Source organism: Betta splendens, chromosome 11, assembly GCF_900634795.4.
Source record: "Betta splendens chromosome 11, fBetSpl5.4, whole genome shotgun sequence".
Taxonomy (NCBI): Eukaryota; Metazoa; Chordata; class Actinopteri; order Anabantiformes; family Osphronemidae; genus Betta; species Betta splendens.
This window is the reverse complement of record NC_040891.2, coordinates 7,888,171-8,010,670: the sequence shown is the minus strand read 5'-3', so window position 1 is coordinate 8,010,670 and position 122,500 is coordinate 7,888,171. Positions and strand designations below refer to the sequence as shown.

At 45.8% G+C, this 122,500-nt stretch overlaps 7 protein-coding genes across 33 annotated transcripts; 5 read left to right on the top strand and 2 right to left on the bottom strand.

The window, feature by feature from the left end:
• Positions 1-7,428: 7,428 nt before the first annotated feature.
• col1a2 (collagen, type I, alpha 2) lies at positions 7,429-23,105 on the top strand. The gene is made up of 50 exons (XM_055513094.1): positions 7,429-7,629; positions 9,995-10,003; positions 10,255-10,307; positions 10,719-10,802; positions 11,188-11,244; positions 11,359-11,403; positions 11,497-11,550; positions 11,650-11,703; positions 11,790-11,843; positions 11,945-11,998; positions 12,377-12,430; positions 12,532-12,576; positions 12,807-12,905; positions 13,130-13,183; positions 13,440-13,538; positions 13,951-13,995; positions 14,164-14,262; positions 14,350-14,403; positions 14,497-14,604; positions 14,697-14,750; positions 14,921-15,019; positions 15,210-15,263; positions 15,369-15,467; positions 15,548-15,601; positions 15,683-15,736; positions 15,859-15,912; positions 16,163-16,216; positions 16,296-16,340; positions 16,428-16,526; positions 16,677-16,784; positions 16,863-16,916; positions 17,028-17,081; positions 17,704-17,757; positions 17,907-17,960; positions 18,079-18,186; positions 18,482-18,535; positions 18,742-18,795; positions 18,956-19,117; positions 19,217-19,324; positions 19,499-19,606; positions 19,773-19,826; positions 19,919-20,026; positions 20,156-20,209; positions 20,363-20,470; positions 20,647-20,700; positions 20,778-20,885; positions 20,997-21,240; positions 21,386-21,570; positions 21,653-21,895; positions 22,042-23,105. The coding sequence occupies exons 1-50, from the start codon at positions 7,560-7,562 to the stop codon at positions 22,186-22,188; spliced, it is 4,080 nt and encodes a 1,359-aa protein (XP_055369069.1). The 5' UTR covers positions 7,429-7,559; the 3' UTR covers positions 22,189-23,105.
• A 2,038-nt stretch (positions 23,106-25,143) lies between these two features.
• Positions 25,144-34,098, top strand: casd1 (CAS1 domain containing 1). Its single transcript, XM_029167124.3, has 18 exons — positions 25,144-25,527; positions 26,478-26,574; positions 26,737-26,857; positions 27,106-27,144; positions 27,236-27,298; positions 27,404-27,445; positions 27,543-27,666; positions 27,854-28,068; positions 28,153-28,572; positions 28,744-28,833; positions 28,918-29,037; positions 29,116-29,272; positions 29,354-29,427; positions 29,644-29,745; positions 29,870-30,010; positions 30,453-30,530; positions 30,921-31,013; positions 31,637-34,098. Exons 1-18 carry the CDS (start codon positions 25,269-25,271, stop codon positions 31,904-31,906), a joined length of 2,505 nt encoding a protein of 834 aa, XP_029022957.1. The 5' UTR covers positions 25,144-25,268; the 3' UTR covers positions 31,907-34,098.
• A 14-nt stretch (positions 34,099-34,112) lies between these two features.
• sgce (sarcoglycan, epsilon) lies at positions 34,113-43,012 on the bottom strand. 5 transcript variants are annotated; one of them, XM_055513080.1, is made up of 13 exons: positions 42,600-43,012; positions 41,497-41,598; positions 38,600-38,722; positions 38,364-38,521; positions 38,009-38,081; positions 37,390-37,588; positions 36,845-37,007; positions 36,549-36,763; positions 36,143-36,169; positions 35,545-35,733; positions 35,139-35,182; positions 34,611-34,648; positions 34,113-34,504 (listed from the first exon to the last, which is right to left on the bottom strand). In XM_055513080.1, the coding sequence occupies exons 1-13, from the start codon at positions 42,643-42,645 to the stop codon at positions 34,454-34,456; spliced, it is 1,428 nt and encodes a 475-aa protein (XP_055369055.1). In that variant the 5' UTR covers positions 42,646-43,012; the 3' UTR covers positions 34,113-34,453. The 5 variants fall into 5 exon arrangements, with proteins under 5 accessions (XP_055369055.1, XP_029023072.1, XP_029023070.2 ...); XM_029167239.3 differs by lacking the exon at positions 41,497-41,598 and having other exon boundaries at positions 42,600-42,931; XM_029167237.3 differs by lacking the exon at positions 34,611-34,648 and having other exon boundaries at positions 42,600-42,920.
• Positions 40,921-69,627, top strand: ppp1r9a (protein phosphatase 1, regulatory subunit 9A). Of its 6 annotated transcripts, none has more exons than XM_029167088.3 (19): positions 40,921-41,191; positions 45,758-47,277; positions 54,546-54,678; positions 55,144-55,264; positions 57,251-57,355; positions 58,812-58,947; positions 60,294-60,446; positions 61,391-61,444; positions 61,759-61,988; positions 62,720-62,816; positions 63,365-63,500; positions 64,282-64,370; positions 64,927-65,086; positions 65,211-65,280; positions 65,369-65,417; positions 66,729-66,848; positions 66,998-67,021; positions 67,157-67,339; positions 67,471-69,627. In XM_029167088.3, the coding sequence occupies exons 2-19, from the start codon at positions 45,901-45,903 to the stop codon at positions 67,624-67,626; spliced, it is 3,393 nt and encodes a 1,130-aa protein (XP_029022921.1). In that variant the 5' UTR covers positions 40,921-41,191; positions 45,758-45,900; the 3' UTR covers positions 67,627-69,627. The 6 variants fall into 6 exon arrangements, with proteins under 6 accessions (XP_029022921.1, XP_055369014.1, XP_029022923.1 ...); XM_055513039.1 differs by lacking the exon at positions 40,921-41,191 and adding an exon at positions 41,978-42,305; XM_029167090.3 differs by lacking the exon at positions 40,921-41,191 and adding an exon at positions 43,598-44,797 and having other exon boundaries at positions 67,157-67,395; positions 67,471-67,609.
• Positions 69,628-69,730: 103 nt separating this feature from the next.
• On the top strand, positions 69,731-73,181 carry asb4 (ankyrin repeat and SOCS box containing 4). The gene is made up of 6 exons (XM_029167244.3): positions 69,731-70,200; positions 70,429-70,728; positions 70,800-71,042; positions 71,267-71,514; positions 71,635-71,748; positions 71,827-73,181. Exons 1-6 carry the CDS (start codon positions 69,903-69,905, stop codon positions 72,016-72,018), a joined length of 1,395 nt encoding a protein of 464 aa, XP_029023077.1. The 5' UTR covers positions 69,731-69,902; the 3' UTR covers positions 72,019-73,181.
• Positions 72,541-78,742, bottom strand: pdk4 (pyruvate dehydrogenase kinase, isozyme 4). 2 transcript variants are annotated; one of them, XM_029167260.3, is made up of 11 exons: positions 78,374-78,740; positions 77,809-77,950; positions 77,076-77,147; positions 76,786-76,970; positions 76,532-76,621; positions 76,228-76,305; positions 76,042-76,118; positions 75,865-75,963; positions 75,601-75,714; positions 75,124-75,237; positions 72,541-74,332 (listed from the first exon to the last, which is right to left on the bottom strand). In XM_029167260.3, exons 1-11 carry the CDS (start codon positions 78,489-78,491, stop codon positions 74,189-74,191), a joined length of 1,233 nt encoding a protein of 410 aa, XP_029023093.1. In that variant the 5' UTR covers positions 78,492-78,740; the 3' UTR covers positions 72,541-74,188. The 2 variants fall into 2 exon arrangements, 1 of the variants encoding a protein (XP_029023093.1); XR_008696191.1 differs by lacking the exons at positions 72,541-74,332; positions 75,124-75,237; positions 75,601-75,714; positions 75,865-75,963; positions 76,042-76,118 and having other exon boundaries at positions 76,276-76,305; positions 76,760-76,970; positions 78,374-78,742.
• Positions 78,743-79,379: 637 nt separating this feature from the next.
• On the top strand, positions 79,380-115,744 carry LOC114865754 (cytoplasmic dynein 1 intermediate chain 1). Of its 17 annotated transcripts, none has more exons than XM_055513051.1 (18): positions 79,380-79,687; positions 80,408-80,532; positions 80,832-80,946; positions 81,529-81,669; positions 82,571-82,616; positions 83,511-83,570; positions 83,766-83,881; positions 95,508-95,600; positions 96,822-96,993; positions 97,642-97,741; positions 98,401-98,526; positions 106,148-106,294; positions 106,992-107,105; positions 107,189-107,322; positions 107,434-107,578; positions 111,042-111,182; positions 113,404-113,529; positions 115,060-115,744. In XM_055513051.1, exons 2-18 carry the CDS (start codon positions 80,413-80,415, stop codon positions 115,168-115,170), a joined length of 2,007 nt encoding a protein of 668 aa, XP_055369026.1. In that variant the 5' UTR covers positions 79,380-79,687; positions 80,408-80,412; the 3' UTR covers positions 115,171-115,744. The 17 variants fall into 17 exon arrangements, with proteins under 17 accessions (XP_055369026.1, XP_055369033.1, XP_055369027.1 ...); XM_055513052.1 differs by having other exon boundaries at positions 79,381-79,687; positions 80,408-80,520; positions 95,505-95,600; XM_029167163.3 differs by having other exon boundaries at positions 79,382-79,687; positions 81,529-81,667; positions 82,575-82,616; positions 95,505-95,600.
• The last annotated feature ends 6,756 nt before the right edge of the window (positions 115,745-122,500 follow it).

Below are 122,500 nucleotides of genomic sequence, written 5' to 3'. Positions count from 1 at the left end.
GCTCCACAAAACAGCATCTGACTCATCCACGCACTGAAAACGCGTGTAAATACAGGAATGTCGCCCGTAATCAGCAGGACGGCAAAGTAAAAAGGCGCAGCTTTAAGAAGGCAGTTCTGTCAGCGCGTTCGAGTCGGGTCTAACTCACAGAGCGGCTGCTACAGTGTGATGGTGATTTTCCAGAGAGGGAGGGACCAGACATAAGAACCGGGGCGGAAAAAAAAGAAAAAGAGAAGACATCTGTAATTTTCAAATGGAATTTCTCCCATCGTCGGCCAAACCTCCAAATGTAAGCAGCGAAGGAGGTCAGCACACGCGCCTGGTGGACCCGGGCCTACAGCAGCATGATGGCCCGAACCGGACCTGGTTCTGGAGGATGGGCCTTGAACGCCTCACGTTGTCATATGCAGAGAACAGCAGGCTGAGGGTGGACCACAGCCCGGGAGGAGCCGGGTCCCCTCACCCGGTCTGTCCCCGGGTCAGGCCCAGCGATGGGGGCTGGTGGTGGTGGTGGTGGTGGGTGTTGGGGGGCTCTTCACTAATCAAACGTAATGTGGGAAAAGCAGCCCCTGCCACTTTAAGACTCATACGCTCACACATGGCTCTGTAAAACGTGTGATGGGTTCCAGATGCCGGCGGAGGCGAACTGGAACCCTGACTGGAGCGAGTAGTTAGTGCAGCAATCACACAGTTAACTTGTGCACGTTTATGAACAGAGCGCGCTCGCTAACAGACGCTAGCTGTGTCACCTTAGTGGGCTCCACGCTCCCGATGCCCCACGTTTACTGTAATAGAGAGACTGTGTCCTGACAACACACACTAAATATACATATACATAGAATATATTTGGTATTTGATCATGTTTTTACAGTATGTTCCCACACTGAGTCTGCAAATTGACTGAAGTCAGTAAAACACTAGGCCTTTCTAACAGGCTCTACCTGTGAGGCTCATTATAGCCTTTGTTTCCAGTCAGAGGCAGGAGAAGCCTCACGCTGTGACTTCAGATTGGCCTGTTCCCAGGCTGCAACCAAAGGGCACCCGTGCTCCTTTTTTCGTATTTGACATGAAGCAGCAGGGACCCGTGTCAACCACCAGCTCAGCGCTATCGCAGGATGCAGAGAACGGTCCAGCACCAGCTTCCCTCTCCGCTCCGGTTGGGTTCTGCGTCATGTTTTCTCTGGACGGCCAACCCTAACATTTGGACTGGGAGCCAAAACCGTGGACCCGGGAAGAAGACGAAGAGACGGCTGAAGGAGAAAGACAGTGGGAGGAGGAGAAGTGGTGATGTGGAGCTTGTGGGACTCAGCGAGAGCGAGGCGGAGATTCAGAAGAAGGCAGAAAAAATGTGGGTCATTAACCTAAATAAACTGAACCTGAGGTTCTGTACAGTCAGACTGACTAAGATTTGCTTTCTGGTCATCAGCATCCTTTAAATCGCTGCCCTTCCATGTGTGTAGGGGGAAATGTCCCAGCAGTAAAAAGCAAAGACCTACTGTAGTTCAAAGTGATGAGTTAAAAAAATTGTGCTACAGTAAATCCTTAATGAGTTAGTTTTTGTTTTGTTACTGTAAAGCCGACTAACACTGGCTGGTTTTCCTGCTGCTAACAGAGGTGTCTTCCACTTAGATCACCCCCCCCCCCCCCCCCCCCCCCCCCCCCATTGGCTGAGCGGCTGGAAAAACTGACTCGGCCTCGGAATAAAACGCGAAGGATCTCACAACCCGACTTTCTTCAAAGCAGACGCGTCGAACGCGTGGAAGCGGCGGAGGCCTGTAGGAACAGAAAGGTCAAAGGTCAAGCTGAGCCCAGGCTCCGTCCCCCCGTCCTCGGGGAGGTTCACCAGACTGAAGCCACCAGGCGCTTTATGTGGCAGGTGGAGGTTTGACGAGAGCAGGTGGCAGACGCTTGATGGGCTCCTAAGCCCATAACCCAGAGGCTCCACCAGCACAGCCCCGAGGAAATGACAGTGATTCATTCTCAGGTTGACCGTGTGCAGCCAGGACCGATTCAAGCGAAGGCAGCATCCACCGCTTTATTGTGATTCTCAACTGTGTGACGTCACCAGATGAAAAAGTGCAACATTCATATAGACCCTTGTAAATGTATACTAAAAGTTTATTTGATCAAGTATACTGAAGTATATTTCTAAAGTCCCCAAAGGTTCATTTGAAGTATATTTTAAAAGCTTGAAAAGTAAACTTTAAGGACAGAATATGCCATGTTTCATACACTATAAACTGCATTTTAAATAAACTTAAATAAATTTGCTTGTACCTCCAGGCTACTAACTGTACTGAACAACTAAACTATCAGTGTACTACATACAGTACAGGCTATTAGTACACCTGTAGGTTATTGTAGTATACTTTTGAAGTTGAAGAGTTCAGTTATTTATGGAAAAAAAATCATTTTAACATTTTTAAAGTAAAATACAGACAATGTGAAACAGTAAATGAAAGCAAGGTTTTTTGTCCAAGTGTCAGAAGTTTGTAGACGTCTATGGAGCTGTATGTCACAGACCTAAGAAAAGATGCAACAGTGCTGTCTACGTAAAAGGTGGTTTACTGGGTTTAATCAAGAATGTTCTTGGCTTTAAACTGAAATGTGCACATCAAATATCGGCACACTGTGCGTGTACAGTAGCACGTTATGCATTTTACATGATAATATTCCTGCCTTATACATTCAGGTAACTCAACTCACCTCACATATTTAGACTTTTCTGTAAAGTTTAGGTCAGTTTAAGTCAACTATACTTGAGTGTAATTACAAATCTAGACAAAAAAAACATTTAACCTTCTTTTTTATACTTGCAGGTAGGAACCAAGTATACTTGATCTTTGGTTCGGTACATCTTAGTATATATGTGCATAAAAGTGAACTTAAAAGATACTTTTTTCTTTTTAGTTTAAAACAAGTGTGCGATAGTACTTGTATGTAGTACTTTTTGCCAAGGAGAGCTATGAGCAAATTCAATCAGATGCTGTTCAACATGCATTTGTAATTCAACATGGCTGAAGTCAATGTGTTTTCTGTTGCACCAGAGGCTTTGCCTCCAACGATTGGTCCGACGTTTTCCTCCGTCCCATCTGTGAAATCATTCAAGTGCAGGTCTGGAGGAGTCGTTTTACTTCCTGCTCGTCACACACACTGCTGCCGTGAGGACAGAGACGCCGTAAAAAGGTTCGAGAGGCGCTGGACTTATACCTGCAACCATCTACGTATTGTGTTAAAGTGCAGGGTTGCAGTTCACCTCTAAATAACGAGAAGTCATTTGTGCGTCTTCTACCTCCCACAGGCTGTGGACAGGGGCCGGGCTGAGGTCAGGCAGGAGGGGACTGGCATATGTTTGACTCTGAGTGATGCATAATGGCCTTTTTACTCCTGACCTTTGACCTCACGCCATAACTCCCGCCTGCCGCCTTTCACTGCAGGGATTCTGCTCCCTTCGTGTCTTAGCATTTAGAAGCCATTACTAAAATATACCTGCACCCACGTCTGTTCGAGGCCTGACTTAATAGAAGCTAATAGCACTGTGGTATGTGGAGCCGGGACTGAGGGAAACAACTGTTTCCATCCTGGAAAAAAGAAGTGCAGAGATTCCTCCTTGAAGCCCGAGCAGTCGACGTCCATCCCACCAAAATAACACTGCAGGAAGGGGCGGAGTCTCTGCACAGCGGTGGGATGAGCTAACGATGTCACGCTCTCAGGTTTCCACTTGAGCTGATATTGATACTGCTGACTGTTTGGAGACTGAGAGTGGTGATGATGTCACCGGCCTTCGGCCTACGTTCCAGTGGCTCAATATGTTGTAGTATGTTTCAATTCATTTTATTTCTAGTTCATCAATGCACACTTTTCACTTCCATTGTCTCTCGTTTTTCTGGTGCCATCCGTGCTTCTGTGGCTATTTTCCCAGATGTGTGTAATGATATACAACAGCGAGAGAGAGAGAGGGAGAGAGAGAGAGAGAGAGAGAGAGAGAGAGAGAGAGAGAGCAACTCCAGACAGCTGAACTCACTCAAATGTGTTCCTCATGTGTGCTGTAATCTGGAAAAGATTTGACTGCTCTCCCCTCCGCAACTGTGCTCACTTAACCCTTTAACTGCCAGCGCATCACCAGCAACCGGTGAATTACAGCGAATGCAGCTGCGCTGGGGATCAAAGTTGACTTTAATCTACGAGGACCAAAGTCAGTCCACTGAACTTCCTCCAGCCTTTAAAAGAAAAGTCAAGCTTCAGCCTCCAGATCTGACTCTTGCTCTCGCTCCTCCGACTCTGACTCCTCTTTCCTCCCTGAAAACCGCGGCCCAGCTCCATCTAGCAATTAGCCGCCTGCCGTGGACTCTGGTGACATTGTGAGGATATTTCTGTCACATTTATTATGCGTTTGCTGACCAGACTGTGAGTCATGTGGACACACAAGCAAATCTAACCATGTGTTACAGGCAGCCAAGGGAGGTTCCCCACTTTGATTTTCACCCTCTTGCCTGCTACTTTTTTGGGATTCTCACGTCCAAATTCCTATTGGAGGAACTGTCTTTGCTCCCATTTTCATTTGACCACCACAGGCTCCAACAGCCCTCATCGTCCATGCGATTGTTTCCTGCTAATGGTCTTTCCTGACACATCCCGGGTGATACGTCCCCCGTGAAGGCGTGCGCCTGCCTCTCCCCTCTCTCCCCCGTCTCCTTCCTCCCTGCCAGCCGAGGGAACAGCGCCGGTGGCCTCAGCATGCTGATATGCGCTCAGGCCTGCAGGGCTGAATGCTTCTCTGAGCCCTGGTGCGATCGGACGGACAGGTCTGACAGTTCCGATCCCGTCCACCTTCATAATCTGGTGAATATTGGGTGCATATCGATCATTTTAAACATTGTGAACTAAATAAATGTATGTTGGGGCTTTACCTCTGGACGGAGGCGGAGTCTAGCTCACCCGCTGTTTCTGCTTTTCCTACAGTATTTCTGAGACAAGCATTCAGGGCACAGAGAGAGAAAAACGGCCTGGATCACAGGCTGTAATTTGGAAACCTCAACCGCTCCTGAATATGTCTGCCTCCACTGCTGCTGCTGCTAATGTGTGTGTGCGTGCGCGTGTGTGCGTGCATACACGGATACAGTACCCTGTTTAATTAGTGCCTATAGCTCTGTGTGTGTCTCAGCTCTCAGCTTCTTTCATCCCTCAAACTATTTTTGGTCCTTTTCTTCCCATCCCTTCGGTGAAAGGAGAACAGGTGTGTGTGTGTGTGTGTGTGTGTGTGTGTGTGTGTGTGTGTGTGTGTGTGTGTGTGTGTGTGTGTGTGTGTGTGTGTGTGTGTGTGTGTGTGTGTGTTGGCTAAACAGATGCAGGAGGCGCTGATAAACTAGTATCAGATTTTAATGTCCGCTGCTTCAGGCAGTATCAGTTTTTTATCAGTATTTGCCTCATCCATCGCCACAGTTGAAGTGTGAACAACATGCGTTTCAATCTGAGCTCGGAGGTCTTGATCCTCTGGGCTGTGACAGTCCCCGTCTGTGTCCGGCTGCAAATGCAAGAGGCGACTGAGGCCAGTGAGGAAAGACGCGAGGCAGCCAATCAGAGCGCAGCGCCTCTGGAGGAATGGCTGAAGGTCTCACAAAACATATAAAACGATAGCATCATTAAATGTCACATCATTTCTCTGCCTTTTAATCCTTGTCTCTGAGGTCAGAGAGTTCAGGTGATTGCATCAATTAGCTCAAGCCTTGATTGGCTTAACAATGTTTTTGCCAGACTTTTTAATTGTTTCCAAGGGTTTTGTGGCTTTTACAGTTTCACAGTTGGTCCTGAGTGACAGGAAACTGGAGCTGTAACAGTTCAAAACAGATGCAGGTAACTTAGTGTGACGGAGGCTGCTTTAAAGTCTCATAATCTCATAATAATTGAATCCAGCATATGTTCATATTTCCTTTCGTTTAGATTAAAATGTATCTTTCAAGCTTTATAAGTGAGCGAGTTTTAATTTTCTACAAAGATTTCTGGGCATCGTGTGGAACGCGATGCGAGGCGAGAGATAAAAGCCTGATGATGTGGAGCTTTGCGGCCATCTTTGACTCCCTACGCCTCCTGTCCGCGCTCCTCACTTCCTTCCAGCCTTCAAGGCTCCTCGGCAAACATGAGAATGTAAGTGAGCGGGAGCGCTGCCATCTTTGAGACACATCTCATCTCCCTCGCTCCTCCCCTTCTTTTATTCCTTTGTGTCTCTATGGCTGGACTCAGGGCAGGGTTGAGGTGAGGTTCTTGGCTGTGTTTTAGAATGAGCGGTTTAAAATTAATCCGAAAACTGTAAGAGATCCTCACATAACAACGACTTTGGATTAATAGGATAAATATTAAACTCTCACTTTCTATCATTGTGATCAACGGCACACATGTTATAGATGATACCATGACACACCATCACGCTCCTTTTCACCTGTTCTATTTATTACGCACAGCATTTCTTTTTATTCAAGGGTTTTGAACATTGCTGCGAAAATATTGTCAGGATTATTTTCACGCTTCGCTCGCAGCGGTGGAGTGAAGCACCATAATGTGAGGCGGTGCGAGGGCCGCGCTGAGCTGCTGGAGTGGCACTATAGTAGATGACATGTCTGGTCATGTGGGCAGGTAAGAGCTGCTCAGAAAGGGGGGGTGGAGGTCTGAAACCAGAGCCCTCTCTTCTTCACACCTGTGTTTTTTTTTTTTCAGACTGGAACTTTTAAAGTTTAACCACATAGAGCTTTTCTCAGCTGTGTTAGAGAAACATCAGATGTAGGAACGGGGCTGTTTTATTTAAAAGCACGTTTGGAATTAGAGGCCGGATGGAATCTAAGGCTCCACGGCTGCGCTGTGACACGAATATGCGCAGAAAAATACGATGGTATTTGCGCAATTGCGTTTTTTGCGACATGTCCACGTGTGAAAACGCCACAATCCACGCACCCACGAAGGAAAACAGAGTCATGAAGTAACTTTTCCTATTAAAATCCCAAACCGCCGCGCTCTGTTGATCAAATGACGCGCGCCGACGGAAAGAAAATCGATAAAGCTCAGCGGCGCAGGCGCGCGGCGTTGCGCGCATAATCTGTGCGCCAAGCGGATCCGCCGAGCGGGTTCGCTGCAGCCCGTCCCGTCTAACAGGGAGAAATTGCAGGCCTGCGTCTCCTTTTTAAACCTCGACGCTGTCCACGTCCTCAAAAAGAATGGACCCAATTAAAGCGCTGCAGTCGTCATCATCGCCGAAGCGTTGCCAAACGCTGTCTGGTGGAGAGGAGGCTGGGAGATGCAGGACCACATGACTGAGCGCGCGCCGCGGAGGGATGGGAGTCAGATTGGGTTTCTGCGCTCTCATTGGCCGGGGGGCCGACTTTTGACACGCAGACCAGGGACCCTCCTGCCATATAAATAGGCCTGATAGAACTTTATTATTCTAGCATCACGGCAGCAGGTTTCTGCTTAGTTTGGAGTTACACTCGTCACCACAACTGTATGCCTGCTTGAAGGTGGTTTAAACACAGGGGCTCAGCAGCACAAGGAGTCTGCATGTCCGCTTAGACATGCTCAGCTTTGTGGATACCCGGATTCTGTTGCTGCTTGCAGTAACTTCATACCTAGCATCATGTCAATGTAAGTTTCAATATCTGCTATTTTTTTTTTCTGTGACGGATATTTTTCGGGGTCCCACTGCTTGAGGATCTTGCGCTTGGCTTTTACTTGGGACTAACCTCAAGGTCAACGTGAAGACAGCTCAAAGCACTGCTGATTTAAACTCATCGGACTGAGCTCTGGCAGCGGATTCATCCCTTTTTTTTCGGAGGATACAATCATTATCATTTGTTTAGTTTCCGAGAGGGAGAAGTTGCACCGCCGATAAAAGTTTATACGCTTTGCAAAGGGCGTTTAAGTAGCGGTCCGAGTTGGTTTTCAGTGCTTTTAGTGCATTTAGACGTAGGAAAATAGGTTGTATGCGCATTTTTCTCAGACCTAGGAAAGAAAACTTTATGGGGCGTTGTACACATTGTTCCATCCAGACGTCCAGTAAAAGAATCCTCTCAATAGGAAACAGCAATGTCTCCCCCTGGTGGCCACAGGTGCAAACATCTGTTTGGCATCAGTTACACTTTCTTCCATTTGCTCGCTTAAATGATCTTTTTGAAGCTTTGGTAGAAATTACAGTATATTATAAGTATTTAAATGTATTTAATCTAAAATACTTTCATTCGAGGTAACAGTCATTAAACAGGTTATTAGCGTTATCTGTTGAGAATCAGCTGAGAAAGTTTTGAATTTAATAGAGTTTAATTGAAATGTTTCTCACATTTAACAACAATTTAGAGAAATTGAACTAATGTAAAGTAAAAGTAATGAGTGTCACCTTACTTGAAGGTGCGCCACCTTGTGGCCAATGCTGGACATGACGCGTGGAGTTCATGGGGAGGTCCCAGCGGCGCCACAGCCACCTACCAGCAGCTGGTCCTGATTCAGATGGGACAGAATAGTTGTGAATCAGGCGTGTAAACATCAGCCACAAATTAAGTTTACACTGATTAGAGGATGAAAATACAACATTCAAAACAACATTTATTAAGAAGCAAGAACTTCCAACCATAACAAATAATACACCCAATAAAGCTGTTAACCAGACAGTCACCATTTGAAGTGCTGCAGATCTCATTGTGTTTGCATCAGCAGCCCAACTATTTCTATCCTCAGGGCATGATTTACCTGTTCAGGCCTGTGAGCAGACAGAGCATTATTACATGGAATGCTACTGACTCTGAGGCTCACATTCATTACAGTTAGACAGCATGACATGGTTCTCTGGGCTCATATGTGGCAACAAATATAGGTGGTTAGTTAGGTTTGAATGAGGCATAGTTTAAGGTGCTGTTGACAGTGTAGAGTAGTTTAAGGTTCTGATGGACTCAGGCCCAGATGTTTGGTCCTGGATGCAGTGTGGAGTTTGATGAAAATGCCAAAATGACAGCTTTGTCTTTCCCAGTGATGCTTTCCCACGTCTAGGTTTATTTCCAGCGATGCCTGTTGTTAATTCTAATGCACACACACTGAACCAGCTGGATGGAAACTGCATAGTGTCTCCTCCAGGTGATGCTCTAAAAATGTTTGCGATGTTCTAACAGAGAATTGTCCTCTGCTCTCTCCCCGCCCTCCTGTTGTTCCCGTCTGCCTCTCCCTCGTCTCCGACGCCACAGACTTGGTTAGTACACATGCACACGAGCACGCGGGCAGCCTGCCTTAAAGTCAGCATTACCGTGCCTTACCGTGTCGCCATGGTGCCGCCTCTGCATGTCCCGTCCCCGGCAGTTTGAGCAGTCTCAACGGTGGCAGATCATTTCATTCACGAACCCTCCGAACCAGAATATTTCTTGCAGTTTTCTCCCTTCCTGTCCTCGAATAGAGGGTCCTATTGGCTAAGGCTTGTGTGAGTGAAAGCTAAAACCGTCAGGCTGAGGCACCACTGGGGCCTGGCACAAAGGCTCCTTTCTGAGGACAGCAGGGAGAGGGGGCAGAGGGAGCTTCGGGTCAGATCCTGATCCAGAGCCATCCTCTGCTCCTTCAATTGGATTTAACACGGGAAGTGAGAGCTGCAGCTTCCATTGTTAATTAAGGCCGAGACCTTTCTAATCCAGTGTTCGTTGAAATGATTCTGCTCACTGTTGAAATTGCCTAAATGTGAATTGCTACGAGCAGGTTCACAGCTCCGGGTGTTTGCTTCACCAAGCTGCTATTTTGAGCTTGACTGTGCATATGCTGATGGTTTACCAGTAACCTGGTTTCATTTCAAGTCCCGTGTCCATAACAGGATGTTTAGTGCATCCACGTACTGGAGTTGATTAAATGGATTTGCATGCTGATCTGCTTATCATCAAACAACGCAGAAGTTAAATACCCACATTAAATTACCTGAAAATCCCCGAAAAGACTAAATAAATCTTATATTTATTTATGTTCTTTTCTAATAAATGGGGAGTCGCGCAGTGTAGTTCATATCTCACCAGGTCATATCAGACACATAAAACATACAGACGCCACTGAATGCCTTTTGGAAAGGTCGAGTTTGAGTCCAGACACATTTCATTGACATTAACCTTTTCCGTCACATTTACCTTGTAGCTCTGTTTAGATGAGTTGACGTGATACTGGCATGCTTTCCCGCGGGAACACTTTGACGCTGACTTGCTGCTAAGGCTATAAACTGGGCCATCTGCTCCGCATTTTGGTCTGACTCAGTGGTTTCTCTGCCGCAGGGTGCCAGAGGAGACAAAGGACCTCGAGGTGACAGGGTAAGCTCAACTCCGACAAGCTATTTTATATATAACTTGTGATTTCTGCTGGAGAGGAAGCTGTGTGATTCTATGTAATTATGAAGCACGTTTGGCATCGTTTCTGTTGTTGTTGTTGTTCTAATTTGACCTCTAACCTCAACTTGCCACACCCCTGCATTGACATCACCCATAGGCCTAATGTTTACAGACAACATTAGTGACATGGTTGAATATGATATGTACTATACACAGCCCTCATCGTACTGTTATACCTATTATATCCTCTAATGATCCCTTAATAACCTAGTTTACTCATGCATCCATATTCATTTACAGTTTCTAACTCCATCAAGATTCACAGATTTGCTTTGCTGCAGCATCCCTACATCAGAACAGCTGTTTACTCACTCTGTCGTTTGTATTTTACAGGGTCTTCCTGGCCCTAATGGAAGAGATGGCAAACCCGGACTCCCTGGCCCCCCTGGACCCCCTGGTCCCCCTGGACTCGGAGGAGTAAGTCTGCCGTTGAGTGTGTTTACTCTGAATGTGTACTCGGAAAGCTTTGATAATGCAGGAGCGTCTGTAATTTGACTTATTGTGAGTCTGTGACATACAGACCAGCCGTCGGCTGGTGGTACTTAGCCACAGTGTTGTGCTCTTTTAAAGCTATGACTAGATAATATCCATAACCTACATCCAAGTCTCCACAGTTACATTTGATGCCTGCTGATGTCTTTCTTAAATGTGACAGCAGCTGGAACTACCACTATTAGCAATATATTTAAGTTTAATGTTGTTGCATTGGAATAATTGGATTATATTGCATGCGTCCATATAAGTAAGCCTGTACGCTTTAGTCCGTGTAATTCATCTGTGGTTTTGCTTTGCTTCCTAACAGAACTTTGCTGCTCAGTATGACGGTGCTAAAGCTCCCGATGCCGGCCCTGGACCCATGGTGTGGACTCCCGGCACAAACACAATCATGCATGACACTCATATTTCACATGGATTTAAACCTGATAATGCTTCACTTAGTGATGATTGATCATCTATTTCTTGTTCTTCTCAGGGTTTGATGGGACCCAGAGGCCCTCCCGGACCTCCTGGACCCCCTGTAAGTGCAAACACCTGCAGATCCTCTGTATAAGTGGTTCGGATTATGCCCACAGTGTGTGACGCTCATGCTGTGCCCTCTATAATTTAACAGGGACCTCAGGGACACACCGGACATGCTGGTGAGCCCGGAGAGCCCGGACAAACAGTAAGATTATCTTCCAAAATATTCTCTTTTTAGTTATGCTCAGCTTCAGTGATGCCATCGTGGTAGCTGCAAGATTAATGCTGTGGCTTTCTTTCCCAGGGCCCTGTTGGTGCTCGTGGCCCTCCTGGACCCCCTGGCAAATCTGGAGAAGACGTATGTGCCTTATGGAGATTATTCAGAGCTGTTGCTTTGTTGTTGCTTGGACTTCAAATGGTAAAGTTTGCTTTGGTGACCTACAGGGAAACAATGGCAGACCTGGAAAGCCCGGAGATAGAGGTGTCCCCGGCCCTCAGGTATGAGCCCACCACTATTACATGATGCCTGACACAAAATGATTCAAACAGACAAGTATGGGGCAAATATAGAATGACCCTGACTTTGTTTTGAACTGCAGGGCGCTCGTGGATTCCCCGGAACCCCTGGACTTCCCGGAATGAAGGGACACAGAGTGAGTGTCCACCCAGTCCTGTGTTCAGGATCACCTGACTTTCCACCTGCTTGTTCCTGCCAAGAGGAAGCGATGAACTAGTCTGAAAGAACATTCAACTCCACACTGAGCGAGATTCTGGATTCCAACATCCTTCCCACTGGCTTATGTTGAGCAATGAAATGCCCGGAAGAAAAAAGTGATTAGATTTAGTAAAAGGATCAGTGCTGGGATCTTTGAAATTATATTATACAAGGGACCTACAGCTAAGCAGGATGCTGATTTCCTTGTCTTTCCTGCCTTCATCTCTGGATTAAAGCATTAACATTTTACTCAGTTTTGCCGTATGAGATATAAGGCATCACCTCAAGCGGTCACTTTTTTGTGTGTGTGTGTCAGGGTTACACTGGTCTGGATGGACGCAAGGGAGAGCCGGGTGCTGCTGGCGCCAAGGTAAGAAAGACTTCTTCTTCATGTCTGCTCTGCATGTAGGAAGCAAAAAGTATAATCTTGAGATACAGTTAGGTCATTAGCATGTTCTGCTTCTCCTGTAGGGCGAGCCTGGTGCCCATGGAGCAGCTGGAAGCCCTGGACTGGCTGTAAGTTTATAATCAATCATGTTTTTACATTTATACACACATTGTTAATAATGGAAGTTTGTGTGAGTGATTCATTTTACACCAGTGTTAACATCATCTGCCATTGTAAAATGAAAGAATACTGCTCACAACAGAAACCTGCACCAGTTTTTCTTACACAATGCATCTTCTACCAGACCTACAGTACAGAACGTCTTTACCCTGACTGGTGTGTTTTGGTATGTTCATAGGGCTCTCGTGGCCTGCCTGGTGAGAGAGGTCGTGCTGGCCCTGCTGGCCCCGCTGGTGCTCGTGGTGCTGATGGCAATGTTGGACCCGGTGGCCCTGCTGTGAGTGCTGGCTTTAAGAAAGTTTAATTAGACCCTTTGTAATAATGAAACTCTAGAAGCATCTAAATGTCATTGTAGTTTATGGCTGTGTCTTGAAGTACATACTGTTCATCATGAGGAAGCACTTTTGCCTAAACAAACCATGTAATCTTTCACCTTTATGTGAACTTTGACCTGTATGGCATATACTAATGTATAGTATGGTCTGCTGATTCTCTACCCAGGGTCCCGTTGGTGCTGCTGGTCCCCCAGGTTTCCCCGGTGGCCCCGGCCCCAAGGTGAATATGAAATCACTTTACAAATGCTTCATGGTTCAGAACGAATCTCAATTACTTACACTATAAGTTATAAGACAAAGCTACAGTATTCATCCATCCCAAAATCCTACACAGAATCCCCAAGGGAAGTGACATTGTCGACAGGCCTCTATTTAGTGTAAATGCATGGCAACATAGCTAACAGTACTAATATAATTTTTGATGTCGTTAATATTGGTAAATTGTTAAATTATTAAAATGTTTTCTTCTTCGACAGGGAGACGTTGGACCTGCTGGACCTACCGGCCCAGGTGGAGCCCAAGGATCCAGAGGAGAGCCCGGTCCTAATGGTGCTGTTGGCCCCGTTGGTCCCCCTGTAAGTAGTCATGTTTCACGCAGACTCATCAATCACCTTTGTGTCACTGGTAAACAAAAAAACTTAACAAAAAATAAAAGTAAATAATTCCTGTCTGACACCATTAAAATCACTAGAAGTCAAAGGGCTTCCATGCTGTTAAAGGCAGTGCCACTTTGTGTCTGTGCCTACTTTATGGCTTGCATACAGTATTTCCTATGCCGGTGTAACTGATATTAGTTCCCTTTAATAAATTGTTGACACCATCATATATTTCACAGTAGAATGCTTTGGAGATTCACATAAGGTCAAATTACAATATTGCTTTTATTTAACTTACTGGAACTATATAAAATCTAAATTAGTAAAACAGTTTTCTGTTATTTTTTTAAGACTGTGTTCTAAAGACTTACTTCTAGTCTTTCTTCTATAGGGTAACCCTGGTGCTAATGGCCTGAATGGAGCCAAGGGAGCTGCTGTAAGTATTCAAACTGTACCACAAGTCCTCTGACGCACTCTACAATGCACATGCAAGATGCAAATATATTGGATAGGTGACCCCAATTATTATCTATTTAGTTTTGTTGTTAGCATACAGGTATGATATGATGTCACTAATGTCTAATGTCATATCATGTCTATCTAGGGCACCCCTGGTACTACTGGAGCTCCTGGCTTCCCTGGACCAAGAGGAGGACCTGGACCCCAGGGCCTTCAGGGTGCTGCTGGACCTAGAGGCTTGTCTGTAAGTACACATGTACACACCACAGTCATCAACAACAACAATAAAAAATTGCTCTTTGTTAATGTCTGTTTATGTCCACTGTTTTAGGGAGATCCTGGTGCTCAGGGTGTTAAGGGAGAAAGTGGTGCCAAGGGAGAGCCTGTAAGTTCACACCCTCTTCATGTTTTTTATTAAAGAATTATAGAAATTAAAGCATTTAAAGATGATGACTCAATTCTATTTGTATTTCCTCAGGGTAACGCTGGACCTCAGGGACCTCCTGGATCTCAGGGTGAGGAGGGAAAGAGAGGCCCCACTGGTGAGCTTGGTGCTAGTGGCCCTGCTGGCCTCCGTGGAGCTAGAGTGAGTACCAGATTTCTTTTAGTTGATACTGAACCCAAATAATTAAAAGCTACTTTTTGGACCACCTCTTAACACCTTTGTGTTTCCAACAGGGCGCTCCTGGTGGTCGTGGTGTGCCTGGTGCTGAGGGAAGAACTGGTCCCATTGTGAGTGTTTTACAAATATAATTCCGTGTCACACGTAGTAACTGAAATCTGAAAATAGGTTACATGGATGTAAACGTGAAGTACCCCGTTACTTCCATGATAAAAAACAATATACAAATATGTGATAAATTCGGAAGTGTCTTTACCACTACTTGATCCTCCTCTTGTAGGGCATGCCTGGTGCCCGTGGTTCCACTGGTTCAGGTGGACCTCGTGGTCCTCCTGGAGATGCTGGTCGTGCTGGTGAGCCTGGCCCAGCTGGTCTCAGGGTGAGTCTTTTGCTTAGTTTGCACACTGACAGTAATGTCTCTGTGTGAGTTATCCGACTTCAGTTTGATGCTGTGATAGTGAAATATTAGACTGATACTATGAGCAAAATGTGACAGGTTGTTAGCCAAGCTTTAACAGAATGAAAAAATACCAGTGGATATATTTTAATCACTGGTTTATCCTTGATAGGGTCTCCCTGGAAGCCCTGGAAGCTCTGGACCCCCAGGAAAGGAGGGACCTGCTGTAAGTAAACCTGCAGCTTAATTTGTTCTACATTTTTGCAGTATTAAAAATCTTAGCAGTATTTTATTATAAGCTGATACTTACATCCTTCTTTCCTCTTGGCAGGGTCCCTCTGGACAAGATGGTCGTGGTGGACCTCCTGGCCCTACTGGACCTAGAGGCCAGCCTGGAAACATTGGCTTCCCCGGACCCAAAGGACCTTCTGTGAGTAGAAAATAGCAAAAACCAGAAAATGAGCGTTTGGAACTAAACATTTGCTTGATGCATCTTTCCCCCACTTTCAGGGTGAGGCTGGTAAGCCTGGTGAGAAGGGAGGTACTGGCCCCACTGGACTGAGAGTAAGTAGAAACGCCTCTTAGACAAATGTCTGTGTTTTTAATTGTAATGCAATTCATTATGTCCCAATATTTGTTTCTTAGGGAGCCCCTGGTCCTGATGGTAACAATGGAGCCACTGGCGCTACTGGGCCTGCTGTACGTATCTTAACATACATATATATCATATTGCCTTTAGTTAAAATTAGATTCCTCTTTTTTAAAGCAAAAATCTTAATACCATAGTCATCATTGGCACTGATTTATTTCTCTGTCTTTAGGGTGGTCCTGGTGAGAAGGGAGAGCAAGGATCTGCTGGAGCTCCTGGCTTCCAGGTTTGGATTCATCATCTGTTTCCATAGAAATCAGCTTTTTAAAGTTACTTTACTGTACTATAGAGAATGATGCAATGTTTTAAAGTCATAACGAACAGCAATTGATAATTAATTGTATTTGCTGTAATAACCAAAATAATACACGTACACCACACAATGACAAAAAACTGTGTGAGTTGGCTATATATTGAACAATGTAACAACTCTTTTAGTTTCGTACTTAGTGTTCACCATGGCTTGATATTTTCAGGGTCTGCCTGGTCCCGCTGGACCCGCCGGTGAGGCTGGCAAGCCTGGAGAGAGAGTAAGTAATACACAAGCATGCGTTGAGTTAGTTATGCAGCACATTAAAGTTACATTCCTAACTATTATTGTGTCTGTAGGGTATCCCAGGAGACCAGGGAATTCCTGGAGTTGCTGGTGGCAAGGTATTTTTTTCCATTGATTTGCTGATCATGTGTAGTAGAATATTTTAACAGTACAATATGTTGAACTACTTTTGTGTGTTCCTCTAGGGAGAGCGTGGTAACCCCGGTGTAGCTGGAGCTGCTGGACCTCAGGGACCAATTGGAATCCGTGGACCTGCTGGAGCACCTGGACCTGATGGTGGCAAGGTAAAATAATGACATTGGACGGAGAGTTATATACTTAATAGTATAGCTTAATAGCTGTTGTAAATGTTGAATGTAAATGAATAGCTGTGCAAATGAATTTTTCTGTGGTAGAAAATCATATTAAACACTCTTTGTCTTGTTTGTTTCCAGGGAGAGCCTGGTCTTGCAGGAGCTGCTGGTGCCCCAGGACACCAGGGACCTGGTGGCATGCCCGGTGAGCGTGGAACAGCTGGTTCTCCTGGACCCAAGGGAGAAAAGGTAAACTCTTAAACTCAGCTACCTGTAAATTCTTCTGCCGTGCAGTGTTACTCCCTCTAACCCTCTCTTTCCCTGTAGGGAGAGCCTGGACACAAAGGCCCTGATGGCAATGCTGGAAGAGATGGTTCCCGTGTAAGTTAAACTCTCCAATAGGGTTTTAGGATCATCTTTTAAAAAATATTGTCACTTGACATTTGACTGTAGCAACCAGACCTTTATTCTTAGGGTCATCTGTCATTCTAGGGTCTGCCTGGACCTGCTGGACCTCCTGGACCCACTGGAGCCAATGGTGATAAGGTAAGAAGGTGTTATTTTTATGTTTTTTTAGATAGATTTGCGACAAAAGTAATTATACAGATAGCATAGATTTTAAGTATTTAGAATGTATAGTACAACAAAACACAGATGATTTCTTCATTCTGTCCTTGCAACAGGAACGTACATTGTGACCTATATACGGTTGTTTTGACCCAAATATGGCAGATTGATCCTGTAGCTGTGACCTACAGTAGAAAACCGTTACATATTGTTGAGATAAAAGCTCAGCTAAGACGGTTCCACAAATTTGGATTTCCCATTTTTTTGTAACCTTAACTGGGAATACCCCCAGCGTATCTAAAGATGGAACCTCAACGCTGCCACCTCATGGTTGTTTGATAGTATTGTTCAATTTCTCACTTGAAGCAGTGGTAATGACGTAAGGATAAATTCAGCAAACACAATGACTTACATAGAAGGTTATAAGTGTTTTACTTTACAATTTTATGCAATTAGGCTCATACGTGTTTTCACATGTTTTTATTGCTTATCAAAATCATTGTTGGAGCAGGAACCTAGCAGCAGCACTGGCAATATATAAAACAAATACAGTTAAATTGATGAAATGATGCTAAAGAAAATCTCACTTTGTCTCCTACAGGGTGAGAGTGGTGCTTTTGGCCCTGCTGGCCCTGCTGGACCCCGTGGAGCTTCTGTAAGTACTCACCTTCTTCTTTATTGTAATAAATATTATGCTCAATACCGCTTACTCTCCAATTACTTCATATTAATATCACAGGCATTTTAGCATGTCGTGTATACAGTGTTGTTCTGATGTTCTGAATTTCTGATTGTTATCCATAGGGAGAGCGTGGAGAGGTTGGACCTGCTGGATCTCCCGGTTTTGCTGGACCCCCTGTAAGCAAGCAGCCAATTATCTTACAGAAATACATATCCCATGTATATTTTGTGCAAACATAGCATCACAATAGCCCAGATACAGAAGTAACCCTGCTTCTCCTCCTCTTTTCTACAGGGTGCTGATGGTCAGCCTGGAGCAAGAGGAGAGCGTGGACCTTCTGGTGTGAAGGGAGAAGCTGGCCCCTCTGGACCCGCTGGACCTGCTGGACAGTCTGGACCTGCTGTTAGTACCACTTTATCTGGGCACATACAGTCTTGGTTGATCTAATTATACTTAGCCAATATTTCAATAATATATATATTTCAATTAGTAAATATAAAAAAATATATATACACATTATATATATATATAATACAATATTGTTTGTACAGTAAGCAATACAGTATTATGAAGTGGCATCATAAGCTTAAACATCTGTGGGATAAAACACTTACAGTATATGTGTACATGCAGTGTGAGCAATGCTGAAACAGAATTATGTCTGATTCTTGTGTATCATGTGATCCTGTTCATCTAGGGTCCTTCTGGCCCTGCTGGACCTACTGGTGCCCGTGGAGAGAACGGTCCTACGGTGAGTATTAACTTACACTCGTCTCGTTCTTCTGCTACAGCAACCATTATAAGAATGGATTAGAAATATCATCAGTGATAACCTGTTGCAAATTAAATTATACTTTTGTGGTAGTTAAGTGAAAGGTTTTTACTGTTATATTGTGGTATTAATACATTCTTAACAGATGCCATGTAACCTTTGATTGTGTATGTTTTTGCGGTCAGGGTCTTCCTGGTTTCCCTGGTGCTGCTGGCAGAGTTGGTGCTGCTGGACCTGCTGTAAGTATACTGTACAACACTACTGCTGCTTCTCATGCAAACAAAATACAACTTTAAGTTTTATTGTTTCTTTAACTTTCATACATGCTGCTCCTGCATGACACTGCACAGAGAAAACATTCACATGTGATGTTTGACCACAGTCCTTATACTTTCATAGGGTATTGTTGGACCCCCTGGTCCTGCTGGTCCCGCCGGTAAGGAGGGTCCTCGTGGTCTTCGTGGTGATCCTGGTCCTACTGGTGCTTCTGGAGAGCAGGGATTGCTTGGACCACCTGGTCCAGCTGGAGAGAAGGGACCCTCTGGAGAACCTGGTCCTGCTGTAAGTTTTATTGTATTTTTTTATCAGACAAAACAACTATAACTGATCTTATTTTTATTCATTAGAAACATTAATATGTATTGTTTCCATTTACTGTAGGGTCCTCCTGGTGCTCCTGGACCCTCTGGATCTCTTGGAAGTCAGGGATTCGTTGGTCTGCCTGGCGCTAGAGGAGACCGTGGTACACCTGGTGCCGCTGGTGCTGTGGTAAGTACAAGTCAATTTAACCTATCTCATTACAGTTATGTACAGTAAGAATGTCTGTGTGTGAGGAAATTTAAGTTTCAAGCTAGTTTTTGTATTAAGGCACCTTCTACAAGGTCTAACACTATACTGAAATCATTTCCTATATCAATTATTGTTTTCTGCTTCCTATCACAGGGAGAGCCTGGTAGACTTGGACCTGCTGGTCCCCCAGGAGCCCGAGGTCCCCCTGGTAACATTGGCCTGCCTGGTATGACCGGACCTCAGGGAGAGGCTGGACGTGAGGTAAGGATGTTAAAACCAAACAACAAAATGTTAAGGTACCAGAGTTGAGGCTAAGTATCTTATTGAAATCTGTTCAGCTATGACAACCTTATATAAAAACCTGATATTAAACCTACAGTTTAACAGAAGCCAACATCGAGGCTAATTTATTGATTATCATCCACAGGGTAACCCTGGTAACGATGGACCTCCTGGCCGTCCTGGTGTTGCTGGATTCAAGGTGATACCTTTTAATTCATCTTAGCGCCTGATTGTACACAAAGTACACATGTAATATGAGATGACCCCAATATACTGTTTCCCATCATATAGGGAGATCGTGGTGAGCCCGGATCCCCTGGTGCCATTGGACTTGCTGGTGCCCCTGGACCTGCTGGACCCACAGGAGCTGCCGGAAGACCTGGAAACCGTGGAGAGACTGTATGTACTGACAGCAACCTGAAATAAATTAATAAACAGTAGGACAGTAAATTGACACAAAATCAATCTTAATCATGCAATCAACCACCTTTTTCACACATTTTTGTTTGTATAATTTATTGTTTATAGGGCCCAGGAGGATCTGCTGGACCTGTTGGCCCAGCTGGAGCTAGAGGTGCCGCTGTAAGTACATTATATATACTGTAAAACTCGAGCAATGCTATTACTGTATGTGTGTGGACATCTATATCTCATACAATGGGCACATAAATTGTAATCTTTTGAACTGGTACTGTAGGATGTTCCTGACTGTGTACTGTGTGTGTTATACTGTAGGGACCTGCTGGACCTCGTGGTGAGAAGGGTGTTGCTGGAGACACAGGAGAGAGAGGTCTGAAGGGTCTCCGTGGACATGCTGGTCTCCAGGGAATGCCCGGACCTTCTGTGAGTGACGGCAGACATGCAATAAGCAACATCTTCTGATATTTACACCAGCATATAGATGTGTTAGCTGCAGTTTTTATAGTACAAGGATGTAAACACTAAACTGACCAGAAATCCTTTTGACACTACCTCTACTGAACATTGTGATTCATCTATGCAATATTTTGTTTTGACAGGGACCCCCTGGTGACACTGGGCCTTCTGGACCTTCTGGACCTGCTGGACAAAGAGTAAGTTAAACCCTAATTACTGTTAAGTTAATTATTAGCCAAAGTATTTTAGTGTTATACGATGATCTCCTTTTCAGGGACCTGCTGGACCCCACGGACCCGCTGGTAAGGACGGCAGAGCTGGTGCCCATGGTACTATTGGCTCTCCTGGTGCTCGTGGACCCCCAGGATACGTTGGACCTGCTGTAAGCATATTCTTTATGTCCTTATCTGCTTAAGCACATAATTTCGATATTGTACATCAAACAACCATCTGCAAAGCATAAAATATTAATGCACGTTCTTGACTATCTCAGGGTCCCCCTGGACTTCCCGGTCCACCCGGACCTCCCGGCCCCTCTGGTGGTGGATATGATGTTTCCGGATATGATGAGTACAGAGCTGATCAGCCCGCCCTGAGAGCCAAGGACTACGAGGTCGATGCCACCATTAAGTCACTGAACACACAGATTGAGAACCTCCTCACTCCTGAGGGATCCAGGAAGAACCCCGCCCGCACCTGCCGTGACATCAAGCTCAGCCACCCAGACTGGAGCAGCGGTAAGCTCAGCTCCACAGCACCCTGCTGATAATGTCCTTACAAACAACCAGCGTTAGCAAAACATATCTTATGGATGCTGTTAGTTTGTTTAGCCTTGTTACGTCTTCAGATTTGACCGAAAGACTACAATTGATTTTATTTTAGGATTCTACTGGATTGACCCCAACCAAGGATGCCCCAATGATGCCATCAAAGTCTTCTGTGACTTCACCACCCGCGAGACCTGCATCTATGCCCACCCAGAAAGCATTGCCCAAAAGAACTGGTACAGAAGCACAGAGAACAACAAGCACGTCTGGTTCGGAGAGACCATCAACGGTGGTACTGAGGTGAGCATTTCAATTACAATACTGGAAACTGCTAAAAAGACAAGTTGCAGAATATTGACTATGGTTCTTTCCTTTCCGTCAGTTTACCTACAATGACGAGACCCTCAGCCCCCAGAGCATGGCCACCCAGCTGGCCTTCATGCGCCTGCTTGCCAACCAGGCCAGCCAGAACATCACTTACCACTGCAAGAACAGCGTTGCCTACATGGATGGTGAGAGCGGCAACCTGAGGAAGGCTGTGGTGCTTCAGGGCTCCAACGATGTGGAGCTGAGGGCCGAGGGAAACAGCCGCTTCACATTCTCCGTGCTGGAGGACGGCTGCACTGTAAGTATCTCTAGTCAGATTGTTTGGGATTTCCCTGTTACCTTCATTGGTTTTTCGATTTTCTAGTAATGAAGTATAAACCAAAGGCAGTTTTAGACTGAGTTTAGTCATTGGTCTGAAGTCCCCTTTTTCCTTGCTCCCTGCAGAGACACACTGGTGAGTGGAGCAAGACAGTGATTGAGTACAGAACAAATAAACCATCTCGCCTGCCCATCCTCGACATTGCACCTTTGGACATTGGTGGAGCTGATCAGGAGTTTGGTTTGGACATTGGCCCAGTCTGTTTCAAATAAATAGACTCATGATAAATTAACACCAAAAAGAGAGAAAGAACGAAAAAACGAAATCTCTGCCCTTCTTTCTTTGTTGTTTTTTTTATACCGAATGCTGATTTCTCTCTGAACATCCACTTGCTTAAGATGGGCAACTATCGGAGAGGACTGAAAGGACTGAATGGAGCGTTTGTGCAATGCAAATTAATACAGCAACCCAAAGGGACGCGGGAAAACACCTTGTTGTGGGACATCATGTCATCCTTTTGTAAAAAATAAAAGAAGTGTAATAAAAACGCTGAAAGTATGCATCACTCTGTGGTCTTTGTATATCTTCCATCGAGGAGGTTTAAAACCACAATTTCCACGAAAAAGGTTTAAACTACCTCATGCCTGTACGGAAAGAAAATAATATTGACAAAACCTGGGTCCACAACCGAGATGTTAAGACTTCTAATGCTTCGAGCTTTGTCCCTTATTGGAAGGTGCTCAGTTACTTGAAGCAGACGTATATGGTGCTAGTATGCAGCTGTGGAGCGAACCACTTTTTTACTGTATTACTTTGTATTGACATTTGAGGAGTGTTGCATTGGTCCCCTGATACTCCCCCACTTTAAGCAGGTCCTATGTTCCTAAACCTGATGTCTGGTTCTTGTCTTACTTTGTTTTGTTTTGTTTTCTTTGGTTTTGTCTAGAAGGTTTATTGTTTTCTTTTTGTTTTGGTGTTTTGTTTAGGCTTTCGATTCCAATCCCACAGCCAGCTTCATACTGGCAACACAATTTTCATTCAATGGTTTTTTGGCGGCCGCTCTCTCTCTCTCTCTCTCTCAAAAAATGACACCACAAAGTCTATTGTACCTATTTTGTATATGTGAGATGTTTAAATAAATTGTGAAAAGTTCTGAAATAAAGCATGTCCAATGTTCCAAAACACACTACTCAGAGACTTAAGTGCTTTCATGTTTTAATGACACCTCTGAAGGTCTGTCACTGTATTTCGGTTCTAGTCTAGTCAGTGGTGATTTAACTATCATCCTTTTGTGGAAGCAACACTGCATCTTCATTTACATTTCCCCCTCTCCTTCTTCTACACAGCCAATTTTAATGTACAGTGATTTTCTGTTTACACTGTTCATGCCAATGTATGATTACTAACGTGCATTGTTTCTTGTAAATATCCTCTCATGTTGCTTTTTTGCATAATACAGCTTTTGCATCCAAATAAATTCTCTGTGATTTGGATCAAGGCATGAGTTGTAGTGATGCATACTTCAACATGGAAACATTCTGCAAAAGCAAAGAAAAGCGTTTTGTCTGAGTTTAGTGTGTTGAGGAAACTGGGCTATGCAGACTATGAGAAAACTTTAATTTTATACCACAGTGTTGGTTGAGGTTGAGTTTAAAGCACCAAAAAAATTAAAGGTCTTCAGCAGGAGTTTGAATAAACCACTAGAGGGAACTGTGACACATTTTAACAATGCTGCTGTAAAGTTGGATCGAGTCAGACAGAATCATACTTTTGAACACTGAGCAGCAGCAGCATGGAACTACCAACATTTGGACCTTTACTGGTATCATCAAATGACTGTATTTTTGGCTTTACATCACAAATCTCACTTGCACTAACATATTGATTAGTCATTAAAACATAGAGCTCACATAAACTTTAATAACCCCAGTTGGTTGTCATCAAAAAATGTCTTGTATATTGAAAAACTAATTCTCAAATCAATCCCCAAAGACCCTGAGTTTCTTTAGACATTTGCAGTGTTTTATGCAGTATATAATACAACAGTAGAGTATATGTATATGCTTATAAATCTATATATGCCAGTGACCAGACCCACAAGGATTTCTAAAAGCTGCTGAAACATTTCTGAATGTACCTGAACACGACTTGAAATTTCACAAGAGCTGAATGTTGAAGAACCTGTTGGCCTCGAATCTTAGTGAAAGTTGAACAGCGCTGACGTGGTGAAATGGCATCCATAATTTGCTGAATAGCAATCGGAATATATTACAAAATACAAAACAGTTTGAATCTGTGAATTTGTGGGTGAAACCTGAGCATTACACGATTTTGTGATTTTATTTGGACATAAAGAAAGCAGAGGAGTCAGAATAACAGTTAAGAGTTATACAACTTCATTTTGCGTTTCATTTTAGGATTTATGGGACGTAGTTATAGAAGATCTAGAGCACATTGAAATAAACACTGTCATGTTGATGCATTAGTGGCGACTAACGTACCTAGAAGCTAGAAAAAGACAAAGTTTAGACAAAAACTAAACAAAAGTCAAAAAATTAAAGCTGGACACTTTCACACTTGAACCCTGTATGTTGGGGCCAGAAGACAAATACAAATATGCTCCCGGTCGTGTTGAGCTGCATTCATAGTTTGGGGTAGTTTTGTTTTGTCAGTGAACTTTGTTCTGTGACTCGTCATCCTAAAAAGTTGCTGCGGTGCCAGTATTTCAAATACACTGAGCTCTGCTTTTTTATATTTACAGATGTTATACATATCCAGTCCATCTGATCTTTGTGTGTTCCTGCCCAACACCAGTAGAACCAGCAGCATACTGGTTTTATGTTGCCACAAAGTGATTAAGGCCAATATCTGTTTACTGAAAGCTTCTTTCTCCCTTATTTAAAGTTCATGGAGCTCTGCTGGGTTATAATAATAGATTATAGAGCATCCAGTACATCTTATCACTGTCTACACCTGTTTAAGACTAGTTAAACCAGTAAGATTCTGTGGTCACGCTGCCAAAAAGTGATTACAGCCAATATCGTTGGATAAAAAGCTTATTTCTGACTCATTTTACCTTTTATCAAACTCTTCTTGGTTATATTAACAGGTTTAATGAGCATCCAGCTCACTTGATCGCTGTCTGTACCTGTCTGAGACCAGTACAACCAGTAAGAAGCTGTTTCCACGTTGCCAAAAAGTAATTCATGCGAGGCGGCGCGTGCTCCCGTGTGCGGAAATGGATCCCTGGCAGACAGTCACTTTTTGGGACGACACCTGTCCAACCTGGGACCTAACCTGAGAGCGAGACGTTCGCGAACTTGGGCGACTGCACGCGCGCTGACCGGTTGCGATGGAGACCGAGGCCGAGGCGGGGGCGGCGTCGGGGGGAGCGCAGCAGGCAGGTGGCGCACCGGGAGAAGCGTCACCGCCGCCGCCGCCGAGCTACACAGCTGCTTGTTGTCATGGAGGAGCAAAGATGGCGGTCCTGGCCTACAGCCTGGGCAAACGCGAAATAAACCAACATTTCACCATTAAAAATGCTAAATTAATTTCGCTGACCCTCGTTAGCTTCCTGCTTGTTATCCACACGGCCTCGCGATATTATGAAGGTAAGCGTTTATTCAACTACTGCCGCAGCTGGGGAACACTTGACACGGGCTATTGCTAACGGCAGCAAGCTAGCTGGCGGTGCCTATTAGTAGCCGCTTTTCTCCTCGTCGACGTCCCGTGCTGCTGCTCTAGGCTGCGGCTGCACATAGTACGACTTGAGTGAAGCAAGCTGCCGGTCGCACAGAGTCAATTAAGCAGCGGGAGAGTCGTTGGTGTGCGCTAGTTCGACTCCGTCCCGTCCGCTATCGGCACGAGGCTACCGCCGCGTTTAGCTGTGTTTACATGCTCCTGTCAGCACGCGCTGTTGCTCTGGACGCCGTGTGGATGTTCTTCCTGACTGACGTGTTTTATTAATATTTAAGCAATCGTCAGCGCTAGCTACTCAGTCGCGTCCCTTGTTTAGCTCGTTGTTATGAAGCTCATTATATTATATTACATAACGACCAAACTCTTTAAGTCGTGAGCTGTATGTTACTCCAACGTCATGCTTTTATTTTGACGCTTGGGACGTTACTTTAATACTGTAGGTTGAGGTTGGAGACGCCCGATTTCCTGGTGTAAGGGGCTGGAACCTGGCTAATTTTACGTGTCCCATGACACTGACCCGAATTTGACTATAAAGAAATGCTCGCAACGCACTCGACCGCCTCTGTTTCCACAGAGTGAACACTGAGAGCAGCTGCTTTGGCGAACTTTGCCTCTAAATGCCCACGTCGTGCGCCAGCCTTCCGACCCTTCACGTTCTCTTGTTTCTATGGACTGATTCAGTCGCAGATGGCTCTATTCATATTCCACACAATAGAATAGCAGGGAAGATTTATGGTTGAGCTAATTTGCTGATGGCTTCATTTTGTGCCGTGGCCCTTGGCAGAGCCATGTGTTGTATAGCATTTTATAGAGCATTTTTTTGTTTGGAGTTACTGGAAGGTTCTGTGTGTGTTGATTTTAGGAGGGGACTCATGTGAATGGCTGCTGTCTAGAGGACGGTACCTGGGGGAGAATGTATGGCAGCCGCATGGCTGTATGATGCACAAATACAAAACCACGTGAGTCACTATCATAACTGTAGTATACTTACAGCCTATCACAAAGATCCACATTTGTATGTGAACAGTGTGTATATCGAAATAATATCTCAGCAGAAACGTGACTGCTGTCTTGGTTCTTGCATGGTTCTCAAGTTCCCTATCTGCAATTTTATCTTCCAGTGAAGCCAAAACCTGCCTTGCTGCAAAGCGAGTGGCCTTTATTGGGGATTCACGAATCAGGCAGCTTTTTTATTCCTTCATTAAAATAATTGAGCCTCAGCGAAAAGAAGATGGAAACAAGGTAATTATAACAAACAACAGTCAGGAAATGATTCAACAGATTCAATAGGACCTAGTCAGTCAGTCATTGTTTGTAAAACCAGGCTTGTTGTCTCATTATGTAGAAAACCCTTTTATTAAATGCCTGCAAACGCCTTTCTTTTCATGATTCAATTATTATTCTTAGCTTGACTCAGACATGCATTGTTCATAACCATATTAATTAATCTACCTACGGACTCTGTGTTTGTCCATTTTTACTGTCTAAAGCACGAGGACATTTCCTTCCGGGAAGATGCTGTTAATGTGGTGAGCTGTTTCTGTGTTTTCATCTTCAGTTCTTAGTTTTATAAAATACTCTCATAAAGACTAAAAACAACCGCTTCCTTTTTGTTTGTAGGACTTTCTGTGGTATCCAGAGGCAAATAATTCCATGAAGGAGCGTTTGATATCATGGACACACGTGAGTGCACATCAGATCTGAAGCTGAGAGGATTTTGGAAACTTGTCATTGTCACAGTGGTTTAGACATGAATTTATCTATTGCAATTTCTTCCATGTTCTGCAGGAATCTTCAAAACCAGATGTTGTCGTTCTCGGAGCTGCCACAGTAAGTTGTATTAATAACTATTTGCATATTTCAGGTTAGGCAATTACATGATGTCAGTTGCATAAATCTAAATTATATTTGCTTATCTATTTAACAGTGGTCTATCAAGTTGCACAGTGGCAACAGCGAGACTCTGCAGCAGTACACAGTCAACCTAACAGCCATTGCTGTGCATCTACAAAGGCTGGCTGAGTATGGAGAAGTTTACTGGGTGTTGCAAGGTAAAGTGGATTTCCAGATGCCACCCTTATAAAAGAACCTTTAGTCTTGGCTATGTTTGTAGGCTGTGTAGAACATACAGTAGTAAGCTTATAAAATTATGTCAACATCAACAGTTTATAGATGCACCTCCTCAACTTAAACCTCGTTAACACTGTACACAACAACCTCCACCCCTCGTCCCTACAGAACCAGTGAATGAGGAAGTGTTGAGTGAGAACAGGAAGATGATTACCAACCAGCAGCTGGAGCTGTACAATGAAGCAGCGGCAGGCGTGTTTAACAGCATCAAACACAATGGCAGGTCCCCTGTCAAGCTGGTGGCTGCTTCCCGTCAGGCTGCCCTGGAAACCATTACTCAGTCTGACGACGGCTTGCACCTGCCCGATAACACTAAGAATGTGGTAGGCAGGACTTCAGCTCTCTCACGCTTACAGTAAGTTGACGTTTACATGCATTTTTATGCTCTCTATTCATTTTTTTCCCAGGGAGCCATGGTACTGTTGAATTCTGTATGCAACAAGGTCCTAAGGCCCATTGATGGCTCCTGCTGCCAAACAGTACCACCCCCCAACCTACTCCAGAAACTGTCAGCGTGTTTCTTCCTGGGCTCAGCCCTGGTCTTGCTGGTCCTCCACCTCCTTGGCAACAACCGCCACCGTCGACCTGTACCCCCCGATGTGGAGAGTCTGGAGGAGAAGAAGCCAGTAACTGCAGCTGTTCCCCTGGGTCCAAAGGCACCCTTTCAGGCTCTCTGCAGGATGGGCATCATCATGGGCTATTTTTACCTTTGTGACAGAGCAGATGTGTTTATGAAGGAGCAGAAGTTCTACACACACTCTACATTCTTCATCCCTCTAATCTATATATTTGTCCTGGGAGTGTTTTACAATGAGAACAGCAAGGAGGTAAGAAAACAAGTGCCATTTAGTGACAATAAAAAAGTGACAGGATCATACTTAGTATATAAAACTATAAGTAACAGTTTCTGAGTTAAAATCTCTAATATGAGCTTTCTGTGTCCAATAATGCACTCATTAAGATTTGTCAACTGATTGGTTTATTTCTCTTCTGCACAGACCAAATTACTGAACCGAGAGCAAACAGATGAGTGGAAAGGCTGGATGCAACTAGTTATTCTAATCTATCACGTATCTGGTGCCAGTGCTGTGAGTGTTAAACATGTCTTCAAAGACACGTTTTGAAGCAGTGATAATTGATTTGGAGGTGTTAATGAACATCCTGTCTTTCAGTTTATTCCAGTGTACATGCACGTGCGAGTGTTGGTGGCAGCGTACCTTTTTCAAACCGGCTATGGACACTTTTCCTTTTTCTGGCTCAAAGGAGACTTTGGACTCTATCGAGTTTGCCAAGTGAGTTTTCACTCAGGTATTCTTTTAGACGTCCATTGTAAAGAATACTCAGTGTGATCATAGTGTTTTTCATTTCAGGTGCTGTTTCGTCTGAACTTCTTGGTCTTGGTACTGTGTGTGGTAATGGATAGACCCTACCAGTTTTATTACTTTGTCCCTTTGGTCACTTTCTGGTTTGTCATCATCTACGCTACAATGGCCATGTTGCCTCAGATCATTCAGAAGAAGGCCAACAGTAGGTGTCAGTCCTGGACCTTAAATCATAACTTTCAAAGATTGTAAAATATGTCAAAATATGTCTTGTTCTTTTGAACAGGTATGTGGCATCTCCTCATCCTGGCAAAGTTACTTGGCCTCCTGCTTTTCATCTGCTTTTTTGCCTTCTCACAAGTAAGTTAATCAAAATACTGTAGATTCTTTTTTCCGTACCTCGTGTCTGAGCGAATTCAAAGCAAATACAACTCAAATTTTTAACGTGATCGTTACTGAAAACAGCCTGTCCTAATTAGAGGTCCACTGTCAAAGACCTTTCCCTTAAGCTCATGGTTTGTTTTTTGTTTGAAACCCTGCTTATATAATACATATGTTTTGGTGTTTTCACCGTAGGGTTTTTTTGAGAGCATCTTCTCTGTGTGGCCCATTTCCAAGCTGTTTGAGCTGAACGGGAGCATTCATGAGTGGTGGTTCAGATGGAAGCTCGACCGATTTGTAAGTCAAATGTGTTCTGCTCTACAAATGCTCATGTTTAGTAGTCGTCTTTTGCATCAAAATATTCATCAGATGCTTTTTATTAAGCAGCAGGGCCCAACTTATGGTGATGTTCCTTTTGCAGGCTGTAATACACGGCATGGTATTTGCCTTCATCTATCTGGTGCTTCAGAAACGCCAGGTGTTGTCTGAGGGCAAAGGGGAAGCTCTCTTCTCTGCCAAGATTTCCAGCCTACTCCTCTTCCTCTCTGTCGTCTTCTTCATTGTAAGGCTGTTTGCACTCAAGTGTCTCTGACATGTTGTGTTGAGATAGAGAATTCATTATCGTTATATGCAGCAATCCCCCCTTTGTCTTTTAGCAGTATCTAATTAATAAATGAATGAATAAACGTCAGGAGAGAGAGAGAGCTACGTACTGTAGTAAGTGGCAGGTCCTTGTGTAGCACCACACCCAGGAGCGGCTCTTGACAGCTGCAAACCTCTTAGTGTTTTGTTTGTTTTCAAGAAGGTATGCAGGATGTAACATGAGCGCATATGGCAACTCCTGCCAGGTGCTTTACACGTATCACTACTCCAAAGCAGATGGTGATTAGTGAGGTGGTGCTCAGGAGACAAATCTTCTAAATACAGTAAACCGCAGTGTCAACATCGTACCTGGGCGTTGATCTTACAAGTTGTTACCCAACTTCTTCCTTTTCTCATGCTAGACCTACTCTATATGGGCCAGCAGCTGCAAAACCAAAACAGAGTGCAATGAGATGCATCCTTACATCTCTGTGTTCCAGGTAGGACATTTATTTATATGTCCTCGTGTTTTCACACCAGCAGACCATGTGGAGATCAAAAGTTCTCTGACACTTATCTAACTATTGAGCTTCTTGTTATATCAAGAATGATTAATTGTTGTAATTAATGTGGATTATGTGTGAAATCATTAAAACAGTGTCACGATAGGATAATATGCGAGTAATATAAAGGCAATTGACATTTGAAAGGATAAATTATCTGAATCATATTCTCACTAACCACATACTGTAGGTAAACCTCCTCCACCTCATCAAACCACTATGACACTTACTATCGTATTCATGGCCAAGGCCCACAACTTCTAATCCTATTATGTGCCTCATTTATCTTCAAGCTTTGATTCTGATAAAATGTCTTCTTGTCCACAGATTTTGGCCTTTATCCTTATCAGAAACATTCCTGGATATGCCCGGTCTATATATAGCTCATTTTTCGCATGGTTCGGAAAGATCTCCTTGGAGGTAAATCGGACCTGAATTACTGTACAGTGGTGTGATTAGGTATCATTAGTTCTTCCTATAGGAACATAGGAAGCATCAAATGGAGGGTACATTTACCAAACGCTGGGTGACAGAAAATACGAGGTGTTTCTACTGGCATTAAAGCCAAAACATGTCCTCTTTGGTCTCAAGTGTCAATAAGACACTGTTCCAAAAGTCATGTGGATTGCTCAAATGCAGTTCAGTGAACCTTATTCGTGCCTTTATGTTCTTTAGAGAAAGAACAGTCTTTTTCTGTCAGCCCTTCCAAACAAAGCACCATTGTTCAGTCCTCGTCTAACTGTTCAGCATAGACAGAGGCCTGTAGGCTCTGACATGTAGCTCTACCCATTCTGAAAAGATATTTCTCACTGTCTAACTTCAAACTCCAAATTTTGTGGAAAGTGATGTCATGACCATTTCTAAATGTGTATGCAGCAGTAGTTGCTTTCTGATCAATTAATACTTCTGTTGACCAGCACCTACCTGCAACAAACACTAGATTTTAAACATTTAAACACTAATATGCATTTCCACTTCTGCATGTGATAGTTAAGAAATGAAGATGAAGTTATCTGTTACTGAAAGTGCTTTGTCTCCCCCAGCTGTTCATATGTCAGTACCACATCTGGCTGGCAGCGGACACCAAAGGAATTTTGGTCCTAATTCCAGGCAACCCTTCGCTCAATATAATGGTCAGCACCTTCATCTTTGTGTGTGTGGCCCATGAGATTTCCCTCATAACCAATGACCTGGCACAGGTGGTCATCCCAAAAGACAGCGTGGCCCTGTTGAAGAGACTCGGCGCTGTCGGGCTTCTCGGTTTGCTTGTTTGGTTGCTCACTAAGGACAGTCGACCCACACGTGGTGCCTGATTCCCAATCCTTGATTAGGGGGCACAGCAGTCCTGCCAAACCCCTCTGGAGGTTGAATTAAGGTACAGACCATGTCAGCAGCAGTGATGCTCTGGTGGCACCATGATGCCACGCACAGTTCTGTTGAGGGCCAGCACTGAACCCATGGGACTAAAGGAGTTAGTGTCACCTCTGGCCGTGTTTCTGCAGAGCCTGTACATGGCAATTGCTGTGACAGTCACACACTGAAGACGAGGACAAACGCCAAACGAAAATAGTCAAATTCTAATTTCAGAGTTTAAATGTTAAAAAACAAAAAAAGAAAGGATAAGTTTTTTTGATTTATTTACCAGAAGAGTGAAGGAGGTCTGAATTTTATTCGAAGCTAGAAGATAAACAGAAGGGGGTCATCATCTCATTTCAACACTATATGGTCGCTGTGTGCATTTTTGCAGCTTTGCTTCTACTTAGGCAAACCTACTAATAGGAGGATCATTCTGTCACATTCAGTTCTTTGGTGGAAGGGAAACCTGGGCGCACACTCGTGGCAGTAGCAGTTGAAGGTCCTTTTACTCAGGTGGCTCCATAGCCCACATATTCAGATATCGACCTGTTGTGCTGCAATTACCATTACTTTGTAGTACGGTACAATCATTTTGGTGATTTTACAAATAATGTTGGATATCTAAATATGCAAAATATGGACCAACAAGTGGTTCAAGTGATCAAACAGTACTAATTTGGAGTGCAATTGTTAAGACGTTGGACTATCCCATGACACATTTTTTCTGATGTTATGTTTTTGTGATTTTAGAAATGTTTGCCTTGTGCTAAAATATATTGTGGTCACCTGCTGTAGCTCTGAAATTCTATGTCATATGTACAGTATTTAATGATTTAAATTAAGTTTATATTTTATACTTTATTGCTTTGTTTAATTTTGTACTTTGCGCCTACGACTGCGGTTTGTGAAGTATTACATTGATTATTTTTGTACCCACCCAACACCCACTAGCCGCCTCACAGACATTGCAGAGGTTGAGCCTTTACAGACTGCTGTCCTGATACAGTTCACTTCATTGTCTGCTTATATTAGTATGAGTGAAAGACCTCCAACTTCATTGCTGTTTAAAACATCCCTCATGGCTACTATATAGTCGAAAATGCTATTTTGCAGCACAGCTAATTGTACGTGTCTCCTTTTGACTAACGAGTGAGTGAATATGTGATTTCTTAAACTGAATGCCTTTTCTCAGTGGCTTAAACATGCAGTACACCTTCAGATGTACTTGATCACATCTGTGATGTAGCCTGTGATCACAATCTTCCGTCTTTAGGCACTTTGCATCAGGGCCACAGCAAACTTTAAAACCGCCACTTGCTAATGCACTGACTGAGCTGAGGAGACATATTACTGTTGCATAAACTATTTTATATTTTGTCACTGGACAAATGGACAATGTTGCCGCCTGTTTATCCTCACACACAACAAAGAGAGAATAGCACTTTTCCTTTGAGGCTTGCATTTTTCTTTTTATCTTCCCAGTGAAAAACATTGTTTAAAATGGTCCTTGTGCATATGTTTCCTGTACTTTAGCACATTTTAATTGGGTACAGCAAATGTTTTGGTCAGGTGACTAATCAAAAATGATTCTATGATCAGATCTGAGTTTGTACTGCTTATATATTTGGGGTTCTTGCAGTGTAAAATGTTCCTATAGGTTTTATGTAGCTTCTTTAAAAGCCAAGCAAAGGGTCCATGAGGTGAATTGTTTTTTCCTTTACAGTGGCACAATTTTGTCTACAGGTAGGAACTTTCTCCTGTCATTTATTCAGTTATGTACAGTTTGAATTGTGGTCTCAAACTAAGTAAGAGCCAAGTAATTTGTAATTTCTATAACCAGTCATCACCTCATTGTATAGAGTATGGAAATTCCATGGTGCAGTTTCCATTGATGTGTGAAGTTTACTCTTGGTTTTCTGTTCTATTACAGATAAACAGTAAATTTGACAATTGTTTCAGGCCTTAATATATCTCATAGGTCAAAAGCAACAACTATTTATACCCCTGTGCAGGGCCTCTTTGAAATATGAGACATGTTACATAAATATGTCAATTTTGTGATGTCTTACAAATGTGAAATGTATCCATATTATTTATAAATGCCTTTCTTCTGTTGTACATTGTTAATAATACGTTCATAAAAAGTTCACTTTTGGCTTCCTCTTTGAATTGTCAAAAAGTATTTCAAAAGACTTTATTGTTATCATGTGACACAGTTCATACACATGACAATGTTACCATGTAAAACTCCCTTTTCCTCTAAGAGGTCCATTGTGCGAAGCAAGTATAAAAACACGCATCACGTTTGAATATTTAGACATCTATTCCAAAATACGCTAATATCTTTATCATTAGCTAAGCTCTTATGTTCTTCACACGGTGTAAGTGCACCAGTCTGGACGATAAAACTCTGTAAAGACACCTCTGATGCATGCAGATTGGCACAAGCGTTAGAGAAAACGCACAGCTATCGAAACAAAGTCGTCTCCAACTGTTGTCTCCGGTCACAAGTTTAGCGCTTCGGCCACCTTTCTCTCCTCAGGAATACCATTTACCTAAAAGAACAGACACATGTTCAAGTTTTTGTTGAGAGAAGAGCTAAAAAATAAACTTAACAAGTGCATCAGCCTCTATGTTGACTGCACAGACTGCAGTACCTACCTCCAGCCTTCGAAAAGTTGACATGACATAATTCTCTCCTTTTGTGAGCAGTGAACAGAGAGAGCAGCGGGTTAGTGCGGCATGCAGCTAATCACCATGCACACAGGAGGGCGCTCACACGTCAGCAAGAGGATGCACCACCGGACAAGTAATGTTCTCCTGGCCAATTACTTGTAGGGCACTAACAAGAGGATTTGAATGTGAATGAATATAGATGATCGAATGCTTGCATTTACATAATGACTGTAAGCAAAACACCAGGAACAATTTTAATATATTTTAGTGCCATAAGAGTACCAGTAAATGCCAAGTAGTAGGATGTTGTACATATATTGTTTACATTTTTAGAACGTGAAGGCAAAGTGTTTCAAAATGCAGAGTCTCATGCTTTACAAAGCACAGCAGTAAAGAATATATGCATCCGTTACTGCATCTACCACAATCATTATGTGTTTTAGTGAAGCCATTAGCAGCCACATCTGCATGCAGACCATCTAAAGCAGCCGTTAGACTGGCCATAACACTGACCTGATGGCCGCTGCTGTGGTATGGTAATCTGGTTCTGCAGGTTCCTGAAATATAAATAGATGTTATGGTAAACAGTTGTACACACAGAAGAGCTTATAGTATCACATGAAGGGCTGTTGTACTTATATTGGAAGATAATTCAGGTTCAAGCCCGTTAGTAAAAATCATGGGACAGATTAAACGCCTTAAGCTGTAGTCGTGTTTTCTGAAGGCCTGACATGCTTGCTCAGCTTTGGCTCTAAACATGGCCCAGCTAGACTGAAAGGTTTAAACAATAATGCTGTTGTTCTGACTCATATTTCCCTAGGATGACGCCTATAAGCCATACATCAACATACCTGCTTACGAGCATTTCACAACGTGTGCGTGTCATGTGAGCGGTTCCCTACGCTAAGCCTGGACTCACGTCTGCGTCTGCATGAGCGGCATGCTGGTGGTCTCGTAGCTGTCGGGGTGGATGGGCGGCACCACCTCGCCGCTGACCGGGTTGAAGACGGGCAGAGTGGAGAGGGGCCAGGAGATTTCCCGGTTCTTGGACATGCCGCGCAGCTCCTTAGTGGACTTCTGGATGGAGCTGTGGTGAACCAGCTGAATGCTGAACAGTGGAGAGGCAGGGAAATTACCACGATGCCGCCGTGTTCACCTGAAGATGTTAATTTGTCTCGCCCTGTGTGCGACGCTGCCACATAATAGTTGAATATGCACAAGCATGCACCCTCGCCTATCACTGTCAGTTTGTTTTAACCCTCCTGATTCAGATATGCTGTAAGTTATTTAACACTGTTAATGGCAACATGTTCCTGCATCTTGTCGCTAGGTTTTGGAGCAGCCCATTGGATGAATGAATGAATGTCAACACAAAGATGAGCGGATGGACGTTGATGTGAAAGCTGCCGGTGACAACATAAATGGCGAAACTGAAAAAAGGAAGGGGAGGGGAGAGAAGGGGAGGGGGCGGAAACAGACCCAGAGAAAAGAAAACACAGGAGAGGTGAGACACTTACTCTGGTGTTTGCATGTTTCTTTTTTCCCTAGAAACAAAACAAAATGGATGAATTAAAGACTAATATTAATAGGTAACGAGACATCCACATGAGAATGGGCTGTTGGGTAAAGACAATGTGGCTGTGGTGTGGAACACTGAGTGGACAAGGGGGCACGTCTCTCCCAGCCTGTAAATGATGGAGAATGACCGTGGGTGTCATGGCTTCAGCGTGTCAGGACAGGCATGGCAACATTAACACAAACCTGTGTATGGAAAACTTAATATACATGGACTGGATGACAATGACAAGCTGCTTGCTGACTCTCCTGCACTGTTCTACCTGTGTCTCATTCCAGTACTTCCGTATACTGTACCTCCCGCTGCGTTTCTCATTTTCCCACAGATATAAGACCAAGCACACTTACACCCCTTCCCGTCTGCAGCACATAGTGTAGCCGAGGATGAAGAAGAGGACAAGGGCAACAGCGGAGGGCACGGCCAGCGTGACAAGGAAGTCGAAGAAGTAGTCACGGCTCTTCAGAAATTCGGAGGGTGGGTTGTATTCTCCAAATTCAGGCAGGATCCCTGTGCCTGGGTCGGGACGGGTAATGTATACAGGAACCACCTTATTGATGTCAACCTACATGATGGGGAATGAGTCAACAGCATTTGTTAACTGTTGTTAAAATAACATATATTTTCAATCCGGGCGTCTTCTCACCAGAGAAATCTTGCACCAATCGATGTGAAACTGAGCTCTGAACTTCTTGTCGCAGCTGATGGCAGGCTCCATCTCCTGACTGCACCTCAGCTGGTTGTGTGGGGTTTCCACCTCCCGCAGGCACGATGAGAACGGGACATCGGCGCCCACCATCACGTAGACTCTGGTGGAGGAGAGGAGAAGGCGACGTTACATTATGCTGAGAACGCCCGGGCTCCTCCTCCATGCTTTCACCTTCCTACTTTACGTGTCAGCAGGAATCTGTGATGAACAAGTAATGACACTTAATGCAGACCGTTCCTCTCCTCTGAACGAAACCAGCTGACAGAGTCTGGCAGCCACGTGTACTCCTCTAATTTAAAGCAACACTCCCCAAGGACACAATTAAATGAAATGTCAGCAAGCTGTAAGGCGCCTGCAAGAATCGCTATTTGTTTGATTGGACAAGGAAAACTGGCCAATAGTAGAAAGAAGCTAAACGTCCAACATGGTACATGGAAACGGAAGCCATCTAATGAAGAATCGTCTCTCCCTTCGGTTATTACCCCTCTTTGAGATTATTGATGGGCAGAGGCACACGTCCACCGCGGTCCAACGCTGAGGTGATGTTGATGGCGTTGAGGCGCTCCGGCTGCCACACGTTCTTGACCGCTCCCAGGAAGTCCCCCAGCACCTCACTGGCCAGCATCTCCTCCACGTTCATGTTCTTGATGTAGAACTCGGCCTGGTAGGGCAGAGGGAACTCTGGATATAGAGGGGGAGGCAGAGGGAAAGATGAAGAGACAGACGGGTAGATACTGTAAGGCTGAGAGATGAGTGATGGGGCAGCGCTGTTCCGCTGACTGAGTCTCAGACATCATTGCTCCTTTATTACTGCTGCACAGCTGACGCTGATTTTCTGTCCAGCAGACGCTGTTGTGTCTGCTCTGCTCGGCTATGACCTGACTCCCAGTGGGGGCAGATGGCGGATGACATCACAGCATGATGTGACCGATGGCATGTTAGCGGAGCAAACATCTGCCGAGCAGTCACCTGACTCATTCCATAGTGTGCTGCATGTACTGTGGCAGGCACACTAACAATTTAGCAGGTTTTCTCCCAGAGGAATTACTGAGAGGTCTATCATCTTTGCTCCTTCAAAGCCTCCCTACTGGTGTCTCTTACCTTCTGTGGCCATGATGTTTATGATCAGGTTGTGCCGCGCTGTCTCAAAAGTGCGTCTGTTATAGGCGGTAATCTGCAACACACAGGGGTGAAGGTTTAAGCCCAGATCAGTGCTGCTTATAGGTTGCAGCCTCAGGACAAGGCTGAGCTTGATACACGTACAGTATATGTGCTGCTGGGAACCTTTAGCTGTTTGGGAAAAGAATTCCTGCGGTGGCTTATTGGAGACAAAGAAGGCGAACAAACGCTTAATTGAATCCAAGTCTGAGGAGTGTAACACTGTGCCACGCTACATGCAAATCTGAGTTTCACAGTGATACAAACTACAATGCTTGACAGTGCTCCAGCCGCCCACCTCTATGACAGTGGGCCTGCCAACGTGCTCGGCAGTGGGGGACCCGTAGAGCACGCCGTCACTGTGCGGGGTCCTCTGGATGTAGCGCAGCCAGCCGGGCCTGTCAGGGTAGCCCATGAGGTTGGTGTTGAATGTGATCGGGTCATTGCTGGCATCGCCTGCAGGTAAAGTTATGTATATTTAGACCAGGATTGAGTCATCTGACTATAAAAACGCGGCATGTTTTGCCGCTGTACCTGTTTTGGGGTAGGGGGGAAACTCTCCCTTGAAGTACTCTCTTTCCAGAACGTGGACGAACAACACTCCAGCTGACGGGTAGACGTTGCGGTCTCCGTGTGATCTCGACAAGATGGTGACCACTGTAACGTAGATTTCACACATACGCAGAGTGTTTGTGGGCGTAATAGTCACAATTAGACCCGCCACCAGTGCTAATTAAGCAGAACGGAAGGTGTTATTAAAGGTGAAAACCAATAATGCAGATATACGGCTGATTTGACTCCCCTCCCTCCCATTCTTACGAGGGCGACAGCAGCGGCAGCAACAGCCAAGCGTTAACGCAGAAGCGCTAATTATTATCTTCTATGATCTTGTAAATATGAGTCCATACATTTCAGGCAAGGAGCTGGGGTACTGTGAATAAAAGCAGCAATAATGAGACTGCAGAGTCGCCTGTAATGCCCTCTGCCCACTCTGTCTCCATTAGGCTCTCTATTTAGTCCCACTTCACTTCAAACCCAAACATTTAGTCTTTATTTGTAAAGGGCATGATTCAGAAAATGGCAGCCCCTTAAGAATACTGTAGTTTACACAATGCGAGGCTGGAAGAGATCGAGCGGACCCTCTCCCTCTTTTTGCCCTTTCACAATGACTTTTTTCTTCAAGCTTTCAGCTTTTTTGCACCAAATCTTCCCTCTGACTTTTTTTTTCTCCCTCCCGCTCTCTCCCTCAGTGGGTATGCACTCAATTTTTAATCACCATGGGAGACAGAGTCTACAAGAAAAGGTGGGAGGGGGGTCTGAACTATTCCTGCCTGCAGACACACAACTCTAGACACATTAAGCAGCTCGAAGGCAGCCTGTGAAAGCCCTGCGTGTATATGTTTGCGCCGTCCCATTGGCAAAATAGTGCTTATTATCCTCATTTTCTATCTTCTGCTTTCATCTTCTCACTATCATCAAACCAACACCTTCCACATCACTGATGTCAGTTTCCTCTTCTCCCTCTGACTCAACAGAATCTCCCAGTCTCTCCTGAAGAGAACTAATCTATTAGCAGGGTGCACAAAGATAAGGTCACACCATATAAGATGGTTAGTAATGAAGTCCATGTATGTCCAAATGACCTAACGGCAACCTAAGTGCACTGATGAGCGGTTATATGGTCCCATCTGTAGTTTAAACATGACAACATCTGTGGCCACAGACAGAGAGTCCAAACTGACCATGTGTCCCATGTCCCTGAGGGCTTTGTGACAGCTAAATGCAATCAATAGCCTTTAACAGCCACAAATGTGGTGATACCTATAGAAACCTGAGGTTGTATGCAGAGACAGAGGGAACCACCTGAGCACGACTAATCCGCCTGATAACTCTTCTGCTGCTACTACTGCACCCATGACGTTAAGATCTAGGTTGTGCGGAGACCAAGAATAAAACCTCATTCAGTTTCAACACACCAGCGGCGCCTTCTGTGATTATTTCAGTCGATCCGCAAATCCCACTCTGAATGCACACGCTCGGATTCTATGAGCCGACCCACCGGGCCCCGCCGGTGCTTCGCCGCTCAAAGGGCGCCGGTCACACACTCAAGGTCGGGAACCGGCTCTTCTGTTCAACTGTATGTGGCGTGAACATCTGTGACGTGTCCACAGATGAGACACGCGTGACATGAAAGAAAGCCCAGATGGCCCGGTCTCACATAATGGTCTGTGAAAATGCAAATGACCTGAGGGATTTCTGAAGCCTTCGTCTTGGAATATTTAAAGCTCTGAATCCACATCCACCACTTCGGGCTAATGCACGCTCCTGGAAACCTGATGTCAGCCGTAGCCTCCTCCGCTTAGAGAGCATCTAGTGTAAGTAAAGATCACTGGCTAAGCTACGCTGAGGCTGTGCTAATAGCATCAGATCTGCTTATTCGTGGCAGGCTGACTTTGTGCCAGGCCTTCTCCTGATGATGAAGCAGTGCACCTACTGTGTATAATACATTACCAATTACAGGTTAATACTAAACTCACTGCTGCACACTAACCCTACACTATCTTGATTATTAAACTCCTTTACACAGCAGCATTTATATTCTCTCTAGGTCGCGTGTACTAATTCACACGCTGCCTTTAAAACAGATGTACCACACAGCATCACTAATAAGCCTTGGGGGTGAAGGAAATGACTAACCAGATTTTATGCTTTTCTGGGCTGACCTTGGACTGCATGGAGTCTCAGGAGTGATGGCAGTGTAGAGAGAATAAACCACCCTTGTCCCACTAATGGCTTCAGCTAACTGAGGCCTCAAGGTAGCTGAGGCAGAGACAACTGGGAGGGACATCCTTTACTTCTGTTGAATCAGCTTCCTATGCGCTTGCAGTCTGGGTCAGGAGGAATGCATGTGCTCCTTTGGTGTTTAGCAGGGAACCACAAACAACAAGGATTGCTACTGTTTGGACCAGGGTTAGTTTTATGTATTTTTTTTTGCTTGTGAACAGTTTGAGTTTCATTCTAAAGATAGACCCGGAAGTGAAAGTAGCTGGTCACACAACAATTAGAAGGCTGCAAGGACAAGAGTGGACACGAAGCAGTCGGATTGGTTAAACTCTCTCTGCAAAGGTAAGTTAAGAAATTATTCCTTTAGGAAAAGCAGCGGCATAAAGTAATTTCCTCATGTTAAACAGAGGAAGGAGACCTTTGTCTTATAGCTGTTAATGTTTTAGGGAACCTCCTAATTCTACCAAGGACAAAGCTTAGTCCAAACTTAAATTAAGCTTCTGTTTAAACAAAAAAAGTGGGCCGACGGCTGAAAACAATAACGCCAGTATTAATGGGGAATCAGTTGAGCGTATCACTGTGTTATGACAAGGGGGAGGGGACAGCGGGTCAACACATGAACTGCACCAGTGCACACACCCACTCACCATCTCCGTACAAGGATGTTCTCGGCTGCATGCGTACGGTGTGCTTCGCGTTGACATTGCTCTCATGCAAAACGCTGGCGTCATAGGCGTGCACAATGTAAACTAATGGATCAATGGATGAAAGCATGAATGGAATAAACGTGACTTTCAAGGGCATTCTGGACAAAACTCCAAGGTGCCAGTTTATTAGGTACTGTACATGTTGCTTGAATTACTGTATACAGAATAACAGCCCAGCCTTAATGTCTTAACATCATCTGGAGGAAACTTACATGATGTCACAACCAGGAGTAAAACTGCAATTAGATATAAATTAATGTAAATTTTATGTTTACAAAAATATAGTGTGTTCTGTTTATGAACTGTCTTTCTGTTAGATAGATAGAGTGCTGATCCAACAAAATAAGACCTGTAATACAGAAGGTAGTTACTGTTTTACATACTGTACAGCGCAGTGTGGATCTATTTGTTTGATTATTTATAGGTTACAATAATATTTGAATACATGTATAAAAATAAACATTAGTATCAGATTATAATGATAATCAAAGGTATCAACGTTGGTATAAATGTCCACAAATAAAATAACCAGTATATTGTTCTGTGCTGTACTGAGATATAATAACAGGTTACTCCATGAAGGAGCTAATAAAGTGGCAGCTGGAAGATGCTTTTACGTGGCATGTTGTGTTTCCTACTACATCTAGTGTCTACTTTAATGGAGGCTAATTGTGTATTCACGCCACACCTGCTCTACATACAGTACAACCACAGGCCTGCGCCACGGGAAACGGGCTCCACTCTCTGAGGTAATTAAGCTTAAATGCAACTAGCAACACTCCGTGTAGTGTCGCGTTACTTGTCACAGAGGTGACGTGACTGTAAAACAATATGTTCGAGCAGCACTCGGCTCGTCTAACGACATGTTGGCCGTCTATTGTTCCCCAATTTTCCATGCCTCCTCCTGGAAAACGTGAAGCAGTGGCTACGGGCTAAGCTAGCTACAGTAGCTAGCTACAGTAGCTAGCTAGCCGCCTAGCACATCCGTGAGGCTAATCGCGCGAAAGGCGCGCGGCTGCTCTCGGAGCGTGACCGATACGTACCGGTGCCGAGCCACACCGCCGCGCCCGCGGCGGACATGGTACGCATCCTCGGGGCGAATCTTACGCGAAAACGGACGCCTCGCCTAATCTCCGCCGGGTTTGACAGCCATGATGGGGAGCATCCTGCAGCATTCCTTCCTCCGCCTCCTTCCTTCGCAGGAGTCAGGGCGACTTCTCATTGGACCAACATCTGGATGTGGGAAGATGGTTGTCTCGTGCAAGAGCGAAAGCACGACGCTCAATCGCAGCGACTGCCCTCTGCGAATGTTCCAGTTTGATGAGATTCGACTTAACAGCGACTGACTTTTGCCCGAATGCATTTAAAAGACTAAGGGTCTGCTTACATTTGCATTAGCATACTTTGCATTACGTATTTCACGTTTTTTTTTTTCATTTTCCACTTCCCAGCCAGTTTTCTTGTCATGTTATTTAAACTCGAGTCCCTGATTTGGATCAGTAAATTCAACGCACGCCCACTGTCACACACACACGCCTGGATAAACAGACGCACACCCAACACCTCGGTGGGGTTCCGCCTCCTGCGCCCATCTGTAAGAAGCACCGTCATGTTAGAAAAGCCTGCTCCAATCTGCCCACGCTCCCTGCAGAGGCGGTTGCGGCAGACAGATGGCCATGTGTTGGCCCCGTGGCTAGTCTGGACCGCTAAAAAGCTGCTGGACCCTTAATTCGCTCCTCGTGCCCCCTCACTTTCAGAGAACACTTTGATCCTGCGGTAAAGGGAACTAATTCTGGCTGACACGCTGACATCGATCCCCACATGGTTCATCTTTGATAATTTTATAGGATGCGATTCTTCCTCTGTGGTGGTGAATGTGATGCCCACCCTCCTCTTTGCTCTGCATTGCGTGGATGTTCTGTTCCCTCACCATCCATTTTATCCCCTTAAGATTATTTTTAGGTTGCTTAGCAACATCTTCACTCAGCTACTGTTTGGTTCGGGTATGAAGGTATCACAACAATCACCATGGGTCTGTGTATGAACTACTGTAAGTTGCATTTTACTGAGGATTGGGGAATAAACAGCAGTGTAGCGGACACAATCTGCCAAGAATCAGATAAGTATTATTTAATTTAGTTAAATTTTAAATTAAATAATGATCAGTAAAACTAACATTAGGCCGAGAAGCTACATTTTTTCCTTCCCTCTGATTCTGGAGCCATTCACAGAAAAAAGATGTTTTGTACAGTATGTGGCCGGTGGTGCAGCAGATAAATGTAAAAGTAATATTTATTTTTTATTTCAGTTCATAGTTATTTTGCTTTAAACTCTTGTGTCGGTGCACATCCATTCTCTTTTAGGGCACAGAAACATTCAAGCATAGTCTAATTAATCAGAATGAGTAATGGTTTCTCCAAATCGCTTACTGTACCATCCAGAGTTTTCATGCTTGTAATTTAAATTTAAATTAAGCACTTTAGTTCACTCCTCCATTTCAGTAAATTAGGTCTGATGGAGTCAATTTTACAAACATGTCTCTCTCTCTCTACGTGAGTGATTTACAGTAGTGAAATCAAACTTATCCTCTACATGTGTCTGGCTCTTCTCCCCGGTAACCTGCTCAAGGCCCCCTGCTGCCACTCACGCCACACTTTGCGCAGAACTAATTTGACAGCCACCGCACGGCCCCGGTGGTCCCTGACCCTCTCTACCCCACCCAAATCCCATTGATGGACCACAAGCAGCCAGTGGAGTTACAGCCGCTGTGTGTTGGTATCCGCTATGCCAGACTGCAGCTCATTGAAACCCCCTCCGCGCCGCAGATTATCGGACCGAACCATTGCCGCAGTTCAGGTTCCAGCACCTGTCACACTAGGCTCTCCATCCGCAGACCGCCGCGCGTCGCCGCGGCCCGGTGCGCTCCCTCCGACCGTACTGCGGACGCGCGTCGGACGCTGCCGCCCTGCGGACGCCGGCCCGGCGCAGCCTCTGGTGAGACGAGCGGCCGAATCGCACCGACACCCCCATTGTGCGCCTGGCAGCATCACCCACCGCCTGCAATGGCGTTGTAGCGGCTCCAGTGCGCCCGAGCGACTCCACGGCGGCGATTCCGTCCCGCACTGTTGACGCGTGCGGGATAGCGATGTTATTATCGAGCGGCTTCCAGCCACAGCGTCCATATTCTCCAGCAGCTCGGCGTTTGTTTATTCACGCGTCAAGCGAAGCCGGAGCCATGAACGTAAGACTCTTTTGTTTTTCCGTAACATTGAAGCGGCGTCGCCGTGGTTTGCGGTTAACAGTTAACTTCGCGTTCCCGCAGTCGCCCGCAAAGGTCAGTGTTCGGCGTCTGCCGGAGCGGAAAGGCACGCAAATAAATGTTAAATAGTGTGAGACGGGCTGAAGCCGAGCTGTCATGTTGTGTGCGCGGTGCGGCTGACGCGCGCCTCTGCCCGCGTCTCATCCCGCTGACACAACGGTGGAACCTCACATTCACCGCCGCCTCCAACTTTATTCTCGTCGGCTGCTTCGCAGGATGTTCGTCAAGTTCGGGGATTTCACGTCGGTTAAACGGAGGCATGGAGGTTCCGGGCACCGCCGCTGCTGATGCATCCGCATGATCCAGCGTTCGGGTCTCAACACAACTTAGATGAATGTGCCCCAGATAAATGCGTTTGAGTCTTTGCTTGATTGCGCCGTCCACCATTGTGGAGTTTAAAGACGTTAAAGCACTGTATGTAAAATGCTCTCTGACAGTGTGTTCGAGCTTAGCGCTGCGGACATTTCACGGGAACCAGTGTGGCGTTAGTGGAGAAAGCTGTTGGACGTGACCGTGTACATGGGTCACAGCTTATTGTAAAAGAGAGAAGGAGAAAGTGCGAGTGAGGGAGGGACGAGCAGCAGTTCCTACATCCGTTTATACATAAAGGGCTCCTATCCTTATAATGATGTGTACAGTAGGTATTGATTCAGAAAGTAAACAGTGCAGCCGTGCTGAATGGACAGAGTGCTTTTCGTAACTACCTTTTCTGTACAAAGAGGTTTCACATCATGCATTAACATCTCTAATATTATTCAATAAGGGGGAATTTGAGCTCTATATTGAGAAAGTTTCACTTACAGTTTGCATTTGGATCTTTTTAAACGTCATGTGCACTTGTGTGAAAGGATTTGATCTTAATGTCTCTTTGTGTCTCTGCAGGTGTGACTGGGCTTAGAGGAACTAAAAGCATCCGTGGGATCAGATTAGGCAGCGCCGCAGTAGGTCAGAATAGACTCCTCACTCCCGCGTTCTAACGAGGCCACAGCGATGCTGACATCCCGTCTCAATCCAAAGACGACATCATGCTGAAGACAGAGGTCTCGGGGGAGAGGACCAGCCTCCGGAGCGCCTCTCCCCACCGCAACGCCTACCGGGCCGAGTTCCAGGCGCTCAAGAGGGCCTTCGACCAGCCTCGGCTCGATGGAGACCCCAAGCCCAAAGATCCGGAGGCCAAGCAGCCAAGGGGCCGGCAGTACGGCGCCCACGTCAGCCGCATCAAAGACATGTTCATGCAGATGGGCTCCGACAACGCAGCAGCCAAGACCAGGGGACGGGACGAGTCCTCGCCGCAGAAGCTGGTCAAGCCCACCAACTTCATAAACAAGGCGGATGGATCGGTGATAAGACTCCAGCATTCCTCGTCGTCGGACAGGGTTGGAGGTGCCGGGGCGAAGTTCTCCGAAACCAGAAAGCTGTTCGAGCAGCAGTCGCGCGACCAGTCCCAGTCGCCCGTTTTCCCCTACGGACGCGACAAAAGGGGTTCCCACGAGCACCTGGATGAGTGGCGCGGCGCGAGGTCCAATCGAGGCAGCACCGACTCCCTGGACTCCCTCTGTTCCCGAACCGAGGCGTCCTCGCCGACCGTCAGCCAGCTCAGCGCGGTGTTTGAAAACGCCGACCACCTCAACCAGGGCGTGAGCTACAGGGGCGTCAGCAGACGAGCCCTCTACTCACCAGATGGGTTCCATCGCCACGGGGGCGACGTCAGTGAGGATGACTCTCGGCAGTCCCCAGTTCGAGGGACCTACCGGAGCAGGGGAGGGGGGAAATTCCCCACATCGCTCTCCTCTGAGGACCTTCTCGCCCCCAGTCCGGGGGACACTTCAGAGCTCAAACCACAGGAGGAGCAATCCCAAGACAAAACAGACAAGAATGACACTTTGGGTAGAGGTCGACAGTGCTTATCCGGGACAAACACAAATGGAAGACAGGTCAATGGTTCTTGCGAAGAAGAAGGGAAACCTTCGGAAACAGGGCCATACAGCGAGGACCTAGGGGTATCCAAAGCATCAAAACCTAGAGATGATGTCATCATTCCAGCTCAATCTTGTAAAGATGACCCTTCAGAGCCCCCACCGACCCCGTCTACACCCGCTGGGGAAAGCCAGGAGGACGGTTCAAGGGAGGACAAGGCCCCCGAATCTCCCAAAGACCAGGGAGAGGAACTGGACGAGGACTACGCGGGGAACGAGCGCGTGGTTTTCAACGCAGACGGGGACGCCTGTTACCAGGGCTGGGGCGAGAGCTGCACGGATCCCGAGGACGACCTGTACGGCGACGACGAGGATATTGTCTACGACCCAGGCTCCGATCTGACACAGATTCCCGGCCTGCCGGAGGAAAACAAAGAGGACATCCCTCCGAAGAGGAAGATCCGCTTCAGCACTGCTCCCATTACAGTAAGTCGGATGCTGTACAAAACAGCTGCGAAAGCCTAAATTGTGTAAACACACCGAACACAGTCCAACATAAAATCCCTTGTGCAGCTATTATCAACAATAGCTTTAAACAACAAAGAACTACAGTTGTGTTCAGAGCTTATTATTATGGGCTTGTATTTAGAGTCATTGTGGAACTGTAGCACATACATTTGCTTTGTTCATTCCACATATTCTGATAAATCTATCCTGTAAAGCCTTAAACAGTCTTAAAGCTGAGCCTTCCCATGTTTTGCTGTGTGTTAGATGAAACCGCGGAGTTGCTCCTCGTTGATTTTCCGATGGCGGAGGTTGTGGCTGTTTGGTGACGCGGACCCTGAGGGTCAGAGCGTCGCCCTCTGGGAAATTGACATGTTGATAAGCTGGACATCTGTTCGTGTGTCAGCCGTGACGGGTCCTCACCCACGCAGTGTTCACACAGGGCCCAAGCTTCTTCAACCAGAAACTGTTTGATGAAGTTGAGTCAGATAGGATGCACAAATACATGCGATTATGAACAGATTTTCGTGTTTTTTTTTTTATAAATGGCTTTATAACCGTCTTTATTGTATCATCAGAGCTAGGGTTGGACAGAGTGGTCAGTGTTGTTTGTGGATTGGAAGGTTGGATTTGGAAGATTATGGGAAATGTTTTTCTTCATCCTCAAGCATTTAGAATCAATAATCTTGACATTTGTGTTGGTTGTCAACAACATGATTTACTGTAAGTTGTCATGTGTTTCCCTGCTTATGTAGTTTGTTTATTTCCAGTGATTTGACGAATCAGAAAGCTCTGGTAACCTCACACGCCGAGACGTACTGTAGCTGTGACCGAGGGTGATGCATGAGGGGTTTTGAGCTAACAACGAACATTCCACAAGTTGAAGATCAACCCTATTAATGTGCTGTAATAAACTAGAACAATTAGCCCAGTTATTCGGAGGAGGAAGTGTGGTTTTGGATCACTCGCTTCCCTCTGCCCTCTGCAGCGTGTGCTCCTGCTCTCCTTTCCTCTCAGGACTCAAACGCATCGCAAACGCAAGGGCAGTTGTGAAATCTTCATCATCTTTGACATGTTATTGGGGTCCTTACATTAATTAACCTGGCTGTAGCAATTATACATGTGTGAAAAATATATATAATATATAATAATATATGAATTTTGAATTGCACAACTCATTTAGGTCAGGAAGGCGGGGAACGCGGCGCCCGCTCTGTTCCCCGTGAAAGAAACCGACGCTCGTTCATCATATGGAATATTAAAGAGAGGCACAGCCCCCTTCTTTACACACACGACCCCCCCCCCCCCCCCCCCCAAGCACACGGGGAACAAACAGGGATCTGTCTTTGTTCGTCTACATAATAAAAGGGACAAAGCTATTTTCTCAGTCCTTGGCCTCTGCACAAGCCCAGCCTGACCCCCGTGGGAGGGGGCTGAAACAAGCTGCTGTCATATAATCTAATACTTAACGTCCCCTTGTCTCTCGTCCGTAAAATGGATGAATCAACATCCCCGCTCTTAAATCTGAGTTCATTTAGGAGCTCTCGCAGTAGCCAGAGGGAGACGATTTCACACGAGTGGCTTTTGACAAGCAAACGTGAACTCCGATGTCTGTTGAAGAGTAACAGATTCTTTGCCTTCAAAAGTATCAGCTTCAGAAATGTAGATAAAATGTTGTTTTGTTACATGAGGGGGATTTAATTTTTCTGGGGGTCCAGTAGTTCCACAGTTCCCAGATGCTTAATGTTTCTGTTGTGCCACTATAAGGTTCACCTGTTACATTCCCATCAACTGTATTTGGAGTTTATTAATTTATTTACTAAACAGCGTATGGTAAACAGGCTAGCTACACGTTAGCATTTTAGCATTGCTATTGCAAACAAATGGCACCACTTTGCCTCGAACAGCTTCACAGAGCTGCTGACGGGGCGGTTTACTGTTAGTGCACTTGACACACAGCTTCCTTCTTAATGATCACTATCGCATCCTTTCATCCTACGGTAGCATCCTGTCCGACCCAGTCAGTAGCGGCGGCTTTTAGCCGCCCGAGGCAAAGACAGCCCTCATCACCGAAGGCTGATCATCTCATCTCCCGTTCAAGCAAGTGGTTTGGTCCTCTGCATCAGCGCCTTCTGAGCCGATTCAGAAACCTTTAAACACCTCTCATCATCTCATCTTGTTGCTGATTTCCTTCCAATTGATTTTCCTCCTCCTGTTTGTTGAACCCCGCCCCAGGAGGTTGGCGGAAGCCCTCTCCGTCTCCTGCTCAGCGTATCTCTACGTGAATGACATTTATATTCTTAATAATAATCCTTCTGCGTTTTTATCACTTACCGTAATGGAACTAAGCAGATGTGATGAGTGGAGGACCATTTAACAGCCATTGAAGTGCCTGTGTAATCAGGCCCTTCCCTCTGCACGCTGTCTGCTGCTGGCTCCGAGAGGCTGGTGTTTGGCCTTAAACTGGTAGATCCGATCTCACTACAAACATCAGATTGCACAAACAATTTATACGCTTTTTTTGCCACATACTGTTTGCATCTCGGGCGGCAGTACGTCAATTTAGAGCCTCATCTTGTACTTTACTGGAGCATGAAAGAACATAAAGGCGAAGGTGCTGATGCCTTGCCGTCTTTCACACTTGCCAGGCTTTACAGGAGGGTTATTTGAGCTCATTTGACTGCCCTTAATATTCTAGTTGTCAGCTCCCTGCTTTATGTCTGTGTGGCCCATTCCCTGTGTACATGGCCGTCCGAACCAAGCATCTGTGCGATGTGCCTGACATCCTCCGTACAGTACGTGGACACAGCGTCTAATACAGTCTTGTTCTTGCCGAGCTGAAATGAGATGGCCTCCAGCCAGCAACTTTGATCCCAGACAGCCTTTTCTGATTGAACGGATTACTCTACTTTAGAGCTGCCCGTCTTTCTGGCTGGTGATATACAGCCTCGCTTGAGTTTTGGGACCCATATTGACATGGATTTTGGCAAAGTCATTTGTAAATGTAGGTCTGCAAGTGCACCGCTGCAGCGTGGCGCCGTTGGCCTCACGCTGCAGTCAAGGCCTTTGCAGGCACAGTCTGATTCGGAACTCCTCCTCCCTTTTTGTTTATGTATTATATTATGTGCTGGTGATATTTGAGCATATCTAAAGACAAGAGCTCAAGGATTCTTTGCTTTTGTAAATTCAGGCCAACTTCACCATTGTATGGAGAACCTTGAACTATTATTTTTGACAGGGGCTGCTACTCCGGACCCGGGTGTTGGGTAGGTGCATGTTACGTAGCCACTCCATTATTAATGCAGGGGTGTTTGTGTTTGCTTGTTTCTGTGCCACCTGATCCTCCCCAAGGGATGCATTTTTAATGACGCGGGAAAGGAGAGACGCGCTTTTTCAGGCTGGTCACTCGCCACACAGTGGGCCGTGACATGAATCACCATCCAACCCCCCCCACCGCCTGCCTCATCTGGACCCCGGCTCGTGATATCATCAGCGAGGCGCCAGTTTTTATTGCAGTAAAAAATAAAAAAACTGCAGGAAACAGTGACAGGATGTTCTCACTGTTGGCTGCGTGGATGCTGAGCAAAGCTGCTGCACTGTCACCGTGCCCTCGGTTATTGAGTCCGGAATATGATTCATGCGGAATATCAGCTCTTAAAGATAATCTTAGGAATATGTGGCACACATAAACATATCACACAGAGATTTAAATGTGCTGTGTAGAAATATGGCCCACTCTGCTAAGTCATTGTCACAGCCTCATGCAACATGTGGTCATTGTGCTCCTTCTGATCTCTGCCTCCCACAAGACGTGGCATCAAGCAGGGCATTGTCTGCAGCCATTCACTTGTTTACTACAGTATGTTAATCTCTCTCTGGCCTGGTCTGTTGGTGGGAGTCATGGCACCCACACGTATTGTGCCACAAACAGAGTGAGCTGCATTCTTTGGTGATAAAGCACAACTGGCACAATTATGCAGAAGCTACATCTCGGGTTAAAAAAAGGAAACGCTGACGCGTTCGATTCTAGCGCTCCCCACGTGTCACTGTCACTTCCTCAGACCAGGAATGATGTGCTGCGCGTCAAGATGACAGCCAAGCTGGCCCCACATTATCTTTATATAGGTTCTCTGTTTCTCTCCCCGTCCTCCTCCAATCTACACGTCCTTATATCTGTCAATCTTGGCCTGCTCCTGCAAGGCATGAATTTATTTCCATCATCAGCAACTGTCCCCTTGATAGACACTTTCTCCAGCACCTGTCATCTTAACCATGGTTTTGTGTGTGTGTGTGTGTGTGTGTGTGTGTGTGTGTGTGTGTGTGTGTGTGTGTGTGTGTGTGTGTGTGTGTGTGTGTGTGTGTGTGTGTGTGTGTGTGTGTGTGTATGGGGGGGTTACACAGGTAGAATTAATGGCATGTTAATGTCCTGATATGCTGCAGTAAAAGCAGCCTCTGTGTGTGTGTGTGTGTGTGTGTGTGTGTGTGTGTGTGTGTGTGTGTGTGTGTGTGTGTGTGTGTGTGTGTGTGTGTGTGTGTGTGTGTTTGTGTTTGTGTTTGTGTGTGTGTGTGTGTGTGTGTGTGTGTGTGTGTGTGTGTGTGTGCGCCAGGCTGCAGCATTTCTCCTGGGCTTTCCTGGCGTCTTATTGCCCTGGGCAGCAGCCACTGTCTGCAGGGCCCGGGGTGAGCGACAGCGCTGGCACTGACACAGAAAAAGAGCCCGGTTTAATGCCATCAGAGGCTGTTGGCCAGAATCCGGCGCCATGCTGTGACATCTCAGGCGGGGACTTAAAGGACCCTGGGGTGAATTGCGTCTAGCCTGTTTTCATTTTCTCTTCCTTATAGCTCCCATACTGCCTGTTTCCCTCTTCAGTAGCCTCACTGTCTGCGTCTGCGTCTGCGTCTGCGTCTGCGTCGGCCCATGAGTCACGCAGGTCGTCCTGTCAACGAGGCTTCATTTACTTCACTTGCATTTTCTATACCATAATCGAAAGCTTCATGCATCTCTTCCTGCCATTTCTTGGTCCCTTTGCCTTCAGGTCTTAGCAGCGTCTGGTTTCTCTCTCCCAGACGCTGGGGGGACTTGAGGCTAGCCCAGCGGCTACGCACTGACAATATGAACAAACAAATGAATAAAATAAAAAGACTGCTGAACTGCAGACACAAGTGCTGTCTGGGTTTCAACACAAGGGGCCTGACTACTGAGACATCACAAAAATATGTGTGTTGAATAGATACATGGAGAAATGACAAAATGAAGGTTGAGATGCTGAATTTTGACCAGTTATCTAAAAATAGTGGATTTACTTTCTACAGACACACACGTTTTTAAAATCCAGAGTAGTGTTAAGCCGGAAAGAAAGTGCAAGCAGCATAGAAGAATATATTTACATGCAAATGGTTGCGCTTTGTGCTTAATCCTCTAAAAGACAATTCCAGTTTAATTCCAGAGGGGCGTCTGCGTGCCCCATATTTAGTGGCCAGACTTGTGTGTAGCCGATTCACAATTAACCACAATGGCCTGGCTCAGCAGACACCCGCCGCACTCAGCTCCAGGATTTAGACAGTCCCTCATCATCTAGGGTTTGAACGTTTGATGGATCTGCTCATTCTGTAATGTGGGTCAATAAATTACTGTCACCTCAACCAAATAACATTATCGCACCGGTTCTTTCTCCTCAGTTATAGGCCAGTAATGCCTTGTTTGGTGGTGTAGGCAGTTACCATGTCTCTTCCTGTTCATCTCTCTTTTATATTTCTTGCCAGCTGTCCATCTTTTTTCCTTTTCTAGTTCATCTGTCTCTCAGATATTTTTGACTTCCTCCCCCTTGTGTTTTCTTGGCTTTCTCCATCACGTCTCTCTTCTCTTCCCTCGCCTTCCTTCCCTCTCTCTCTCTCTCTCTCTCTCTCTCTCTCTCTCCGGAGCGACTGGCCACATGCTAATGTGCTCGCAGATAGCAGATAGCGCACAGGGACTGGGAGCCCATTAGAGAGTGTGCTGACTGCCAGTGGTAGCATCACACCCAGGGCGTCCAAGTGCCAGAGTTAGCGTCCATCAGTCACGCGTGGGCTTTCAAACGTGTGTGCACAGAATTTGAGCTTGAAATTCCTACAATGCTGCACCCGTTTGCACATGTATATGTGGGCTGTGTGTTATTGCGCGCTTTCTTGCATGCAAGCGTTAATAATGCAGAGCTGTTGATCAGACTGAAAGACTGACGGGGAGGTCATGGATGGAGCTCACGCAGCCTCACAGGGAGTAAGGAGTGAAATCCAAGCTGGACAGAGTCAACCTACATCAATGTGTCCCAACACTGTCCTTCCATTAGACTTTTTATTCTAACAACATTCATATATTGGTATCAGAAGCCATTACTTATTGTATTTTTCTTAACTTTTGCCAGCGGAGATCTTTCTGAGCACACAAGTGAGTGACATAAATGTGGCTTCAGGCTTTAGTCGATACGTGTGATGTGACATGGCCGCTTTATCGACCTCCGCTGAGAACGCCTTTCCCTCTTTTATGCGACTCAAAGAGGTCGCAGCGCGGAGGAGCCGGCGCTGGGGCCTGCGTCCTGCACAACGTGTGGCCGCGCGCTGTAGACCTGTGCGCTGACTCATTTCCACGACACCGCAAATAGAGATTGGCGCCCGTGCGCGGCATCTTTGCCTCGATCTTCGCCTCCAGGAGACGGCAACGGAGAGCAACATGTGGCAGGTGTGGTGCGTTTAATAGCAGGATCCCGGCCTGTCTGTGCTCCTGCGCCTACTGTACATATCCGCGTCTGTCGAATGCATTCTGCAGAAGCCCTGGCTGCAAACGGGGCGACTGCACCAACGCCCCCTCGCTGCCTCCCCTCCCTCCCTCCCCCGTCCACAGAGCGGTGGGAGCGTTTGGCCGGGACGAGATGTGGAGTGACAGCTGACTCTGCAGGGGGGCAGAGGGTCCTACGAGGACCACGCGACTTGGAGGAAGGGAAGGCGTCACAGCCTTGTACTTGTCTGTTGGCATGTTGCTGGTTATTGTTGATTTGTGGTTGTATTTTGGCTCCGTTATAAAGGTTTCCACTGCCTGGTTGTGTAAATAATGTATTGGGTGGACTGAGAACATAAAAGCCCTTATTGACTCCATGTATCCATATTCACTAGCGACCTGTTTGGTGCGGTGGGTGAATTTTACAGCTCTTCATCTTTGATCTGTGTAATTTGAACAGCCTCTTCATGCCCATCCCATAATGCTCGCTGTGTCTCAGGTGTTCAACACCTACTCCAATGAGGACTACGACCGACGTAACGAGGAGGTGGATCCCGTGGCCTCCTCCGCAGAGTACGAGCTGGAGAAGAGGGTGGAGAAACTGGAGCTCTTCCCAGTGGAGCTGGAGAAAGGTGGGAAGGAAAATCTAAGAATATTGTGTCGTAACCCCTAGACAGAATCACCCACAGAGGGGGCTGCAGTGTTTTTAATCCAAGGTGTGATATTCCTGCTTTCCATTACTGGTCTGAGCCTGTTGAAGGCAGTGATTTCACTAAAATCCCCACAGATTATGTAGAAAAAAAAAGATTCATAGTTGGGATTTTAGTTCCTGTTTCCCAGTATAAGTGACAAAGAGGTGATATTCTACCTTCCTGATAAAGTGGCCTGTATTAAAGGGGCTTATAATCAGTGACTAAGTCTTCATCCACTCCCACGTCCACTGTTATGTAATCCCACAAACGTGTGAATAACCAATGCAGAGTGAAAATGGACAGATGGGAATTTCCCATCGAGTGCAGTATATTTTGCGTTTGGATCCAACCTGATGCTCTCATTACTGTCATTGCATCGCCTAAACCTCCTGGTCTTCTTCGTAGACGAGGACGGCTTGGGCATCAGCATCATTGGGATGGGGGTCGGTGCCGATGCCGGCCTGGAGAAACTGGGCATCTTCGTGAAGACGGTCATCGAAGGCGGCGCCGCGGAGCGAGACGGCAGGTACAGCAGTTCACAAGGTTCACAACAATTAATCGGCTGGTTTGTTTCACAGGCGCTGTCACGTGTGTATCTGTCAGATTTAGCAGCACAGGCTTCAGATCCTCACGTTGCACATTATTTTTATTTTTCGTAGCCAGTATCTCAGCGCTTTGCGACATGAACCTCACAGACAGACAGCGGCAGAGGAGATGAAGGCCTCCACAGCAAACATGAAGTGACTCCCTGAAACTAAACCATTTGGTGTCTGTGTGCGGCTCAGGTTCCCCATAAACAGATTAGGGATAGAAGGCACAGCCTCCATTCAGCGAGAACACTAAGTGACACACTGTTCGCGCTGCAAACCCACTTGTTTGCAGTAGGTGTGTTTTCTTCAGGGATTATTTTTGTGCTTTCATGTAGCAGCTAGTTCTGCTGCATCCAGCACAACACGGAGACTGAGGTTAGTTAAAATGCACCGATAAAGAAACTGAGAAAGAGAGTTTTTCTACTGGCATCATGGGTCTGTTGGTCAATCAGCAGAGAGGCATCTCTAACAATGTCTTAGCAGTGAAATTCATCTCGGTGCAGGTTCATTGTGTTGCATGATGCGAGCCTCCTTCAGATGCTGTAAACAAAATTATCTTGCATTATGAACCTTGGGCTCAGCTCACGTCCCCAAGATGGATTTCACAATAAACCGTGATCACAATAGGAAAGAAATAAAGCGCCGGCTTGGATATGAGTGGATTGAGAGTAATAAATGCTGTGTACGTCCTTCGGTGTCACACACACACACACACACACACACACACACGAGGGGGAGCGATTTTCTTCCATTATTACTTTTCCAGCTGTAGGGCTCTCTCTCTCTCGCTGAGTCACACTAACAAACCACAGACGGCTGGTTGCAGATGTGCTCGAGTCCTTCGTTTGATTCGGCTGCAGTTGATGTGTTGGTGTCACAGTTACTGTGCATTAAATCCTGCTGTACGTTCCTTCATCCAGGGACTAAAGGCAGCACACATTTCTTTCTATTTCTTGGTAACATCAGGCAAATAATTGATGCTCAGATTTCAGGACGTGTAAGTGTATTTGAATGTATTGTGTGATATTTTTAGAAACATGCTTGAGGCACATTGCGTTCAGGTTAAATGGAGCCTGTGGTGCTGTTCAGTGAGTGATACCTCTTATCAAAGTAAAAGAAACTCCTTCTGAATAGCACCTATTATCCTCTCAATTATCCAGAGTGTCATCAGAATGAGACACTAGAATGAGGTACTTGTGGTGATTTGACTGGACCTTTTTACACAATAGAAATGTCATAATTGCCTGTGATTAAGCTGTTAAGAAGATTGAAGAGAAGGTAACGAAGAAGCCTGCAATTATTTGCCTGTTATTGCGTGGACTAAACAGAAGCAGAGTCACGCTGGAGGCCAAGCTAGTTTGTTGTAGGCCAAAATATAATGAGAACGACTTTGTTTTGTATTCTCATCTAGAATATTATTTAGAACCGTGTTTAAGATGCATATTTAGTAAAGATGTCTCAGTTTCCCTCGTCGCGAATCATGGATCATCAGGAGTTTCCTCAAAGTCCAGAACTTATCTGACCTCTGGAGTCCAGGGCAGAGCACAGTCGTGCTGTTGTGGCCCGGGGCGAAGGGGTTTCCGGCCTCCGAGTCCTCGTTAGCCCTTCTGGACGGGTTTGAGCCTCATCTCTTCTGTCTCCTGGTTCGGGAATAGTCTGGAAGCACTGATGTAGAAATTTGTGACCGCAAGAAAGTCTGACTCTGCTGTAATTTTGAAAATAATGTGAATAAGCAAGACAGTCCAGCGAGGTTCTCCCACATCTAACGCATGGATATTTTGATGTTTATCCGTGTGAAGTAGTCACTTTCAGCTCAGAGGGTGAAGAATCAATATCATCTCTACAGTAGATTGACCACAGAAGTCGCTCTAACAATTTTTTCACCAACTGTTGAATGATGCTTTTCTCCGTTTGTTTCTCAGGATCAAAGTGAACGACCAGATTGTGGAGGTGGATGGGACCAGTTTAGTGGGCGTCACCCAGAGCTTTGCTGCTTCCGTCCTCAGAAACACATCGGGAGTAGTCCGGTAACACACACGGCTGTTTGTCTGGATGTCTGCGATGACTTCTAGCTCCACTTCAGTCCCTTCACTGGAGCGCTCACTGTAGATGCACAGAGCCTCAGGAAAAGCTGGAGGCTGAACACAGACTGAACTGACACTGTTTGCTTAACTAATATTGACAAAGGTGGTTTTCCACAGAACAGGATGCGGGATATTAGGTGAGGCAGCCTTGAAAAGATTCTATTACCTGTCAAAACATCGTGAAGGTACAAATAGATTAATATCAGAAGATACACAGACACAATACTACTGTAGACTACTGTATTAATATGCAAGATCCACCAAATGTTCTCAGCCTCCTTCTAATATTAGGAGCCCTGCAGACAGCATCCAGAACCCAGTGCAAAAACGCTCCTGCGCCACACCTCATCCTCAGCTCCAGCTGTGCCAGCATCAGTTGGAGGGAATGAGTGTGTGTGTGTGTGTGTGTGTGTGTGTGGCAGCCCCACAGCAGAGGAACCAGGGCAGGCTCCCCATGCGTGCGGAGGAAGCCTGTTTCCAGGTCAGCTGCTCCTCAGGCCTCCCCCGCTGTCCGACGGCTCGCCGGAGCCCGGCTCAGCCCGGCCCGGCCCGGCCCGCTGCTTTTCCTCCTGCCCTTCAGTTGTTGCTTCACATGTAGATCAAACACGCCTCTCTGCTGGAGCGTAAGGCCTTTTCTACGCTGCCTTCAGAAAAATACAAAAGGGCTCTCAGGAACTGAATTCACTTGATTAGACCTCCTCGAGTCCACCGCTCTCCTTCTCCCCCCTCAGTCTTAAACACACATACACATAGTGACGGAGCCCCTGCTGGGTTAGAGATTTGCTGGAATCGGCCTGAGAAATTCCTACCCAGCGCTGCTTGGTTGACTGTATAAATTCATAGTGATTTTGCAGCAGCGATATTGTTTGCAGTGAAGTCAGAGCGGAGGGGAAGCATCGTGCCTCTCTCTGTCGACGCGTGATCAGGTAAACAACGCTTTGGGATGCACGGCACAATACAATGACTCTCTGTCACGCCGTCAGACGTGTGCCGTCAGCACCGTTTTCTCTCTTTCATGTGCTGCTCGTGCATTCGGCAGCTCAGAGGCGCAGCCCGCGACTTTCCCCATTCAGTTCGGCGCCGGGCGAATAACGGGCTGCCTCGACAGGCCGACTGCCTTCTTGCATCGTTACGCGCGTCCCCTCTCGCAGCCCCGCCCCGAAAACGTCAGCGGATGTCGCTGTCATGGCTGCGTGGCTGTGGGCCCCGTTCTCACACAGCGGCTGCTGTTAACACTCACCCCAGAACACAAACGTGCCACAAATGAAAGGACAGAGACGTCTTTATTCATGTCTCATACAGGATGCTGCCATATAGTATATATACTGTATATAATAATTAAGGGGTAATGTAGTCACAGTCCAGCGCTGTGTGTCTCACGCGGCCCGTGTCGTTGCAGGTTTGTGATTGGCCGAGAGCGTCCGGGCCAGCAGAGCGAGGTGGCCGCTCTGATCCAGCAGACCCTGGAGCAGGAGAGGAGGCAGAGGGAGCTCCAGGAGCAGCAGTACGCCCAGTACGACGCCGACGATGACGAGGTAACGACACATTGCTGCGATGCTGACACTCACCTAAATTAAGGAAGGGATTCTTTTGACCCACATCAGAAAAGGTCTTCATATATTGTTTGGAGCACACACACACACGCACGCACGCAAGCACGCACGCACGCACGCACGCACGCACGCACGCACGCACGCACGCACACACAATAAGAGGAGCTCCAGTCCTAGAAACCATCACTCAGCATTTTCCCCTTTCTCATTCTGCTGTTTACTCACAGCGTGTTAATCCACCAGACACTGTGCGCAATATGTGCAATACGTATGACCTGGAGGCAGATTCAAATGATTAATATGTATTTATTTTATAATGACAATCAGGATAAAACTCCAGCTTCAACTTAAAAGTCAGCTGTGCCAGTGATCTCTGCAAAAGTACTGTATGTAAATAAGAAACTACCAAAAAAACATGACACCAACGCATCCATGTCATATTACATAGTTACAGAACCACTACAAAGATCTATTGGGCAATATAAGAGGCTCATCAATATTAATGTGTCTATAAATAATAAAAGGAATTCTCACTGGGTGGGTGGGAAAGGAGGTTATTTCTACCTTTAAGTGCCGCCTGGCTAAATTTGACAGGCAGCTCTTTATTGCTGCTGGATCCCCAGAGATGTTCCTCCAATTACAGTAGCAATACACACAACGCACACGTCCGCCTGCTTGTGTGTGATTGTGTGTGTAATCTATGTGTAAAATAACACACGTGTGAGCATTTATTGGCGATTAAACGCAAACACACGCGCAGGGAACGCATGTACAGATGTGCATTAGCACATTGATTTACTGAGGATGCGGGGACGTCTTTATGGGACGTGGTGTAATAATTAACTCCATATCTTTAAATTCGATCCAGTGACATTTTGAGAGCACTGAATTTACACCCACACACTCATGATGCATTTAGACTGAGAAATTGTGTTCAAAACTTCCGCTGGCTCTTTAGGCCAAAAACCTATTCAACCAGTCCATTTTCTGTAGATCCCAGGCCTAAAGGCTGGTGCCAGCATTCGTCATGACAAATGAAAGCATGAATACATGCTTTTTGATCTGCCTTTCTGCAAGATGGTGATTAATGTTTAATAAAAAGTGACATTCAGATTTTGCCAGCACATCTTATCTGGCTTATTTTCATAGGAATGAGTGGGGCTCACAGATCTGTCAGAAGAGTTCCTAAGGTCTGGGGCTACTGAGTGGGTTACCTACATGTTATATAAGCAGTGGCATTAAAATAGCATTACTTATGTAAAGTAAAACGTGGAAAAATGGAGGCCGTGTGACTGGCGTTCACGGACGGCCTGTGATTTCCCCCACAGCAGACGGGAGAGTACGCCACCGACGAGGAGGACGCGGCGACGGCGGCGGCGGAGGGCGAGAAGAGCATCGAGGTGTTCGACCTGCCGGAGTCGGAGGATGTCTTGTCTCCCTCGGAGCTGGACGCGACCAAACTCTACCAGAAGTTCCGAGAGGTAAAGGAAGGAACAGATAATTCACCTGAAGGCAGAGGTGTCTCTCGTCTGATATCGGCTAATGTGGATGATTAGGGGTGTGAATAGCAAATCAATGGGGGGGGGGTGCGTGCCAGTGTCTGCTTTAAACACCCAAGAGGAGGCGAAAGAAACATTATTTTCAACAGACATCTATTTGTAAGGCAGCCGTTCACACCGGCGGCCTCTGGGGGAGGAGAATCTGATGCACAGCTCCACCGCCGCTGTAAACAGACCCCTCCTAAACTCTACCGCTAAAAGCTATGAATAAAGGCGGATGCATGTGCCAGCTCCGCTTCAGCTCTGTGACACATTTAACAAATGGCTTCAGCTGCTCCGTGGGCTCCTCAGGGGGTAGGGAGGGAAACTTGAAGGTAATCTGTGGCCCCAGGATGTGTACTGTACATTTGGTCCCTTTTCTCCAAAGTACGGCTTTAACCTTTTCGTTTAAAGATCTTTTTTTTTTCCATTTGAGACTAAAGGAAGCAGGAGGCTCTGCCAGAAAGGGATCACTTCCAGTTCTGCTGTATGTATTTAATAAAGATAGTCTAAACAGTTTGTTTTATTTTCTTTAGCATATTGTTTTTTTTATAATATTTAGAGGAAGATCAAATCCCATTTCATGAACAAATAATGCAGCTTCCTTTTTGCTTTATTTCTTTAAGCCTCGCCCTTGTTTCCCTTCTTCAATATTGCTTCCATTCCTCCTGTCTCTGAAGCTCAGCCTCGACTATCTCGCTATTTATTCATGTGTGTATTTCTCCTCCTCTGAGAGTGTGTGTCAGTGCCAGGGCTGGGTATCTGTCAGCCGAGGTCGACGCCGGTCGCAGGGAGCATGCGCAGCCGCGCATCTCATTATCTGACCGTCCCCTTTTTTTTTTTTTTCCATTCACTATGTGCTCTCGTCCCCGCCTCCGGTCCGACAGCTTCAGATCAAACACACAGTGACTGAGGCCGAGATCCAGAAGCTTAAAAGCAAGGTAAGACGTTCCACCTGTCAGGACACAGGGAGTTCGGACAGTTTGGGGAAAAACTATTGTTAATTATTCTGATGAATCTGAGACTTTAAAGTTCAAATATAGATATTTTTGCCTTTCTGTAATCTGAAATTTTAGCACTTACAGTATATTAAAGCATCTTTACAGACTGACTTATCTTATATATAAAGCATTGTGTGATAGTATCATTGAGGCAGTTGCAGGTTTTCTACTGCTCTGGCATAGATGGACAACGTTGTGGTCCCGTCAAGCGTGCAGTAATGTGAAGTTGTGATTCCGACCCGCTCCCCGTGCAGTTGGCGTCAGTGGAGAAGGAGAAGCAGCGCTGGGAGAAGGAGAAGAGCCAGCTGAAGGCCAGCATCGAGGAGAACAAGGAGAGGATGCTGAAGCTGGAGAGCTACTGGATCGAGGCGCAGACCCTGTGCCACACTGTCAACGAGCACCTGAAGGAGGCCCAGGCTCAGTACCAGGCGCTGGAGAAGAAGTACAACAAAGCCAAGAAGCTCATTAAAGACTTCCAGCAAAAGTGAGTCCCCCTGGTGATTTTAGCCGGTGGGCAGGGACTCATCGTGGCCTCGTGACCGTATTCAGCTTCAGGAAACGATGGAGGCGGAGGAGGTGAACGTGAGGTTAAGGCTGCTGTGACTTGAGTCAGTCACGGACTAAAGTCAGATTTTAAAAGTTCTCTAAAAGTGTTCTTGGTCATCATCAGTTCATTTATTACCTAAAATAGCTTTGCTCTGCATTTTTGGCTGCTACCGCTACTGATGCTATCACTAATCAAACTACAGTAGATGTTCTGTGGCTTAAACTCACTTTAGTCTAGAATACTATTACTCTGTTACGCTCAGTAAACAGAAGGAGACAAACAGAAGTCAGCATTTTCTGAGCTGTGGTTATTTTTAAACCTCTGCATTAGCATTTGAACAGTGGAGGCTGCTTCAGCTCTGCAGCACCGCTCCTCTGCTTTTCAGTGCATTGATCTCTTTGGTCAGTCCCATCACATCCTCTCCTGCTCAGCTCCGGTCTGACTGCCTCTAATTAGCTCTGGGCCTTCAGGCCAAGGGGAAGCTAACTGAAGCTAACAAACCCTGCTGGCCGATCGTTAACAGGAGACTCTAGACAGTCGCTTACCCTGGAGAAAAAGGGGACGTTGGGAAAGTACAGCATTAAGGATTCTCAGGGATGCTTTTTTTGGGCAGAGGTACATGACATAATGGCACATTGACCCCTCCGCTCCCTTATTTTCTTTTCCAGAGAGGTGGAGTTCATCCAGAAGGAAGATGCGGAGAGGAGGCGGCTGGAGGAGGCAGAGAAAGCTCACCTGGCAGAGATCCAGGGGCTGCAAGTCAGGGTAAACCACATCCATCTGTATTACATAGGAACACACAGGACTGTACTGTATGTCTGCAAACGTTAGCATTTCATACATTAACTGAGACGTGACTAGACATCGCTGGTCTCGTCCCCTGGGAAATGCAAGATATTCACTGTAAAAGGAGAGAGAAGCAGCATCACTCTATGATGCCTGGCTTCTCTCTCTGTGCACTTTGTGACACACACGCATCTTCCTGCTCCCTGGACGGCGACAGCGGATGGACTTGGTGTTCAGGGGCCTACGGATGGGTCTGATGTCAAACCCTGCATTGATTTTCTGCTTTCCTCGTCTTAAAACATGACAGTTGTGTTGGTTTCCACCCAACTGTCTCCTACTATTGTTCTGCACACTAAGCACTGCATGAACGGGTGACTGGTGCGTTGCAGCACAGACTGGGGTCGAAACGACACTAAGCCATAATAAATGCGCACTTGTCCAACTCTGAATGATGCGATCCTCAGCAGCCATTATTCACAATTAAGCGTCCAGCGCCGATTAACTGACTGCTTCCCGTCCCGCCACAGATTGCAACGCTGGAGTCGGAGCTAATGCAGCTGATGAAGCAGAATGGCATCCAGGTCAACAACAACAACAGCAACAGCTCCGACAGGCTCCGCGCTCGGCAGCACAGCCCCGACCGCGCCGCAGCACAAGGCAGAGGTCTGTGCGTGAGAGGGTGCGGGTGGTGATGACGTTCCAGATTTAGAGGAGAAACACGCAGATCCGCTGCTTTGCCAGCAGTTACATTAGATGATCAATAGCACTCTGCTGTGCGTAATGTGGATCTGGAATCCAGCAGCCAGTGGCAGCAGCTCAGTTTAGCGCAAAGGCTGTGAAAAGGGAATCTGAGGTAACGAAAGGGAAAAATTAAACATAATAAAATAATAATAAAAGAATTTTTACAGTAGTTCAGCGAATGTAGATCATCCCGTGTTCAACACCTTGCTGTCCTTCTGTACATTACAAATCCTCCTCTGCCTTAAGCTTCACACACTTTGACCTCTGAGCCTAGCTTCACTTAGGACATCCGCAAAAGTAATCCCCTTTGAACATGTGTCGAGCGCCGCTCCGCTTTTTAAGCTCCGCCCGCTTCATCTGCGTCTGTCGGAGCAGAGTGTGTGCGCCGCGTTTGATCGTGTGCACCGCGCTGCGGATGCGATAACCGGTCGGATCTGCGCCGACCCTAATGACGCGGGCCATTATGCAACGTCAAAATGGAGGCAGAGCGTGTGGGAGGAGAGGACGAGGATCTGCTGTAACCATGTTGTGGAAATGTAAATGTGTCGTCTGACAAATGCTAATTGGGCGATGAAGTAATTGTGTTTAATTGTGTAACGTTTAATTCGAGAAGCTGACGGAAAACACGCACAAAACTGATATCACATAGCATATTCTTGGCTTCTCAGTCTGAGTTGTTTCTGCTTCGTTATTTTGGCTGCAGACCTGACAGAGGCCTCCTCCCGCTCCCCCAGCAAAACGAAGGGCCACAGAGGCGTCGTCAGAGACACCATCAGCTCCGCAGAAGGAGAGGTTGGAGCCAAAACACACATTCACAATTCACCTGAGCCGGTCAACTTTAAGCCCGCTCCTCCCTGAAATATTGGCTAGATGTGATGTTTACGGATGTGACTCTCCTTTGTTGTCTCACATGTATGTCTGTAATTTCACCACTGGGAGTCTAATTAGCGTGTCTGCCTGTCAGTCCATCAGCCTGTGTGCGTGTCTTTAACCCCTGTCCATTCCACTTTACTCCTTTAATGGACTAATTGCTGGATGTTGCTCTCCGGCACTAATTGAGTGCGTGGAGCTGTCACAACTTATTGTCTCCCCTAGTGTGATAATAACAGACACAGTCCGTTACTGGATGAAGGGCTGTCGTCTTTAAAATGCTGTCGCTTAACTCAGCTGAGGCAGGAATGAGTTTAGATTGAATAACTACAGTTCAGACCCTGAATCCGTACTTGCAGTGGTTTTCCCTTTGTTTTCATCTGTTTAACGTTCCTTCCTCGCGTTCCGACCTCACTGTACCTCGTTTCCTCCGCTGTCGTTTTGGCCTCATCCTTTCCTCCTCCGCTGCTGCGTTCAGGTCTCAGAGGGACACAACAGTCCGGCCCGCGGTCGCTCCAGTTCGATCCGCGGCGCGACCCCCGGTGATGGAGGAGCGGCGCTACGGCAGCCTGGGAGCGCGGAGAGCTCCCCAAGACGGTCGCTGTGCTCGTCAGCAACTGTAGTGATCCATCACGATGGTTAGTGCTCCATCCATGAGGCATTAAATGGGCTGATACGTCTGTGTGGTGATGTCACCCCCCTGTTTGGTTGTCTATGCATTTATGAACCGTTATCTCAGTTATGGGGCGTTTGTGCTCACAGGTTCTCAGTCGCCTGCAAAGTCGAGCCCCTCTCACGGTCTGAAGGAGCGTGTGCAATCTGTAAACCCTGGGTAGGGAATATATAATCCATATACTTTATGTGTTTTAGTCAGGAAAACTAAAGATTCCATGGTGAATTTGTCCCTCTTTGTTTTCCAGCTCTACAGATCCATCAGCGGAGGACAGTCCAGGGAAACACATGTTCAAGGTACACACAGATTTGGCAACTGGGGTTGGAAGGACATACTGTAATGATCCAAAGGCTTTTTCCAGACATACAGTCCTGTGAGGCTACTGACTGTTCTCATGGTTATTTGTGCTAAACAGACCTCCCTTACATGGCCCCACTTCTTCTCCTATTCATATTACTTGGTATTGTATTATTTTATGTTCTAATTAAGTACATCTTAATCTAAAGAAGGCCACGTGTTGGCACTGTAAAAGGTGAACAGAGCTTAGAATGAGACTAACACAATCAAGTATCAACCCAATCATGTCTAACTGTGGCCCAGCATCACCAGCGTCCACCTGTTTAATCTGTCCCACTGTAGAAAATCTGTTCCTTGCTCTCAGACTCTGGTACTGTAAGATTAAAGCTGGTGACATGGGCAGTTTTTGCAGTGCAGGAACTTGCATGAAGATAGTTTCTAATCCTGCGTAATATCAGATGTGGTAACTGTAGGATTAAGCAGGAGATTACTTTTGATCCAGTCCTGTTCCCTCTCTGAGGACAAGCTTTCATCTTAAGACGAGTGCTCATCAGAAGAAACATCAATGCAGAATTTATGTGCATTAATAATTATGCAAAGCTTTTAAAAGAAGGATTGAGTTCAGAAAACTGAAAGTCGGAACGCGTAACATTAGCTGTGCTTTTACCTCAGACTTTCCTACTTAAACTAAGAGGTCCTTGAAGACCGTGAACACCAGCTGTAAGACATTCCAGACCTATGTTTGATAAAAGGGATAAAATACAGCACGTAGTTCTGGTATGCAAACTAATATGGATAAAGTTCTATCCATAAAGAAATACATTACAAGTAACGCTTTGCTTTAAATAGGATGGGTTTGTTTGTGCAACAACATCAGCAACATCTTTGAGAATCTGCACATTTCAGACTAGACACAAACGTTGTTGTGAAGAGAACAAGCGCCTAGTTTTCCCTGAAATTTGTTGACGGCATCTTGTCTCTTGCTGTTTGGGCACTGATCTGGGTTGTTAATGCGATTCCCTCACTTTCCCTGTTCCCCCATTAATCCCATTCACAGCCTCGATGTGTCGGACCACCTAAAACGACAGCATCACAGTCTCTCGAGTAGTTTAAACGTTTTAGTCCGCTGTTGATCTTAAAATGATAGAACACATCCCTTCGCAGGCGCACGGGAAACGCCTCCATTGATTCGATTGATTCTCTGGTTAAATAAATGCATTCACTTGTACAGTATCAACATACTAACGCAAAACAACGCAGGCTCTGATCAAGGACACGTGATAGAAACATGGCTACCGTTGCTTCGGCAGGGCCCCGGCGCCGGCGAGGACCTGAGCGGCAGCAGCAGCAGCTCCGTGGAGCTCAGCGGCCTGCAGAGCGAGGCCAAGACGTCAGGACACTCGCACAGCCTGGTGCTGTCCTCAGATGAGGTACAGCGCACACATCAGACCAATGTGTTCAGTGTTTTACTAAACCCGAGTCAGTGCAGGGTCATTGCTTTGAAATGCTGTTCATACTGACGATGGGAGCCATTTTGTTTCTGCTCATCTTTGCTTGTTTCCTATGCTGCCGCATCCAGAGCCTGGATATGATAGATGATGAGGTGAGGCTGACGTGTGATTTATTCCTGCACATGCAACACATCGATGGGCATTGGACATAGCTCCCGTCAGAACGACCCGCTTTTACACACATCAAATCATCTAAGAACGTCACCCTCTGTCTCTCTCCTCTGCAGATCCTGGACGAGGGGCGGTTCCCGAAGCAGTATCAGTGGCAGAGCCGCGGTATTACCGAGTGGAGCTCCCAGCAAGTGGCCCGCTGGCTCATGGGTCTCAACCTAGAACAGCATATTCTAGAATTCACTGCCAAAAACATAGACGGGGAACAGCTGCTGCAGCTGGACAGCGCTGAGCTCAAGGTCATCCACTACGTGTACAATGTATTCTGCAGTACATATAGATCATATTTTGAATAGTAAGGTAACTTTAGTATGGTAATAACTGCAATGTATTGTAATTGTGTGTTAAAGATGCTCGCTCCTTGTTTCAGGCACTGGGAGTGACATCATCGCAGGACCGTGCCCTGATCAAGAAGAAGATCAAGGACCTCAAGGTTCTGATGGAGAAGGCGAAGAGGAGCCGCGAGAAGGCGGAGAAGCTACGGAGGAAGGAGCTGGAGCAGCGCAAGGGGAGCGAGGCCGAGTGACGTGGACCGGCGGACCTCCTCCTTTACCGTAGCACCACAGCGGGTGGCGTCATGGAGCACAGTGGAGCCGGCCTGCTCGCCGGGTGGGCAGTTGTCAGCGGTGGAGCCCCCACCGCTCCACTGCCCTGACTGCTGAGGTTGGGCGACTTCTCCACCAAGTAAATGAAACCAAAACGACCACCAGGACGACAGGATGCTTCCCCATCGTTCGCCTCCCTCAGTCCAGCCCCTCCTCTCACTCACTTCTATTTATTTGGCTGTTCATAAGCTTGTAAAGTTGGTTTATTTATTCATATCCAGAATAAGTCTCATCCTCAGAGCTGCCTGTATTAGCCTCCTTTTAGACCCAGTGACCATGTACATATAAAGCGGATTCAAAATGTCTGACGTGCCATTTTCATAGACTTCCTGTTTTCATAGAACCCTGTGCAGATGACTCTCCACTGCTCGGGAGTCTGTGCAGTGGCAGTTCCCATCTTCCACCACTAGGTGTCCTCGCGCTGCTCATGAACAATGGCAATACTGGAACTTTATCCAACAGGAACAAGACTCTGTCTGCAGGAAGCTGTACTGTAACTGTGACCGGGGCTGGATGGTACACATGTACAGTACTAAAGTACCCACAGTACTGCAGTACTGCACCACTGTCTGTGGACTGGTGAAACAGAAGATGTTCAAATGAACTTTCCCACTTAGATGCATAACGTTGCTTTGAGTCTGCTTGTAACCTGCTTTTGACCTCTTTTTATATTCTCTTAATAATGAAGTAATACCCCGCTGCTGCCTTTAGGAACTCCAGAGTCGTAGGATTTTTCTGAACTCTACCCGCTTCTGTGTGAGTGCTGAAACACAACAGTAGACGGAACATTTCCGAAGCTGTCATAGAGATAGTTCATTTGTGTGATAGGTGGAGTAGCTGATGCTACTGATGTTACACTGGAAATACCTGTACCCGATAGAGGACTATCATCCTGGCTCAGTAAGATTTAAAAAACCTTTTAAATATTTTTATGTCTGTACTTTATGCAGTTCTTCTTTTAGGAATTCCGGGCTTCTCCGTGTTACTTCTTCACCATTCCCCAGATTCATTCCGTAGGTTTACAGTGAACATGGAGACGAACGAAGGCAGCTTTGGTTGTGAGTTCCTTATGTTGTACTGCTAAGAAGGAGGAATAGTCAGGGTTTTAAATACCTCCACACAAGGCCATAGTAACACAGGTGTTATTTATTTATTTCTGTATTTAACAGTGCAACAGATTATTGTTTATTATAACCTATACAAGACTATTAAGAACACCTAATAAGAGTTTATCCAGAATTGTATGATTACCTCTTTTTGCCAAACATAATAAGAACTCATTAACTCGATCCTTATCAAATCAAGCTAATCGTTTGGTGAATGCAGAACAGAGTGAAGCAGTGTCGCGTTGTTCTTGTGTGATTTCCTCTAACACAACCATAGTGCTGCTCTAACTAGTGCTCCAATAACCTGCTCATCCTGTATTCCTATCAATATTTTGTACCTTTCTGTGAATACCCGCCGTCGTCCGACTGCAGTCTTTTGATTCTTTTTTAATGTATAGTAAAACACTGAGAGCAATACAGTACGATGTAAGAATCCTAAGGTTGTGTGTGTGTGTGTGTGTGTGTGTGTGTGTGTGTGTGTGGTGGAGGCCACAGGTCCAGGCCTGAGCTCAGGTGTGATGTCAAAGCTTTTCTGTTGTATCGCGATGAAGCGCTTGGTGCTACTTGCAGACACAAACAAGAAGAAACCCGTTTGAACCCGTTTGTCGCGTCGGGACGTGTTCATCGTTCACAGCTACTGAATGGCCACTTGTCACACTGAATACAACGTGCAGTCACTGTTTGCTTTTGTATCGTCAATTTTTTTCCTCTACATAGATTTTGACCTCTCTATTACTTTCTGTCTTTGTCTACAAACTCATTTGAAACCTAGGATCCCAATGAAGGTTTAAGATTAAAATGAAAAAGAACAATACATCCCACTTGGCTTTCTTTCTAAAAGCTGTGTTACCGCTGCTGTTATTTTAACGTGTTAACGTCATGAGTCCTTTCCTCAGTGGACAGTGGACCCATCAGCCTGGCTGCTGCCCGTCAGCTGCAGCCCTCCCTCCCTCAGCCCTTTCTATTTATATTCAACCTCATTTCGCTCAGGGCCATTTCTCCCCTTCGACCACTCTCTCCTGGCTCTGTTTTCCAACTCTAACTTCCTTCCTCACCCATGGCTGGGGTTGAGGGGCTCTTCGACCGCGGGCATGCTTCCTTCTTTAATTATCGCCCTTCGTGCCTTCGTCTCCAATCTCCTCCACGCTGTGTGGAGGACGGTAACGTGTGAACCAGCAGCTCTGCCAGTGCCAGGCCGTCCTCTCTGGAAGCCAATGGAGCTGAGCTCCAGACAACTGGCGGTACAGAAGCTGAAGCGGCGGTTCCTGGAGGCCCTGCAGGCCAACGACGCCCAGGAGGTCCTGGAGGTTTTACATACTGGCAAACTAGACATTGACACCGTGTTGGAGGTAGAAGACCCCAGCATGGTCCTGGCCTCATACAAACAAGGTAGGAGAGGAACAGAACTGGTGTGTGTTGATGTCTAAATCATGTATGTCTCCGGATTAGAAAAATATACCTAAACATGGTAGTTGTTGATGTAAATTGCCCACTAGATGGCGCCAAACCAGCACAGAATCCAAACGGTAGCTTCAGCCATCTTTCACCTTGTCTTTAACATCAGTGATGTGTATTATCATTACTGCTATTAACCTTTATTATCTGCGTGACTTGAAGGTTACTGGCTGCCGGGCCACAAACTGGAGAGCTCCTGGGCGATGGGCATTCACGTGTGCGTGATGTACAACGCTCTGGAAACAGCCCTGGTGCTCCTCCAGGAAGGCGCGGCCGTCAACCGGATGCCGAACGGCAAGACGCCGCTGCACGTGGCCTGCGAGGTCTCCAACGGCGACTGCGCGGCCCTGCTCCTGGCTCACGGGGCCAAGATCAACAGCCTGTCCCTGAGCGGCCACACGCCGCTGCACTACTGCATCACCAGGGAGTCGGTGGCCTGCGCCGAGCAGCTCATCCTCCAAGGTGAGAGGGCGGCGGGCGGCGGGCGGGCCCTGGACCGGCGCCGCCGTCACAGCCTGCTTGTGTTCACGCAGGGGCCGACGTCAACGTGCGCGGCCACAACAACGAGGAGGACACGCCGCTGCACGCAGCGGCCCGGTTCGGGGTCCCGGAGCTGGTGGCCCTCTACCTGATGCACGGAGCGACTGTGGACGCGCTCAACTCCGCCCAGGAGACGCCTCTGATGACCGCAGCCTTCTGGGCGTACGACAGCAAGGAGCAGGTCTACAGTGAAGACCACCACGTCGTCTGCCGCATCCTGCTGGACCACCAGGCAGGTATGGGTTTCTGGATCAGACACTGGATGTATAGAAGGTAACTCCTTTTGGCTTATCCTGTCAAGGGTCGACACAGCAAATCATTCGTATGATTGATTTTTTTTAGAGGGAGGGGATTGAACCCGCAACCTGTGCGTCAGGAGCGCAATGCACTGACCACTAATACTGACCACTGACTGTTAATTCCCCACTGTACTCAGTTTATCGCCTCTACTTCCTTCCAGAGACAAACCTCCAAGAAGAAGACCACAAGACGGCGCTTCACAAGGCCGCCTGGAACTGCGACCACGTCCTGATGCAGATGCTGCTGGAAGCCGGAGCGGACGCGCGAGCCATGGACATCAACGGCTGCGCTCCCATTCAGTACGTCCTCAAGGTCACCGACGTCAGGCCCATGGCCCGACCTGAGGTCTGCTTCCAGCTGCTGCTCAACCACAACGCAGCGCGGATCTACCCGCCGCAGTTCCACAAGGTAGAGAGGTGGACCGGGGGGTCACTAGGTGACCTTTCACCCGTTAGCCTTGGCTGGTTGACGATTTACTGCTCACAAAGGCCCGTGAAGGAATCCTGTGCTTCGTGGTGTTTGCCGTAGGTGCTGCAGTCCTGCCACGATTATCCCAGAGTCATCGAGGTCATGGTCAATTCTTACGAACATATAAAGCCCACAAGGAAATGGAGAGCTGCTATCCCCGACGACTGCTATCAGGTACTGTAGTGTGAGTGCTGATAATGAGTTACCAAATGTCATGCTAAACGATTAAGCCTAGCGCCGGTGTCTCCTCAGCGACATAAGGACTTCTACGACTCCGTGTTCGCCATGTGCAGCACCAGCAGCCCTCGCAGCCTGCTTCACCTGAGCAGGTGTGCCGTCAGATCCAGCCTGGGTGGGCTCTGCCACACGGGCGTCGCACAGCTGCCTCTGCCGTCTCCCATGAGGAAGTATTTGTTACTGGAGCCTGAGGGCGTTTTGTACTGATGGGAGCAATGCTCAAAACGTCACCTGGCGTCTAGTGTTCGAACCCTGTTTCTCTGCCGGGTCAGTGGACGGATTTCTTTCCGGGGTTAATCTTGCACCAGTTGACTGCGACCTTCTCCATCACTCTTGCTGCTGTACTCCAGGGTCTCCACACCTGCCTGGCAACCGGCCATCGCGCTCGCTCTCAGGCTCGTAGGGGTCTGTTTACAGAAAAAAACACTTCACACAGCTCTCCACTGAAAGTGGTTTCATTTTCAAATGGCTGCACATCCAGCCGCATCATTAGACCAATGCCATAACTGAAACTCTAACCCTAGAAACTCAGGAACATAAGCTGTTATGTGTTTCTAGTGATGCTAAACTAAGCTATGGCAGGTAATGACTAAAACACGTTGTAGAGAGGAAATGAGCTGAGTCAGACAGTCAGAGATAGATCTTACTTGATTTACCTATTTAATTAAAACACCAACTGCAAGTACGGCAACGTCTAAACATTACATTCACTAAAGAGAGTGAGTCAAATCACTGGGAGGTGAGAGAGTTTTATTTCCTACATTCACTGGTCCTTTAGTGGTGAACCATGACATCAGTACAGTAACACTTGGCCTTAGAGAGAAACATTTGCAAAGCATAAAAAGCATTGAAACCTCTGTGAGCTCGCAAATCACAAAACGTAAAAGGGTGAAATACTATCATTGCAATCATAAAACAGTGAGGTCTCAAATATAAATCGTTAAGTGTGAAATTATGATTGGTTTAGAATGGTTGAAAGGATGTTGTCTCAGCAGCTGTCTTGTTCTCAGATGTGTTGCATCACTGAGGCACAGTAGCTGTTTTCATGTACACTGCTGGTTCAGAATGGCTCCTGTATTTACCCACATATGTTAAACAACACTGGAACATTTCAGCCTTTGTGCCAACAACCTGGTTCTGGTTCTTAATAGTTCTGCAGTATGTTTTACACAATCTGTGCAGCAGACTGTACATTGATATGGAATGTCGGAAAAAGAAAGCAAGCACTGGTGCAGTGAAGCATCTTGCCTGCTGTTGTTTATCAGTTTAGACTTTACTTTATTTGAAAAACTGATTTCAGATCCAAAGGTGCAATGTTCTGTTGTTTAATATATCGAGGTGTAAATCACAATAAAAGACGTCATTCTGAACATTTGTCTCCTTCTCCTTCTTGAGTTACAGTGTGCAGAAAAACAACTGACTTGGTGTAATACTTTCGGTGGGAGGCTGTTTGTGTTTGCTGCTTATCAAACACTGACAGCGCCCTCATAATCTGAGCGTGATGTTCTACAGCATGTTGTGTAACATAAAACTGAAATACAGTTCCCTGCACTTCATTTGTCATCTCACTCACTTTGATACACGGTATACAGTACAGTAATTTGATCATTACAGTTCACGCTGGGTGTATATACATAATACATCAACTTCAAATATGTAAGGTGATAAATTGTTAGAATTCCTCAATTTTCCCCCATGTAACTCAAGACTCATCAAACATATTCACAACAATTAAACTTCAAGGATGAAATGTTTGTTATCTCAATAACAATAACTCAATAAAAACAATAAAAGTGTGGGATTGACACTGAAGCAAAAGCTTTTCAGGCCCTAAGGTTTGACACTATACAACATTAAAATAACTTCCTAGTGTTTTTGAATTGTTCCATGAGTGTGAGCCAAGAGGAGCTGCCTTTGCTCCCTTTCTTTTACATGTGTGACTGGAGATGGCTTTGGTTTGTCAAGGCACTGAACTCAACTATAGCCTGAAGCTGACTGAAATTTCCAGGAAATCAATACAAACAGCTACCGAGAATATTAATACTTGTTCTGTTACCATTAGCAGCACTTTAAACTAGCAGATCATAGCATTATCAGGGGTGGGCTTATGCTGAGTTTATTCCAAAGCTGGAAGCATTAGTTCAGTTCTTTGAAACCAACGATGATGAAAGTCTCTATTGTGTTTCTAAACAATCCAGATTCCAAATACACGCGCTGGTTCGCCACCAGCCACATGCTGACAGCATCTAAATATCTTAATTCCCTCTTTCAGCACAGCTTTATCCTATTGCTCCAACATGAACCCTACTTATATGAATTCTAATATTCTGCTTTCACACACTTCCAAAGTGCCCTCGATTCCCCCCTCGACGCACCATCAGTGAGTCCTCTCATACTTGCCCAGCTTCTTTGGATCCCTGCTGGGTAAGCACCAGTCGTCTGCCTCGATGCTGGCCTGGTAATGTCGTAGGGCTGACTTGTTGAAAACAGGAAGTCTCTCCACTGACTCTGAGGACAAGGCCTGAGGACAGAGGACAGGAGGGAACTCACTTATCACACGTGCACCTGGATCAAAATTCAATTCATTTTGTTATTTGATCATTTCCTTCCAGTCCTCAATCAGTCTGATACAGTCGTCAAAAGAGTCCTGGTTTGATTTCAACAAGTTTTCCTTTTGAGACAGTATATTATAAAATCCCCAATAAAACTACTTCAGATTTGACACACATCATGGTGAAATCGAACCAGAGGACCAGAGTACAAGTGTCAGCAGTATGTGATTAAATAAGTGTCATAGTATAATATGTAATTAAAAAAACAGTGTAGTAAAAAAAACTTCTTTAGATTTGATGTGGTGGCAGCGCAAAGACCCAAAGACTCAAAGTGTCATGTACTGTAGTCAGAAACAGGCCTCATTATAGTATGTCACCAAAAAAAAAAACACCTTAGTGTAGCATGTGATCTAAACACTGTCATAACAGCACACAAATTATAAAAAGAAATGACCAAAGTTTGAATCAAATCAGTGAACTCTGACACTGGAATACAAGTGGATAACCACTGAGCCCTGGGGCAATACACTCTTTAACTGTTACCATCTCTATGGCATGACATAGTATAGTTTGTTGTTAAAAACTGGCTTCAGGTCGCCAGTTCGAAACTTAGCTGATCTCACCATGTGTGTCCTTGAGCAAGACACTTCAGTTTCCCCAAGAATTTCAATAAAAACGCCTTAGTACTTTATGTGCACTGATTTTATACATTCCCATCCTGTTGCTGCTTTTTGTGAACACACAGTAGCGCTGATCTCACCTTTAAGTAAATAACGGCTGACGTGCCGTAACCCTCCATGGAGTAGAGCTGCAGGTCTCCCTGGAAGTACTTTGCATACAGGCGAGATATGGGTAGACCGTAACCAAAGCCAGCCTGTTGGAGGAAGTTACACTACCTTTAAGAATCAGCCTTTCATCAGGATTACAGCTATAAAGTGGATACTGCAGAGCACTTAGTAAGCAGGTCATTGCTTAAAGCAGTAGAATATAACTGTAGTAGTTGATGCATTCCAATATACATTAGGCTCATTCACAGCGCGCGTGTGTGTGTGTTTGGTAAATTACATCTGCTTGAATTTAAACCCTGCTTTAAAACAGCACAGCAAGATTTCAGTGAGCTGCAGCCTGTTTACAATGTAAAACTAAGCTTGAAGCCTTAAACAGACAAAAATTGTGAAGATAAAACAATCAATAACGTTCTGTATGACTTTTGAATAAAAGGGTTGTCTAATCTCACCAGGGGGGCGTTACGGGAGTTGTCTACTTGGACTGGACTGGGGGCTGTGGAGTACATGTAGCTGAAGAGACGTTCAATTTTCCTCAGAGGGACCCCACCTCCTTTGTCAGACATCTGAAGATACGAGTACATACATGATGTTATTACCATTATACAATATTATATGTCCTACTTACAGTACAGAACATCTTACGGTTCAGCAAAGTCTGTATACTACCAGACTCTAGTGGTGCGTGGTGGGATCTGCACTGTCAGCTACAGTACCTTAATAGTGAGGTCCTCGGCTCCAAGTGAAACCCGCACTTTGACCGGCGGCAGCGTCGGACTCGACTCATGGGTCTCTACTGTGGCTCTCATGGCGTTCTGGCAGAACAAACAGGGATCGGTACACAGTCAGCGAGCAGCATGCGGAGCTGTGGCGTTTCTGGTCAGGTCGTGTACCTTGAAGAGCTCAAACAGCATGTGGTAGAGGTGGGACGGCACGTAGACAATGTGGAGAGCCTGGCCGGGGGTTTTGGCTGTGAAACCATGAATGAGTGATGTAAGAAGGTCACAACTATACTTACACACTGTGAAGTGAACGCAGCCGTATGTACAGTGAGGTTCTAGTTGGTTTGGAAAACTTACAATTGACTTCCGTGATCTCCATATCAGGAGAGGTCAGGTAATACTGCTCACACAGCATCTTTGACGTCTCGTACGCGTCTACAAAGGAAAACAAAGCAGGCAGCCTTCAGTTCCCAATCTCTAGTTGGAATCTGAAACCACCCGAGTGGTGAGAACACAGTCTTCAACAGTGCTGATACAACAAGGCTGGTTCATGTGTGTCTGCTGCCATTTCAGGCTGTTTAGCGAGGACTTTGCAGTATCTGGTGTGTGTGTTTGTGTACAGACAGCACTGATACTGTAGCCGAAGCAGGTTATTCATTACCTTTTATTACCTCCACCACATCACAGCTTGGGTCGATGCTGCCAATATGTTTGGGATGGGCTGGGTTCACACTGCCATCAAAGATCAATGCTAGAGGGCAGAATAATAGTGCGAGATCATTGCTTTGTACTTAACAGATTGTATAAAGAGGTTCTGTGACAGGACGCCAGCGTAGTGTGATTCAGGGCCATGAGCCGTGAGAGCCGGCGACGGTGTTGATTGACTCACGGTCGATCACCGAATGCTATACTGACTGTGCTGGTTCATGAGCATGCGTGTGGAGATTCGGCTCATGTAGAAGCGGTCCAGGAAGTACTGGACGTTCTGGTTGGTAACGGGGTCCACGCCGAAGGCCTCCTTGTACTCCACCACACCCTGAGCCATGGTGGGTACGACGTTGTTGTGCCGGTTACGGATGTTGACCAGAGTCTGGGTGAAGCTGGAGACAAAGACATGATCTGTGAATATGTTTCATTGTTTACATGCTGATGAATACAGAGAAATGCTGCTGTACTTGTAAACCTCAGTTGGAAGTGTCACTTACTTTGACAGGACATTTTTATCATCTGGATCATATTCTAGAAATTCTACTAGCTCCATCAAACTCTGTGAGTACCTGCCAGACACAAAAGGAAGGGTTTATTAAATTAAAGATTCATAAGGTGGTGATGTACAAACACAACCAAACCTACTGTGAGCAAGATTAAACTTCCCATGCTACTTAATTAACAGCACTGGCTTCCATTCAGTTAACAATAACTTGTTTTGTCACAGACTCCTAATGTAGGCCAGCAGATGAGAAAGACTGGAGTCTTCCGCCCTCTGAGTCACACCCTCCCTCTCTCTCTCTCTCACTCACTCACTCTCTCTGTCTGCAGAGAAACTGGGTGAAAGGTGAACTGCAGTGTGTCTATGATTTCTGCCTTGTGTGGTTGTTCCTCATCTGACCTTCAGCCATGGACGTCAGATTTAATCCAGTCACCAGTCCTGTACGTCTTTATACAGTCTGCTGTTTAACGTGTACTTTTATTACCCCCATCAACAAACAACAGTGAGCTGTGCAGCAGTGGGAGGGGGGGGAAGGCAAAGTGCAGCAGCTGCACCTAAAATAGATTCCACTGTGGCTATTATTAATAGTGGTGGGGTCATGTCCTCAACTATAACCTTGAACAAACAGTAATCAATGTTTTGGATTTAGAGAGAAGCTGTGGATCCGTTGCTGTCATGAAATGGATCTTATCAGTTAGTCAACAATGACTGGGCCTCAGAGGACCTACCAGCTGGTGAGGAGTTTTAGGGATGGGGTGCTCAAGAGCTTGTCAGGGAGGAAATCAATTTCCTTCATAATGTTGGCCAGTCTCACAGGAAGCTCCTGACGAAGGAACACGAAGGACGTCTTCTCACATGCGTTGGCCGAGCCTGCAGTCACATGAAATCCAGAGTCAGGGGGAAAAAATACTGAGCAAGCACCTAACTTTGACCCCATCAGGCCAAAAATAGGTAGTAAAAAAAGAGTGTATGTAGACGGAAGACACAGCACACACACGCATCTGTTGTGCAATAACAATGGGTGTTGAAACAACATTAATTATGGGTTTTTGCCCAAAACAGTAGTAGTACAGGAGTGTGAAAGTTATGTGTGTGTGTGTGTGTGTGTGTGTGTGTGTGTGTGTGTGTGTGTGTGTGTGTGTGTGTGCGTGTGCGTCAATGACCCCATTCCTGCACGGTCAGCTGTCATGACACACAAAGCAAATAGTTGTGCAACTTCCATGTGTGAATGTGGGAGAAACATCAGGCAAGATGCGCACGCCTGCGACGTCAACCCTGCCCGTAAACACTTACCAAAGTCCAGAAACTGCTTCATGGACAAAGGAGACGGAGAAAACTTGGCAAACCTCTCCACCTGCTTGGGAATCCCGGCCACGGAGCCGCTTTTCAGCAGCCACTGAGCGAACCTCATTCTGTGTCCCCTTCACAGACCCCAGCTGTCAGTGAAAAAAATGCCCTTTCTTCCTTCAGCACGCTCCAGTTTATCGACCTTTGCAAGTATAGTTAAAGCCGGAAAGCATAAAAACGCAGTTTATATTTGATTACATCGCTGCAAAGCCTGGTCGTGTGTCCCCCATCATTGTTATTCTCGAGCAGTGTTCTCGCACCTCGTCGGGCTGCTGTTTGTCCTCCAAAAGCTCATTCTAACAGAAGTTGGCTTGCGACTGGAGCTCCCAATTCAGAAATTAGGGGGAAACGTAACCTACGAATCTATTATTACTGTTGGGCTATTTGATTAATTCTTAATCTGTTATTTCAGAAATTGTTTTGGCGGCATTTTCATCTTTACGTGATATAGGTTTATGCATAGTGTTTTTAAAAATATTTAAATTAAAAGGTTTTGCAGTTTAGAAAACGTGCTTGCTTCTAATCAGCCTGTCTAAACAGTAATCCAGCAATAATCTGTATAGAAAATCGCTATAAACGCGCATATCATTTCCCCTTAAGAAATGGAGCGGAAGATTGAAATCAGAAGCTAACTTCAGCGTCGCCGATATGGACGTAGCTACGTGAGCAACGTGAGTTGTTTATGGGCAGGGCAGAGCAGTGATTGACATAAGAATGGACCAACGAGCGTCATCGAGCGCCTCACGCTCACATATACAATCTGAATATACAATCTACTATATTGTTTCTTTATTACCCACTGCTTTATCTAATTATCACCATTTTTCGCTGTTGCTTCAGCTGGTAGATAAAAGTTTGTTTGTTTGTTTTTACCAATTTTAAGCCCGACGTACCAACTTACAAATCTCCAAACCGCCACAAGATGGCGCCGTTGTTAAACTCCTGACAGCTCGTGTCCCCGGCAGGAGGTGGGATTTCCTCTCCTCATCACCATCATTCTCCTCCCAGGGATGCATCGGCGTGCTGTGCACCTGTCTCCCGTTATAACTGGGTCAGCGACCTCTGAAATGCTCTGTTTTAACCTGCGTCACCAGTAGCATCGGGAAAAGCTTTGCACGCCGTCTGCGGTGGTAGCCGAGGGGGGTCCGGTCAGCCTGATTCAGCCGGAGAATGCGTTGACCGTGCGGCGTCGGGTCGGGGCGCAGCAGTGAGACAGCATCTTTGCCGGGTGACACATCAGTATCGGTGCGAGAGGGCAAGGTACGAGTAAAACAACAACTCCTGGCGCTGTGTACGTCTGCTTTCGATGGACAGCCCCACAATGTGTTCTCGTGTTTATGACAAGGCCTTAAACGCGTTGACGAATTAACAAATGATGCAAAATGTCCCATTTAGCTTAGCTAGCGTTAGCTGAACCCCTGCTAGTCTTTATCCCTGTGTGTATTTATAAACGCTGCTGTTTTTTATGTTATGCGGTTATATGCTGTATGACTCACCTTCTTAATGTTTCATGTTCAGTACATTACAGCCTTGTTATCTTGGGTTTTATGTGTTATATCCCACATATTTGGAGCTCGCAGGTTAGCTAGCTTTATACAGACCTCTCTCTTAAGGGGCTTTTTATCCATCTGAGGGATGTAACACGGCCCTAATGTGCGCCCCCTGCTTTAAATACATGCACTGTCAGTGAGTCTGCTATGAAGTCATTACTACTATGTTCTTGGTTGAGTAGTGTATATATGAGTGTTTGGCCAAAATCAAGTCCAGCTGCTGATGCTGCAAAGACTGTAAGAGTTAGTGCACATGTACGGTAGATGAAAAACTACCACACCCAGTGGGTTATTTGAAGCATCATTTGGGTTTTATTTTATGCTACACTACTACTATTTTACTATATCCTATCAAAATAAAACACATGAGATAGTGCTGTAAGGAGTGCACCATAAGTAGCTCACGACTGTTCGATTTTCCTACTTGAAGACATCATGTCGGACAAAAGTGACCTAAAAGCAGAGCTCGAGCGCAAGAAGCAGCGCCTCGCCCAAATCAGGGAGGAAAAAAAGAGAAAGGAGGAGGAGAGGAAGAAGAAAGAGGTAAGGAAAAAAGTGAGTACATTCACAGACCTGGCACTTTTACTGTATCGCACTCTAGTGTGTTCTGTTTGTGTGTTTGATTGCTTTTTGTCAGGCCGTGACACAAAAAAAGGCTGAGTTTGTCTGTGTCCATACGTGCATACAAACATCTACTGTGTGTGTGTGCATAAGGTTGGTGTTGGCCCCTTGGATCAAAATGTGCATGGACGTGCATGCCTTCATTTGTTCCTTTACTCATCATGGGCGAGTTGTGAACCCGTGCTTTATGTTCGCACTGTGTGAGATAACGTTTCTTTATGGATTTTGCGCAGTCTGAGAGCCAGCAGAAAACAGAGGCGACCCCAGAGGATTCAGACTTGGATCGTAAGCGGAGGGAGACCGAGGCCCTGCTTCAGAGTATTGGCATCTCACCAGAGCCTCCACTAGGTACGTAGTACTCTAATAGCCTCAACAATAGTTAAATTTGACTATTGTGATTGTGATGCAATAGGTTCAGTGGACTATTACAAAACCAATAAGGAAGCCTACATGCATTCAAGCAAGCTGTCTAAGGTCTGACATTGTTGTGCCTGGACAGAGCTAAAGACTATTCCTAATTTCTTCTTGTTTCACCTGCGAAAAATTATATTCTGTTTATCTGTATGTAGATTATGTAGCGATAAATGCTTCTCTGAGTTGAATTACAAAAGTTTGCTAATGGAAAATGTTTGTATTTAAGATTTCTAATATGTCTTTAGTTGGCACAAACCCCTTGTAACTTTGAAAGCACTGTTCTCTAGTGGTGTTATATTGTAACAGCACCCTCTGTATGTAAGAATGGGTTCCCTTCTGAGCCTGTTATAAGCGGTGATGTTTTTAATGCTTCCTCAGCAGAGTAAACATGAATATAGTAATAAAGTCAACACACATTTGATGCCCTGCCCTCCCTCTCCTTTCCTTTGAACATTTATATTATTTGGCCATCACTGGTTTTACTTGGTTGCTTGTCATCCAAATTTGTTTGAGCAGTCCATTCTTTGCAGCCTTTAATGTTAGACTCATGTCATTTTCGTTATTTAGTCCCAACCCCTGTGTCCCCCTCTAAATCGGTGAGCACACCCAGCGAGACAGGGAGCCAGGACTCAGCTGATGGAGGACCAGCAGGCAGGTAGGCCTAAATTATTCAGCTGTCCTTGGAGAAAATCATACATTTTCCAGTGTTCTACCCATTTCTTGTAGCTGGGTTCAGTTTGTTTTTATAAAAAATGCTGTATGTCTCCTTTGTGTTCAACTGCAACAGGTTTAGGTGAGGATGGGTATCAGTGTTGGTGAGATTGTCGTGCCTTGTTAGGTTTTGCTCTGTGGTATCTGTCATCAGCAGCATCCAGTGTTTTGATGACCACTGTACAGCTTGATGCTACTGTAGCTAGTTGTATGATGCTGAGTTTGAGGTTGGTGTAAGTTTCAGCTCTAGTTATATAGTTACAGTAGCAGTGTCAATATGTGATCTGTTTTACAAAGCTCCACGTTCATCAAGTCGCCATGTAATGTGCTGAGATGTGGAGCCTAATGGCTGTTTGCAGCAATAGTAAACACTTGATGACTTGGTGTATTAACTGAGCCTAATAGCTCAAGTCTAACACCTACTTCACAGCACTAAAACTGACTTTCAGTGTAATTTGCAGCAAATTGTGTTGATTTATCACTCATTAAAGTGAGTGGTCATCAAGCACTTTCCATTTGCTTTCTATTGGGAACTGATAGTGGACTGTCAGTGCGTGTGGGGGGTAGGAGTCATTGTAGGATGTTGTTCTGGTACCATTTGGCCATGTGTGGAATTGGGGATAAAGTATGTGTGGAACCTCAGTAAGGTTTCTCAGCAGAAATATATTTTCTTATATAAGGCATTTGAACTGTTTCTAGCTTTTACCAATTGGATTTTACAAATCGGTGAGTTACTGTAGTTTTACTGCCTGTAGCAAAGGTTTTTCTTTCCCCAAATCCACCCCGGATGATGGCATGCCATTTTGAGCTTCTCCATTTGTGGCTGTGTATGTGTGTGTGTCCCCTCTTAGGTCAGGTTTCTCTAAAAACAAGTCCCAAGCACAGAGCTCAAGGTAAGCATGTTCACGTCAAACCCAGGAATCTCCCACATGTTTCTTTAGTCTGTGGACACTGAGAGGCAGCAACAGCACCATGTGTTCAATCATAATTAATAAGATCAAAACAATGCAATGCCTTTCCCTTTTCCCTGCTTCCCTCCTTCAACCTTCTGTCTAAATTCCTGCCGTTCCCTTTAATACCAGCTTGAAAAACTGTTGCCCGCATGAGTTGAGCCACAGAAGTAATTTCATCCTTCACAGAATTGACAATCTGCTGCTTAAAGTGTCATCGCTGTTACTGTAAAACAGCCGGTGTGTCAGGCTAAGGAAATACCTTGCCACTCTAACCTGGCTCTGTGTGGCGCAAGCTGAAGGTCTAATGGGCATGTTCACTTGCTCTAAAAGGTATCATCAAAAAGCGCAGTGAGGTTGGAAGTGTTATCGTTTCACAGCTGGTAGATTCCAGCCAACTTGCCACAAGCCTCTTAAGGATTCGGTTGCCTTTAAATTCCATGCAAGCAAAGGATCCCTACAGTACTGTACCTCCCCAAAATGAAATGAGCTAGTTGCTAGTTGCTTGTTAGACTCATGCATGAGCATGGCAAGCACATTGTAATGTGTGTTTATGTAATTAAACATAACCAGGTTATCATAACATAAGTGTCTCTAATGTTAAGAATACATGACTCACCATGAAAACAACTATAAATGGTTTTAAACCATTATGTTTAATCTTTGCATGAAAATTCCCACGTTACAGTACTCTGTGTGCTGCTGTGTTTGTGTGTGTTTATACAGTAGATGATATGTGTGTGTAAACCTGTTTGTGTGTTTGTTATGACGCGCCTGCTTATAAACATGCATGTTCTCTTTGCCCTCCCACCACTTGCCCCTCCTTGGTGACATCAGGACGCTGCAGTGGGACACAGACCCCTCTGTGCTGCAGCTGCAGGCTGATTCTGAGCTCGGGTACATCTTCCTCCTCTCCTCACGTTCATGCTCTGACTGAATGAAGACACTGGACAACACAGTTATATTTGAACATTTTGTTATTGTCCATTTAAAAAACAATCTATGGGTTTGGGCCCAGAGATAATACAGTTAATTGGACGGTATCTACAGCACAACTAGTGCTAATAACAACGTTTTGTTTCTGTTATCCAGGCGAAAGATGCTGAGGCTGGGGGCCTCTAAGATCACACAGGTAGACTTTCTTCCCAAAGAGCTTGTCTCTTACTGCAAAGAGACACAGACGCCGCTGACTGCCCACCTGTCTGAAGGTGAATATTTATGTGTGCATGACTCATTTGGCAACACACATCCAAAGGCAAAGATAAAGGTAGTATTTTTACCCTCCACGGGGCAACAAAGGGAACAATAAACACACAAAGTGTACTTCAGTGTTGTATGTCATCATATAGTTGAATCTGAAATGTCCACAGCTCACAGTTAGTATCACATAGTATCTACATGTCAATTATTATGTCACATCATGCTTTTTTAAGTAGAAGCAGACTGACAGGAGGAGTCACCCGAGACTATTTTTATCCACATAAACTTTTCAAGTTTCCGATTTGCATGTATTAGTTATCACAGTGTGTAGCCAAGGAACTGTCAGCTTTGATATGTTTATGTGTGTGAGGGTAGCTGTGTGTGTTCTCCGCGCTAGCTTATGCCGGCACGGATTTCAAGACGTATATGCGTGTCTGCATGTTGGCGTGCACATGTGTGCCGGGCTGCAGTTACTAAATGCATCCATATGTTTAGAACTGACGTTAGTCTACAGTTTGGCAACAACAGTAGTGGTCACGAATCAAGACATATAGATTTGAGTATTTTTCAATTGGAAGAGAAAGGCTGGGGGAGATTTGGGTGGCTGACAGTGGCAGTTGTTCCGATGAATTAAACCTCAAGCCTTTTTCTGCACATGCAGATACTCAAAACGTCCTATAAAAACTGTATATACTGGTAGACAGTACATGGATATGCAAACATGTACAATAACTGGTATGTATGTACGTTTTTTTTAAATAATCTAACTCTGCTGCTTTCAACAATCCACCCGTAAATGCACCTAAACTCCCTATCATACTCTCAATCGTCCTGCCTCCATTTGCCAAGACAGCTGGCGGCCATGTGACTGAAGGGGTTGTACTTCCTGCTTCCTGTCATTATAATAGATGGTCTGGTGTGGATTCCTTTGCCCTCCTCCACCAGCAACCGCACACACACACACACACACACACACACACACACACACACACACACACACACACACACACACACACACACACACACACAACTCTACACAGCGTCTCTACTGATCAGCATCTTAATGGCCAGCCCCAACTCTTTCAATTTCCTTCACATACCCAGGAATTATTCAACAAGTGCACAGGCACAGACTCACATTATCTGTGTGCTTCATGACATATTTAGTACCTACATGTGCCATAACAGTAAGATGCAGCAGTAAAAAGATAAAGACTAAAAGTTAAAGAGAACCATAAATAAACATGCAGTAGGTTCAGGTCAAGTCGTCCGTCTACACATACAGACAACCACAAAGACCAAAGAGGCTGGCTGGTGCCTGTAGCGATGATTTGTATTGGTCCATTTATTTAGTTTGTTTGTTTTCAGCTTTCAACAGCATGTACAGGAGATGTGTGGGTGTGTGCGTGTGTGTCCGTATCTGTGGGTGTGTGTAAAAACATCTGTGAGCCAGAGCAGAGCAGTGGAGGTCTACGGGGAGGTGACCTTGGCCTTAGGAGACCCTCCCTTTGCAGACTGCCACAAAGCTAGTGTGTCTGGAGAAAGAAGAAAAGAGGCCGGGGGTAGCACCTGTCTGCACTTCTGGCTGTGTTTGTTCAGGTTTGTTCTTTTTGTTGATGAGCTGAAACCCAACGTGCAAGCAACATGTATTTTCAGGTTGCAGCTACAGACGTGGATAAACTTTGAATGATGATTACAATCAAACGTATGAGCAGGGGAGAAACCAAGGTAAAAAGGTAGTTAGGAAGGTAAAGACAAACGACTGTAAAAAAATTCTGTCGTTACCAGATATTTATACGGTGGCCTGAATTGATGACATACTGTAAATCCTGATGTGGAAAGGTTTCACATTAAAGCCGTAATACGGAAATGGTGGCATCAGTGTGTGTGAAAGGAAGCATCAGTGCAGTCCCATCGTAATCTCTTTAAATCATTGTTGGATGACTCAGGGATTCTCTTCTGGCTTCCTCTCCTCATGAACTTCTGACCTCATTTCTCATGTGCCGTTATGTCCAGTCGATTATGTGTGATGTGAGCCACCGTGTGTGTGTGTGTGTGTGTGTGTGTGTGTGTGTGTGTGTGTGTGTGTGTGTGTGTGTGTGTGTGTGTGTGTGTGCGTGCGTGTGTGTGCGTGCGCACGTGCGTGAGTGCGTGCGTGTGTGTGTGTGTGTGTGTGTGTGTGCTCAACCCTGAATGCGTCTCTTATCAAGCTGGCTTGATTTCATCTGGCCTGTTGTCTTTGTGAATGCGTTCGTGTTCGTCTGTGTACGCCTTCGTGTGTGTGACTCTCATTTAATCACTTAACGATATGGCTTTTCATTTCCGTGACCAATTTTCCTCAACGTAATTGTGATGTGAAGCCGTCTATGTATGTTCTTTTTCCCATTGGCTGTTTACTGATCTGTCTGGCGAGAGTGTCCATTGTGCCAGGCAATCAGATTATCCCCAGTCACGGTTGGCTCCAGCTATTTGCTGCTATCCTAATTGGCATGAATGGACGCATTTGTGTTGAGGGATGCACACTTTGTATGAGGACATAGCAGGGAAATAAAGTCGGGTCTAATGGGTGTGTGATAGTAACCCACTAAGGTCAAACAAATTGTGTGCTGGACAATTCTTGAGAAACATCTGTTTTTTATTCTCTACACCAAAACTATTATATTTGCATTAATATTAACATGTTACTGGCTTAATTATTCCTAAATTATATTGAAATGTGTGTAACAAAACAAAGGTCATTATTAGCTGTAGCACTTCTGGCAGCGTTTGGTAGATTTACAGAACAGTGCAGTGTGTTCGTTTACAGCACGGCTTCACTATGAATAGAACTGGAGGTCAAATCAAATATTAAACAGACAGCTTTTCAAAACATCTTCTTGTTATTTCTATATGATCAGGCAGCCGGTGATTTCCCACATGATGACCCCACCAAGAATTGTAACCTGACACTGCAGCTCCCACAAAGTGTATTAACATTGTTGAACTTATGTCTGTGGTTTTACAGTTCACAGCTTTTCTATTTTAGTCCTCTCTCATCAGCAGTATTTCAAGGCTCCATACTAACTCCCCAGACCACCCACCCTGTACCATACTGTATAACTGACAAAGTCAGTGATTGTCTTTATGAGATAGGAAATAATAATTAAATAACATTTTGCAAAAATAGTCATATTTCCTAAATTGAAATTCTGGTAAATTCATTCTCTAAATTATGAAATCAAGACACCTAATTATCACCATTCAGTGCATTGTGCTTTACTTACTGTTTCTAGTCTGAAAATGTCTATCTAGGGTGTTGGAAAAGGCAGGAAAGGTCAAAGGGATTGCAGACATTTTGTGCATGTGCTCATGCAGGAACAAATGTGTTCAAGTTGGCATCGGCTAAGTGTGAGCGTGACCCAGTTTGTGCTAAATTGGCTCTGTGAAGCCCACAGAGACTCGTAATAGGCCACAGTGGAAAAGCAGCCAAAGAAAAGGAGAGAAACGAAAGGAAGGGAGAGACGATGCGCTGTAAAAAATGAGGAGAAACCGAGGTCACTAGAAAATACTGTGAGGAATGAAAGGGCAGGAGAAGAAGAAACGGAGGAGACGCAGCGGAGACCACCAAGGGATGTTGTAGCAGTTATTATATTACAGTAATTCTTTGCAGTGAACCACAAGTAGGCAGCTCTGTGTATGTTTGCGTATAATTTCATGTTGCAGCTTTGGGGAACTCCTTCATTAGGGTTACAAGTTCATAGGGTCAAGAGTGTCTGTTAATGTTTCTGCATCTGTGACTGGGACTCTCTCTCTCGCTCTCTCCCTGTAGCATTTTCTGGCCCATTAAGTTTTGGGGTCTGCGAATATAGTTGGTCAGTAATTTACTCCTTAAGTATATTTGCTGCAATGAGAGACCTTTTTTGTGAAACATTGTGGTCTGGTCAAGTGCTTGCAAAAAAAAAACATATTTACTAATCTGTAAACATGTACGTGAAAATGAATATATATGGGGAAAAACAACTGTACAAACACCTGAGGAATGTGCACAACCAAACCAAACTGCAACTTTATGAAATGATCCTGTCCATGTTGGTCCAATTAGAGTATTTAGCTTCATTTGCAAAGTCCCAAATATAAATTTGGTACTAATAGACCTGAACATATTTATTAATAGACACAGAAATGTTCTTCATGACTGAATCTGCTGTGGCTGGATGCTGTGTGTTAAAGCTCTATGCTGTTTTTATAGTATATGTTTGAAAAACATAAAATACTATAATATAATATCTTAGTGGTTACTGGCTTTTACCCACTTAAGGAAATTTGTCTGCAGCAGCATTTTTCCATATTGGTAACAAACAAGATTTTTTTCACACTAGAATGAAAATCAAATGGTAAAAGGCCAGAGTAACATTGTGTAACTATTTATAGTGTGGTGAAGTTGCAGGAGTGTAGCGGGTGACAATTTAATGACACTATTTTCTCGTTGGCATTTGCCTGTGCTGAGTGATGCTTGTTTACCGAAAGAGCTGCGAGTTGTTGTTATTCCTTTGTCTGGTTTCTCCTAACAAGAGAACATCAAGAGGGAAAGTATTACTGTGTTTGGCAGCGGGCTGAGGCTTATACCAAACACTCACAACTGAGGTTGAGGTTCCTTAGGTTCCCTCAGCCAATTCATCCTATGTCTGTCTTTGGCGTCTTCTACAAAGTGTAGCAACGGTGCGTTCACAAAAAAACAGTGAGCGCAGCACACTCCCAGTCTATACTAAACCAACATGACTGAGGGGTTTGCGGGCGGTTTTCAAGGTCCTTCGGAACGGAATGTAGCGGCAGGAGTGTGTGTTTTCATGGTTGGGACCTTACATGTTGCTGTATATACATGTGTGTGTGTGTGTGTGTGTGAGAGAGAGAGAGCGTAGCCACATATGGAAGTGCTTGTCTCATACATTGTTGTTGTTCCAGCAGGCGGCTGCTACAGACTGAACCGACCAGAGCGTGCGCGTGCGCGCGTGTGTGTGTGCGTGTTCTTTCTACGGGCTCCATCCACGCAGAGCAGCTCCAATACGCGTACCCAGATGACCTTCAACTAAGCCGCGCTCACTCGTACATTTTAGAGTTGACTTTCTGTGCATGGCGACTTCTGGACTTTTGTAACAGCAGCTGCCTGGAGGTAGCAGCTTTTAGGCTCAGTCTTGCTGTATGTACATATTCACACAAATACTTGCACATCAATTCCGATAACACTCCCAGACCCAGAATCCTGTTTCATTCCCAGAGCTGATACCAGAGTCTTTCTTGATATTAGAGAAAAATGATGTCCTGCATAGTGGTTTAGGTATTCCAAGTGAGTCACAGATGATTGCAATTTTCCCGTACGACCACCATATAATAAGGTGCGTGAACCCCTTCTTCATCCGTCTCCCTCTGGGCTTTTCTCTCTCGTTGGCGAAATGGCCATCATCCAAAATAATATTTGCCATCAGACGAGTGCTTGAGATGAGTGTGAATGTAGTTTCACATTTCATTTTTTTTTCTCTTTTCAAATGTTTTCTATTTTCCTCTTTTCACTTCTATTTTGTTGAACTTGACTCTTTGACATGTGCAGCCTCCTTGCTGAATATTTTATGCGTGTGTACAACAGCGGTGGGTGTTGAGTGTTTCCCGAGTGGTCTTTTTTGTTCTGTCAGATTCTTTAGCCTCTCCAGAACGAGCCTGCACCTTGTTCATTCGCTCACTGTTTTTTGCCCTCGCAGCTTAACTGAATTTGACTTTTTTATTTACGTACCCGCTTGGGAAAAGCTCTTAGGAGAAAGTAATGAATTGTCAGCTGAAATGCTTTTAGCTTGGTTCTAACCTCTGTTCTAGTTGAAAGTCTAGATTGAAACCATCCATATCTTTATAATAGTTTATTGTTTGCTAGTTTATTTGACGTGCAAAGTGATAATGTTTTTTATCTGGCTGCAGTGGAGCATGCTGTTCTCTGTCTCTCCAGCAGGGAGCACTCTTGGCACATATACTTGATATACGCTTGAGGGTTTTTCAAATTATATTGTCAAGAGATATTTTTCATTAGAATTGAGTATCACATGAAATTACATTATTATAATGATTTAAAATAGTGGTTTTACAAATACGCTAAACAGGTGTTGGGTTTTACAATTCACAAAATTATAGTCCTGTACTTAAAGGTATTTGTGCTAATTTCCCCAAGATTATGCTCATGTTTATTTATTTAACGGGTTTGCAGACGTGGGTGCTGCTGTCTATTTTAGTACAGTCCAGATGGATTCCAAGCTCCAACAGCCCCTTATCAAGCCCATAAAAGCTGGTTGACCCACGCGCCTGTCCGTCCCTCATTAAAACAAAATGAAACACCATTGTCATCCATGTGGGAAACACAGACCACCAATCACATTATGAGCTATGAACACACAATGCAAATAGTGCCACACAAATCTGCTCTGCATTGAAAAGTGAGTTGACGGCACAGCAGTGATTTTATGTAGGACTTTTATTTTGTTGTTGCTCTCCCTCGCTCCCTGACTGGGTTTTTGACAGTTTGGAAAGTTTGAAGTCATGGTTTTTAATCAGGGCCTTGCGGCCGGGCTCAGAGCATGGCGTGGCACAGCGTGATGGCTCAGTTTAAAGATGTGGGTCTGGGTCGGGGCCAAGCCTGGGTGGCACAGAGAAAAAGGGCGAAAAGAGAGAGATATGGGAAGAGTATCTACCCCGAGTGCACCCACGGAACACAGCAGAGCCGGCCGCAGACCCCCAAAAGCCTGAATAAGCTGCGTTAATGAAAGCTGATTATGTGTGGGCATACATGTGTGTGCACTGCATTGACTTAGATGCAGACACACACACAATGTTTGATCAGTGTGGTGAAGAGATGAATTAATCTAAATCATCCTGCGGGTTTTAGCCTCACTAGTTTTACATCAGGTCCTGCTGCTAGTGTGTGTGTGTGTGTGTAGAGGAATACTTTTACCCCTACTGTGGCAATCATGACTTGATGAACCAAGATGAATTTTAAATATTATTTTGTATTGAAACAAAAGAGAATAAAAAAAAAAAAACGGAATAAAATTAAGAAGCAATATGGTTTAGAGGATTAACAGCAGCAGTCGTCTGTGCTCTCTCACTTTGCTCTCTATGCCAAAAAAAGATCCCACTAAGTAAGGAAAAATATTTTACAAGCCAACATTTTAGTGACTTTATGGGAGGCTTTAGTGGCGCTGTCCCCTGGTGTAAGACTCACTACTGTGGACACATGTCACATTGTCTGACTTCTCTCTACAGTCATGTAGAGTCATGTGTGTCTCGACAAATTGGTCAGATTCTGGCCCAGGATGGGCTATTCTCCCACTGCAACACAGCGATGTCCAGCATGTTGGCTTCTTTAGGTTGAAAAAATGAAACACGAGCACAAAGTCTGTCACCACACGACTGGGCACAGTTCATTGGTAGCTGGTGCAAAAGTCACATGTTATTTTAACACTGGCCTACTTTATTTGTGACATTATCATCATTCAGTCATATACTGTACAATCGCTGCGGTTACGTAAATCTTTTTTGATACTTGGATAACAAGTATTGAATTACTGGAGGTGAGATGTATAAAGTGAGGAAATTCCCCTGATGCCTCAGGTCATGTGTAATATACGCAGATGTGCAGTGGATATACTGTGACTGTTGTGTCTATTTCTAACAATTAGGAGTTGTGAGGTTAAGGCGTGTGTGTGTGTGTGTGTGTGTGTGTGTGTGTGTGTGTGTGTGTGTGTGTGTGTGTGTGTGTGTGTGTGTGTGTGTGTGTGTGTCGTGCCAGGGCCACATTAGAAGACTCTTTCAAGTCACGTTGACCTCCCTCTACTCCTCTGCATAGTGCTTGTGTTGTGGTCTGCTTAACAGCCAACCTCCCAGAACCCCTGCAAACTGGTGTGTGTACGAGCGGTGGTGTGCGTGAGATCCCCCCAAATCCTCCATTTCCTTTTTGTGTCCCTCTTTCTAAGATATCTCCTCTCTCCTATCAGTGTTGCTATCTTTATCAATATCACAATAGAGATCTATAAAAAAGTCTGCGCACTGTCAGGTCTGACTGTGTGTGACTCACCTACATAGTACTATGAGGAGTCTGCAGCTTGGCCCCCATAGTGCACTCAATGACAAACTTGGGGCCTGGTCTCATCCTCTCCTCTCCTCCACGAACACACACTCACCCGCAGCTCTTTGATAACTACGCCAATTGCTCCAAGCACGCACTCACACATTCGACTACACCGGCACTTATTGCGGATCGGGATCAGAATAAAAGGTTAGCTAATGCTTTGATCCCCACCAAACAGAGCATATGCTACAGCATTATTGCCATAACACACCACGCCATTGTGTTTTACGTTCTAGCCGGAGGTGAGCAAGAGACACTGCGCTCATCTTTTATATGAGCTGTCAGTATCTTTTAAGCTGTTCTCTCCACACGCTCCACATAGTAGATTCCTACTGTGATATAATACAAGATGTTTAAGCTAATGAAAATCCCAGCGGTGCTTCAGCCGTCATTAAGACTATGCTTCCCTTATAGCACAAACAGATCAGCCCATTACTATCACCTGAGCTGCTTCACTCTCCTTTTAGTCCATAAACGCAATAATAGAGCTTATACTGAGTGTTAATTAGACTCAATACAGGAGCTCATTGCCTTGTAATTACTCGCTAAGTTTTTCTAGTGACAAACAACAAAGAGTTGGGAGTGTGTTAACCAGTAAATGCTACAAGTATAATTTTAGAACTATTTGATATCCAGCTTTGGAGGTACAGCTACAGAGGATGAGTTAAAGTAAATATTTCTTATTGACTCAAGTGTTTTATTGTCAGTTTAATTACTAACATGAGGGAAACAGCAACTTTTAACAGTATAGCAGAATTGTATACAGGTTGTTTTTATTATTAGTATTAGTATTACATATTTATCTTTTTTATTCAGAAAATGTTTTTACTGGCTCCAAGCTTTTGAGTGTCCTGCACATACGTGTGCATTGACAAACACCACGCGTGCGCGTGTGCCGGTACCTCCGTGCTGTGAATCTGTGTGGCTGCGTACCTGCTGGGCTGTGCTGAATTGACTGGGCTTGGTCAGCATGAGTAAGCAGCCGGGGGAAGATTGATGCAGCCAGATGCGGGGCCCCGGGCTACCGAGGATATCATTACCCCGGGTGTGTTGCCGGCCAAAGCAGAGCCCCAAGCGGAGTTTCATCAAGGTTCCCTTCACCGCCGTTTGTAGTGAAGTGGGAGGACACCGGTTAACCTGTTGTCCTGTGGAGAGGAGCGGTATTAAGCAGCAGGTGGAAGCAAAAAGCATCCCGTGACTGGCATGAGGTGGAAACAAGAAAGCGTGGAGGTATTACAGGGTAACAGACATTGTGATTGTGTCTTTTGATTTTCCCTCCTGGCCTTTTCTGCAGCTCTGGGGTGTTGTAGTGTGTATCTATTGCATGTTGATGTTACTTAAAGGTTAATATTCTTATTATCATGAGTCCTACACTCAGTATCAGTTTATACTTTACTTTGAGCGCAAACAGAATTGTGTCTCCGAAAATTTCCATTCAAAGGAAATAGCCAGGATATTTTTGGTCCAGGACTGTGACAGAACAATTTGATGCATGGGTTCTGGCAGCAATAACAGCAGTATCTTCATACAGGATTTGGACCGTCTCCCCTCAGTGAGGTAACCCATAGCCCATGAATCATGCTGCCTTGCTCCAGAGTCCTGTGGTCCTGGATGTTGACAGTTTGACCGCTCCTCAATGTGGTCTTTCTCCTCTCCTCATGCTCCTCCCATCTCCATCACCACACATTCCAACCACCGAACTGGTCACGTAAGGCCAAGAAAAGAGCAAAATAGAATAGTGTTGTGTGTAATGTATCTTCCCAGTACTGGTTAGCAGGACCCCATGTTCTTATTCACATCCTGAACCGTTTGGAGTTTAATGGGCGCAGTTTGTGGATAGACGAATGACTGATGGATGACAAAGAGACATCTGAGAGAAATAAAACGCGGCAAACTGAGGCATGGTGGGAGAGACAAAGCTTTGGGGACTTAAACAAGAGAGTGTTTCTGTTTGCAGCTTGTCTGTTTTGGCAGCTCAGACATGGAGCTAATCTGGCAGTCTGCCCGTCTGGTTCCTCTTTGGTCCCTTCTCCATACTAGTGGGTCACTGGTGTTTGGATCACTGCACCACTGACTGGGCCTGAGCTGTTTAATTTAGCTTAGGCACGTATTATTATACAGCACACACATTCTGTAAAGTGATGATATATGTTCAAGCTGTTTATTTGGAAATGAAAATAAGACAATACAAATGTGAGGTTGGGAATAATGTAGGAAAACAAAGTCACGGATGATTGTCATAACATTAAACTTGCTGAAGCATTTCGCCAATTCCAGTCATATTTATTGTTTTATAAACTAGCAGTGAGTTCATCAAGAGCTTAGGCGAGTCCAAGTGATAAATGGACGGTTCATCCGGTGCGAGAGCAGCTCCTGAGCGAATGGTTTTAAATCGTGCCCCAGGCCATACTCCAGCTGAGTTAAACACACCCTGACGTGTGTGTGTATGTTTCTGTGTGGATGCGTGTGTGCGTGTGTGTGTGTGTGTGTGTGTGAGAGGGAGTCATGTCATGTCTGAGGGTGTGATGTAGTCACTTCCTCCCTCTGGACTGAGCAACTGTTGTCAGCTTGACCCTACTCCAGTTAACCCCTCGCCACCCTTGGCACTGCGGGTGAGCGCCCCGGCTGTGTGCGTTGGAGAGAGAGACAGAATGCATGTGTGTGTGAAGCGTGTGTGCTGGCAGACCACAGGTGTCTGGCAGTGGTGTCGGGGTGTTAAGAGGTCTTCAGAGAGGCCCCCGGTCTCTCAGCATCTGTTTCGGAAGGAGGGAGTGGCAGAAAAGAGGAGGAGAGGTTGGCCAGGGTTACCAACACATACCCTGAGGGGTGTGGGGGGTTGCAGGGGGCAGTAGCTGACAAGCAGGTGCCTATGTTGACAGTAACCCTTCATACTTGAACCCGGAACACACACGCCACACACACTCATGAGAAATCCTGGAAAGTGTAATTGCACAGCCTGATTGGAGGGAATGCAAAAGGGAATCCCCTTTTCCTCCGACACACACACACACACACACACACACACACACACACACACACACACACACACACACACACCACTGGATCTTTGCTTGGGGTCAAAGGTGAGAGAGAGAGAGCGAGAGAGGAGAGTGCCCACAACTATTCGATTTCCTGCTGGCTGTGTGTGCATTATATTTGCCTGCATGTTGAGCAGGATCACCACTCGTGCTGACCATGTGAACGCGAGTGGATGCAGGATTGTTGGCTGTTATGTGCTTAATATACATCCTGAAATCCATGTCCTGAAATTGTGCAACATCTATGCATCACATTACATAAACCAGTACAAACCTGCATGTGAAATGGAATCCCATTTGGCCTGAATGTCAGTCAGGTGTACTGTAGCTTGCCTGGGAACGATTATTTTAGTGAGGAGGCGGGAGAAGCGGCACGTAGTGGGAGGTCGGGGGAAAATTGGAACAGCTGTTGATTAACGTGAGCGCTCTGTCTTTCGTTGTTTCTCATAGTAGAGGAGGAGGAGGAAGATGAAGAGATGACGGAGGTGAAGCCAGGCCCTGGGTCCGACCAGCAGGATGAAGATGACAACAGGGAATCCAAAGAGGGTAAGGGATGGAAAGTAGAAATGATGAGCTGTTTAGATTTCACACTCTTCACTCCAGTAATTAATGTGTTTCTATTTCTGTAGCAGTGGTCCTCTCAATGTGTGTAAACTCCCTATTCTTTCTCCTCCAGTCTGAGTCGGTCACGAAACAGGTTGACTCTGTGTGACGCCCTTTGCTAGTCAGTGGGTGTATCAAAGGGAGAGTGGGAGTAGGTTACGGTTGGGGTTCATGTGGGTCCAGCTTATCAACTCCATGGTATGTGGGGGTCAGCCCTGATTAAAAACCTGTCACTTGACCCTCCAACTATACTTCAAAGCACAGGGGACTGGAGAAGTGTAGAGGTGTGTGCATGCATATGTTGGTGGTTCATTTAGTGGATGACAGAGAAGACACGGGGTTGATGAACACACATCAATAAGCATATTGATACTTATCCTCCCATATATCTGCAACTGTACTAAATATGAGTCAAATGCACACACACACACACACACACACACACACACACACACACACACACACACACACACACACACACACACACGCGGTCTCTGCTCCATCCTGGCCTATTAGAAGGTCTGGCCTTTGATCTCTGCCCCTCGATTCACTGGGTTTTTCTGACAACTCGTAAGCAATACAAAGGGATGGGGGGGATCAAAGTCAAGAGGCAGGGTAAAGGTCGATATATGTGTGTCTGTGCATGCTTTTGTGTGTAAAATTGCATGTGTGCTTGGGGACAGTGACTTCAAAAACCGGACGCCGTGCTGTGCAGCCATTACTTTCAAAGGGAGCCTGGCTGCTCAGAGGGCTTTGTTTTTCCCGTGTTTATGAAGTTCCTACTGTAGTGTTTTATTAGAATAGATGCATTAGGGCTGTTTGTAGTTTATTATGTCCTGGACGCGATTCTGGTTTTGATAGAGATGAAGTAAATGTTAATGTGACATGCACCGTAATGATATGGCTTTTTGTAGCTTGTAACGCACATGACAACACTGCATCTGCAATTGTAAATTATAACAGTGGTACTATTGTCAGTACTATGTCACGCTGTCACTTACAAAAAAGTTTACTAATATATATTAGTTTGTTTCCCCCGAAACAGTCTTTCTTTATTTTTCCAAAGAATTTCGTCCCAGAAGCAATGTAGCTTTTCATCATGCATTGGACCTTTAATAACATTAGCCTGCTTCAGTCCACATGTGTGTGTTTTTTGTCTTTCAGGCTCATTTCCATTGCTCAGAGAGCTAACAGAGGAGGAGAGGCAGCAGATCTTGCACTCTTCGGAGTTTCAGAGTTTCTTCGACTGCAGCATTCGGGTGATGGAGAGAGCTCTGGCCGAAGACAGCGACATTTTCTTCGACTACAGTGGCCGAGACTTGGAGGACAAAGAGGGGTGAGCAGGGTGGTGGCAAGTTAGGGACAAAAGGAGAGAGGATGTTTTTGGATGTAAGAGCACATGTGAGTGTTTACTTGCATGCCTTGAACTCAGAAATGTGCCTGACTCATGCCCACTGCATCACTCCAGGGGCCTGGGAGCTTCTTTGTACTTCAAAATAAATATCTTCCCACTGATGTCACACTCCAGGGGATAGAACGAGTGTGAGCTGATCACAACCTAAAGACTGTTAACTTGCTTTCCAAAGGGTTGTCACCAAATGGAGTGTTGGAATATGAGTATGCCTGCTTTTAGTCCGTATGATGTTTTGCTGTTAGAGAGTCCAGCTTTTAGCAGCTCACTGTGACTTTTCCTGACGCAGCCATAGAGGAACATCAAGCCAAACAAGAGACCAAACACATTAGTAATTCACACATAGTCTGGCATAGAGAAACAGGTCCTACATATTTTTTTCACAGGATTTATTATGATTAATGCACACAGTTCAAATCATTATTCTTGTATCCGAGTACCATTCACATGTACAGTTCAGTAGATACCTTTATTAGAGCAGATGATATGATTACGGTTCATTTTTTGCCAACTCTTTATTTCTTCTTTATCTAAAAGTAACCTTTGACCCTTATCTCTACCGTCTGCTTCCAGAGATCTGGGTAGTGGCTCCAGCCTGTCCTTCAGTAGGCTCTTCTACGATGAACACTGGTCAAAACATCGTGTTATCACCTGCCTTGACTGGTCCCCTCAGGTAAAGCCAGTAGCTTGGTAGCAAAGAAAATTCTGGTCGGACAGAATAACCCACAGATAAAGATATCCTGTTGAAAAAGAAAGTTTGTAAAAAGAGATACAGTGTGTAGTGGGTGAAAGGAGTAAATGAACACAAATGATTCAGAACAAACTTAACTTAGTTTAAACACTGAGTGTCCTGTTCATATTGTTGGGCCTATTCCTCCAAGTACTTTGAGACTTTGCACATTCATAGACAAACAAAAACAAACATGTAGAGATGCACACAGTATATTTTGCCCTTACATTCTGACTCACTCTGTGCTGTGGACAATTAATAGTCATGAAAAATGTATGAACTTACCTGTTTTGGCATCTGCATAAATGCACCCAGAAGCTTTGAGGCTTCCCCTCATTATGCATGCGATGTCATGGCGATGAGTGAGAGCAGTTGACACCTCAGCAAGAATGTTTATAGTAAAACCAGACTGGAAATGTTATTTTAAGACGGGAACAGTTTAAGGAGAGCATTGGCAACGAGGAAAATGGATTATAAGCATCAAAAATAGATAGCAGATGTTTCCCTTTATTGAATATCAGCTTGTCAATCAAGTGTATAGTGAATAATTTTTACCAAATGTATGTTTGGTTTGTATCTCCTCTCCTTTCTTTTACTTTCAGTATCCTGAGTTGCTTGTTGCCTCCTATAACAACAATGAAGATGCTCCTCATGAACCAGATGGCGTTGCCCTCGTGTGGAACATCAAGTTTAAGAAGTCCACGCCAGAGTACATCTTTCACTGTCAGGTACATATCAAATCTGACACAACTTCATATCTATCATATGTAATTCATTATAGCTAAAGAATTAATGATGGTTAACTTCTAGGATTAGTAGTAGAAAACTGTTCATGTTTGCAGCTGAGAATTTTAAACTGGATAAAAAGTTATGCATTTACTCTTCTGCCTAATATTGCTTCTGGAGTTTTAACAGAAGAAGCTAAAGTTTTATTCAGAAATAAAACTACTTACAAGTGTGACGGTCATATCAAATGACAGAGAAAACAGTAGACGAACGGAGGGACTGGAGGGATGGAAGGATCGGGTGTGAGGGCTTCACAGCTCCCGGCAGACAGGCGAGGCCGTATAGAGACGTCTTGGTAGTAAAATCATGTGGCCTACCACTTCCTAATCTAGCATTGCCACATGTGTGTTTTAGCCCACCCACCTCGTCCTGCGTCTAATGTTAGCAGAGCTCTTTCCCAATTACTGACTCATCCGCTTTATGAAAATCCCAGAGAATATGGGGATACACCTGTAAACGTACTGATGTCATGAACAATCACCTGACGTCACAGGCTTAACGTAAAGAGCCTTCCATTCAGTTTTAGTTTCAAAATGGAATCTTAAAGCACTTCTTTTCTTCACTGTACCATAATTTATGCTGCTGCTGCTGACACCCATGTGGTCTCACAGATAGATTACAGCTATGCATTTCATAGCTGGAGGATTCGGTAGTTTTTCCATGTGGGTTGCTCACAGTACATCTGACTTATTAACAGTGCGGTTTCAGAGCTGTGAATTGTCAGCATTAAACCGGTGACCGCTGGGAAGGAGGATATTTGGTGAAGCAGCTGATAAAGTGCTCAGCAAATCAAAAGGGGGCAGCCAGGCAGCACAGTTGAGACGAAATGCAAAGGCAAGGACACAATGGCACTGGGATATTGGGAAATTTCCATCTGTAACATAATGAGGAATCATCACTGTAGTTTGTTTTGATTTTCTGACACATACAAACCACTTCTAGAAAGACAGTCGGTTGGTTCTAAATAAGTGTTTACTGGAAAGACGAACATTAGACGAAGTGATATCAGATGGAGGAAAAGAAAGAAGAAAGAGAAAGAACAGCCTCTCCCAAGTGTTCCGCTTTCCTGCTCCACCCCCCCCCCATGTTTGTCAGTGAGTTATTGTGGCCTGGGGCTGTGCCATGCTCTTTATAGACGAGGAAGGAAGACGAGTGAATGACAGAAATACGGAGAAACCCAAAAGAAGTCAGTCAGCGTCCAGTCAGTGGGCATTACTGGGCAAGAGACACTGGACTGAAATAAAGTCACAGAAGGTTGCATGTTATGTCAGCAGAGTCCCTCCGTTGCTGCTAGATGTGCATGAAAGGAACACCGGGGTGGGTAGAATAAGTGGATTGCATTTCTGCCTTGTACTTTTACTCTGTGGGGCCTTTTGCAAACAGTCGTGACTCTAGTTAGCAGCGGATCAGATGGCTCTTAATGTGCGAGAGCATGTTTTGTAGCGTAACCCCTCTAAACCACAGAGCTGGGCGCCTCCCCGCTCTCTTCCTCTGATTTCTCCTGGTTTTCTTTTCACCTTCCACCTCCCACTCTTAACTTGGGAGTCCGGCCACATGCTTCCTCCTCGTACCTGTAATTACACACTCACTGTTTACTGTACATATGTGGTACGTGCCTACACACCTATGCTCGAATTAGCCCCGCAAGTCCCAGGAAACTGTTCAGCAGCCTTGCAGGCATCTTTGCTTTTTCAGTAATGCCCACAAAAGCAGCTTTCATCTGGCAGATGGACTGTAAAGGTAGAAGACTGGACGCAACGCTGGTGTCTGTGCGTCCATTTTACCCGTATTAGAAACTAGCGTAAGTGTTGGGGAGAGAGTACAGATTCAAAAGAATGACAGTGCTGGGTCGGCAAAGGAGAGTCTGGGGTTTGTGGTTGAGGTCTGGTTCAGCCGGGTCTTTATTGTATGAAGCTATGGCTTTTGGAAGGCTTCATATTTCAGGTGGGGTTTTGGTCGGGTCAAGCTTCTATATTTCTCGTCTGGCCATGAGCAGTTTGATAAATGAGCTTGCCGTTTCAAAACTGTACTGTTTTTTGAGTAAGTTTGAATTTTGTCACATATTAAATAGTTTCCTTGTTTCTATTGCTGCATTATTTAGAACAGATTATTGGAGCTGTATTTCGTAAGAAAATGCAGAAGATATGATTATCCCCAGTTGCAAAGCTATTGTTTGTTTGCACTGGACACTACATAATGATTTTCTGTACTCTGTAGACACATTGTTGGGGTTTTTGTTCTCTGCAGGCTGTTGTTGTGGCACAAAGTGAATCCATTAAACGCAGGTGCCTGGGATTTTGGGAGGAGCCTCTGCATCTCTTTGGGCAAGTGTAGTGTGAAAATTGTGTAGACATCGCTTTGGCAATGTGCAGCTGTGTTGTAATATTGCATTCTAATGCAATAGTTTGGGCGACAGGTCATGATTCGACAAATGCTGTTCCCATGTGGAATAAACAGATGTCATGGAAATCGCACACTTATGCAATCACGCTTTGCTGTTTGCTGCTCTGTTTTTCACACTGTATTTTTTGTCGGTAACTGAGAAACTTGTATTCAGTACTTTGGGTTCAATTATTAATGAGAAATAAACATTGAAGGGTTTTAATTATTTTCATTAAAGAATGATTGTGATTTTTGTCTAACTGTAAAGGGAGTACAATACACAAGGACCTGGCATTTTCATGACCTCACTTCAGGAGCCATTGATCTGTAATAAAGTAGAGGAAGTGTGTGATCCATCAATGTGTGGGTAGGGTTTATACTTCAGGAAGGGGGCGGGTGCTGTGGGTTTTGGTACCAGTTGAGCGTGCCTCCCCTCATCATGGCTGTCCCTGCAGTTGGACCCATCATCACCCCTTCCCAGTTGGGTCCAATCTTGTAACTTCACACCAGGCTCTCAAGTGGTCTAAGTCACACCACATTAAAGGGCCTGTTTGACTTAAAACCTCTGCCGAACCCCCCAAACCACAGGCCTCCCTGTAACAACCCCCGCCGCTACTGTCAAATCCCATTGGACTCAGTCATATTTTTATTAATATCTCGCTGCCTCGTGTTGCTCCATAGGCCTTTGGCACTCGCAGAAAGGTTGAGTAAGCGCGGCATAGCAGGCAGGGAGAAGGTGGGAGGGAGAATGCTGGAGAAGGGAGAACAATGCGAGAGCGTTATTCACGGGACTTGTCTGAGTTGTAAACCATGTGGAAATATACTGGAGGATACAGCAGCATTCTGTTCTAAGGCTTAGTGCAGAAATCCTGTAAGTGCTTGCTGAGCAGCGTGTTGAATTGTGTCGTAAACGTCAGTTCTTCAGTACTAGTTATTTAATGTAGAATGTAAATCACTAAGTGAATAGAAGCTGGTCAGCTCACATACAGTAAGCTGTTTAAAGTCATAAGGAAAGACAAGAGGATATATTTTGGTAAATTTAATAAATTATTGATTATATGGTAATGAATGGTAAATGAAAGGTAAATGAATACCACTGCCAGAAAATGTCTCCTAATTCTAAAGGTTCAGGCAGAAGAAGGTTCACTCAGATTAGAAATTGACTGGAATGAAGTGTGACAAATAATTATGTGAAATGTGAAAGAAAACAGGATCATGTTGAATTTTGTTTCTTTATCAGACTTGTTTTGCTCCTTTATACTGTATTTACAACACAAACCCATGAGCAACTAGTAACAAACATCGAGATATGAAAAATAAATGGAAGGGTGCGGGCAAGGTCCGGTTGTGTTCATAGAGCTCTCCCTTATGTTTTCGCGTCGTCAAATCCTCATCCTCTGCCTGGTGAAATGGAGACTCTGCTCGGTATTTCTCCTTCCTTGCCAGGAACCACAGAGTGACAAAATCTGTGGGGTGTCATAAACGAGCGAAGCCATCGGAAGAAAGGGAGGAGAAAGGTGGTTGGGAGGAGTGGGGGGGGGGGGGGGGGGTTAGTTGAGAAACGGGGATGCAGGGGAAGACAGTTGGACCCATCTGGTCCCGATAACGCAGAGTGGAAAACAGATGACTGCGGTGAGCACGGGGGAGAGGAGGGATGGAGCGTGGATCTATAGGGATACTTCTCCGACTTGCCTCATCAGCCCCCTTGTTCACCGCTCCATTTCTGGCTCCTTAGGTTGACTTCAGCAACAGTTTGTCGCCTGAGCAAAGAACAAAAGCGGAGGAGGAGGGGGAGGAGGGAGTGTTCCCCTCGCTCTACCTTTTTTTTTTCCTCTGTCATTCCTTCGAACCTTCCTAATCCCTCGCTGGGTGCCATGTTTCATCACAGCCCACCATCTGTGTATTATCCTCTACAGAACACTTCCCATTAATATAATAAGGGCTGCCAGAAGCACTTAGTACTGTGGGTCTGTGTGAGATACGGTAAACGATACTTTGTGCGTGTGTGTGATTCTCCCTCACACATGCGCACGCTCACTCGCCCGAGGAAAGAAATGAAACGCACTCCTCCGACTGCGAGAGCGTCATCCTGTAACACGTCCGCAGCTCGTCTCATGCCCAATACGCCAAAGTGACTCCTGCCGCTGCTCTTTCTTCCGGGAGCTGTCACTCCTCACATCCTCTGCGTCTGGACTGGCAGGAGCTCGCTTGGCAGGTGCCTGACCTTCACGGCGTGCGAGTTGCAAACCCTCCGCGGAGGCATCCTGCGCTTGGAAATGAAATGTCAGGCTCGGACCCGGCTCTAATGTGGAGACGCAATCGCAGCAGCAGCGTTGCTGTGGCGAGAGTTGTTGAGGTCTTATTCACACAGATGCTGCTCGTATGACTGGTACAGATGTGTTTCTCGCGCCTAGAAACTGAGAAATTGTTCAGGTTAGCTGTGCTAAGCTAAATTGTCTGAGCATTGGCTTCATCCACTATTTGCCATGAGGATACGACGCACGTATCCTCTGCCAGCGTTGACAAGTGAGAACATTTCCCATTTTATTCAGTTCCTATTGTAGCCTTTCACACATATGATATACAGTATTTTATGGCATCGTGTTTACCCACCGTGCAATAAATCCCCTCTAATGGATACCAAGGCAGCATTTGAGTTGATGATGGCAAACACTAGTGAATGAATAAAAAGAAGAAAAGCGCCTAAATGTAACCCAGCTCCCCATAATTCAGTTCTAAGCTCAGTCATTAATTTCCTACATGACATCCAAATAGAGAATCCATCAACCGATTCCCCTGGAGCTTAGATCATAAACCTCCTTATAGTGCGGGACAAATTGATCCTATTTCAGCTCCTAATGATATACAGTGCATTAAAGAGACATGTAACTCCAAAACATATGTGCTGATGTGACATTTGATTAGAAGTGTTTAGAGAGAATGTTTTTCATGTCCCGAGTCGCTACTGGCTGCTGCCTCAAAGCAGAATCAGGACAGTCGGGTTAATTTTCAGTAGCTCTTTCACTAAGCCTGACAGTACATGAGGGGGATGATGGCATAACCTGTGGTTTCTTAAAGAGGGGATTCAGAGTTTAGTCAGGATTTTTCCTCTTAAGATGGGGCACCGATAGGGCTTAGGAGCTAAACTAACATATGGAGTAAATAGAGAGGGCTCTTGATTTGATTTGGCTCCTCTTTGTCATTACTCATGTGGGGTAGAGATGTTTATTTAGGGTGATAACTGGTAAAGAGATGACGATTACTTGTGGATTTGTACGTTTACTTTGGATGTTACATGGTGTTAATAGTACAGGGATATAAAATTGGTTTTTACCTACAACTTCAAAAAGAGCAAAATCTCTGAAATGAGTTTATAGTTTTTTTTATATATGTATATATATATTTAGAGAGAGAGAGAGTAGTGCACCAACTATGATGTAATCCATGTTTTAGACTGAAATGAGAAATGACATTTTTATAGCAGTCTGTCAATTGAGGTGAAAATAAAGCCTCCAGAGGATAAAAAGTAAAGAATCAGTCCTTTAGATTTAAAATGATTTACATTTTTAACAGCAGCCTGACAGTCAATCTTGAGGGCAAAGGTCATCTGAAAAAGTCTTTCTGCAGTACATTTAGAAGTTTTAGATCATATATTTATAGGTCAGGATAGTTTGGTTAGATGTTTTTTTCCTTTCTATATCTTCAGTCTGGAGTAAGTCTGCATGTTTGATTTCCATATGTTATAAATTAAACAATAGTCGATATTTCTGGTCAGACCATCAAAAAACGAGAACGTCCTAATAAATCCAAAATCTTGATCTCTTTTATCCGACTGTGTAAATAAACTTTTCTGAGTGCCTCCCTGTGGGCAGACGAGCAACTTTATTTTTACCACTCAAGTTCAGTTTATTTTCAATCTCGACATCTGAAGCGACTCTGGAGCCATTCATCTGGAAGCTGTGACTCCTCAGAAGAAACAAAAAAAAAAAGAGGGAGAAACAGCGAGAACAGTGTTTTTGTTCTTTCTGGTTTGTTTTCCGCTCTCTTTTGAAAATGAAGTGGGGTTTGGAGTTGGCTGCTGTGCACATGGTGTGGTGGTGGGGACAGAGGGAGCGAGACGGAGAGAAAAAAGGACTAATGTTACACTTAACATCTTTGGAAAACCTCTGTTTCTGTACCTGTCAATATGGACAAATGTTATTTCATTCATTTCAGCCACGTTTGTATATTTTTGCGCTTGGCCTCAATAATAAAGCTGATTGCTGGTGGTGCTACTGTTCTGCTGGTAGATGCACAGACCACCGGTTGGACAAATAAAATAAAAGGCATATTTATCAGATTTATTAGTGTACGGTAAAAACCATGTGCCTCCAAGAAAAACTAAACAGTAAAACTGTCAACGAGGACACTTCCATCAAAATCTACAGGCGCATTAGGCAACAGTCATTTTGCGTAAGACACTCTGCTTGTTGTTATAGTTGCGCTGTTTTTAATTGAGACCCGTGCCTCTGAGCTCCTCTTGGCCCTTTCTGGCAAGTAAATTAACTCAACATGATCGCGCAGCTTTACTCGACGGATGGGTGAATATAGCATGTGCCCTCCTGCCGCACTGTGAAATATTTTCTCATAACTCCCCGGCGCTTACAGTTCAGTGGCTCCGGGTCAAGATACGCCGGCGGTAGCACGGAGAGGCCCATATTGAATGGGCACTGGAAAGGAACCAAAACTCAATTAACAGTGCATTGGTAAGGGGGTGGGGGGGGGGGTGTCTCGCTCGTCATGATGGAGGCTACAGTAAGCGCTCCAGTGGCTTCTGGGTTTTTGATGCTGTAATGTGAAACGGCCGGGGGACACAGGACTACAATTCTCCTCTTTGTCCGGCCGCCGCCCCAGCGTCACCCCGCTCTCCTTGGCGGATTCTCACCGCAGCCCAGCTCATCATTTCTCTCCCCTGCGTCTGCCACCCATCGCGATGCCTTGATCCCTCCTTCTCACTCACGCTTCGTCTAGCGTTACCGCTTCTGATTCATATCGCCCTTCGTTTTTGCTCTTCCCTCACCATCTGCTGTTTTATCTCCTCACCTCATCTGACCGCTCATTTTCCTCGCACCGTCTTCCTCTTTCTCCTTAGTTTAGGCCTATGTCCTGAAGTTATTTGTTGTGATTTTTCTCCTTCCGCAGTCTCCAGTGGTGTCCGTGGGCTTCGCGAGGTTTCATCCCAACCTGGTGGTGGGTGGAACTTACTCAGGGCAGATTGTCCTGTGGGACAACCGCAGTCACCGGCGAACTCCTGTCCAGAGGACTCCCCTGTCCGCTGCTGCACACACTGTAAGGCTGGTGTAGAACCTTCTCACCATTTTGAATAGTTTGTCAAATAAAAGTCATTTTCAGTAGATTTAAAATTATATTACATTGTCTCGTCTGCATGGAACCAGAAGTCTGAGCATGCTCACAACAGACAGAAGCAGTGATACTGTAGACATCACTTAAAGGACAGCGAAGTTCAGATGCTGCTGTGAACTTACTGACCCTTAACAAATGACTGACCAAAACACACTATCAGTGTCGTGTGGCCCAAGGTCGTTTATAATCACAGCTCCTTAAGACATGCAGACACACAGGTGCTGCTTCACGCTGGCCGTTTAAAGTGGCAGCGGACTCGAATAATGAGGCTCTAGCTCTCGTCCTCTCCAGTGAGTCCAGCCAGCTAGCATGCTGCTGAATGGATTCTTTGTGCGGCCCTATACACAAATGTATTACTGCCCAGTAATGACACAGTGGTGTGACACACTCCTGTGAATTTGCACAACAGCGCATGTCCCATGTAGAGTCATCTAGGAGGACAACTACACACTTGCCTGTGAGCTGAAGCTGCTTTTCCTTCCTTCTAATGACATTTAAATTACTTGATTGAGTCTATTGTAGTTAAGAACGTTAGTAAACATGACTAATGAACTGGATTATTTTAAGCAGTAGAGTATTAATTGAATGTGTCTGTATCTCTTTAACTTGCGTGTGTGTTTAGCATCCAGTGTACTGTGTAAACGTGGTCGGCACCCAGAATGCCAACAACCTGATCACTGTGTCCACAGACGGCAGGATGTGCTCCTGGAATCTAGACATGCTCTCTCAGCCGCAGGTACACACCCCACTCATACCACAGTTCACACAGCAGACAGTTCAACAGTTCCTGTGCTTGAATATGTGCATATGTACATGCAGGAGACCATGGAACTGGTGTATAGTAAATCTAAAACGGTGGCAGTGACTGGTATGGCCTTCCCTACGGGCGATGTGAACAACTATGTAGTGGGAAGCGAAGAGGGCACTGTGTACACTGCGTCCAGGCACGGCAGGTTGGTGAACACACATGTCTTAATCCACATTTAAATATTGTTTAGATTTTGAGCAAAAATGTGTGATACTGAATATCATAGTTACTGATGCGTGTCATCATCTCTCTCCAGTAAGGCCGGGATCTGTGAGATATTTGAGGGCCACCAGGGTCCTGTGACAGGCATCAGCTGTCACAGCGCTGTGGGGGCCGTCGACTTTTCCCACCTATTCATCACATCCTCTTTTGACTGGACTGTCAAACTTTGGAGCACCAAGGTAGAGTACAGTGTGTGTGCGCCTGTATTATAGTGTGTTTGCGAGTGAGGAGAGAGGGAGGATGAGTGGGGGGTTGATTGTAGAGTCTGAGAAAGGTGGGAAATGTGCATGTACATGTGTGTAGGAGGGGATACAGTGTGTGAGTTCTGATACCGCGTATATGGTTACTGTGTAGGTGTGTGGTGAAATCCTTCATAGTTAGAGTGACACACTTTTTGAAATGTTAGACATCTACTCAGGTCATTACACAAATCTGATATTAATACTCCAGTTTTTGCTGCACAGTGAATATTTCATCCTGAATTCTACCTGTTGATCACATTTATCTCCTGACACAAAGGAGTAAGCTCAGACGCAGTGAAGACACAGAGAGTGAAGTCAATCCTGTGATGCAAATAGCATATGACCTGTAAACTGGGATAGGGCAAGGAAGGATGGAAGCAGACGTGACAGAGGAGCCAAAAGTAGAGGTCACAGAGGGAAAATTACCCAGAGTCATTCAAGACAGAAAAGCATGTTTTAGTGAAAAACGATACTAATATTCAAGTCCATAGAGGTCAGTGTGAGCGGAGCGTCAAAGAGCACCGCACAGCCTGCACCAGATTGATCCAGCACCAGGAGAATCTAAAATGAACATTGCATAATGGCTCCCGCTTTATGCAAGATCCAGTTGCAGTTTTCATATTTCGCTGTCAAAGTCAGTCAAGATGAAACGTAGCTCGCACACGCGTCCAGACGGCCCGTAAGTCTTATGCAAAAGGTAATGTGACACATGCTAACGGCTTTCTGTAGGTTTTCACCAGAAAAGTGTGTTATTTCGCAGGATTTGGGAATTCCCTTTCCTTTGAGGGGCACCGCAGGAATGTGTGTCTGTCTCCTATCCCAAATAACCCATATTTGTGTGTGGGCAGGAGGAATACCTGGGTTTGATGTGTGTGTACGCAGGGACATGCCACACACGCCTCTCAGACACCTTAAGCAAGCTGCCCATGCTTACCTAAAATCCCCTCTAGGGTTGCCTTCGAACTACCAATCACAGCTGTCATAAATTTCTGCAACACAAACACACACGCACACGCTCGCTGCGATCCCCACACACGCCTGCCCTCGCAGTTCAAAACGGCTCGTGCAGAAGTCTGCTGGTGTTTTTACACTCCGCGGCGCAAATATTGTGGTTAGTGAAAAGCATTTCATGTCAGCCAGAGTGTAAAGACGTGGGGGACAGTGGGGAGAGGGTTTATGATTGGGCTTAACTTGAACAGTTTGTCTCCTGACCCCAAAACCAGCATCGACTACAGTACGTGATTGGCTGGAAGTTAATTAAAGGCCTGAACCCCTGTCAGTCCAGGTGATTGTTATGAGAGTTGAAAGTAAGATGAGGGTCCGTGGAACCGAAGCGAGCTTCTGTTGAAGCTTTCATCCTCTCTCTCTAAGAAGCCATTGTGAAACACACAACACATGAAACACAGCTTAGCTCTCTCTCTCTCTCTCTCTCTCTCTCTCTCTCTCTCTCTCTCGTGTGCACTAATGAAATCCATGATACCTGTGATGCACAGGGCACCATCGAACTGCTGCTGCGTCCGGACGGTGCGAACCCTCCAGAAGGACGAGTGATGGTTTCCCGTGCGATCTGCAACCAGACCTTATGCCAATAAGTCGCCTGTCTCGTATCCAGCGTTTCAGCGATACTTTTCCAGTTCAAACGTGCTATAAACTCAGCAGCATTTCAGCACAAGAATGATAATAACAAGTAGTTCTTTCAGTGTGGCGCCACAAGGATTAAGCTTCATTTAAAGATTACTTTTAAGACTTGCTGCTGCAGATTATTTACTCAAATCACCTTATTTAAGGAAGGCAGATTATGGACAGACTAAGTAAAATAATAGTTTACTGTACATTTTGAATACTTTCTTCATCTTATTCCTAAATTATGTTTTATACTCAGTTATGACAGAACAGTTAGAGATCATCAAAATACTTTAAAATTGCTTCTCAAACACACCTAGATGAGATAAAATACTGATGTCTAGTGTAAAGTAAACTGAGTCAAACAGTTAAGTTGAACCAAAACAGGGACAGCGAGAGAGAGAACACCTGAGCCGATCGAATGCTAACACCGCGTGATGGAAAACATGACCTGTCACCGCGGCGGCTGGAAAACAGGTTCAATTGAAGCTTAAAATTGGTCCGTGACGGTTCGCGTTTGTGTGTGCGTGCGTGCGTGCGTGCGTGCGTGAGCGTGCACTGCGGGTCTCACGGCCACATCAGACCTCACCGTGGCGTGAGAGAGTAAAGGTGATGGAGGAGCGGGGGACTAGACTCTTTCATTTGCTCCTGCAGCCAGCCTGTCTCCCACCCTCCCACTCTACCTGTGAGGAATGTAGTTTGTAAGCCTCTGGAATCCTAACAGCCTGTCTGAGGGACGCGAACACACACCCACACACAGACAGACGCTGCTGTATTAAGCCGTATTCTGATTATAGCTTGTTGTGGTGATTGGGGTAGGAGTTCACTTATTTGCAGTAGTTACTGCTACAGTAGCAATTATCACCTTTAATGTGCAACACTTGTAACAGTAGTTAAAGTATTAGGGATTATTTTATGTGCATAAACACACCTATTTAACAAATTCTCCATTTTTAATTGCAGCTTCAGCCATCTTAAGGTCAAAGGTGAACTTGTGAACTTCATATAGCAACAAAAAACAGACACTGTGCACAATGATGGAGGTTGTGTGACAGTTACAGCTACTGTAATAGACTTTCACTGCCTACATGTTTTTTATTGACCTAAAATGACTCGAACAGTCCTTAGAGGTTTTTATAATGCGTCATTCTGTTTTTCAGGATGTTGGATCCTTATAGAAAAATCAATCAATCAATCAATATCATCATCCGGTTTTTTGTCTCCTGGCCACCTGTAGTGTGGCCACTTATAGTTTGACCAGCAGAGAGAGCTGACAAGTTTATTTGTCTGTGTCGTTACTCCTAAATGCAGGCCTAAAACATTTAGTGTCCATCAGACCGTACCCACACAAACACAAACACACAAACACACATCCTATGTCCCACGTCCCTTCCTCTCCAACCATTGTCCACCCCTCCTTTTCCTCCCATATCCCATCCCTTCCCATCTCCCTCAGACAGCTGTTGTGCTGAGGTTACAGTACACCTTGTGGAGGGGCCCTCCCTTTCATCTCTCCCAGAGGTTTTATGGCGCTGTGTGAATGTGCTAGGCTTTTTAATTAGGCTCTGCACCCAGACAGGCCCCAAGGCTGAGACAGCGCCACTATGTCTGACGCTCACTCACTCCCTCTCACCATTCCTGCTCTCTCTCACTCGGCTGCTTTTCTTTCTGTCTCTATCCCTTATCTGCTCTAATCCCTGACTCTGTCTTTTTTATGCACGGTGTTTCTTTTACGCAATTTCACACACACTTTTGTGGCCTCCCTTTCTCGTTTCAGCACAACAGGCCCCTCTACTCCTTTGAGGACAACGCTGACTACGTGTACGACGTCATGTGGTCACCTGTGCACCCCGCTCTGTTTGCCGCCGTGGACGGCATGGGCCGCTTGGACCTGTGGAACCTCAACAACGATACCGAGGTGCGTGAGCGTGTGGATCGGCGGGTGAATAACGGGTGTATTGTTTGTGCGTCATGTTGTTGTGTGTGTGTTTGGTGTCCTCAGAGCCTGTTGCTGGGCCTCAGCCTGAACCGCACAACCAAACACCCAAGCGTTTTCCCTCTCATGGCTCCCCACCACTACCACCAGCCCCTCCACATCCCTCCTCCCTACACACACGATTCAAGATTCCCCTGTGGGCGTTTCCCACAGCCATCGCTTTAAATCAGACTGGTTGACATCTTCTCATCGCGGCTCCCACCCAGCCGCCCCACTAACATTCCTGCAACCTCCGTCCAACGCTCGCTGAATCAGGGAAGTACACAGATGTGAACGGGGCCACGAGCAGAGAGACCCAATCCGTAGACCCATGCTGGAGATGAAAGTTCAGGCCAGTGGTTGAGACTCTCAGTGATGTGGGGAACATTTTATTTTAAGATGAGTGCATGTATTAATCATAACAAATCATGAATGTTCCTTTGCAGTTCAGTGTAGATTTGCAGGAATAGCTTGGGAAAATAAACTTAGATCAGTTAAATTGATGATGATACACAAATTCCAGAGGTTTGTGTTGTACATGTCAAAGTAATAGATTCAGGAGACATTAGCCCGGTTCCATCCAGCAGTAAACAGAATCCTCTCATCTGCACCTCTAAAACTCTAATTAACAGATTTTAGAATTTTTAAGAAGAATTTTTAAGTAAAGATTTTACAGTGAAAATATGTCTTCAACTTGTATGAAACACACTTTGCTCCAACTCTGATAGCAGAGTGGATACCAAACCTTTGATCACTCAGGTAAAAGTAGGTATAAAAGGATTCTCCGATCTCCTTCACTCTTGGTTTCCATGGTGACAACACCCACAATGCCTTCAAACTTAATACAAGCCTGCATCGCCCGCTCTCCTCCCTCTCTCCACAGCGCTTTCACGCTTCCTCCCTGCAGCTTCTTTGTGCGCTACATAAAATTTCATATCTCATCACCCTGGATTTCGTGGGTGAAATCACATCCATTGTCTCATCTAATCTTTCAATCACGAAAGACAACACTCTCAATCACCGATCCCATCACTAGCGTCGGGCCTTTCCTCCGCAGCTTCCCATGGCTCTCTCAACAGCAGGCTTTTCACTGGCAGAGGAAGAGTTCATTATCAACGACCTAACTCGGCTAACAATGTGTTTTATGTGAGGCATTTAGTCTCACACACGCGCACACACACACACAGAAAGATAGACAAACTGCTGTACCAAATACATGAGCACACAGTCAGTCCAATAGCAACAGACTTCCATTGTTGCCGTCATATTAAAAACACATAGTCGTAATGACATTAACGGAGCAGTGCAGCGCGCCTGGTTCTCATTTCCACCACACACACAAAACCATGCAGCCAATTTAATGCGTTCAGTACAGATCCACTCGGGCGGAGCGGTGGAAGCTAGCAGGCTAATGGCAGTCAGTCTGTGGTTAGCGCTGCTTTAAATACGTAGGCGCTCAGTGTGTGAGCAGACGCGATGCCAAGGCCTCTGTCTCCACTGGTGACATGTGTCAGACTCGCCTGACGTTACAGGAACGGTTTATGGAAACGCTGCAGATGGTTTTAGGCTTTTAAAGGTGCAACACAAGCAGCGCTGTTTACTAAAAACAGGATCTCACCCACAACAGCAACACACACACACACACGCACACAGAAAATAGCCTTGTGTGTGTGTGTGTCCACGTCTGACTTCAGAGAAGTTGTAAATTTGACAGCTAGGTTTGTCGAACCTCTAGAGTACGTGCATAACGTTGCCATTTTCATGTAGTAAATTAGTCCATAATAGTATAATGCTCCCATTTTCCAATAAACAAGAAGAACTGCTTAAACGTCGGCAGTCAAAAGAAATAAACAAGAGACTCAACAAGTGTGCTGTGAGAGCACATCCTGAGTTTTGGTGCATGACTGAATGCAAATTAATGAACTTCACAATCATTTAAACTGAATATTGAAGGATTGAAAAAATTGTGAAATTTTTTACTTTACTAAATTGAAAAAAAATTCAATTAAAAATTTTGTTTCCAGGTTGTTTAATTTGGAAATGGTTTAAACATAACAAATATTCACAAACGTCTACTGTCTGGACGTTCTCTGCTTCCACATAGGTGACATTCAGTAACATGCAGTGTTTTAACTGAGACGTCTTTTTTGTAATGCTTCTTCAGGTACCAACCGCTAGTGTGACCATTGAAGGAGCGTCTGCGCTCAACAGGGTCCGCTGGTCTTCAGGAGGGAAGGAAGTGGCAGTGGGCGACTCCGAGGGTCGAGTGTGGATCTACGATACTGGAGAGGTACGAGGAATAATTCATGAAAATGCTGTTGTTGGAGCAGAGGGAGGTCCCTTTTGCTTTAATCGTCATGTTGTGTGTGTGTGTGTGTGTGTGTGATGGTAATATTTTGGTAGCCTGTAAACATCTGCTGCGCATTGTTGCTGTCGTGTATAAACTGTGATGCTTTAAGCTGGTAGTTTAGATTTAATTACAGCCCGGGTGCTGAAGCATTAGTGAACAGGAGCAGGACCGATTTCACTCCTCACTACAGTAAATGAAACAGAGCTTTAAAGGCATCAGTAATATCTTGATCCTGAAAGATGCACCGCAGGAGTAAAGAAAAGTATTTTTTTTGCTTTTCCACTCTCGAACCTCCACATGTGCCACAACCGACCATTTTAGGTCTCTTAGTCCTGTATGTTTACCCAACTGTCAGTAGTGCCGTGCATGTATGTATTTGATTTTTTTCCCTGCTCCTGCGCGTCCCAGTAAAATGGCCTCCGCATGACTCTGCCACCACCACAAAGTGGCCAGCCGGCCCGGCTGTGTGTTTTCATGTTGGGAGGGCGACGGTTAGCGTCCCCATGTGAGGGCGCGTTGGCCTAGCTGCTCGGCTAATTTTAGCGTGCCGTGCGGTCGCGCGGCGAGAGGCCCGGCTGAGCTGGTGGCCTCCGTCCCGTTGCTGCTAATGAAGAGCCATCGGCAGCGCTGAGCAGGTTTTACTACAACTACAGCTAAAAGCAACGTGCATGGATCCAGGAGAGCAAAATACTAAATATTATTCTATTCGTTTAATTTCATTTATTAAGAGTGTCTTTATTTGTTCTTTAGTCGCACTGGATCCAACAGCTTCTCTCTTAAGGCTGCTAACGCTGAAGTCACTCAGGCACCATATAGATGATGTTCTGCCAGAGCCTCCTGCTGTGGCCAGCTCAGCTCTGTGGGGGGTTTGGGGGTTCAAAATGGCTACCTCCCTCCTCCTGGTTCCTGTTTAATTACAGCCTGGCCGCGCAGAGCGGTTGCAGACAGCTTGGGTGGCAGCCGCAGCTTCTGTCCCACTCACTCCGACTCCCACAGTGCACCGCTGCGGCTCCATGCTGGAGAGGAACAGCGCTCGGTGCTGCTCAGGGGTTTCGGGCTGGAGCCGCCACGGGCTCTTTTAGACATAGACGAGGCTTGAGGTGAATGTGTTTGCAGGCTGGCTGGTGACGAAGCGCTCAGGTTGGAGTCTGGCCCCCAACCAGCCAGTTTCAGGCCTCACACCCACTATACGCCTCCCGGGCCGAGCCTCCCAGGTGAGCGGCTACAGCCCTGCTCACAGCTTGTGCTGGTTAAGACTGTTCGTGCAGAGGCCGACGCTGAACTGCAATAAAAGTGAACTGTTTTTTTTCAGTTTTTCCCCCCAAAGATAAAACCACAAAGCAGCATTAAGGCAGCAGCAGACTTTGTTTTGCTATTATTTGATGCGACCTTATGCACAGCTGTGTTCTTAGACTCTTCTTGATTCGACGACTTCTCAGTGTGATGCGTGCGCACTTGTATCTCCCGCAGCTGTCGGTGGCTCACGCCGATGACTGGGCCCGTTTCGCCCGCACCCTGATGGAGATTCGTGCTAATCGGGCCGACGGTGAGGAGGAGGGGCCTATGGAGCTGGCTTCATAGAACGGGACTTCAAAGACAGGCGCCCGTGAATAAGCAGCCTGGCGCGCTTTTATCAGTGTCACTGTAGCATGTGCTTCTCATTCACTCGGTTCGGTTTCCTCACATTCATGGACACGTTCCAATCCAAAACAAGGCAACACCGTTATCGTATTTTTGCAAACAGTTGCTAACCCTTAATTTCTACAGATATATTTAATGAATCGAGGTGATGTGTTGCTTGAAATCTGTGAGCCTACAGTATATAGAGAGTGTCAGTCGTACAGCCTTATGACAACTATGTCCTTGATTATGCTTTGCACTACTGTAACAGCAGGGTCTATAGACTATTTATGCATTGTTTACAAGACGTCACATTCCCTTTATGTCCTTTCCCCCGTATTCTGCCTGCATGCCACACAGATATTCCAGATGCATAAACATGGAGTCCATATGGTGACATTACAACACAATCAAGCTTGGTTGGTCTTTTCCTCCAAATATTACCTGTTGCTGTATATTCGTTACCCATTAACGAATAGGTGTATTGTACTGCAGAGAACCAACTATGTCTGCCATTAAAAGCATAGCTGACGAACCTGGTGTTTTCTTTGCCTCTAAACACACACTAATGGAACCATCTCTTTACATTTTGTGACTTGGCATCCGCCTGCGCTCGTAAACATTCCACTGACAAAGGCAACGGTTCAGGGGGAGTCTGCCGCTGCCGTTCGCCGCCGTGGAGCGTGGGAGATGGAGTCCAAAGTCGCTCCCGGTGCCAGCAAGCGTGGCCAAGGCCAACCTGAAGCCTCCGATGTGGTCGAGGTCGGGCGCCGGCGGGCTGATCCGAGACTTGGGTGTGGGCTGCGAGCCAGGCGGCTCTCTGTGGTGTGGAGAGAGGGAGAAGGAAGCCTGAGGCGCAGCGAGCTGAGTGAAGGACTGTGGAGAGACGGGAGAGACAGGTGAGGAGGAGCAGAGTTTCATTCCCCTCATTACCAGCTCCTAACATGCTAAAAACAGAAATAAACAGCTTACAGTCTAATGTGAAACATTTCTCCCTTAAAGCTGAACAAATCCAATCACTTACCGATTTCACACCGAGCTGTGAGTCGCTGCCAGCGTGGACAACAAAGAGGAGCAGATCAAGCTGCTCCAAACCGCAGCGAAGATTTGCTGGATCTGCTGTTGATTTTATGTGACTGCGAGCGTTCGGATGTAAAAGTTATGAGTCATGCAGCGAAACGCATGCATGTGCCAGCCAGTCTCAGCTGTCCATCACAAGCATTTCCTTAGTCATCTTCAAGAGGTTCCCCACCTCTGTTCTCCGCTGGGCATTTTTACCTTCACAGATCCAATCAATTATTCCTGAGAGGGGCCTATATTTCAGCGAGAAATGAGCTGGGATTGAATCCAGAAGTGAAGAGAGTACATGGAGAAGCCAAATGGCTGATCACAGCGCAGTAAAATGCTCAAGTTGGAGACAATTGTCACATCCAGAGCTGTAAGTAGGGGCTTTGTGTGCATTAAAATTATTTTTTGGTCTAGTGGCATTTCTTTTTGTGCCACAGAAGCAGAAGTGGCTGCTGTACATGGAGCAGGTGCTATAGGTTGAAATTCACTTTGGAGCTTCATTAAAACCTTGGTGTTTCGTCAGTACAGCTCCTCTTCATTAGATGCCTGACCTCATAATAGGACCCCTCTTCGTTGAGGCTCCTCCAGGAGCAGCCCACCAGGCTGGTCAGACCACCTGCTGTGCCCTGGTCCAGATCACATCTACTGGGGTCACCAGAGAAGGAGAAGGAGGCTGTTCAGGCAGCACTTCCTTTTTAAACGGATTGTTTGATTCTAAATAGAGGCCACGTTTAAAAATCAGCCCCAAACAAATGAGATGATTTGTAGCAAGCAGCCATCAGCGATCGGATGAAAACCCAAACGCTAACTGCGTCTGATAGAGTGGCCTCAGTGTTGTTTTTTCCCTTTTTGTTCCATCCATCCATCCATTTTCTTAACCGCTTACTCCCTAGTGCGGGGTCACGGGGGTGCTGGAGCCTATCCCAGCTGGCTACGGGCGAGAGGCAGGGTACACCCTGGATGGGTCGCCAGTCCATCGCAGGGCAACACATAGACACACAACCATTCACACACACACTCACACCTACGGGCAATGGAGAGAAGCCAATCAACCCAATGCACGTCTTTGGACCGTGGGAGGAAGCCGGAGAACCCGGAGAGAACCCACGCAAACACGGGGAGAACGTGCAAACTCCACACAGAAAGGCACCAGGTCCGCCTCCGGGAATCGAACCCAGAACCTTCTTGCTGTGAGGCGACAGTGCTACCCACCGCACCACCGTGCCGCCCCCTTTTTGTTCCCACTTTAAAAAAAAAAAAAAACACCACCTCATCTTGGATCTTGACCATCTTGTAGCAAGACGGCCACATACATGCACTAGGCACAAGTAGGAGCCAGTTCCTATCACTTCACCATCAAACAATCCATACCACCAGCAAGGCCATTATTTAATCTCTACCTTTTTTCTTCCTTTCCTCTCTCTCCCACTTTCCTTACAGCCGTTTGAAAGGAGCCAGACAATGGACGGTAATGAGAGCAATGCACACTGTGCCCCGTGTGCTGCTGAAAGTCACAGGCTGACTGAAGGGAGTGACTGCAAAGCCTCCACTCCAGCCACTTCAGCCATGAATGGGTTCAATCATTGATGGCTCGGTCATTACCATCAACTGCCCTCTTGACGATTTACTCTGACTTCTTGGTTTTTGTAACGGCCAAACGAGCTATTCAGCGAGCCTGATCAACTCAGTGTTAGGTAGCAGACCGGCGCCCAGCCGCGACTGACCACCTGCGCTGAGCGGAGAGGAGAGGAGAGGAGGAAGAGGAAGAGGAAGAGGAGAAGAAATCTCATGCTTGTTGAGGAGCGGTGGTTGACAATAATAGAGAAAACAGGAAAATGAGAAACTATGAAAAATATGCGAGAGCACTAAAACAAAGTAAAAGCTTCTACTAACTATGATGTCAACTAGACATCATCAATATCCACACACAATATAGGAAAAGAGTCCCACTGATGAACTACTCAGATCCACAGACCATGAAGCCAAAGCTCCGCCCAGACTCCCACCCATAAAGAATAATGGGAGTTAGTGATGGGCAGCGCTGACTGTCACAGACCCCAGTAATACCCAGCTAAACGACGCTAAACCCACTGAGTGTGTAATTCAATTTCCTGCGCCGACTGTAAAACACTAATTGCCACAATGTCGCAACCGCTGATAAATACGCGCGCAGGAGCGCCGATAAATGTGTCGAGGTGGCGAAAATAATAAAGAAATCATGGGGCTCATTTCAGCCTGGAGTCTGTGGGTCCGTGGCTGCCAGTCCTGCGGTGGGAAACCCGAGCGAAAGCGGAGCGGCGAGGCCGGATTTATGAGTTTTCCACGTTGTGCCCGTGCGTCGAGAAGCGCGCGTGCTGCCGACGCATCTCCGAGGGTTCAAGGCAAATACCTAAGCGTCTAACGAAGGTCCCGGCGCATGCGCATGCGAACGCTTGCCGCAGCAGCAGCGCGTGCGGTGAGCTGCCGCTGGACGCAGCGACGCTCCAAAACCCCGATCTCCAATCAGCGCGCGGCGCTTTAATTAACAGCTGCCGCCGTGGAGCCTGTGGTCCGAGGCGGCGCGGCGTCCAAGCGCTGAGACGTGCTGCTGTGACCGTGGACTCCCACGCTTTGTTTCCTTTCCAGTCTCCAACAAAGATTTGACTTTCATGCACTTCGAGCGCATTTATGCCGCGTCAGGGGCAGAGTTCGCCGACTCATGCTCAAGCAGAAGTGTTTTTTTCTGATATTACGTCATGAGCATTAATAAACATCTGCTCACATCTGCTGGCGTTTCCTCAAGCAAACGGCATCCGAGCGTCTCCTCGGCTGCAGGTGAGCCAGGTGGGAAAATCCAAGGAAGACAGGCTGGCTGCGCAAGATGGCTCCTCGTCTGCCACTGTAAACAACGTTATATCATCAACCCTATTGAGTTTCCCGCTGTATTTCAAGCCCGTTGGCCTGGTGCCACCTTGATACAGCAACTACAGTCAACAGAAGGCATTTAAGGAGCTCTGCAGGGCCTCCCTGTTTAGGACAGGCTTCATTTAACTCCTGTGGGATAATCCTCTCTGTCACACACACGCACGCACGCACGCACGCACGCACACACACACACATAGAACTGACTAGATACCTGCGCTCTCTCTCTCTCTCTCTCTCTCTCTCTCTCTCTCTCTTACTCGCTCGCTCACACAACTTTTCAGCAGCTGCTCAGACTCTATGGAGGCAGGACTGGGTCTGGGCGGCTTAACGTTGGGGTCAGACAGCGTATTCGCGCAGAGGAGAGAAAGCGCGTGCGTCTTGTGCAGCCATCTCGGGAAGCTTCCCCCAGCGGTGAATGGTGGCGCTAGAGCGTCGGCTGCCCCACCAGCGGGTAGATGCACCGGCGGAGGGCGAGCGTGGGGATAATTACCCTGACAAAGGCAGCTCTGTGCATGGGTGCAGCACCTCCGGAGCCAGCCCGTCTGGGGCTTGCAGGCTGGAGCTCGTCACACACACACACACACACACACACACACACACACACACACACACACACACACACACACACACACACACACACACACACACACACACCCCAACCTCCAGCGCTGCTACTGGGTTCTCGCCGCACTTTGTCTCCTCCCGACCAAAAGACAAAGTTAAAAGCGCCGGCACGAGCGCGCGCACGTGCACGCTCACCTGGCTGCTGCAGAGTCTGAGCAGAGTCATAAATGACTAAGAGTGAGTGCACACAGGCAAGGAGGCTCCGCGCGGTGCAGCAGACAAACCCATGCACAGCTTCAGCACGAGGCGAGATCCACCCTAAGTAAAATGAGGCAAATTAATACAACCGCAGGTACGAGTGTGACATTTTCAACCGTTGATTGTGTTTACAGTGTGAGCAGAATCTCTCCTACCAAGCTCCATTAGGACGTATTGCTGTAATTTAATTAGTCGTGCTCAGTTTCACCCCGGGGACTCGCGTCCCCGAGCTCCGAAAGGCACGAGGCCGCGCTCACCTGACCAACGCTGTGAGCTGAAATCAGTTTGGAACAAAACAACAACAAAAAAGAAAAGACAACATGACTCTTTTAGCCTCAGATATGACCCTGGAATCTCTGTAATACGTTGGTGCATAATATCTGGTACGGCCGGATACAGTGCAGTGTCATTTTTAGCCCTGTGCTGTTGAATAATACCAATTATGGCAATTAAGGTTAAATACAGCTTTTTGCATAAATTGTTCTTTTTCTTGTTCTTGAGCAGAGGCCTGCGTGAAACGGGGGATTTAAATGGGAGCGTAGCTGATGTGGGCTAAGGTAATATGTATAATTGTACAATAGCTAATAGAAAAATCACATAGGGTTTAGTCATAACAGTGAGGCGAAATAATGGACTGTTGTGGAATCGTGAGGGAGCCGACAGCGTAACACAATAGATATCGGACGTCTGACGCTGATTCGCAGGAAAAACATTGCAAATCTCTTGAACGGCGCTCTCTGTGCTGCACGGAACAGGTTTCAGGCGGAGGGAGCGTCTCCTGGAGCGTCGTTTCAAATTAGCTGAGTCAGCGGGCGCGTGTGTTCGGGGCCCGGAGGACAAGCTGACCTGGAACCCGGAGGCGGCCGTGCGGCTGCAGACCCCATTAATTGAATTTAAAATGTTTCCTAATTGGCTCCTGATAAGCGTCCGGAGCAGTTTATTGTGTTGAATGGAAAATGTCAACCTGACACGGCGTCGCTGTGTTAATTTGCAAGCTGGTAATGAGTTTGCAATTGTAATTTTAACAAAGGGGGCAAAAAAAAAAAAACAGTCGTAAAAAGAAGCAGAACATGCTCTGACTGCACAGCAAAGACGCCGGTGATGCCGGAGACTCTCCCAACGGAACCGACGACTATATCCAGTATCAGAGCAGCAGAGCAGTTAAACAGCTCCATTTCTGGAAGACAGCTCGTATACACGGCCCTTTAGCGTCCAGTTACACGGGGTGAGATGACCTCTGACCCTGCTTGTAAAGTCGCTCAATGCACCGAGCCCTCTTTCTCTCTCTCTCTCTCTCTCTCTCTCTCTCTCTCTCGCCACCTGCGGAGCATCCTCCGCAGCATCCGCTCAGGCGTTGCGCGTTTAATGTGGGGTCTCTGCATCACACGCAAAAGCGTAGAAACACAATCAGCAGCGGGCCAGACGTGTGGAGACGGGAAACGTCAGCTGTTCGCCTCAGAGCCCGCGGGGACTCTCTCTCTCTCTCTCCCTCTCTCTCTCCCTCTCTCTCTCCCTCTCTCTCTCCCCCCGTGGCACCTCTCGCTCCTCCAAGCCTGTACTTAGGAGGGGAAGGGCAGGAACGCGGCCGCGTGTTCAGACCGGCCGCGCCGCCTCTTCAGGTCGGCGGGGCTTCAAAGCAGCTGCTGCGGTCGGCTCGCGGCAAGACAGACGCACGGACGGACGGTCAACTGCGTCTGGTCGCGGGAACACGACGGATTTTCCAGAACGCTCCCAGTGCCGAGAAATGTTAACGCCGCTCAAAGGTTTTTATGTGCAACCGGGCTTTTTCTGGCCGCGGTTTCTCCCTTCCCCTCATTGTTGCGCTCGCTCGCTTCCTTTAATCGCCTTTTAAGCATCGACTCAGTTTCTGCCTCCGAGCCCCTCTGAACCGACCCCCCCCCCCCCCCGCGTTCTCTAATATTGTCTCTTTTTCGCTACAGTTGCCACTGGTTACTGTAGCGACACGCGAAAGGGCAGCACATCGCAATTAGTTGGCAATCGGTTGCCACGGCAACGCTCCTGCCTCAAACCGGCCTGGTCTGTTTGTTGTCGTTTCTCCCCCCCCCCCCGCCTCGCATGAATGATGGATTGTGCTCGTTGCGGGAAGGCATCGCGGCCCCGAATCTGCAGCGCGAGCGGTTCTCCGGCTCAACGCTAAGTGTTGCCATATATTTTGCCCGAGAAAGGAGCGGGGGGTGGGTGGGGGGGGGGGGGGACACACCGATTATAATCGTCTCATTGAAGGTGTGCGCGGCCGCTTTTTAAATAACTCGGTGCGCAGTCGCTTCCCTTCCAGAGCCGACGCGGCTGTGAATAGCGGGAGGGCCGCAGCTCACAGCTAGCTCTTTATGGCTGGTTTTATGGAAATAACCCAGTTGATTACACGCTGGCTAATAGCACAAGCATTAGGGGACTATTGGCTACGGCCCCTAACTGTATTGGCCGCCTCAATTAGAGTCTGAGGAGAGTGGGGGTGCAGGAGATGCTGTTTTATTCA

Excerpts from the sequence above, each read along its gene's own strand:
- col1a2 (XM_055513094.1), top strand. The coding sequence starts at position 7,560 with ATGCTCAGCTTTGTGGATACCCGGATTCTGTTGCTGCTTGCAGTAACT. Across the intron at positions 10,803-11,187 it reads GTCCCCCTGGACTCGGAGGA|AACTTTGCTGCTCAGTATGA; the intron begins GTAAGTCTGCCG and ends GCTTCCTAACAG. Across the intron at positions 19,118-19,216 it reads CTGGAGAACCTGGTCCTGCT|GGTCCTCCTGGTGCTCCTGG; the intron begins GTAAGTTTTATT and ends CATTTACTGTAG.
- casd1 (XM_029167124.3), top strand. The coding sequence starts at position 25,269 with ATGGAGACCGAGGCCGAGGCGGGGGCGGCGTCGGGGGGAGCGCAGCAG. Across the intron at positions 27,299-27,403 it reads GTTTGATATCATGGACACAC|GAATCTTCAAAACCAGATGT; the intron begins GTGAGTGCACAT and ends CATGTTCTGCAG. Across the intron at positions 29,746-29,869 it reads GATGGAAGCTCGACCGATTT|GCTGTAATACACGGCATGGT; the intron begins GTAAGTCAAATG and ends TTCCTTTTGCAG.
- LOC114865754 (XM_055513050.1), top strand. The coding sequence starts at position 80,413 with ATGTCGGACAAAAGTGACCTAAAAGCAGAGCTCGAGCGCAAGAAGCAG. Across the intron at positions 81,670-82,570 it reads TGGAGGACCAGCAGGCAGGT|TTAGGTCAGGTTTCTCTAAA; the intron begins AGGCCTAAATTA and ends GTGTGTCCCCTC. Across the intron at positions 95,601-96,821 it reads CAACAGGGAATCCAAAGAGG|GCTCATTTCCATTGCTCAGA; the intron begins GTAAGGGATGGA and ends TTTGTCTTTCAG.
- asb4 (XM_029167244.3), top strand. The coding sequence starts at position 69,903 with ATGCTTCCTTCTTTAATTATCGCCCTTCGTGCCTTCGTCTCCAATCTC. Across the intron at positions 70,201-70,428 it reads CCTGGCCTCATACAAACAAG|GTTACTGGCTGCCGGGCCAC; the intron begins GTAGGAGAGGAA and ends CGTGACTTGAAG. Across the intron at positions 71,043-71,266 it reads CCTGCTGGACCACCAGGCAG|AGACAAACCTCCAAGAAGAA; the intron begins GTATGGGTTTCT and ends ACTTCCTTCCAG.
- sgce (XM_055513080.1), bottom strand. The coding sequence starts at position 42,645 with ATGCGTACCATGTCCGCCGCGGGCGCGGCGGTGTGGCTCGGCACCG. Across the intron at positions 37,589-38,008 it reads AAACATCATGGCCACAGAAG|AGTTCCCTCTGCCCTACCAG; the intron begins GTAAGAGACACC and ends CTCTATATCCAG. Across the intron at positions 34,649-35,138 it reads ACCACAGCAGCGGCCATCAG|GAGAGAATTATGTCATGTCA; the intron begins GTCAGTGTTATG and ends TGCTCACAAAAG.
- ppp1r9a (XM_029167088.3), top strand. The coding sequence starts at position 45,901 with ATGCTGAAGACAGAGGTCTCGGGGGAGAGGACCAGCCTCCGGAGCGCC. Across the intron at positions 58,948-60,293 it reads ACGACGCCGACGATGACGAG|CAGACGGGAGAGTACGCCAC; the intron begins GTAACGACACAT and ends TTTCCCCCACAG. Across the intron at positions 65,087-65,210 it reads TGTAGTGATCCATCACGATG|GTTCTCAGTCGCCTGCAAAG; the intron begins GTTAGTGCTCCA and ends TTGTGCTCACAG.
- pdk4 (XM_029167260.3), bottom strand. The coding sequence starts at position 78,491 with ATGAGGTTCGCTCAGTGGCTGCTGAAAAGCGGCTCCGTGGCCGGGATT. Across the intron at positions 76,306-76,531 it reads TGTGGTGGAGGTAATAAAAG|ACGCGTACGAGACGTCAAAG; the intron begins GTAATGAATAAC and ends TTTCCTTTGTAG. Across the intron at positions 75,964-76,041 it reads TGCTGTTTGAGCTCTTCAAG|AACGCCATGAGAGCCACAGT; the intron begins GTACACGACCTG and ends TTGTTCTGCCAG.